The sequence below is a fragment of the Dermacentor andersoni genome, chromosome 11 (assembly GCF_023375885.2).
Source record: "Dermacentor andersoni chromosome 11, qqDerAnde1_hic_scaffold, whole genome shotgun sequence".
NCBI classification, from domain to species: domain Eukaryota; kingdom Metazoa; phylum Arthropoda; class Arachnida; order Ixodida; family Ixodidae; genus Dermacentor; species Dermacentor andersoni.
This window is the reverse complement of record NC_092824.1, coordinates 109,042,157-109,172,273: the sequence shown is the minus strand read 5'-3', so window position 1 is coordinate 109,172,273 and position 130,117 is coordinate 109,042,157. Positions and strand designations below refer to the sequence as shown.

The window sequence follows — 130,117 nt, the reverse complement described above, 5'->3', positions numbered from 1 at the left end:
ACGGCACAGCACACATAGGGGTGATAGTTTTTAAGTTTTATGGTAATTTTAAGAATCGCCTGTAGCAAGGAGCATAATTCTTCATAAGAGGCGGACATTACTAACACGAGAAATTGAAACACATGTTGAACTGATTAACTAATTCACTTCTCAATTACTTTACGGCACATATTGTAGCCTACGAATTGCAGCCGGTGAAATTGCAAGACGCACGTATTCACTTGAAATGGATTTCCTGGAATACCACCATTTCCAGGGCAGAGCCACTTTTCGGACACTCTGTACTTTAAGACCTATTCGTGACTATACTTTCACTGTTCCTACGGCAGGTACTCAGCGGCCGAGCCTCCTGTGGTAACCTAGCTTGTTTCGGAAATCAAAACAGTCCTGAATTTGCTTTTTTTTTTCCCGCAGGCTCTGGTCTCCGATGGTGCTTCTCTTGACTGGCTGCCCGGATCAGGTGGCAAATTGCCCAGTGGAGCGGTCCAGGGAGGCGTCAGCGCCAGCGGAGAGCCTCTGTACGTCGGACGTGCCAGTCGCGAGGGTCTGTTGGTCATCGGCGCGGTTCAGCCGTCCGAGAAGTGCTTGCTGCTCCCTTTCGACGGCAAGGAGCACAGGCACACCAACTACGAAGTCCTAGTCTGCAAGACAATCAACTTCTGAGAAAGAAGCAAGACGACTCGAAGGAGGATTGCGCCACCGCTGAAGCAATCACAGATGAGTGCGAGAGATGACCGACAGCCGATTTCTTTGGCGATAGCGAGCGCAGCGATGTGGGCAGGATCTTCTCTCTCTCTCTTTCTTCTTTCTGTTTTGCTAAGTCGACAGCAGTTACAAGCACCAGGAAAATAACCGAGAATCAGAAACGAAAGACTGAGTAGCAATATATTTCTGTGGAGCACAAACGCCTTTGTTATTCGTTATCTGACTTCCGAACTAGCGACGATCACTTAGCGATAAATGCGACGGAAAGCGAGGGCGTAGATAAATGAATACCATACTGGCTAACCACCGTTCCGTAATCTTCACTGAATATAGACGGTTGAAATTAAATACTGAACACATGTTCTTTATCGCAAATAAAAGAAACTGCGAGCAAACTCGTTGTCTTCTTCAACGTGGGATACACAAAACCTCTACAAAACAGGAAGAAAAGACTCACAGACGCAATCAACACACCAACGCTCCTTGGACTTCTCGCTGCATTTTAAAGGTCCCGCGACAGTGTACCTGAAAGTCAGCACCCGCCCTCAAAAGGTACCCCAATTGAAGTTTGTGTCGCACAGGATGACCGATGTAAAGGGGCACGAAAGGGACACACTAAATTAATTTAGACTAAAAACAGCGTGTCTACCAAGTTGACATTTCCAAATTCCCTGAATTTTCCAGGTTTTTCATGAGTGCCTTTGCGAAATCCCCTGACTGAGGCAGAACTTCGTTTATGTCAAGACGGGTTGACACCATGACGCCCGATGCTTTTACTCCCTAGTAAGCAAGCTATAAAATTAAAAAAAAAAGACTTAATCCAGTTTGAATAATAAGAGGTAGTGTTCACTTTAGTCAAAAAGAAAACAAAAGGGCAGAGTTAGTAAAATGCACAGCGAACAAAGTATCTCCGAAAAAAATGGCAAAACCCATTGCAAATAGAGTCGAACATTAAATTATGGGGTTTAACGTGCCAAAACCACTTTCTGATTATGAGGCACGCCGTAGTGGAGGACTCCGGAAATTTCGACCACCTGGGGATCTTTAACGTGCACGTAAATCTCAGTACACGGGTGTTTTCGCATTTCGCCCCGATCGAAATGCGGCCGCCGTGGCCGGGATTCGATCCCGCGACCTCGTGCTCAGCAGCCCAACACCATAGCCACTGAGCAACCACGGCGGGTGAGTCGAACATTCTCAAATACGAATAAAAAGGAGATGCATATAGAAGAAAATATTTTCGAATGTGAGCTATTTCTTTCAACTGATAGTAAGTTCGTTGGTATGAGTCCTGAACTTTGTCACAAGTGAGATTCTCTCAAGATTTAGGAAGTCAACCTCAACTGTCCTGACATACTCTCAGCCTGCGCACAAAGCCTCAGTGTTGCGTTTCACTCCTTTAAAGAGTTTATTTTGGTTTGGATGAAGGACAACTGCATGTCGGCGTCAACAAACACTTTGCTTTTTGAGCTCAAGCTCCTTCAAAGAAGCGGCTGCACGGTTCCTTTCCCATTCACTCCACAATGCGTAAGTAGTTTCTATCCTCGTCCTTGTTCTGCCGCGCATTCACCCCATGGACCATTTGAAGCATCCTCTGAGTCATTTGTACAGTCAACGTCCGATTTTTCGGACTCCCTAGGGGCCGCGAAAACGTTTGAAAAATCGAGCAGTTCGAAAAAATAAATGCATGCCTTTTACTGCCCTTAAAGGCTCAAATCGCCACAGGCACATCGGAAAAAGCTCTAGTACATGTATTAGTCATATAGGTGCTCGTATTGCGACAGGAAATAGCGGGTGCATGCGTGTATAATTAAGAAATACGTACGATGTCCAGTGACAATTGCCCCTTCCCACGTTTGTCATGCTTCACCGCAATACTTTCGCGTATGCTTCATTGCATAACACTGCCATACTGAGGCAAAGCTGACTTTCGGAAACCAGCATTATGCAACGCGTTGTGCTTTCCAAGCTTCGAAGCCAATCGCGAGCACCACAAAGGCGGAGTCAGTACCGTTGCTAACAGCGGTGAAGACTTTCAACGAAAAGCACACCATAGAACGGCAAGAAGCTTAATAGCGAACATCGAAGCAGCTAGGCCTAGCGCTGCCGCGGTCGTGACCCCATTCTGACCGCCTATGTTCCAGGCACTCGCGTATCTTCTTTCCTTTCCTACCAACACTTCCGTAGGGGCGGTCCCATCGAAACGTCACGCGCGTGTCTAGTTACCTCCGGCTCCTCGGGGCCACGGTCCCGTCGTCCACGCGAATGTTTATAAACATCACGGTAAATGAGTCCGTAGCTACATTAAAAATTATGTGGCACCTCTGTTTCTTAGAAGGGTGATGGTTTGGGCTAGTTGGTTTTCCATTTTAGATTGTGTGGTACAGCGCGAGGCAAGGACAAGGGACGCAGCCGCTTTTCCTCGTTTTTATTGCGTCCCTCGCCCCTGCCTCGCGCTGTACCACACAACCTATGTGTCGTATGCTAAACAGCTTCGCTGGTCACCCACATTCACAGAGTGGAATGGCTCATGATTTTTCTTTAAACGCCGAAAGAAATCGCCGTGCAGCATCTACCTTGCCACAAAAAAAAAAAAAAAGAAATTGGAAACGATCGTTTTTGAACGCTCTTGGCCCTAAAGTGAATATTAAACATTGTTCATAATTGACCTTAGTTATTGAGCTGAATATAGAAAGATACCCTAAATAGCGCCACATGACGGCAAACCATATGTCGTTGGTTTCATTCAGCTGCGGTCAACAACTTTTTTTAATATCCTTGGTTCAAGTAACGTGAACCACCCTGAATATATGGGAAGGCCAGACCCAGGCCGACACGTCAGTAAAGTCGTTATTTTACCTACGTGCTTCTATTCTTTATTATATATACTGTGCGCCATAAATCCTGTCGCAAAGTTTATGGCTAATATTTTGGTTGACACTAACGAATTGCCAAGAAATATTTTGTACGCCATTTACCCAATATATCAGGAATGCAGCCCAAAACATTTTATTCAATGTCCGTGTTCTTGGCCTTGATCACGAACTTTAAACGTTATGGGTAAGCTTCGATGGCAGCCCGCAAGCTGAATGCTTGCTCTAGCGATGCTTTCAGGGCCACCATCCCGGTGTGCTGATCGAGGCGGGATTCTTTTCCAAGAACAGTCGACAGATGTCTATTGGGTTGGGTCAGGGCATACTTCGCCGGCTCCTCTTAAGCTGGAATGAAGTTGGGCGTGGCAGCATGACACCACTGCTGTGGTGTTGACTTGCTCATCGATGGGTGTGCTGGGGCGCCATCCTGCGGAAAAGTCTAGGCTCGCCGAAGCTGGACTGAGGTCAATAAGGTATGTGTGAGTGTCAATCTTTGCGCCTTCTGTCACAAAAAAACAAGAACGCATGGCCAGTCATGGCCAGTTGTGGTTACCCCAACTTAATCCATGACGCAAGCCGCATGGGAGTTTCTAAAACCGTCCAACTGGCTCCATGGATTAGCAAGCTCTGACGTCGGAGCAAGCACACGAGAGTTCCGGGTGTTGTGATGGGCTTCTATCGTGAAAATGTTCTCAATTGGTGAAGACAGTTGCCAAGTGTTCCTCATTCGCGGCTGGAGAACATCTTCAGGTCCCTTCGCATGTCTCTCCTCGTTGTTGTAACTAATGCAATCAGTTCCAAGCTGCAGCCTTTAGATGCTTCGCCGTGGCTGCCATAGGATGCTCTTCCTCAAAATTTTCTTTAGATGAGACGTGGCCACAGAGACAAGACGACTGCTGCAGGTTACGTCCTTACAAGTGTGCCATGTCTGAGAGTCCAGTGGACAATTTTGGGGTCAAATTTTAGAATTTTGGCCACCTCGAAAGGAGAATGTCGGGCTTCGCTTAGTGAGGAGATTTTCCGAAAATTAAGAAAAGCTGCATGAAACGCAGTCGAAATACAGAAGAAAGCTAAGGGGAAAAAAATAAGGGATGTGCAGAAATGTTATAAAATGAGAGGCACAATTATTTATATATATACCTGGCTGATACAAGCTGATGCAGGCGGGCCGAAAACAGTCCTTAATGCCGTTCGACTTCGCAAAAGTCCAGGAAGTATCGCGAATAGATATTGTGAGAAACTCATTTGAAACGAGGTGGCTGGCGTTGACATCAAGCTAGTTCATTATACTCGTGCGTTTATTCTCGCTTTAGAGAGATGCGTCTCTGTGCTTGTCCTTTTTCATGTGCGCATTCCTCATTTGTACGCGGACCACATCACGATTCAGTATACGCGTAGGTGTAGACACTTATTACGAAATTGTACAACATTTTCCTTCTTATAAATATTGTTACTACTATTGCTAAGCTAAAAGGAGTAGCCATCACCATTAGACAGTGAGTAAATCTTTCATCCTAAAAAAAGATGAGCTTAGTGTTCACAACTTATGGAATCAATTAGCGCATTTGGCATTCGATTTACGCTAATTGCACAAAAGCAAATGAAATAAATAAAAAAAAAGAAAAACGATACGTTACAGCAACCCGAGCACAGGGTCAATGACGTCTTTTGATTGTCGAGTTCAATAAACTCACCACGGCGATTTCTCTTTTAAGTGCGTAAATTCTACTTTCTCTCGGAGAAACTTTTTTCTTCTTTTTTTTTTTTTGCCGTAGGTTTGCACCGCGTTTACCTGGACGCTATAACTTTCCGTTTCCCAAATGTTCCTCCACCCTATGGACTTTAACAGAATTTATTCGGTCAACCAATGCAGCGCAGTCAACTCATATAGTAGAAACGCGTCAATAATGTTCAGCTGTTCACCGCATATCTGAGAGTGGACACGGCGGTTCAATTTTGAATAAATGCCTCTCACGTGAAACATCGCACACTGTTGAGACTCCTATGCCTATGAAGAGGCTGATATGGCAGGTTACCCCAACATCGACTAATAAAACAAGAGCTTGCAGACTTTCGCCTCAAGCACGCTGCCTGTATAATCAGATACAGAAGGCGATAAGGTGCTACAATTGTTAGGTGATAAGAGACAGATAGGGCGATCCCACGTCGCCGCGCATCTAGGGAGCGTCATAACAGCGATACGGATTATTTAGACGCTAGAATAAGTTTTTTTTTTTACTTCACAGTTTAAAGTTTGTAGTTTTGGGTGTCAATACTTACAGCACATACATGCTGTATGTATACAGTTATTGCTGCAAAGCGTCCTTATTGACGCGAAGCTTGCATGGCTATATGTTGCTGACACAGAACAGCAGCACCATGAGCACGGATGAAGATGAAGCAGAAGAAGGAGAGGAAGCAGGACGCGCGTGCCTCGCGATCTGCTGCTCGCGCGTTTTTTTAAGAACAACGGCACAGAAGAAGGGGACGCACCTCCGTCCATAGCGCTTTTTTTTTCCCTCCCCGAAAAGGTCTCCACCCGCCTTGCGATCCCAGGTGAGCGCGTCGACATATAGCGTGCATACGTTAGGCAAATGAGTAGGCATGCCCTGGATAGGCGTCAATTTAGCAAGCTTCGACCGCATTGCCGTTATTTTACGCGTATATTTTGCCCTATATCGTTTCTTCATAGATAACTCGGCGGCGTTCCTTGCCACCTTTCATTATCACCCCGTATATGTGCGTCGATAAGCAGTGGCAGAGCCGTGTAGTTAAGCGATCAAACCGATTTCCGTTTTCATTTAAGAGACGCGCGTTCTGCTTACAATGGTGGCAGCAACTTTCGCTGTTAGGCTTAGTCATGAGCTCCTGCTAACCGTTGACACAGAACACACTTGCGCGAGGCGTATACTGCCGGTGTGTTCTGTGTGCGGAAAAAAGAAATCTACTCCTTGGTCTGAATAAATACAACGCATCCGAGAAAGTGACTTTGCGGAGATGCCCAAATCAGTCTTGAGCTTACGATACTTTCAGCATGGCGGCGTCTATCGCAGCACCGGTAGAACGCTTCTGTATTATGCGACCTCAAAGCCAATAGGACAGGCTGCAACAAAGATGTCCCCGGCGCCAACACAGTTTAGATATATTTGAAAAACTAGCACTAGCGCATTTCAGGAAGTTGATTTGGTTGAGTCTAAGCACAACTGACGAACAACCGATGCCGTTATTTAGCGGAACGGCTACTAACTAGAATAACAGAACTTAGAAAGCTAGAACAGTTAGGCCTAGCCACAGTCTTATCACCAAGCCTAACGCTAAAGGACAGTATAAGGAGCGATTTACGTGAGACATGCATCAATCTTGTAATTGCTGTGGCTTGCTACTCTTCTGTAATTTTGAGCAACATTAAACGTGTACCGACATTACGATAGTTCATGAAATTGATTTAGGAACTTGTATGGCGCTAGACGGAACAATGTTCTTGAAACGTATTAGAATGCCTCTTTTGGAGGCATTTCAATACGTCCAACGGCCGTCAAGCGAGGTGCTTCAACCCGGGGTTCGAGATTGTTAGTCTCTTTCTGCATCCGCGTTCATAGTAAAAGTGATATTAGGCATGAAATGCGTGTAGCTCCCGTTGTTGGCCACCTTCAAGAAACGTTGAGTCAAAATCCTGAGCCGCTATCCGGGCACCCAAAACGAGAATGGAACGGGAACAACAGGGCATCGTTGCGAGAATAAAACGATATCACCCGGGCAATCGGTCAATACTTAAGATGCGACCTTTATACCCCAACCCTTTGTACAAGACCACATTACATACTATAGTTACTGCCCAAACAAGTTGCTTGCAATGAGGTTCTGTCTGTGACAGGAAACTATTGCGTCAATATGGACCAGTGCACAGTATCGCGTGGTGCTGTGTGGTGCCGTGTGGTGCCGTGTGGTGTGCCGTTGCAAACATGCACTTCACCCATTTTAATATAGTAGCTATAGTAGGATACAACTTAAAGAAACAGCAGTTAGCTACCAAGGCACACAGACCGCGCGGCATTTGTTACTCCGCCAGCCAATCCCATAAGCAAACGAAATCGTCGTCATGCGACCTTTTCAAAATGGCGTCGTACTTGATACGTCCACAGCGTTTGCTGTTCTTGAAGAGTCTCTTCGCCGGCGGAAGCGATGAGGTGTGCAATAGACGTGGACAAAGTGTATGGAGTCGGAGCATTTAACTTTTCAAAAGTCCGCGGTACAGTTCATTTCACTGCTGAGACCATTTTACTGATGAAACTTCACTGCCAACTGAAGTGAAACTTGACAATAAATAGTTGCAGCGAAGCAAGCGTTCTATTTCAATAAAGAATTAGGCTTTCACCATTTCACTAATATAGACGAGTGAAAACGTATAAAATTACTCGCTTATAGTTTCATTTTTTTGTGGTTACAACCTTATTTAGGCAACAGAGAAAGCTTGAAGTATTAACTATTTGCAGCCTCGCGGAGGAACAGTGGCTGGTGGTTATGAGGGCATGGGCAGGGCTTCCCTGCGGACTTGAGTTGTATCCGACTACAGTATCTTCTCCAGTCAATCTGCTTTGCCGGTAGCCATTTCATGTTTATACATCTACTTTCGGTAACGGGTGAGGCAGCATTTTGTTCCCAATCTACTGAACATGCAAGTGTTGTATAGCGGTTTCGATTTCGAAACTAAGGTCACCCGCCCTCAGGGGGCGCTGCCGTAGCCAGCCGTGCCCGGCACTGGCTTCTATGGCGACCGCGCTGATACAACAGCAAATGTCATGTTTCTGTTGCCCACGCCGACGTCAACAGTAGACAGATTCGCTGACTCTATGAGCCTCAGAATGACATCGCGATCGTTGTCTGAACGTCTCTACCAGCTACACCGCCATACCACGCGTTACATGCTTGTTTTTACACAAATATATCGAAGAGAATCAGGGAAAAAAATCTGAGGACACCTAAGCACTTCTTGCGAGTTGTGAATGCGAAAGCATTAACGTCCACTTGAACACTTCCGAGCGGTTCTTTGAGTTATGAACTCCTCGCGGGCAAGCGAGCGCGTTGAGACACTTAGCCAGCGCCTCGTAGCGCACAAGGCCGGTGCACTTAGATCCGTGACGTCATGCTACCGTGCCCGACTGCCCTAGAATCTAATGGGGAGGCTCCCGCGCAAGCCGCGGCGATTTCGACGTCACCGCTTTCTTCATGCCAAGCTTGCTAATGGAAATTTCCGTCCAAGTAGCACGATGTCACACAGCAGAGTGCACAGGCCTGCTATCTAGGAGTCGCTGGTTTATTAGCCCAGTGGGTAAGACGTTCGGCTTCTGAGCTTGGTGTCGCAGCTTCGAAATTGACTACCGCCAACGTTTTTCTTTTCGAATTTATTCTATTTTTATACGTTAATTTCGCTACAGCGATTACCGAGGCCAAGTCATAACACAGGCGAGAGCTTGCGCGTTCAAGGAACCGCGCGTATAACACAGGCTCGCGAGAGTGAACGTGACGTGCTTCGCGGCGATGCCCTCTCCCCTCAAGCAACACGTGGTGCGTCAGCAGGTGTTCCCTTTCACCTGATCTGCTCCGTCGAGGAGCCCCTGTGACGTGGCGTCGCAGCCAATGACGTTTCGCCGCTACAGACGCCAGACTTTTCGCTCAATGGACCATTTGACGCTGTTGCACCGAAAAGTAAACTGACACGCCGTGGTTGCTCAGTGGCTATGGTATTAGGCTGCTGAGCACAAGGTCGCGAGATCGAATCCCGGCCACGGAGGCCGCATTTCGATGGGGGCGAAATGCGAAAGCACCCGTGTACTTAGATTCAGGTGCGCGTTACGGAACCCCAGGTGGCCGAAATTTCCGGAGTCCTCCACTATGGCGTGCCTCATAATCAGAAAGTGGTTTTGGCACGTAAAACCCCGCAATTAAAAAAAAAGCATAACTCGATAAAGCAATTTCTACGTCTCGTTCACGCAGATGGAGCGCCGCATCAAGTGGGACCACAAGGCGGAATTTTTTCTTTCAAGCATTGGACTTTCCGCCGGGATCGGCAACTTGTGGCGGTTTCCGTTCCTTGTGTTTGAAAATGGCGGAGGTAAGACGCAGGTTCATGTTGGACATACTGCAGCGCTTACGCTGGCTTCTACACTGTAACGTCCGCAGTTCGGATATTCACTATCACAAAACGGTGGAGTGAGTGTACTGCACAAGGCGCAGTGTTTTCCGAAGCTTAAGAAAACAGAAAACACACTGGAAATGGCATGCCTACTATTTGTCTCAGTGATAATACGTATCGATGTATTTGGTTAAAATTTGTCAATCGTTGCCGCTTCCACACTTGCGCTTGCGAGCGCGCGTGTGCCTGTGTTTTTGCTTCATGTGTCAACACACACTGTGCCTTTTATGCGACAACATTCTTAACTGATGTTGACAGCTGCCCTAGGCACCCGTACGTGTAAGCTTACATTTCTCACCCGGAATTAGTTGGCACGATAGTATACAGCAGAAACCTGTACCCCATAGATGCAGTCCTACTGTGCCGCCTGACAAACCCAGCCGGGAAGCTATCCCCATTAGTGTTAGCGGCCTGAAAAAAGTGCAAAAGATATGCCTAACCCCATCTCCGCAGGTGCATTCCTGTTTGTATACCTGATAGTGATTGCATTGGTGGCGAAGCCGCTGTACTACCTCGAGATGTTCGTGGGACAGTTCAGCAGCTCCGGATCCATGTCCGTCTGGGCTGCCTTCCCGTTGGCAAGAGGTAAGTTGCCGCTTTCTTTTCCCTTCTTGTTCTTATTTTTATTTCTCCTTCTGGAGCGACGTGCATCAGACAGAAAGCCCAAAAAAGAGATGACTCATTACTCTTCTCGCGAACAAATCCATTTTGACAAGCACGTGCGAGCAACACACACACACACACACACACACACACACACACACACACACACACACACACACACACACACATGAATATGTGGCCAGGACAATTTCATTAATGAAAACAAAACAAGGTGCAAGGAACCAAACCAGTACATGTCAAGTCACCGCATAGCCAACCGCGCTCCATGTGCATGGCCAGCAGAAATGACATCATGTAGTTCACCCTAGCCAACGGCTCACTTATGAACATTTAGATTGTAGTTGGCCTATTATGCATGCTAAACTGTGACGTAGAGTCATATATATATATATATATATATATATATATATATATATATATATATATATATATATATAGACTGGAAACCGCTCAGACACACATGTGGCGATCATCTGTAGAACCCTAGGAAATCAGTTGTCTTTCATCGAACTTATACTTCGGCCGGCAATACATGGACAAAAGAAGGTGACGACGTGGATTTCTCTTCGTGCCGCAACAGGAGTCGGTGCCACCATGACGGTGGGGAGTCTCTGCCTGGCGCTCTACTACAACATGTACCTGTCGTACGCACTCATGTACCTCTACCACTCGGTCGGCTCGCACCTGCCCTGGAGCGGCTGCTACACTTCCTGGGGCGCCAACACGCACGTCTGCTACATCCGCAAGCCCAACGTGGCGAGTGCACTTCTGCTATGCATACGTACACCACACTATAAAATAATTTACACCCTTAAAAGTGAGAAAGGGTGTAAACGTGTCTATAACACATCCTTAGGGTGTTATATAACTCAGACCCTAAGGTTGCGACTTATAGACACATTTACACCCTTTTTCACTTTTAAGGGTGTAAATTATTTTACAGTGCACCCCGCGGACACGGCAACGAAAACGACGAATGTCGCGGCGCGGAACGCTGTGCGCTCGTCCCAAGATGGGTACCCAAGATGGGTACCCATCTGTGTACCCATCTGTGTACACAGATGTGTACTGTGTACACAGATGTGTACTGTGTACCCAAGATGGGTGAGCACCAGGGGAAATACAAAATGAAAACACCGGAACCAAAAAAAAGCTTCTCTAAAAAAACTGAACGCCTAATGTTCGTAAGTGAGCAAATGCCACCTTATAATTGTACTTGGAAAGTGTTTTCTTTTCGACAGTGAAAGGTTGTGTATTTGCACCTCTTGAGATGTTTTAGGGGGTGAGGAAGGTGCTAATAATAATAATAATAATAATAATAATAATAATAATAATAATAACAATAATAATAATGATAATAATAATAACAATAATAATAATAATGTCTGATATACGCAATATAGGTTTTAATAGATTAACTATTCCAAATTTATAATGGCACACGTTGCAATTGACCAGCGCGGCGAGTCACGTGATGCGTTGCCAAGGTTACGGCGCAGCTGCGATCAAATGAAGGTCAAATTGCTGGCGACGGCGAAACTCGGCTCGGCGCGGTTATAGTAAAGCTTTCGCTTTGAAAGTAGACGCATGGGGTCACCGGCTTGAAAATTTTGCGTGACACGTCGCAGTGACGTCGCGGCTATGTTGTTGCGCCGTTAAGCACGAAGTCGCGGTACCAAATCCAGGCCGCATTTCGATGGACGAAATGCAAAGACACCCGTTTCCCGCGCATAGGATCGGGAGGGGGGGGGGGGGGGGGGGGGGGGGGCACGTTACAGATCGCCTGGTGATCAAAAATTAGTCCGGAGTCCGCCACTACAGCGTGCCTCATAATCAAATTGTCGTTTTCACGCGCAAGAACACCAGAATTCAATTCAAGATTTCGCGTAAACCAACGTCTCGTGACGTGATAGATGTTGACAAACATCCGCAGAGTTTCTGTACACAATGATACTACCGGTTTTGCAAGAATGCAGACACTTTCTAGCTTCTCCGGCATGAAAAAAGGTGCGGGAAACACGCGGGGACAATTCTGTGTCTGTGACGGGACACTATGTCCGGTTACCGCGTTTTGGCAAGAAATTACAAGTTGACTTGGAGCACCAAGCTACAAAGGAAACCCGTATAGAGGTTTCGCAGGATGAGAGCCTTGCAGTTGAAGGAAAACTTGTCCTGGTTCGGGATTCCGGACCAGGACAAATTTTCTTCAACTGCGCGGCTGTTCTACTTTTTTTTTGTCTGTGAAATCTGTATGGTTTTCGTTTGCAGCTTGTGCTACCAGACGCGTGTAGGCCAATGTTTCCTTGTCATAAACTTTCCTCCACCTTGCGGGCTACCGCAGAACTGGTTTTACAAAGACGTACTACATAATGAAGCTCTAGAATACTGGCTCTTTGCCACTGGGTAGCTGTTCCTCGCAAGAAAAAGAAAGCAGTCTTATAACTGCTGGTTTGTCTCACGGCTAGCAGCCTTAAACTTAAGTCTGTAAACTTTTTTCGTGTACACAACAGCGAGCTCAAATTACACCCCCGATTATAAAAACCGTGAAAACTGTGTAGTAAGTCTGACCAGCTGGGGCGCAATAAAATGTCAGATACGATAGTTTGACACTGATAGCTATTAAAGCTTATTTGATGCAGATTCCATTCAATCTGCCATAGCTGTCATGCTGCCAGAAAAGATCGCCAAGAAAAAGAAAACCTAATTTTTCTTCTCGATCAAAGATTCGATCTTACCCTTTAAGGGTAATGGTGTTGGCCACAGCACAATAAATGTTTTTCCTAATCCTCCACTAACCATAGCACACACACAAAAAAAACACCCTCAAGGGTTGGACAATATTAACTGCGCACTGCGGCTGGCGACTTTCTCTCGCTTCACGATTGGTCACTGTGCCCTTATACGGCACAGTTGAACATAAGAACATTTCTGCGAACACAATTAACCCCCGTATTCAGAAATGCATCTTACCGTGAAGCCCACGCTCGACTTGGCTTAAATGACGCCTGTCGTGAACGCACCAAAAGAAACGCAATGAGCGTCTTGGGCGCGTTCGCACCAGGCGTTATTTATATCAAGTCAAGCATGAGCTTCAAGTTGATGCATTTCTCAATACGGCGGTAACTATTGTTCTATGAACTTGTTCGAGGGTCTCCTTTAGGGTGAACTCGATAGGAGCTTCACCTGTGGTCAACGCAGAGCTCTCAACGTGGTGCCATTTGTCCGCTGCGCAGAGAACGTGCAAGGCTGCCGCGCAGCGCCTCTACCAGCGGTTCAAGCACCACAACATCACCTTCGGCGTGGTCGTCAACACCACGAACAACAACATCGTGTACGTGCCGCACAGGGCCTACTCCGTCGAGATGTCGGGCTGCGTGAACGCCACCATGTCGGCCGCCGAACACTTCTACTGGTGAGCCATCGAGGACTCTCTCGAGCAACTCGTATCTCCTGCATGCAGACTAGGACAAAACGCACACAAAACGAGCAAGGAAACTTCTCCTACGTAGTACTTATAGGAAAAGCCGAAGGGCCCTAGGAATGCCTAGGATATTCAAGGATCGAAAGCCTGCACACTTTCTCTCTCGCAGCCGATCTTACTCGCGCCTGCGCCCAAACGTCGACCGAATCTTGAAATGCCACGGCCCTCTGTGCTACCTAGCAAATGTAAAGTCGCTTCCTGGGGAGGGCTCACGGTTAGGGTAGGAAATAACGATTAATTGATTAAAAGTATCCCGCGAAACAATTAATCTCCATCGATGTCCACCTTTCATTTAATCGACTTGATCGATTAGACATTCTAGATCGATCGTCTTCTAGGGTTTGACAGGAGTAGCGCGAAAATTTTGCAATCGTTCTACAGTGGCGGACTACGAGCAATGACTGTGCAGCTGTAGTTGAGCGACTGTCGACTGTTTGAGTCCCGACTGATGCCGAGCGCCCCGTCCCCTCTATTCTCCCAACTTGCACATGCCACCACGCCGCCTGAAGCCGAAGGTTTGCTATGTCCTCGCAATTGCAGGCATACTATAGCAACCCAGTCGTTCATCGTCGTGTCACTCCCAGTCCACTAAAGACGTGGCACAGCATTCGTGCCGGTTTGGAGCATGTATTCGGCATAGCGATGGAGTTCATGTCGATTCCAGCAAAGCTATAGCTTCCTAGCGTCTATTCTCGAATGCTGGTTGTGTGGTCATTCAAAGAACGTGTCGGTTTCACCCATACAGCCCGGCCAGTTGACAACGTGCCCCAGTGTGCGAGCATTTTGTTGCCCTCTCTCGCAGGGACAAGGTACTCAAGGTGAGCCGAGGCCTGCATGACGTCCGGCCGATGAACATTGACCTGACGATCTGCTACTTCCTCGTCTGGCTCAACATCTTCCTTATCATCAGCAAGGGCATCAAGTGGTTCGGAAAGGTGCGGATCACTCCCTAGTACGGTAAACACTATGCAGGTCAGCCTTCACACCTCATTCTATAGAGTCCCCTACGCTCGCATATACAGCAAAGCAGCTAGAGAATGGCACCACTCACGCAAGACGTTGCAAGCTGTGCAACTTCGTACTACTGACTTAGTTTAAAGAAGCAGAGTAGCATTTTATGTATCCCGAAACCCTGAGTCAAAGCACAGAACAGTCACAGCAGTAGCTGCGTCGGACATTCGTGCACGAACAACGCATTCTGCGATAAACCCCTGAACACACTGTGAACGATCTGTGTAAAACCTCGCGGTGCACGCCAAGCATGGCAGTGCAAGTATGCACCGTCAACAGCGGCACGCAGGACGAACTTTGCTTCCGTGGATCGGGAAACATCGACGACGGACGCCAACGACATCTCGATTTGAGGGACAAAAGCGTAACTGCCGTTTCCGATGCCAACAGAAGGCAATAGATGCCAGTAGACTGCCGAGCATAACAGGTCGCTATATATATAGGCGTACACGTGGGGCCTTATACATGTCCGAGGCAGGACATCGCTCAAGGTTCACGCGCACTGGTGAAAGGAGGGTTTCGTACAATTACTAGAGGGAACTGTGGCGCAAGTATTTATACGGGAGCTGCAAGCAGGGCAGTTCAGCCAGCATGGTCATGATGGGTAGTACGTGAATTTGCCCAAACTTCGTCCTTCTCGTTTTTGAATGGCTTCGCGACTTTAAAATTGTCCGAGGGTACGATTCGAGCGCAGGAGCTCTAGCACAGAAGGCCGATATTGAAGCCATTACGCTACGGACGCATGGACAAGCGGAACCACTGCAATTAGTAGCGATTAGGCAAGCTTGCAGAGTCTCATTGCCTTCGGCACTAAAGCAGTTATAAATTGCTTTGAAATTTACTTCAATTTAGGCCCACATAAGGCGTAATAAATGAAGCCACGAGAACGTCCAAAGCCCCAAGCGCGAAGATCAGACAAATCCGTGTAACTACCCGTCATTCCCATGGCGGCTGAAAGAACGCGCAACACCAGAGTCCCCTCTTGCAATTGTAGGAAACTGTGGACGAACGCTAGGCACAGAGTTAAGGCGTCGTGTTAAAATAAACACAATGTTTCTTTTCCTCGGCAGCATGATTTTGCAATAACCGCAAAGAACGGACGCGAGCACGCTGGTCACGCTTCAATGTACGATTTCATTTCGTTTATTTTCTGAAAATGCCCAAGGACAGCTTTACGCCTTAGTATTGGCGCGCTTGTGTTACGCAAAGAAAATAAAACCGAAAAACAAAACAGAATATCTCGAACAACACCGGTACAAAGTGCAACAAAAAATTTTGAATTAATCAGACATAAGTTACATAATGAGCGAATAGTAGAACTGAATATATCAAGATCATCGCGCAAGGTATTTTGTTGTGTTACAAGACGTGTTGTAGCGTTAGAGGTGCAAGAGGAATTCACGTAGAAAATGCTAGGATTGCGCAAGTTAGGGCGAGGCACGCAGAACGTTACAGCCGACAGCAACCGCGGACAGAAGTGGTTGCGAATTAGTTTATACAAGAATAAGTAACCACGCTACTTCCGTCTAACTTCTAGGGGTCTGATATGAAACATGCGCTGAATTTGCGGCCAGAATAAAGTCACCATCTCCTGTGCAGATCGTGCTGGTGACGGCGACCTGTCCCTACCTGATGTTGTTCGCGCTTCTCATGAAAGGAGTGTCCCTGGACGGCGCGAACGCTGGCGTCGGCTTCGTTTTCATTCCGGCTTGGCAGCACATTTTCACCTTTAAGGTGAGCGACAGCGACGGTGACTGGGCAGGAACCCAACCATGAAAATTGAACTCAGAGTTCAACTCATTAGTGGGCGAAACTGTACTAAAAAAATTGGAGGACGCTTAAGCTTCGCCTTCAAGAGTGGAACGCGACAGCGTTCCCGTCGACCCGCCAAGGGGTGTAAGACGCGCTACGGCGCAGCGACTACGCGCCCCGCATCGGACGCGGTGAGCGCCGAGCAACGCAGCGTTCGGCGCGACAACGAAATGTGCGCCTGAGCAAGCGACGCACGCCTGAGCCTTAGAAACAGCTCGTTTCTAAGGCAACACCGCGTTCACTAGAGGCGCTTTTGTACCGCTTTGAAGCATCGAAAAAAAAAAGAACTCGTGGCTCAGTGCATGGTAACGTCTCCGTCTCACACTCCGGAGACCCTGGTTTGATTCCCACCCAGCCCATCTTGCAAGTTGTTTTTTATTCATGAAGTGCCTGCTGGGATTTATCGCTCGGGGCCAACGCCGCCGACACCGACGCCGACGCCGACGACACCGGCTTTTCTGCGACACGAGCTCCTTAACGCTGTCGCGTTAAAAGAAAGGCAACATTATAGAACTGCAGCGCGCACATGCGACAAACGAGACACAAAGGTAACACACAAGCGCTGACTGGCGTTACCGTCCCCCTGCGTCTCGTTTGTTGTGCGTGCAGGTAGTTTCAGGATGAATAGCTACCAACTCGCCCAACTTTCAGTATCTTTACGAGGACAACACTTCGGTGAAGTGACAGCTGAGCGCACGGTCGCTAGATTCGAGATTCGATTCGATGATGTCGCGGGCGGAATCTGATTACGCACCCCTGTGTCACTATTGAATTAATGGCAACGTCTACGGTTCCTAACACAGCAAATCGGTCGTAGAGGTGCACAACATGACGAAAGTGATTACGTCCCAAATCGATCGCTGGTAACGGCGCCGACGAGCCTTGTGTAATCAGATATCGCGCATGCCGAGAAGTGTACATTGTAGAACTTAGGCTAGCACCAGCGATTACGCTGAAAGTTTCATTGAGCCATGCATAAATAGCCGACGCGTCTGATCCGCACATGATTTTCGACTATCGATCAGTAAGCTCGCCGTTATCATGCACGGTGCTTTGAGTGTTACTTGTTTTGCTTGGCCCAGGTATGTCCAACAAACAGTTTCTTCACTTGCGCTGTGCCGCCGTGGTTGTTCTACGTCACTACAACATGACAGTATTTCAAGGCGTCAATTTAATCAATAGTACACTGCGGAAATTGGCAGAATGGACTTAGAGTAACAATTCTCCTCTTTCTATTAGGGTGATCGTACCTTCAAAGGAAAAAATTATGTGCACTTGGATTTAGGGAGCACAGAATGCAGCAAAAATTGCATTTAGAGATGCACCACGACCAGAAAAACTGCCACCTATAGAAGCAGGTGGCGCCACTTGACCGCGACGGTCGCCGCATATCTACAGTCTATGCTAATAACGAGGCCTAGACGGTAGCAGTACGAAGGAAGCATGAATCACCGAATCAACCACATGTCTTGCCTCGAGAGCCACTAGGACAAGGGTATGGAGAGGTCAATAAAGTAGTGAAACAACTGAATACAGGTTGCGTGACTGGGCGTGCAGGGAAAACAGGGGGAAGGCAGGAGATGGAAATTCAAGTGGCCTTGGAAAAAGACAAGTGCACTTGTCGAAACGTTGCCTCCCGCTTTCACCTTGTTCTCGTTTTGCTCATCATGACTGGGCGTGGTATGATTGCAGTGAACGCATGCCTAAATTGGTGATCGCCCAATATCTTCTCGCAATAATTCTCTCCGAAAACAGTGCTGGAGGAACGCAATCGAGCAAGCTCTCATGTCCCTCTGCGTCGCCACCGGCTGCCTGACGGTCCTGGCCAGCTACAACGACTTCTACAACGACATCTTTCAGTAAGCGACCTGCTGGACACCTTGTTTGGCGCGATATCTCGAGAGGTGCCTGCAAGACTTGTTCTGCATGCCTCCACCGCACGATCCACGCTGTCTTCTCGTTCAAATATTCGCTCTACTTTTTTTTTTTCGTGCACTCACATAGGGACACGTGGTTCTTCGCCATATTGAACTTCGTATGGGGCATGCTGTCGAGCACGGCGTTCTTCTCCGCGCTGGGGAGCCAGTCCTTCCTGCTGAACGTCACCCTGCCCGAACTCGTCCTAGACGAAGGTAAAAGGGGGGCGAACACGTGGAACGCATTTGATGCCTTGTCTGCTATGTGAAATCGCAAGGCGTCATCACATCCGGGCCCGGAGTATAAGGCGGACAACCGATAATGCGCAGTTCGGCCGTCATAACAATGCGGCGATTGGGGAGCGTGGAATGGTAGCGCGTAGGAAAAAAAAAATAAAAAAAAAATAAGGAAAGCTACACCTTGAATCGTGTTAGTTTGTCCAATGGTTAACACCGTTTTCCGTAATGGTGTAAGTTTTTTGTTTTTTTTTTCTGGACACGACAGTGAGCTCGAACTATAGCGGCAGTGAGACGAGAAGTTTAGTTTGAAAACACTGCAGTGATTGAATTAGTAGATTCTAACCATCTGCTTGTTGCTCGAGCGTGTTTACTATGAAAACTTATCATTCCCTGTTGACCACTGTCATCAGGAATTTACGAGGCTGCAGTAGTCGTAGAACCTTAGAGTTTGGTCACGAGGCCTGTCTCATTGAGGCAAGCAAAGAGTGCACCTAGTATCCGCTTGCGCTGATTGTGGTCTCCAACGAGTCATGCCCATTCCAAGAGTGGACGCGATCCGTTGGAGAGACCAAAATCGGTGCAAGCGGATAGTAGATAACCAGCTCGTGCGCGCGCAAATACTATCTGGCACGATGACTTTACAGGGGTAACTATTAAAAGTTGTTTCATGCCGCTTTCGCGTCTGTTTTCGTGTCGTGTTTGCTTACCAGGCACGAACGCCTAAGAGGGAAAAAAGGCTCTAAAACTTTTTCTCCCCATCAACGATTCGATCTTGCTCGAAGTGCAACGGTGCCAGCCACGGAAAAACCCAGCACCCTTAAAGGTGCACAATCTTTTGCTGTGCGTGGGTAATGAGCACAGCCACGCCAGAACTACTTCGCAAATATGCTCCATAAGGTTGACTCTCAAAGGGGCCACCTTACGGCACCATGTACATTTCAAAATTTAAGTCTGTAGCGCGAAAAAACTGCCTAACAAGTCTTAGAAACAAGACCGCCCAAATGATTTAGCGCACCCGAAAAGTTAAGCTCCCGCCTGGATTTTTCTCCAATCACGCTGCGTTTCTTTGCATTACCGGTGGATAGTCTCTTAACTCTAGGATCCCTAATTGTACGTAAACGATCCACTAATAAACTCCCCTTGCTTCTCTTTCGTGCGCAGTGCAAAGCCTGGCTTTCGTCTCCTACATCGAGGCGCTGAGCAACTTGGCCTTCCCGCAGATGTGGAGCGTGCTGTTTCTTCTCTGCATGTTTCTCCTGGGACTGAACTCCTCGGTGAGACCACACTGAAGCCCTCACCCTTAGCGACGTTTAGTACTACGTATCTCAACAGCAAATCGCGCAGGCACGGCCAGAAACACGTCAGTAGAAACATAATCATGAGTGTAAAATGGCTCATGAGTGTTCTTGTGGATGACGAACAGCTGGAGACACGCACTGTTTATGAACTGTTTATGATGCGTTGTCGTTCAACAAACTGCTACTAGGTATCCCTACCGTCTATGCTACTGCTGCCGTCCGTGTCTCCGTTGCTCCGTGAACTGCAATACGTGCGCGGACACACTAAAACTCCCTAAACAGTTAATACTCAGTCTGTGCGGCATGAAACTCTTGCCGCAGGTGTGCCTCATCCACACGGTGCTCATGTCCATCACCGAGCAGTTCCCCGGCCTCAAGGATTTCAGGGTCGAACTGACGCTACTGTTCTGCATCGGGGCCTTCCTGGCGGGGCTCCCTTTGTGCACGCCCGTAAGTTGATTTATCCCGTGATGATGCACGCGCGTAGATGTTTCAACAGGCGGAGGTAATTTAGCGCTTCGCACAAGAATCGTTGTCGCGGACAGCAATGGTCATCTCACTCGATCTTCGAGGCAAGCCCCGCGTCACTAGTTACTATGCGGCGTCCTCATTTCGCCTGGCTGTACACGGTCACACGTTTCACATTCGTTGGTATAGCGCGCACACTTTGGAATTAATTACTCGCTGGAGCATAGAGCGGTAGAGCCAAATCACTGAATGAAAACGGAAGCTATAGCTGGGGTGTACACTAGAAGCGATAGAAATACTCGGTGAGCATCGTGAACGATTCAGGCAGGTATCTCAAAGTTCACTGTGTGCTTTCTTTTTTTCTCGACCGTTTACGGTAGTGGCCCTCTTTTATGATCTACCTGCTCTCCTGCTTGCTCTTTTGCGCGTGCGCGTGCATGGTTCGACTGATGTTGCTCCACCGTACCACCACGATGCAGTGTTGTTTCTCTCCTTTATCGAGCTGCACACTTGCTTCGGGCACAATGAGCAGCACGATCTACGTTTGCGCAGACCGGACCTTTCTTCATGAGGATCATGGAAACTCACTTGGGTGGGTCATTCCTGGTGGTCGTCGCGTTCGTCGAAATCATCTGCTACTCGTGGGGATACAGTAAGTTGGACGCGCGTTGATACGATTTCAAGGGGAGCACAAACCAGAAAAACGCATTGTTCGAGAAAACGTAACATCCGATAACGCTTACCGCAGCACACAATTTTTCCCCAGCTTGCATAGGAAGCAACAGACTGTTGAAAACCCGCTGAGTAAAGCCTTTTATTGTTGCTGACCGTTTAACGGTTGATAAACGTTAACCAATTTTTTTTTTGGCCGGTCATAGAAGTGAATCACATTCAGCGAAGCCAACGAATTTTGATCTCGGGCTTGACTGTTCTGTACGATAACGGCCACTTTTCGAGCCCTCTTAAGTCCTACGGTTGCCGCAAAGTTTTGTACATCGGAGTAACCGCGCGAGATATCGAAAGTCACGAGACAGCGTTTGCGACCGCTGGAGCGGGACCGACCCGCTGTGCCTTCATCCGCCTCCTCTCGGCTTTCTGTTTCGCGAGCCGTGTTGACATTGGCGACTACAGGCGATGATCTTTACGCGGCGAGGTCGATCCTGCTATATGCCACCTGGAAGGTTCTGCGAAGCGGCCGTTTTGATCGGCGACGATGAGCTGGACAACGCAGGCGCCGCCGACGGGCGATCGCGCATCCGTGGTGCGCCGTTGCAGCTTTAGCATGCAATAACCGGATATCCGTAATAAACGGAAAGCCAACACGCCTGACCATGTGAAAACTAAACTTTGCCGGTGCTTTGGAACGCAGGAAAACGTAACAAACAGGAACGTGTCAACCAGTTCCTATATATGCTTGGTTCGCTGTCTACCATTTCATACCTAGAACAGACCACGCGTTTCTGCAACCTCTGACACCATCTGCCCTTTCTCCATCAACCATTCATAAGTGAGCTAAAGAATAAAGCCGTAGTTAAGTTTGTCGCATTAACGAAATAGCAAATTACGGAAACAGTAAAGCTAGCGCGTCGCATTCAAGGATGAAAACGGTGGCTTGCAATATATTGCAATGAGTGTGAGAATGAGAACCTGTGCTCCATAAGGGCACAACAATCGCAAGGAGCGAGAACCAGTTAGAATGGGAGCACTAACTGCTTCAGCACTACACTGGTTTCCTATTTGTCCGCTAAATAATAGCCTTTTGAGTACAGTGCCACAATTTGCAATGTGCAGGCGCTAATCCAGTTCGCTATAGAAATATTTGTTTAAATTGATTCGAACTTCGTTGCTGCTATTACTCGACGTGTGCAGTGCACTCCATCTGCCTGGTATAAAGGTCGTCACGTGTCCACCGCATGTCACGTGGTCACGTCAAGTGGTGGCAGTTGTTTCTCTGCACTCTTCTCCCACGGGTTATACCTACAAAAGTGTGGAAAGTCCGGCACTTTGGTCGCTCAACTATAGGCACAGTGCGCGGCATACAAGGCGAACATGATTACCGTTAAAAAGCCTGCGCTGTCTGCGTGTGAACCAGCAACAAGCCCAAATAGCAACGATACTCAAACAGCATTAAAACATTCTTTTCTTTCTTTCTGTGACGTCAAACTGCTGCTGCAGCGGCAAGACGGCTCCTCTTCGACATCGAATTTATGTACACGGTGCCATCGTCGGTCGTGTACAAGGTGCTCTGGAGTTTCCTGGTTCCCCTCATGCTTCTGGTAAGCACGAACCGTAGCAAGGCGCTTTTTTTTTTACATTTCACACAAACACGGAGAAAGTGACGTTCACTCCGATGTGTGTGACAACATCGAAAGCGCAGCTCAGAAAAATAGTTGACACATGCACATACCAGCATGCCCGTTTTGATGCTTTAGAACTTCGTAGCAGCTCTAAGTAGGTTGAACAAGTCGTGCGAACGTATATAAAACGATCTCCTAATGAGAAATACTTTCCATTCGTGAGCCGTGTGGTAGAAGAGCAATTGAAAATCCGCATACTGTACTTTGGCTCAGTAGAAGTTATCATAGTAGTAAAATGATGGTTTTGGCCACTCCTTCCTCAACGCCACCAATAAATTTAGCAACCTCTGGAAACAACTAACAATATGCTACACAATGCGTATACGTAATAAGCATAACGATCGACATTTGTAGGTAATGCTGTTAAACGGGCGAGTTGGTTGCTAAATTCGTGGTTCGTGTTACCAGCGCCTTCCTAAGAAAAATTATACATCACAATCAGATATGCCTCAATGGAAAGTCTATAGAAGAGAATAAATTCAATACAAATACATCAGTTTCCAGAAACTACTTCTGTAAGGGCAAATATAAGGGTGACACAGAACGCGACTAAAGTTTGTATTGTCCCAAGCGGATCCCGTTTATTTTGTGCTCGTAACATGAATCAAGGATCGGCATTTGTATTCTTAAAGATTTCCGCTTGTACTGCTCCGGCGCCTACGTGGGCTTTAGTTCACTAACCCGTTCACCTCCGGGCGTCTGTGCAGCTGAGCTACTTGTCAGGCCTGTTCAGCTCGTCGACAGCGACCCTCAGGGGCTACACGTTTCCCCTGTACGTGGACATCGGGGGCTACATGCTGCTGCTGTTCATCTTCTGCCAGATCCCGCTCTATGGGCTCAGCTGGTTCAAGCAACGGGGATACGTGAGCGCCGCATTTCTTTCCCCTTCATTAATGCAATACGTTCGCCTCTCAAATAGGCAAAGCGATAACAGCGATAGGGAGGCGAAAGACAGAAATTCGAGACGTTACCAACCAACGCTTCTGGCGACCGCGAGGTGGCGACAGGAGAAGAATGAGCCGTCGTGGCAAATGCCTGCGCTGGTAACGGTGACGAACGAAGCTACGAAAAAAACCCGCGGACACCTAAGCATGCCACCAAACAATAGGTCGCATCCTCAACTTAAGTTGTGAATGCGAAAACATTAATGTCGAATTGAACGTCGCTGCGGTCCTTCGAGTTTTGCGCTGCGAGTAATGTACCATAGTGGAACATTGCAACATAGTAATGCAACCTAGCGGTACGTGCTGCCCGAGCCAGCAAGCAGCTGCAGCCTGCGGTGGCAGCGCTGCATGCCACCGCCGTCCTGCACGACGACAGACCGAGGAAGCAGCAGCGGCCGCCAAGGCCCGCAGGCACGCGCAGCAGCTACGCCCAGTGGGGGTGACAGAAAGAGACACGGACCGCGCGCGCCGGCTCCCGAGAGTGAGGGTGACGTGGCGCCGCGTCGATACCCTCTCGCCTCGCGCAACACCTGGCGCGCTATTGCGGCAGTGGGTGTTTCCTTTGGCCCGCGCTGCTTTTGATGGCTTTGGTTGGCTATGGCTTTTGGTCCTTTAGCATAAGAAAGCCATAGACCACAATACATACTTGTATCACGGTAATGCGTTAGGCAGAGTTTCGTGCACACCGTTCCCCACCCCACCAAACGTTCCGCGGCGCAGAACTGCGACGACGCAATGCTGCCATCGTACAAGTGGGGCCCCGAGGAGCCGGCGCTCTTCAACGCCTACCAGGCGCGCCTGCGCAACCGCGGCCTGGTGCCCATGAGCTCGCGCTTTCCCGTGCGCTTCATCATACCGCACACGGTGCCCGCCGACGCCGTGCTGCCGGTGATGTTCGCCGCAGAGCCGGTCAAGCCGCCATCGTGGTCACCCGTCAGCTGGCGCCCGGGGGGAGCTCCAGGACACCACGCGGAGGTGACCAGTCTCAACAGCCTCACGGCATGACGGATTATGGAGACGGATGCATGGCGTCGATTAAGGATTCATTCTAGACGACGCGCAAAAAGAACGAGGATATATAAAGCAAAGGACGACAAGGACGCTGCGTTCCGTGTTTCCTCGTGCCAAAAAGACATGCACTCGTCAAGACTGAAAGAAAAATAAAGACACTAAATCAACTAGACGCACGATAAACAGGACGCGGGGTAGTCTTTCCATGATATACACCCGCACGCTGCGCCACCTCACCCATAAATGGTCGTGCGCACATGCCTATATCTTCATTGTGATCAAGAGACCCTTATGGAGCCCGAAACGCCATGTTATTTTCTTTTATTCTTAGCGAGTGCATGCCTTTTTGGCACCAGTATGTTTCCTCGAAAGGCAAGTTTTCGTCGAACACTTTCCTAGATTATATTGCGCATCCGTTGCGACTTGCTCAAGTTAGTCTTTCTAGAGTACATTGATTACAGAGCAAAAGGCGGGCCACACATTAACCCAGTTGAGGCTAAGATGAAAGGTCACCTGAACTTTACCTAACGACAAATGAATTCCGCGCCTCCAAATATTTGCGCGAAATCCTTCCAAACATTTTCCTCGCTAACATTCCTCCGCTTATGCATACGAATGTATACTTGTACACGTACTTGAAATGTACGTGGCACCAACTAGACGAAAGTTTTCATCTCCCATCGTCGGTTACGTACCCGCTCTCAAACCCAGGGCCACGTGGAGCGACAGTGGTCCCTGCCACCCAACCTGCCGGCGCTGGACCTCAACAGTCTGGCAGTCTCGATGCCTAGGGCCGACGGAGGAGTTGCACCCCAGGCGCCCGAAGCGGGTTGGAGAGCCTCGCTAATTCCGTCCCAAGCACCGACGCAGCCGCCACAGCAGGTGCGCGTTGCACCACGTAGCCACTAATTTGCTAGCTGTATAAATGAGAAGCACTACAAACGAAGAAATGCGATAACTCGCGACATACAGAGGTAGCCCTATTTACAGTTGGGGTCGAGGGAAAATAACCTAAGCAACTGGCAATTACATCGCCTCAAAGATTGTGCAGCGCGCGAGACAGGACGCGCTGCCGGTTCTCGGATGTCGTGGTTACAACCATGCGTTTCCTGTTCAAAAATACTGGTGGGAGCTTAGACGCTAGTGGGAGCAGCAATAGAGGCGCTTCACGGACAGCATAGGTTTACTCACCGGTGATCCGAACGGGCACTGGTGTCCTCCGGCCCGATACTCTGCTTTTGGTTAGGGCTGAACAGACATGTCTTGAAGAGGGAGCCGGCGTCATGCTAATTCCGTCCAACCCTGGTAGGCGCAATGAAACGTCAGTCAAAGGGAAGAATGGACGCTCATCACAAACATAAACAGAACACTTCGGCTGCCATACGTGAGGATCGTCTTTTGTCTGTGATTAAACCCGACCAGATAAGCTTTCGACAAACGCACGGCTTCACATTAAACTCCTGCTAAAGGGGGCTTTGTCTTTCTCGCTTGAAATGGCTTTGTGATTTCGGTCAATTTCAGTGAAATATTGCGTTACGAAAACAACAATTCGCAATCATTACACGTGAGCTCCGAAACTTACTGGCTTTACGCATTCAGAAAACATAAAATTTCTCGGAGGCTTAGAAGAATAAAGCATCACAACTTACGCTACAGGCGCGCTTGAAGCCAAAAGCACGAAGATCAGAAAAATATTGACCAAATATCCACATGGTCTTAGCCGAGCGATAACAGCGCCAGAGTTCACACTGGGGATTTTCGCAGGAACCAAGTGCCGAACCTTCATTCGCAAGTACCATTCGCTATTGGTTGGCCGCTTTCGCTAACCAGTTGTCCGACAAGACTAGCTGGCATCTCACAAACACAACTCCAGCGTAAGTTATACCGTGTGACAACCCAAGTGAACAAAACATTTTATGAATCATTTACATATGCGTTTACTCAACACAGAGAGACAGCTTTACTTTCAGATGAAGTCGAGGCCCTGGAACATCCATCGGTTACAGGCGAAGCGATATTTACAAACGAACCCCGCCGTCTCCTCGGGACGGTTTCGTATGACTTCGCACTACACAGAATACAACAAACTCCAAACACTCCTCATTACAAAGTGTGCGGTTCTATACTGACGCTAGCCCACACTTACTGGCACTGTCCAAGGGCCCACGTACCTCAACGTCGCTCACTTAACCCTAACATACCTGCATGAGAGACCTGAGTTTCCAACCTGGGAAAAACGACTTCGTCGTGGACAGCTCTCCTCCAGCATCTCACCATCATGGGGGAGGAATCCCAAATCTCACCCTAGAGCACAGACCCGGACACGGGTTTTCAAAATATAAGCTCTCTCTCTCTCTCTCTCTCTCTCATATATACATACAAACACTGTGTGAGCTATAGTTTAATCAGATTTACCGCCCACCATTTGGAGGAAAAGATCGCTTAAGAGACATGAATGGAAACCCTGAATAATTTTAGACTAGCTGAAGTACCGCTTGAAACATGTTTGTATTTTCTGCTAAGAAAATACAGATACAGAACGAATAAAATGGAACGCGAGCTTTTCTCTCTGCGTCTCGAATATGGCGCCCTGACCGCGACTCTGATGTTAGTGTGACGTCACGTATTTCACTATATTTCCAGTAATTCTGGCCACTTGAAATTGGCAAATGCTAGCAAACGTTTCTGATTTACTTCTTACATATATATGGGACCATTAAACCGACGTTTGGAAGGCCTACCTTGCAAACTTCATGCACAGTTAGCAGACACTCTCGATCGACCTTTCATAAACATGTGTCAAAATGTCTGACATCACGGTGAGCTGATGCGAACATTTGTGAGCACCCCTACCATGCACCCATCTCTCTCTCTCTCTCTCTCTCTTCCTTCTTCTTCTTCTTTTCATTTTACATTCCGAACCTTCCATTCGAATTGAAATAACATTAAAGGGAAATGCTAACGAAGTTTAAACTGATGAAGTATTCTTTCATAACTCTAAACTCAATTTTCGTTAATTCTGTGGTTAGCTCATTACTAAGACGAGAAAATGAAGGGCAAAGTTTCCAGAATTTGAGCCTCGGTGGCTTAGTAAATGATTTTTTAAACACGCTATGTTCAGTCTCTGGCTCTTTTAGATAACGATGTAATCCATCTTCACCGGTAAAATTAAAAATAACGTAAGGCTCGAGCAGACTAAGGCCGTGAAAGATCTGTGACGTCACGACGCACTAGCGCGTGAACTTCGAAACGGCGTCGCCACCGGTCTCTCGGTTTTATCCCTTTTCTGCCTCGCCGAAATTGAGCCTCTTCTCGTGGTAAGACTGGTTCTTTCTGGCATTGTAAATGGGTAATTTACTAACATAGGTCGCCAAATATTTCTGTTTATATAGTCCCTTTATAACGGCTTTGTGAATTCGACTATAGTTTCAAGTGTGCATATGCTATCTAAAGAAAAGTGTAAGCGATTAAGATCCCGCAATCAGAATCGGCCATCGAGTACCAAAGTCACACTTATCCAGAAAGGAGAGAAGGACGAGGCGGGGAAAAAAAGCTGAGATGAAATTTGGAGAACGGTCTCTTTACGTATACAGCTGGACAGCATTGAATACAACACAGCGAATAAATAGAACAAAACGAGTATTAATGAATAAAACTGATACCGATGGGATAGTACATAAGAACAGGCGTGTTCCCATTAGGTACACTAGATGAGGGGCTATAGTTGGTTCATGATTATCACAGGAAACGACTGTGCGAAAGGATAGAAAGGGTCACAGAGAGAAAGATTGAGTTGTGGGGTTAAGGCTTATCTTCTCTTCCGTTTAATGAACACGCAGCCCATCGGTATAGAGAGCGCGAGCTTGCGTTTCTCACGCGCCAGCACTGAAATGTCTGCCCTTGCAGGTCCGCCAATTCCTGCCGACGCTGAACCCCAACAGCCTGGGACCGCAGTTCTCGGACTCGCCGATGCGGTTCGGCCTGCTGGGCCGCCTCTTCATCCGGCGCCGCGAGGGCCACGAGGACGTGCTGGTGCCGGCCATCCCGACTCAGGCGCCCGACCAGTACCTGAACCCGAAGCTGCCTCCCATGACGTACCCCGTGCAGCCCGGTGGACCCATCGCGCTCGCCGCACAGGCCTCGACCACAGCGGCGGGTGCGACCCCCTTTAGGGCCCCCTTTAGGCCAGTGTGCTAAGCCCACTGTATTGGGCATAGCACACCCCGCTGAAATTTCGCACAATTTGGCGCTTTACGCTAACTCAAGTTCTCGGGTCTTACGCGACGTGATTACAATCTGATTACGGGGCATGCCGTAACGTGGCACTCTGGATTAACTTTGATCTCCTAAGGTTCTTTGACGTGCACCTTAACTCTAAGTAGACGAGCGTTTCTGGATTTCGCAAGCATCGAAATGCGGCCGCCGAGGCTGCGATTGAACTAGCAACTAGCAACGCCAAAGCCACTGAGGTATATACCGCGGCGGGGACCATTTAGGATTTATTCATCCAAAATTAGTAAATAGTCGATTCGCGCATTTACTCTTTCGAAGCAAGAGGTACTCATTTTAAAGTGTACTTTCATAGGGATTTCGTCAGACTTGGCCTCTATGAAACGATGATCGTCAATTTTGTACAGCTAAAGTGCACCTTCGTCACGTAGAAACCTGTTGAGAAGTTCATTCCCTTTAGATATTATTTTGCCAAGCAGTAAGTAAACAGCACACAACTTGACGAGTCTTGTTTGCACAGCAGCCTGTTAAGATTTAACACTCTTCGGGGTGACATTCCGACCCATGATAATCAATTTTGTGTCGCATTTCCATTGCTTCGTGTAGTGCAACTAAACAATTACACCTTTTAACGTTTAATTTATCACAAAGCACCATATTAATACCACACCATTTTTCAGGTTTGTTTCCCCACTAAAATTGTCACATTTCAGCACTTAACATTGCACAGGTAATAAACTACACTGGCACCTTTTAAAGTAGGCTTTCGGCATACAGCACTATGCTATAGTTTAACACCGTGTAGGGCTTTATTTGCAGCTGCCACAACAGCCAATATTGTGAACATTTCATTTAACTAATGCACTGCAATCAATAACGTTACTACTTTCGGAACACAGCACCCTGTTAACACTAACACTCACACAGCCTTTGGCGGTTCATCTGTATCCCACAACAACGATGATTACTATATATTTTTTTTTACTTGACGCAATGCGTCCGACATTTTAATGTCAGGAACTGTACGGTCTGCATGATGTGCCTGGCAGCGATATGTGCCGGAGGCGCAGAGCTGACAACTGGACGAACAATTATCATAACTGTTGTCGTGGGACTACGTTACGCCCTAAAGGAATCTGTTTCAGAGAGTACAAAGGGTGACGTTCACGTCGAACAGACCTAGCATGTTTTGCGAATCCACCAGCGGAATCGGCCAATCTACAGCACAACTTTCTCGTTCTAACATTACACCACTGAGAAGTGCCTTGTGGCACAACTGAACCATTCTACTTCAATCCTGTTACATTTACGCTACCTTTATAATAATCATTATTATAGCAGTTCCTCCCGAGGGGCGAAGAACTGACGGTGATAGCAGGGTGGATTTTAACTCACGCGCCCGCGCGACTGCGGATTAAACCCTCACATTCTCCACGTATCTCGACCAATCAGCTGGTTTTAAATTTCCAAACTCCCTTAACGTACAACGACCACGGAAATTGGCTGAAGCGGCAATTGACATTATCGCTTCATAATAATTTACAAAATCTAACTAATCTTTATTTTTTTTCCTCCTCCTGTCCGCCTCGTCTACGTCCTGCATTGTGCCTGACGCGGCTTGTCGATTGAACAACCGTACCGCATACGACCTCGCAAGCAGCCCCGGGCCCTTCAAGTCCGGACGCCAAGCCGCAAGCCGAGTACGATGTCAGGGGAATCCTGCGCAAGTGACCCACCCGGAAGCTAATAAAACGACACAGCCGCGCGTGGCTCGGTGCACCGGTCTTACTATTATTACTTATACCAGAGTCCTTTATTTAAAACGCAGTAAAGGACTCCGCTTATACTATGCTGCTGGCCTTTGCCAGGCGCAGGCAGGATAAACAAGACGATATGTTGAAAATAACGCAAGGAAGCCTATATTTGCACGCCAAGCCAATCGCGACAGCAGAACACTTGTCTGGTGCGCGTCCCGCGGTTTTGGCAGCTGTTTTACAGGGGCGACGTCGCAGGTGTCTCGAGTCTCTTCTTGCTGATTTTCTCGGAACCCACTTTTTCGCGTTCCTTTCTTACATCAAAAGCATAATTAAATTTGTCAGGCACACCTAATTCTTACATATTCGGCTGTCTAATGAGCTATCAAAAATAAAATCGTATGACAGCTTTTCATGTGATATGGCATGGTCGTGCAGGTGTTAGCAAACCGATCTTGTAGACAGGCGCCGACGCGGGTAGCGAGCGCTAGCGCTGATGTCGATATTATGGTACTCGTGCGAGCATGCACGTGAGGCTCCTCGCGTAGGGTTCGCAAATAAAAAACTCGAAACCAACAACAAAAATAAAAATGATCTGATAAAACAATGCATTAGCACCGTATACCAGAGTTTTTCGGAGGTATAAAACTTGTTCCATTCGATACTGAGCATATATGAAAAACAGTTGCGCCCACTTGCGGTCTATAAACATCGAACTATATCCAAGCGCGAACGCAGCCACTGCAAGAAGTCTCTCTAGCCTCCCCAGCGTTGACTGCTATCTATGGAACGGAGTACAGTTGGTCGGCTTTTTCCTTCTTTTTTTTTTTCTCCAAGATTTCAAACACACCGCCCGCTTCTTCGGCAATCTCCCAATATGGGGGTCTCACAGTTTCGCTATCATCATCACCAAACTAGGTACGTGGCTCGTGGCTCGCTCGAGCTCGTGGACCGCGTGCTTGGTTCGATTCGAACACTGAATTTGCTCCGGATAACGTCGGCTCTTCAAGCAGCGCCTCAGGCCTTTTTCAGCAGGTGTTCGCAATACACGTAAGCAAAGCCGCAACGCAAGGTACAGAGAGAGACTGCTGCGTCATATGAATAGCATGTATATATGTTTGCGGGCGTATGAGTGTTCGTCTGCCTGCTGCACTGCAATTTATGCGGCACAGGGGCTATAAAGGTCGCAGGAGGAACAGGGCGGGCTACGTGGTTTATAGGTTGCCGTGGGCAGGGCAGTAGCACTGGCGGCGTAAGCTGCTTCGGTTTGAGATTCACCCGACCACTTAACTAACGTAACGATTAACTGTTCTTGCAGCCCTGTTCTCGCAGCAGTTGGGGACAGTGCATACGTTTCCCTACACCGCAGCGCCATGGCGGGTCGCCAGCTCGTCGTGATGCTCTGGAGGGACACCTACGTCCGTCGCTTCCGAGGCAGCCTTCTGACCGTCATAGCGCAGACGGCGTTAGTGCTTCTAGTCATCTACACGCTCAACAGCGACATCGGCAACGAGCCCGACACCGCCGAGTGGGGAGGCGACAGCCAGGACCACTGGGCCACGACGCGGGACACCCAGGAGGCCCGGACGACGGCTGCGGCGGCGACGTCGACGACGCGCCAGATGCACGGGCCCTGGGACGCGCGAGATCCAGCTACCAAGGCGATGCCGGCTAGGCGGTTCGAGCCTTCGCACCCGCTCGACGGCTGGTTTTCGGGGCCCGGAGCGTACGTCGACCAGCTCTGCTACGTGACGGACAAGCCCTTCTTCGAGCCGGTCGCGAGGCGCGCGGCGAGCATCCTCAACATCACCAAGGTCAGTCGAGCCGAATGAAAAAAACAAGAAGTTTGGCGGTTCGCGACGGAGGACGAAGCATTAGAAAGATTTAGATAGATTATGGAAGCCCCACCCAAGCGTTTAGGGGGACGCAACTCCATTCTGGGCCCTTCGCGCTATTTTGTGCTCGCTCTGCGTTCTTTTGTACACGCCCGGTGGTTTGCATTCCCCAACGCTCGGGTGCGGTTTGCATTCCGTAACCTAAAACTCTATATTGAAAGCGATAGCAAAGTTTAGCATTGCGCTGAAGCAACCTCTGACGGCATTCTAAGAATACGCGAAGGTGTCATGTTGTGGGTGGCGACGTAGCACACGAGGCAACAGAAACGACAGCGGTGAGCTGCTATAGTGGCCTATAGGCTACAGTACCACTGTCGTGATGACGGCTGCTGCCAGCGGCGTTGCAGGCAGCGCAACTCGATGGTGCACAAGACGACGCTGATGGAAAAAAACTTCAGCGTTCGTAGAGCTGGAAATTTATCTGTTCGTACCTCTCACACCAGCGAGAATTTGGAGGACGCTTAAGCTTCGCCTTTTAGAGTGGAACGCGATAGCGTTCAAAAACCCCTTACTGCTTTTCACGCTTCTCGGCAAATGCAGCTTGTGTAACCATAGCGTTTACAGGGAAACGCTGACTGCGAACGCTATGCGCGAAGGCGAGCTTTCTGGTACAAACGCGACCACTTGCGTGCTTCGATCTCATGTTATTGTTTCGCACTTTTAATATTTCAGTCTGAGAAGAGCTAACATAAAGGACATGCGCTGTCGGTGTTTTTCCCATTACATTTCTTTGTTGGCTGCCGTTCTCAAAATTCCGAGGAATAACTTTGTAAAGAATGAAACACAAGGTACGAGCAACTTTAGTGGTAGAGAAGTGGTTGGGCATATGCGTGGTTCGGAATTTGGTTCGAAATTATTTTGCCGCAGTGACGTCCAACGCCGACGCCGGATTTTCAGCGACACAGGCTCCTTAACGCTGTCGCGTTAATACGCTGTTAATACTGTGGAGCTGTATGCATAACGCACTACGTGTGGTATGCGTACAGCTCCACAGCAGAAATGCGGCAGAGAGATGGCTTACGCGTGGGAATGCGAAAGCATTACATCCCCTTTAGTGAAAAGTCGTTTTCCGCGCGACCCTTGCCTGCGCCAGATGTCGCGCAAGCTCTCGCCTGCATTTTATCTGCGTCTCAATAAGGCCAACTCAAAACGCGCCAAGCGTCCCAACGCACTCGCTTTGCCCGCGAGGAGTTAAAACTCGTAAGACCACTCAGCCGCCTTCAATTGGGCATTAATGGTTTTCTTTATTTCATACACTCATACACTCCTGACATGGCGCCACTTCCTCCCCATTGGTTGCCCCATCACGTGCCCAATAACGCTCGCACTGGACAAACTAAATTTAGTCACCAAGAACTGTGGAACCGCCGTGACGTCGGGTAAGCGCGCTTGACTCGCACCCAGGAGGTTCGGGTACGATTCCCACCCAGACGTAGGCGTACCGAATTTTCTTTTCACTGGCATTAATTACCGCGCGTGAAAGACAACCCGCAAATTCACGCAAAATTGCCGCGCGACTGACCGCTCGAGGCACTTTGCGCGTGTTCGCGGGCTTCTTTGACGCTCGGAAAAACACTTCTATGTAGCACGTATTGAGCAACAGAAAGCTGTATTGGGAGTTTTTCATGTCACTCTACAATTTTCTCATTGACACTTTTCATCAAATTATAATAGTTGAGAAGTTAATTATCTCAGACAAATGATCTAATTCGATGGGATGAAATAAAAATAGTTTATCTCCACGCGGGATCAAACATTACGTTTATTCTGTCCAGCTACGCGGCATTTGCATATTTTTAAACTTTGGCTAAAGTTAGCTGGGACACCCTGTATACGTATATGAACGGAACGCTTTCCAGCACCCGATACAAGGCTAATAGAACCAGTATTACGCTCAAAACTCACTAAGACACGTACGTTCCAGCTAGAAGCCTCACCTAACCTATAACCTAACCCAAACGGTCACACGGCCAGTAATTTCAATGTTAACACAGGTTCCTCGCGAAGAACAGAAAAGTGCCAAGATCAGGGATAGATTTGAGCAGATCTTACAATGGTCTAACTCAGGCGCGTACCCGGGATATTTTTTCGGGGGGGGGGGTTGACCCAAGATAACTATTCTATGCAAATGAGGGGGGGTACCTTTATTAGTACAAATGTGGATAACGTCCACAATTCACCATAAAAACGCGCAAACTCATAAAATAGAAATGAAATAAGGTGTATTTTAGAGGTACGCCTGTGCGATGCACCTCTCCTTTACTTGGCAAACAACCACGCCAAATGGACTCGCGCAGGAAGAACACTGCCAAGAACAAGTAAAGAAGCGAAAGTGTCAAATAAAGATTACATTAGTAGAATAGAACTAAAAAAAAAACTGCAGTTGGCAACAAAGGTACACGGACCGCGTGGAGTTGTGTTACTCCGCCAGTCAATCACGGAAGCAAACAAAATCGTCGTCATGCAGCCTTTTCAATATGGCGTCGTACTTGATACCTCCTGAGCGTCTGCTGTTCTTGAGTCTTTTCATCGGCGGAAGCAATGAGGTGTGCAACAGACATGGACAAAATGTATGGAGTCTGAGCATTTCACTCTTCAAAAGGCTGCGGTGCAGTTCATTTCACTGCTGAATCCGTCTTACTCATGAAACTTCACTGCCAACTGAAGTGAAACTTCACAACAAATAGTTGCAGCGAAGCAAGCATGTTATTTCAGTTCAATAATGAATTAGGCATTCGCCATTCCACTATAATAGGGAGGGAAAGAGTATAATATTACGTGCTAATAACTTTATTTTTGTAGTTACCGCCTTATTTGGGTATCAGGGAAATTTGAAGTACGAAATATTTGCAGCCTCGCGGAGCAACAGTGGCTGGCGGTTATGAGGGCGTGGGCGGGGCTTCATTGCACATTTAAGTTGTATCCGACTATAGTAGCCTTTTTTTGAATTAGCTCTGGAAGAATTATACAGAAATATATATTTGCGGAACAATCACAGTTCTTTTGGATCCCTCGTTTACTGCTCTAACCAGTTAAGTGCGACAACCGACTCGTATTGTTATTTGGGAAGTTGCGTAACGATGCGTGGCCGCCAGTCGCGTATCGTGCCCACCGCGAAATGTTAGAAAAACACCTACATAAGCGCAGCAGAGAAGTGGCTACGTTTCGCGGCTCGAATGATAACTGTGGAAGCGTCATTCAGAACACACGGAATTGTCCTCCACTTCCGGCGGCGTTTTCTCTACTTCCTTTTTTAAAAAAATATGTTGATCCATAAATATTTTCATGAACAACGGTCAAATTTGTTAATTTTCTCCTGCCCCTCCTGTTTGGATGTTGCCTTGGCTCTCTCCCTTAGTAGATCGCTTAATTTCTCGAATCCTTGCGACTCTTGTTTCCAATTGGCAATATTGCACGAAAAGAGCTGTACAGTTAAGACGAGTTAACGGGTGACAGTCATATTGCCTATGAGTTTAAGAGTTATTGCAGGATTTGATGATGGACGCTGTCTCGCATTATTTTATTTTCCACCTTATCTAACCCATATCACGGGTATATGGTTCGGAAGATCTGTCAGCGTCGCGGCGAGCCGTCACTCGAGGAAATAATGAAACAAAAAGAAAAGTTAAACGCAATTCGCATTTTCTCTGGCCGAAACTCGTTCCACGTGCATACGTGAACAGCTGACCACGAACTGAATCCCTTTCCTGGTCCCTGGATCAGTCTAAACGAAGAAAGTTCAACTAACGAAGCAAGAACGATGCGTGTGACCGTTGAATAGACGGCGACAACTGAATACATCTGGAGTTAATCGCGCGGGCACTGAATTGATGAGGAAACTGGCCTTCACATCCCAGGCGAGGCCGATAACTACCGCCATCCAAAAGGAGTGAAAAAGGCAGCAAAATGTTGACTGCCGAATACCTGTCAAGTCTCAACATTGATTTGGCGGCGCTTTAGGAATGTATGTGAGAAGTGGTGACCCGGGGGGAAGGGGGAGTATGCGTCTTAATTTCGAGGAGGGCCCGGGCCCCCCCGGGCCCCTCCCTTGGGTACGTGCCTGGTCTAACTTCTTCTAGGCTTCTGTACTTCAAAGAACAGAAGACAAATACGTTTCAGCTCTAAGCAGAATCTAACGTGACCCAAGCTAAATAATCGCGATAACTAGAGATGCAGGCAGTGCAAGACGCAAGATGCAGTGATTAAAGTTAGTCACATGCACACTACACTCCCTTGCAAACGTGTAGTTTACCAATAGTTCGCTGCTAACCTTCCTACGCCCGACACCCGCTGAACGGAACCATCATGGGCGAATTACCAGAAAACGCGCGAGCCCTCTGTCCTCTCCTCGACAAACACCCCCTATTGTTATTGCCAGAATGCCGGACCAAAACAAATGCCATTTTTCCTTTTAATTCGGCGAAAACGTCTTACTTCCGGTTGAACCACGGACCGGTTTACGCTTGTTTCCTTTATCTAAGAGTAATTGTGGGATAGCAGCTTAAGTTTATTTGTACAAAAACTCGACGGTGCTTCGGGTGTGTGTGTGTGTGTTTGTGTGTGTGTGTGTGTGTGTGTGTGCGTGCGTGTGCGTGTGTGTGTGTGTGTGTGTGTGTGTGTGTGTGTGTGTGTGTGTGTGTGTGTGTGTGTGTGTGTGTGTGTGTGTGTGTGTGTGTGTGTGTGTGTGTGTGTGTGTGTGTGTGTGTGTGTGTGTGTGTGTGTGTGTGTGTGTGTGCGTGTGTGTGTGTGTGTGTGATTGACGTACAACCTCGTCACCCGCGGGTATTAGCTGTCTTGTGTCGCGACGACCACAGTGATGTAAGGTGCCTTTCGAAGGACGAATTTTGACGAAAGATGTACGCGCAGAAAGTGCGACAAATACCTCAACATACTTACGCTTTTCTATATCCTTCGTGACAGAAGTGACGTATAACGCATTCTGGCCAAGAATGGGCGCACATCTGCGGTGGAACGTAATACCCGTTGGGTGTAAACCTTGTTGCCCAACTAATCTATATATTACGCAAGACAGCATGGTTGTCGTGCTGTATTACCACGAATAGGCCCGCAAGACGCTGAGATGATTCATATATAGCTTCGATTTAACATTTTATGTACCAGTGCTGCAGGTTTGCATTCGACAGTGTGTACCGCTTCTTACGCTGCTAATCCGTGTTTCATGACACGGCGGCGCTCTTTTTTTTTTTTTTCTTAGGCAACCCTGTACACAACTCTCCCATGCAATATATTGAGTCTGCCCCTTCACTTACAGCAACTGCCATATGAGGGTATCGCCATGGCCTGCGCCTCGTCGTTGTAGGCGAATGTCTGAAAAACCTAGCTATAACTGCTTCTGACCCGGTAGCATCCATAGTTGCTGCTCATTTACACGATTCCCCTCCGATAACTCAACTTTCACGTTCCGCTGCTGAGAGTGTCCGCGCAGGCCTGGCCGGCGGCGGACGCGTTCCTGCTAGGATAACGATTGTTACGAACCATTCTAAGAAAACGCGAAATCAATGCTGCTTGAGCTCCGATGCCAACTACGGGTTACGTGTCTAGCCTGGACAGCAGGCACGTATCGCTAGGATACCAGTATATAAAAATATAACAATAGGCTGTTTCTAACGATGCTTAAAGTTCGCTGAACACCGGGCGCGAGGTTAACTATGCTCTTCAAAGTCGCACGTAACCACTAACGACAGAATTCCTGATACACGTGCAGGTGACCCGACTGGATAGCAAGGACGAGCTTACGTCGTACTTCCGAAAAGCCCAAAGGACTCCGCCTGGAAGTTTGATCGCCGTCGTCTTCAGCACGCCGTCACATCTCGTGGCAGATACGGCTGACCAATGGGGCGCTGACGACAACGATGCGACCATTGGGGGTGGCGGCCACGACGACGACGCACTTCACTTCAGGAAAATGGACTACGAGGTACGGCATACGAAACGCTCCTTTTAGTGCGACAGCAGCTTAATTTAAAAGCCGAGTTCGTTGTGTCCTTCTTTCCCGATTTTCGCTCGTTTCGTTAGGCTGCCGTCAGGCTCATATGCAGCTGTAATACAGTCGGTCACGAATAACATAACTTTGCCCTAAATGGACACTGGAGACGACTCAAGGCCCCGCGGCAATCTGCAGCTGGGAGCACGAGGCGATAACCCCCTCAGCTGGCGTGCGACATTTGCGTTTGTCAATTTTTGAGGTGTTTTCTGTGCCATGCACTATAAGCGGTGGCCTCCGCACGCATATCGGAGGCCATGGCAAGCAGCAACGACAGTGTGCGCATCGCGATACAAGAAATCCTCCTTGAGAAGATGACGGTCCACTATGTCTAGAGTCCACTATGAAAGCTTGATGCTGTCGCCGTAACCGAGTTCAGAGCAGGAAAGATCGCTCAAGCCTTCTGACTTTTTTATCTAGCGGTAAAGCGTACAGCGACGGCGCGGTTAACTGGTTATCTGCTGTGTGTGAATTTCTGACGTATCAAAGAAAACAGACTGTGAAGATTGCAAAGTTCGTCTGACCAAACTGTATACCGTCATATCTGTGATCTTACGCAGTTGTATGCAATGACGTTACGTGCTGTTCGCATGACGACAGGTGATGTCATGTATTGCAGAGATAACCGATTTCTGAACTCGGTTATCCCTAGGATTGCCCTATAGGATCCCCACGGTGCTGGTATGCACAGTGGCGAACACCTCCCGTATCCGTATCCCCTTGGTCCTGCGGACCACCCCCACCTCCTCTACCCGCTCCCACAGACCCTTCCCCTAATCCCCGTGCCAGGTGGCTGACAGAAGCCACCAACGCCTGGGACCAAAGGTACCTTGCCGAGATTGTCAGTGTTGGAGCAAACGAGGCTCCGCAGTGAGAGTATTTTCGCCACACCCACATCTTTCTCTCTATGTCCTTGTCCATCGGCGTACATAAGAATGTTGCTACGGGTGTCCGTGTGCGCAGGTTCGCGTGCACGGCGTCGAGTTTGACGTGAACGTGCGGTACCGGCGCTTCCTGGTGCTCCCGTCCACGCTCAACCTGCGGACGTTCAGCGAGATGACTTACTTGCTGCCGGTGCAGTACGCGGTCGAGACGGCCTACCTGGAAGCCATTAGCAAGGAGGAGAAAAAGTCGCTAGACTACGAGGTGCGTGCAGTGCTCGCAGCGCGCGCGTGGGCGTAAACCGCCCCACGCGCGCGATATTCATACTGCAGCGTGGAGGGACCGCGAACGAGCGACCGGTTTTGGCCATCGCCAGGGGCCGACCTGTAGCCGTCGCTTGTCGGCCGGAAGCACGCGCGCCGTCGACCCTCCCCACTGACGGCAAAACAGTGTTACGGTCAGTTCTAGCCGGCCTAGCCCGGGGTTGCCCTCGTCGACAGTGTCAAATTCCGCCATATTCTAAAATTCTCCATCTTCTCACCTCCGATTCGCTCAAAGCGCTGCTACGATCTCTCCGATTGGCTCAAAATAAACAGGCGGTGGAACTGGACGGTCTCCAGAATAGCACACCGGGATGTCTTGTAGGCAGCCTTCGTTGGACGTATTCTTGGTACGATCAGTCGCACGACCTATTGGATGTTTCCTAAGAAATATTCGACTTTAAGATCCACGGGTAGTCCACTGTAGCGAATCTACGGCAGTTGCAAAAGTCATCTCTGCGATTCCATGCAGGTTGTGCTGCGCCGATTTCCGTACCCGAGCCTGTACCCGGAGGATTTCCCCACAAACTACTGCAGGGCGGTGATCCGCTTCGCGGTAGCCTTCTGGCTGCCTTTCATCCTGCTCGTCGTCCACATCGTCGACGAGAGGGTGCGGTCCCTCCTCACGAGTACATAAGTAGTTCACCACCCATGTATCCTGTGAGACAAATTTTCGCTGGTAGAAAGGAACTATTCCGGAATTACAAACATTGCGGGCTAGCACTGTCGCGATAGTACGCCGCCTGTTCTCTAGTATAGACACAGGCAGTCTCTAAACAAGATTAGGGCTTGAACTGGTCAGTAATTTTTCTACACAAGAAAAAACGTGACATAAATGATAGTGCGTTCAACTTATATTTACATATTTACACCTGTAATTATGTGTACTGCCTAGAAAAACTACAATACATCATACTGTCTTCATTTGTTGCGATTCTGAATCAGCTTAGAATAATATCACACCCGCCATGGTGGCGTATGTTGGCTAAGGCGTTGCGCTACTGAGTCCCAGGACGCGGGTTCGAATCCCAGCCAAGGCGATCGCACTTCGATGTTGGTGAAACGCAATAACACTCGTGTACCGTGCATTTGGTGCACGCTAAAAGAACCACAGGTGGTCAAAATGAATCCGGAGCGTACCCCTACTACGGCGTGCCTCATCATAAAATCGTGGTTATGGCACGTAAAAACGCAGAATATGATTTTTTAAATAGAATTATGAAACTCTGACACATTCATTTGCAGTAAATCATAAATCGCGATAGAAATGATTAATCGAAGGTAGCAGCAGTAATCGGCTCTTTATTGGGCTATAAAAGGAATGAAAGTAAACAAACGTACGAACGTAAAATGTAGGAAAGAGAAAACTATTATGTGCAAGCTAAGGGATTCTTCGGTGGGGCCGCGGGTCGTCGTCACTCTGCGCAGGCGAGCGGCATGCGGCAGCAGCTGCGCCTGTACGGTGTGAGGGACGCCACCTACTGGCTGTCTCACTACCTCGGCATGCTCATCATGGCGGCCGTTCTGGGCGCTTTCGCGCTGGCCTTCCTCTACGTGATGCTGGCCGACGACTACGGCAACGTGTACATCGCCGCCACCAACCCGGGCCTCGTCTACGTCGTGCTGCTGTGCTTCGGCAGCGCGCTCGCCGTGCATGCCATGCTGCTCTCGCTCTTCTTTGCCAGCAGTGAGTATATGTGGACGCGTATGGAGGCACCAGAGGGTGGGCCGGCATGGCCGCCAGATGGCGCTGGTTAACACACCCAGGATTAACGTCGTACACACACACGAATACCCGGTAAGGTGAGCGGAACGATGGAGCCCCGCTGGCTCGATTGCTAAAGCAATGGACGCGGGAAATTTGTTGTCGCGTATGGTTGCTGGAAGTGACGGGTATATAGCAAATGTGGTGCGCTGCATACTGTTCAATGCGCATGATGCGAGCACTAACCGCAGTAAGGTTATGCTATTAAGCACGCCAAGTTCACCGGGAACGAACTGCGTTCCACCTGTTCACTGACTCTTTCTCCGTATGTCTCGCAGCTCGCCTTGCCGGCCTCGTGTCGACCATGTACTGGTTCCTGAGCCTGTTGCTGCCGTACCTGTACCTGCAGAACCCCTACGGTTTCGGCTACTATCTCGTCTCCAGGATAAGCAAGCTGATGACCTCCGCCCTGCCAGGCATGTTCCTGCACTGGTGCTGGATGGTCATCGAGCGCCTCGAGCGGTTCGGTGAGTCGCGCGAGCACTTTTATGACAAAGCGAATTGGCAGTGTCGCCCGCAGGTGAAGCACAGGATCGATAGGAATCGATACGGCGTGACACAGCCGATCTCACTGGTTCTATGCCCTAAAAAGCGCGATAACAATGCGCATTGGATTCAATATTCCTATGCTCACTTTTTTCAATCTTTAGAATTCGATTACAAAATTTACGTGTTCGAGCAAATCCAACATACCGCCAATAACCCTCCTAAACATACTGCTCAGCAGTATGCTACGAATTTCTGGTAAGGTGCCGGAGATTTGAGGACACGTGAACGTTACATACATGCTGGAACAGCACCACTTAAACAGTGAGGAGCTAAAAGAACACTTCATTGTTGTCATATGGATATCATTACACTGGCAGTAGAAGTCAGCCCGCTCTCATTTTCCTAAACTTCTCTGGCTGTCGCACTCGGCTTTTGGTACTCACTGCAGTGTTTCGTCATTTCATCGCAGAGGGGGGCGCCGGCTTCTCAAACTTTGCAAGCCCGTCCAGCACGCCTGACAACGTCACCGTCCTGCATCTGATGATCGTGAGCGTGTTGTCCAGTGTCGTCCTGGTGATCCTCATCTGGTACATCGACAACGTCACCAACTGCAACCGGACAAAGACAGCCCGGCCGTTCTACTTTCCATTCAGAGTAGGGTGAACCTAATGCGCACCGCTGCGAGGGGAGGGAAAATTGCTTGTTTCGGGCCTAGAGTACACGGGGCGAACTATCGACGTTGCTTTGGTCGGGCGAACGCTGTCGCCGCAAGCGTCCTGCGCGCGGCGACGGACTTAGCCAATCCGGGCGCGGAATTGCATTTGCAGGACATGCTTTGGTTTCCTGCTCGTCCTCTTGTAGTCGCAGACAACTTACACATCGACACGAAAATAAATTCATGATTACCACCTAAGTAGGCATGGCTCATGGCGGCTAGTAGTCTTTCCCAAACATATGTGCCCCCCTTTTAGATCGTTGAAAGTGTATTTGACTGCAGTTTAAATAATAGATGGTTACAGCTCAGCGAGCCATCGGGCCCAGCGTAGACTCCACTGTACATGTTGTACCGCGCATGCGCACTGGCGTCTACGCTGGCTCGCTGAGCTATCACTATCTAACAAAGAAAAATGGCGACGTGTGGCATGCTATACGACGGCCGGAGCCTCACGCGAAGTGATGTCAGACATCTTGCTTTTAATTTTAGAACGAGTCTAAATGCGACGCTGTCATCTTAAAGTATGCAGCTAGAACGTTTCTCGACAGGCAACGGCAAATCATGCAGTTGCGTCTCAATATAGCCACATGTCACTCTGCCAGTGGCGCGACGGCGTGCCTGCCTCTTGTTCGTCAGCGAACGTTCTGCGTCGTGCCGCGGCTACATTTTTCTGAGGCGCGAAGTTCGTCCATGAAAGTTCGCACCATGTAGTATGGGAGGTATTCTGTATAAGTCCACCTAGTGGACTGTCCATTTCGGCCGCTGCTGTATTGGCTAGAGCCGCTCGTCTCCCCCTCTCTCGCACAGCTGCATCCAATCAGCAGCGGCCGAAATGGACAGTCCACTAGGTGGACTCTTACAGACTATCCCCCCCCCCCCCCATACCTTTTCCTGATACGTGGTAGGTCACCGTAATACTCAAATGCGTATGGTAACTTGCCGCGGTAGCCGTCTGTATGTGCATGCGCATACAGGCGGCTACTGCGGCAGGTTACCATGATAGTGCAACATGACAGCGCCAAGACCGCTTGCTTGGATCAGAATTTGTCTTGGCTACCTGATTTCCGTCGTGACAGCGAGAAATAAATTGAAAAAAATTAGGAGGACGCTTAAGCTTCGCCTTTATGAGTGGAACGCGACAGCCTGAAAGAAATCCCTCACTGCTTTGCACTCCTCCCAGCCACTTCAGCTTATGTAACCGCAATGTTTACCGGAAAACGCACGAGACGTTATTTGAGCAATCGCCAGCCGTTTGTGCGCAGGCGCGAGTTAAGAGCGGGCTTGAGAGAGAAAATCTGGGGGCTTTTGCTCCTTGAAGCCCCCAGATTTTCTCTCTCGTGCCCGGTCTTACTCGCGCCTGCGCCCAAATGGCTGGCGATCCCTCAAATGAACGTCTCGTGGGAAACGCAGGCGGCGAACGCTATGAACGAAGGCGGACTTTCTGGTAGATAGGCAGCCTCTTGCGTGGGCTAATCTCCAGTTATTGCTTCGCACTTTTAATATTTCACTCAGTGAAGACCTAACATAAAAGATATGCGCTGTCGGTGTTCTGTTTTTTTTTTTTTTTTTTTCATGACATTTGTTTGTGGGCTGTCATTCTCAAAAATTGCGAGGAATAGCTTCGTAAAGAATGAAAGAGAAGGTATGAGCAACGTTGGTGATAGAAGAGTTGTTGGGTATGCGTGGTTCGGAATAATTTTTGGCGAAGTCGACGCTGAACACGGAACGCCGGTACAGGATTTTCTGCGACACAGGGCCCTTAACGCTTCACCTGAACCCGTCATCGCTTAGCCATTCCTACCGCAGAGAACAAGGTATTAGCCAGTATCTGTCGTTACTATTGAGAACAACCGTTTCTTTTGACATTGCTCAGCCTAGGAAGGCGACACCAAACAATTAAGTTCTACCTATCAGATGGCACTACAGCATCACCGCTGGCGACGCCCCGACGATGCGGAATGCCTCATAGGCTGATCCAACGCTCCGGCACGGTACGCGATGACGGTATGCTAAAAACCTTGATCTCACGGTCTTCCAGGGCTCCACGGAAAGGCGACGCATGCACCGAAAGCACGACCGACGGCTTAACGGTGCACGCGTCACGGTAACGTATCGAGCAAAGTTTAAAAACTCTTAAGAAGTGCTACGACCAGCTAAGGAAGATATGGTGGTAACTAACGAGTGTACATGTTTGCTGGAACAGTGGCAAACTTATTAAACAGTGGGCATCGTTGGTTTTCCTCCCTATAACGTGCACTCTCGGTCAGCGGATTGTAAGCCCCGAGGTGCGTTATGCTACTGCGTAGGCGGCGTACTGGAAGCCGCCAGTGATCACGGAAGTCCCTGCGCCGGGTTCGACATCGCGGTGCAAGTACTACGAGCCAGAACCGGCGAACGTTGACCCCACGTTGCGCATCAGCGGCGTGTCGAAGGTAAGCGAAGCTCAACTACGAGGCTTTTGGGGCAGTCGATGACTCACCGCGAATTGCACAAAACAGTAAGAACATTAGAAGAAAAAGAAAAGAGCAAACGAAGTCTTCAACCAGATACGACAGGATATCGGTGATAGGTCCCTTAACATCCCTTAACATGATGACCCTTAACATCAGTAAATGCAAGTACATGACATTTTCGCGAAGCACTAACGCCTCAATGTCTTCAGAATACAGAATTAATGGCATCGGACTGGGGCGCGTGTCTACATACAAGTATCTCGGTGTCTGCATATCTGATGACTTGTCATGGCATACTCACATTGACTACATCATAGGTAATGCAAATCGCACTCTCGGTTATTTCCGACGCAATTTTTTCCAAGCTGCACAGCGCCTAAAATTAATGCTTTATGAAAATTTCGTTCGTTGGAAACTCGAATACGCGTGTGCACTTCGGGATCCGGCACACCGCACTCTCGTTCTATCCATAGAATCCCTTCAGAATCGATCAGCACGCTTTATTATGTCCAACTATTCACGTACCGCTAGTGTCTCGCAGATGAAATCGTCACTTAACCTTCCTTACCTTCAAACCTAGGCGCAACATCTCGCGTCTTTATTTATTCCACAAAGTGTTCCATCACCGTTCATTGAATCAGCAAGTCATTTCGCAGCCAGTGTACTTATCCTCCCGTATCGATCACAGGAATAAGGTAGCTGCTACTCTTTGTCGCACTGATATGTTCCTGCATACTTTTATGCCGAAAACCTGTTCTGAGTGGAACCGCCTTCCCTCTACTATCGCCACCTTAGCCGATGCATCATCATTCAAGACCGCTTTGACAGATTATCTTTTAAAATGACTCGAATTTTCCTGTTTTTTTATAGGCAATTCCGGGGAGACGACAAAAGTCGTTAGCGGGTATATCCGTTACTAACGAATTGCCCTTGGCTGTTCTTACGTTAGGACCCCGTACTCTGCCGGAACTGCATGTACAGAGTGGTCCTTTATGAAAAGGAACACGTGACCGCGTGGCCCGTCCTCTGCGGAGGCTGCTTAGAGCGCCAGCAAGTGCCAGCAGGGAGAAGCACGTCTGATTGTGGCGCCATCTATTGCCGGGCAGAAAAACCAGGCATGGCCGATAGGCAAGGGCGTTCTAGAATTAGCACGCGTCATAACTTTAACTTCGTCATAACTTTAACTAAGGTTAATTAAGTAACTAAGCAAATGTCGTCACTATAGAAATAACTAAGCCTGAATAATAACAAAATAATTGTTTATTTACCTAAGCTAAAGTTTCACCTGAGTGCACTTCGCTCCTAAACCGCCCCTAATCAGGTGAGGTTTATTCACGCTATGTGGGGAGTGGGTAGCCAGGACTCCGTGATGCAAAGTACGCAGAAACTCTACCAGAGTTGTCAAAGTGTGCATAAGCCTACCCCCAAATTTAGGTTGGCCCATCCCCAAATTTCAAGTAGGCCCACTACCAAATTTAATTGGGCTCACCCTCAAACTTAAAGTTGGCCCACCCCAAAATTTCTCAAAATTTCAAGTTGATTCACCCCCCAATATTAAGTTGGCCCACCCCGAAATTTAAGTTAGCCCACCTTCGTATTTCAAGTTGACCCACCTTCCAATTCTCTGAATGTCAAGTTGGCCCACGCCCAAATTTCCAGTTGGCGCACCCCGAAATTTAAATTGCCCACTCCCAAATTTATGCTGGCCTACACCCAAATTTTAAGTTGGCTCACCCCTACTATAGGTTACCCATGCATTTTCTGTGGACCCTATGTACCTCTATGGTTATTCTCTCTAATCATTCTTCTTCAATTGTTCCTCATCGATTATAAAGCTACCAATCAACTACAAATACACTATTGATTAAATGTCGTAACTTCGCACATTACACATTATTATGCAGCTACAAGGCATTACACTTCTCGCGTGGCGGACATATCTTGCTTAGGAACTCTCCAAAGAATGCTTACGCATTAAATTAAGCTGGGAGTGCCTATTAACTAGCGGGCATATTTTAGTACTTGCACGTTTCCAGTGTGCTAGCGCACCGAGTGCGGTTTGCTAGCAGCAGACACTGCGTTGCAGGTCCCGCCTGTTTCGCATCCACCTGGCGTGGGAGGTCGCCCACAGTCGCTTGCGCAACACCGTGTCTGTTTATTCTGCCCGCCAATAGATGGCGCTACAAGCGGACGTGCTACCCGGTGAAGCTAGGGGAACTAGGGAGCATGTTTTATTAGAATGTGAAGACGTCTACCCAGCGGTAGATTTAGGCACCACTGGCCTCCTTGAAGCCCTTAGGTTCAGGGGGAGCAGTGGTAAAGTAAACACGTCCGCAATAGGCATTAGTAAGAGGCGATTGGAGGATTGGTGGAAGAAAAGTAGGGAAACGACAAAAGACGGAGACGTACAAAAGCACAGTTCGCAATAGGATATCAGAAAATTTGGGTGTGGTAGTTCATAGTGGTTTTTTTTTCTCTTTCTTTATTGTTTTACCTAGGTATGACATTAGGCAGTAGAATAGCAAGAGCTTGGTGGCGCAACCCACCGCCCCGTTCCAAAGGGGACGCTCATCACATCCATCCATCCACAACATCCATCCATCCTTCCCCTTGCTGCCTGTTGCTGGCGCTCTAAGCAGCCTCCGCAGAGCACAGGCCACGCGCTCGTGTTTTTCCTTTCATAAAGGACCACTCTAAACGCCTGCCTGCTTTTGTATAGAGAACAACGAATCAACGAAATGCAACTGTGGGACTTCCTATATGTGAGACGGACTTGGACGCGTGCGAAGCGAATGCGAATATGCAAAATTTATGTGCCAGAACGTTATGAAGCACGACCTTAAAATTAAATTATGGGGTTTTACGTGCCAAAACCGCGATCTGGTTATGAGGCACGCAGTAGTGGTGGACTCCGAAAATTTGGACCACCTGGGGTTCTTTAGCGTGCACCTAAATCTAAGTACACGGGTGTTCTCGCATTTAGGCCGCATCGAAGTACGGCTGCGGTGGCCGGGTTTCGATCCCGGGACGTCGCGAAGCATGATCTTCACGGCTGTTAAAAGCGCTGAGAGCGACGGAAGTCATTACATCAGTGTTGAAAGAGTAAGCATTTGGACAAGATATTTTAGCATTCATAGGAACCTAAGCGTTTGAAGCTTGCAAACAAGCGAAATTCCAGGACACGCCCTCGTTTGCGAATATGGTACGTTGACGGAAACTATGGGAAGCCACACGAAAGAAGCCTCCCTTCAAGAACACGGCGTCTGCGAATAACGAAAGAACTCAGTATCGCCAATTTTCATTAATGCAACGGTCAGTCACTACGAAGGTATCTCGCGCCCCGTTCACTGCGCTTTGATGATGCGTGGCCTCCGAGACCTACCGAGACCGCGACGGCGGCGCCATCTAGGAGGACACAGAAGGGGTAACGCGCATCGCGCTTTCCTAGAGAGCAGTTGAACTTTAAATCCACAACCATTTCATAACGTAATTGCCGGCGCTTCAATACTAAATCGGGAACTGCCGAATGTGGGTCTCATAAAAGCTAGTTTGTTTGGTAATGCACAATGATAATGCGTATCATTTTTTTTTACATCAGTCATTTAGTGCAACTTTAAATTTCGCGCGACGAGGGAGGCAGTGGCACGATTGCGGCCCTCGTCCATAGATGACGACGCCAGTCCAGAACCTTGGCAGCGCTCAATCCTTTCCGTAGAGTTTTCGCGACAAAAATTACCAGAGCGTACTCTTGCGTTTCTCTCAACTCTGCTATGCCACGTCAATTTTTTTGGTTATTACATGAATTTGTCCGGTTTTTGTGCGCGTGGTTTCAGACTTTGCTGTAGCTTTGTTTGTGCTACGATTTATTTGCCTTCGTTGGCTCAAACGTTGAAGCAACCATAAATATCTCTCAACACGTATAATCGTTGCAAATTGTCGCTTTTATAAGACGACACATTGTCGAATATGGGTCAGTTTTAGAAGTCGCAAAGCTATTTGAAGCCAGAAAGGCAGATTCAGGTGCACATATACGCGGGGTGTCCGAGCCTACTTTAGTCACTTATAAAATATTCATAGGCCATGAAGTTGGGCAGAACAAAGGTACTGTCTTTTTTTTTTTCATTTCATACTGCTGTTATTTTTTCATTCCGCCTAATTAGATAATTAGTCTTAATTAATTAACCAGCTTGTCAAATATTAAAGGTAGATTAAACGTGCCAATGAGAAACTTGTAGGGCGTCATGAAAAAGTCCCAATGCAGCTTTCCGTTCCTCAATCGTGTTACATAAAAGTGTTTCTCCGAGCGTGAAAGAAGCGTCATGAAAAAGTCCCAATACAGCTTTCCGTTCCTCAATCGTGTTACATAAAAGTGTTTCTCCGAGCGTGAAAGAAGCCCGCGAATGCGCGCAAAGCGCCTCCAGCGGCCAGTCGCGCGGCAATCGTGGTTTGTATCGAGCGACAGAAGGCTGTAGCGGGAGTTTTTTATGGTCGCTCGACATTTTTTTCATTGACACTTTTAATCTAATTATAATATTTCAGAAGTTGATTACTTAGTTGACTAATTATTCAATTAGGCAGGAATGAAAAAATAATTTGAGTATATCCAAGCGACGGCAAACATTACTTCTGTTCTGTCCAGCTGCGTGGAATTTGAATATTTTTAACCTCTCGCTTAAGTTAACTGGGTCATCCTAAATATAAGCTGCACAGTATTCCCGTTAAGGCTGCGCTGCCACATGCAGCTCCAGTAGCTCAAGCAAGAAACTTTACTCGATTCCACATGCCACGAACGAAGCTCCCGGGTGTCCCTAAAGCCTATAGACCGCCCTTCCTACAACACAACAGCCTGTAGTTCCAGAAGTAGCTATAGTAATGCTGTTGGTTTAAAAACAAAACAAAAAAGAACATGCGAACGACAAGGCAAACGTACATTCCCTGTTGAAACTTCCATGCCACTGGGCCCGAAACAGGACCTTTCGCCGGGACGTACACCATGGGGTACCGTAAAAATTGGCCGCGTAGAAGTCCTGCACAGAATGCAGAAGCGACAGACAATTGCAACTCTGTCCGCATTCACAGCACCATGCGCGCCACCGAGAGCCCTAATTGCCAGGACCCAGCAACATATTTGAAAATACCACAAGGACCCTGCACGTTTTACATGATGGGTGGGTGAAAAAACACGTTAGTTGGTGTTCACAAAGAGTTACTCGATAATTGCTTTGAATTGAGCAGGGGTGACATGAACAACAGCGTTTGAGGGAGGACTGTTCCAGTACATGGCTGTTTTAATCAAGAACGACTGAAGGTGCACCACAACGCGGGGCACGGGTAGGGTGTATAGGTTCAACATGGTTGGTTCGCTGAGAGATGCGATCAGCTGTACTGATGGGAGAACAGTTGAATGAGGCACGAAAAAAAAAATGATAATAGTGAAAACGTTTCGATATGAAGAGAAAGCTTCGCGATATCGTGCCACTTGTGCTGTCGCTCGGAAATTTTCTAGCGTGCATGTATTTTATATATCTCCGTTGTTCTCACCCCCAAAATATTTTCCCCTTCTTCAATGTGTATGTATTGTATACCATACGGTAAACCCAAGTTTTAAAATAATCAACCAGTTGGGTTGATCTCGACTTGCTGCGACGACTAAATGCAGGCGAAACTTTTGTGTTTCTCCCACAGAGGTTTGAGAACCAGGTTGTCATGAACGACGTCAGCGTCAACGTGTTCAGCAAGCAAATCACCGTGCTTCTAGCGCCACCTGGCTGCGGAAAGACGACGATCATGAGGTTGATTACAGGTACGCGGAACACCCTCGATGCGCGCCTATTTCGTTATTTGTCCTGTGTAAAAAAAAAAATTAAAAAGAAAACCTGAAATAGTCTTCTTGGGGAAATAGTTTTCAGTATCCGATTCAGACCATATGGCCGTTCGTGAAAAGCTGCACCTGCACGTGTTTTCCTAAAAATGTACACTGATGCGCCTTGAGGCTTGCTCTTGTTATACGTGACATGCAGTCGCCGCCGCATTTTTTTAAAACCCTATAATGCATTAATGCTCACGTACTTCTTCCTTTGCACTGATGCTCTGTCCTTGCGATGCCTACCACTCAAGTACATTTTCGTTCATTTTATTACTATTAGTGTAATGCCCCCCTCTCCCTTATTCAGTGCCCCGCCACGATGCCTGTTAATTATTATAACCACATTATGTCTGAGCAGTGCGTCATGAGACGTCTGTATACCAACCTTGCGATTGTATAGTGGGTGAGAGGATCACGTTGTAGGAATGAGACACGGCAAAGACCTGTAGAACTCTCTGGCTTAGAAGCAGGCGGAAATGCAGCGCCATAATTATCTGCCCGACGGCTTTCAATAAACAGGTTCCATCGCGCCGAACGCCGGAACAATCACCGTGGGCCCGTATGACGTCATTCAGAACGGCGACGGAGCGAGGACTCTGCTCGCCTACTGTCCGGCGGACAACATTCTCTTCAACGAGCTCACCGTGGAGGAGCACCTCACCTTTTTCGGATCGGCAAGCGATTGCTCTCCCTTGTAACCTTTCTCATCTAACCTAACCTAATAGGTCCTATCAACATACATGACGAGGAAAACAATTTGCTCGGCGTCCGTGGCACTGAATTTGATGAGGTTTGTGGCAAATGGATTGTAGGGCGTAGTGCACTTTTTATTAAGGCAACATTTTTTTTACAAGCATTTTCGTAAAAATGACAAACCTTAAAACAACCGAAGCTGATCCTAATTCTGTTAACTGCGGCTGTTGAGATATCTAAAGCGACAAAATTGCCGTGCACATGTTGTATACACCGTCCTGGAGTACACTACTAGTAACAGAATAACGGACATATGCTGTCGCAAACTGGTAACAGCACTTGTCCACTCAGAAATGTGGTTTATAGAAGGGCGGTATAGGCTTTTGCTGAGGATTCATTTTATTAAAGCTATATAACGGAAGAAGTTTTGTACAAAGTAACATATGTCCTAAATTGAAATCCTGCTTCCAACGTAGAATTCATACTTCCTCCTTTAATGCAACAAATTTTATTCGGTCAGCCTAACGAGACAATTTCTGCTTTTCACATTTATTTGAAAAGGCAATTTGGAGTTGGCTTCGAACTAGAGCCTCCTCCTAAAGGTATAGACGGGGTTCGTGTTCATGTTGGAAGCAAAAACAGTAATGCATTTCCCCTCCGATGGAATACGTTTATTCCACTAATGCAAATTAAGCCCAACCTGACTATTACCTGCAGCAGCCTAAATGCAATCTATAGGGGAGTATGTGAGAGATCTCGAAACGGTAGAGTTAGACGAAGAAGAGCAAGCACATACTTCTGAAAGAGTGAAGTTTCCAGTCGGGTGTTTTCGCTGACTTCCCGCGGACCTCTGCGTTGGCGCGCAGGTGAAGGGCATTCCCAGGCACACCCTCCGCAGTGACGTAAGCCGACTGATGCGCGACATCGGACTGGCCTACTACCGGCTACGGCGCACCACCGAGCTCCCCGTCAGCGCCCAGCGCCTCCTGTGCACGGCGATCGCCCTGATGCCATATCCCAATGTGAGAGAAACGGTGATTCAGGAAACACTGCGCTGCGCAACACAGACGTACCGGCCCAGCACCAGCTCACACTTAAACCCTTCAGTGGCAGGGTGAAACATTTGTGTGCTCGGTGGTCGTTTCTGCCGGTTCCGTCCAGCCGAGGAAAAAAGGAAAGGCAGATCTAGCGCAGTTGTTTGAACCATAATTATCTGCCCAACGGCTTTCAATAAACAGGTTCCATCGCACCCAACGCCGGAACAATCACCATGGGCCAATATGACGTCATTCAGAATGGCGACAGAGCGAGGACGCTGTCAGCCTACCGGTATTAAAACAAAAACCGTCTTTCTATGTTTTGTTTTAATAATGTTTTAATTAAATGATCGACAAGACGCACATGCCGTGTGCAACTTTGTTTCCAAGTGTAGGCGCAAGGCAGTATTCACGTTCTTCTAATTAATTGATCCTCTTCATTTAGCAAAATACTCTAAAGAGAATTTACAGCCCTTCTTGTTACCACTTTATGCATTTCCATTTCTGACGGTGTGCGCGACGTCAGCAATCACGTCACCAACCGCGAAAACAATTCATTCCTTTCTCTTTCTGCTTGCACAATATGCCCAGTGAATGGCGTGGCTACTGATTTTACAAGCACTCGCAGGACCAAAAGCGAGCACCTAAAGCTAGACGCCAGCACTTCTCATAGGGGTCTGTCAACATGGTTGTGTGGTTTCGATTTTTTTGCCAGGCCGGTGGCGGACGCAACCCTTCGGTTTGCCATCCGCTGACGTCATTACGCGACGTCCGCGTTCAATCAGACGTCATTTGTAGGAAATAACTCCGGACGCGCTGGCGCGCTGAGCAACATATACTCACTACTTCAACCACGTAAAAGGGGAAAAGACGCCGGCAAAGGGCTCCCGACACCCACTTGCCTTCCGAAGAGCGCACGTAAACCCTTAGCGCGCCAAGAAATTGTGCATGCGTGAGCATGACTGTTTCCTGCAACAATCGGCTCAAATTAGCTAGTTTCAACATAGCCGAAAAATGTCTGGGGCCCTTCCATAAAGAAACAAATTGGATTCCGTCAAACCCACACAAATGCCTCAAGTCGTAAGTCGGAACGACTCAGCTCGGCTTGACCGCAATGACTTGTTTGTGTCGAGTCGAGATAGCAGCAATGCCAAGCTTGGAGGCTGTTTCACACTCAAAGTGCATTTCACAAAGCTGTTTTTACAATACAAGCCTTCACAGAAGAGGCGCCAGCCAAACGTAACTGCTAACTTACAGCAAGAATTTTGGATCGCCACAGCTAATCGCAAAGTGTTCTTAATCCCAAGGGGCTCGGGTCCGATTACCATATCCCCTGCGGGCGCAGTGCCGTGATTCAGGCCGACCCGTTCGCGTTCCCGCTTTAGTCCGACGAACAAAAGACGGCCGCACAAGCTGGCTAGTCGTGCACGTCGGTCGGTTATGAGAGTGAAAGGCCCGAGCTGTTTGTGAAGGACCTATCCTATGCCCGTGACCAGGTGCAGATGATCCTGCTGGACGAGGCGACGTGCGCCATGGACCCTCGTACCAGGCGAGAGACGTGGGAAATGCTGTTCAAGGTCCGGCGGTACAAGGGGGTGTTCCTCACCACCAGCGACTTTGCGGAGGCAGAGGCCCTGGCCGACCGCCTCGTCGTCCTCCAGCACGGAGAGCTGCACTGCGTCGGCTCGCCCGAGTACATCAAGACTCAGTTCGGCATGGGATATATGGTGCGTTTCACGGCGAGGCATAGCCGCCACTGCTTCTTTTTTCTCGGCTTCTGTGAGTGCAAAGCTCAGCTAGTTCTACCCCGAAGGAGACAAAGAAGTGCACCTCCGGAAAAGAAAATAGTGCATTCGAACTGTCTCATGGAAAGCCTAGTTTCTCGTGTGAATCGCAGCATGGTCGAACAGATATCAGGGTTATAGTCAAATTAAGGTTTCTTTCTGCTTCTCTTCTTACTTGGTACGTGTCGACATGCTGCCATAAAGCATTGATAGAGCATAAAGCTGGAGTGCAAAGTGTGCTATGACGTGTGTGATATGATGTATAACACGGGCCCCAGTTCACTTGTGTACATAAATACTGCTAAGAGGAGGAAATAGTAATTTTGACATACTCGTGCGCATCATCCACACATGCGGGACAGAATCTGCACAAATGCGGGACAGAATCTGTAGACTTTTTGTCTCCCGTGCAATGTCTCTCTCTCTCTCTCTGTCTGTCTCTTTCTCAACCAAAACGTTTTGCTTTAAAAATCACGCAGCTCCGGCTCAGCAAGGGCACAGGCTACCAAGACGCCGGCGTGCAGTCCCTCATCCGCAAGCACTCCCCGTCCGCCGAGAAAGTGATGGACAAGTCGACTAGCGTACAGTTCAGACTCACCGGCAGTTCTGAGATGATCTCGACTATCATGCGTGACCTCTTCTACGAGCTGGAGGCGGTCAAGTCCAAACTGGGCATCGCCAAGATGGACCTCATGGTCACCACGCTCGAGGACATACTGCAGGGGTGCGTTGGTTCCTCAGAAGCCTTTTCTAACTTAACCATTGCGCAAATGTTGAAGCTGCTTAGTCTTCCGGGGGCCGGGTCACCATCATCACGGAAGTCCAAGCTCAGGCCGCTCAGCCGATGGCTCACGAAGTTTGTGTTCATGTCTTCAAAGTACTCGGCGTACATGTCGAGCTGCTTCTGGAAGTCTTTGTCATCATCCGTGTAATCGTTCATCCGGTTTTCTGCCGTGTTGTTGTCTCTGTCGTATCCATAAGAAGCATCGTATGCAAAGTCATGTTCGGGGGCAAGAACATTGGTGTCTGCACTGCAACAGACAAAAGTCCAGTTCGCTAGTGAAGCTGCTATGGATGTTGAACTTCATCAACATAATCTTCATCCACTTCGGTTTCCGTGGCAGCTCCTCGAGCCATGGGGACATTATTGCATGCGATTGCTGATGTCATTTTTCAGGGTCCTCGTTTTCCTTTGCGTCTTCGTCTTTTCTCGTTGTCTTTCTCGCGTCCAAGTTTTCATCGGTGATTTTCTCAGAGCGGACTTCGTGTATGGCCCAGTGTTACAGCAGCAGCTACAGACGATTTTGCTTGCAAGCCGAACGATGTTCATCTCTCAGTTTGGACTGAACGTCAACCGAATAGATTGTGGGCTCCCGCATCTGACGCATTGCCGCTTTAGCTTGTTGTATCGCTGCATTGACATCGCTAAGTTAGAGGTTGCTGGCAGTGCCGGTTTATTGAAGCGTGTCATTCTCTTGTACGGTCGATTCAACCTCACTATTTTTCGCTCTTTCTCTTTTTTGTTGCAAGCACAATCGCATCCGCGGGACTCTCGTCCCTTTTACGTTTAATCCTAACGGCAGTCGTCATCGCTGCAGAGGTTCACGAGCGAACTTGCGCAGCCACAAACGAACAGCGGTGTCAGTGACCGGCGGACACTTCTCGACCAGTCGCAAGCGTCCAGCGCGACTTCAAGTGCGCTGTCGTTTTCTGTTTTACGTATTTTACCTTTAAGGAAATGATAAATCGACGTATTGTTCCAAATCTTCCTGTATCCACGCTCATTATTTTAAACTTTAGTGCAACTTTTACCAGGGGTCTCATCAGATTCATCGACTTCAATATCCTCATCTGTATCCTTCTTGAAACCTTAATAAAGTTTGATTGATTGATTCATTGATAGACTGATTACTTGCGCAGCGTTAATGCGCTGTCTGTTGTCTTAAAGGCAGTGTGGGTGTTGTGTGAAGTTAGAACTTTGCACAGACCCATATAATCGTTCAGGCGACGTCTATATTACAAGAGCGTAAAAATCGGACGCAGTGCATGCTAAAAGAGACAAATTGACAACGAGAGATGTGAACGACAATTGGCGGATGCCAGATCCGTCAAACGAGTAGCAGGGGAAATGCTAAACCGACATGCAAATGCACATAACGCAGGTGTAATAGGTGCAGGTGGAATGTTACCATTAACACACTTTTGTACCTGTCGTATACCTTTGAAGTCATGCAGCATTACGTATATAGCGTTGAAGTTTATTCTAGCACAATAACGCGGTATTTTATTTCAGATCACTCGTTACTACAGCAGCAGTGTAACGGCCACGTGATCTCTTGGCGAGGATCTCGGCGCAGGAACCAATCTGATTTCGCGCAGCGATAACCACTCTTGACCTCTCGACGAGGATCGTGTTGTTGTTGTGGGCGCAGGTACAAAGCTCGCTTAGCGCAGCAATAATTATTTTTGCGTAACGCAAACGTAGTACATCTACGCACCCTATAGCCTCACTAAAAACTGAAATAGTAAACAGCAAAGCCGGCTTTATGCACATCAGTGCTGAATTCTGGATAAAAATTACCAAAATCGTTTCATTATTTTATTGCGAAAGCAAATATATGGACACTCCAGGCGCATTTCTGTCGTCGCCGTTGCCGTGATGTTAAAGTCCAAGGGCGACAACATCGTCGCCGCGCGTCATATGCTGTATGTACGATTGAAAGCACGCTAGGTAAGCTGACGATTGCAGATCCAGCTGGCGCGCGCAAAGGAAGAAAGTGGAGAGCAAACGTGCCGTCTTCCGTCGCGCGAAATGCCGTGGGGTGATGGGGGGGGGGCGACATTGTGCTCCCACTTGGCTGCAAATTTAGCGACCGGGCGCAAGTGGGCAGACGATTGCGGCTCAATCTCGCGCGCCATATATGGAGGAAAGCGGGGAGGCAGGGCGGAAGGGAAGGGGGGCTGGCTTCGAATCCGCCAAGTGCGTACTTGGCGGATTCGCAGCAGATAAGCAGCAGATAAGGCTCATACCTCTGTGCGCGCTTTGTTGTCGCAGCACTTGCGTTGAGCAGATAAGGCTCATACCTCTGTGCGCGCTTTGTTGTCGCAGCACTTGATTTGAGTGAGATAGAGCGGGCGAAGATAGAGCGGGCTCACATGTGCACCAGCGCTTTGACAGCGAGTGTCCGCTATCATCGAGTGTGATGTGTTCATGTTTGCTTCTGTGCGCTGGCATCATGCTTCTTAATGTTGGTAAGCGAATGTTTCCAAGTTTACAGGGCCGATAAGACTATACTATCTTTACTTTGTGTAGCCGCGTACTAATTTGCTATCGCAATTGATGCTTCTCTTTTAGGGCGAAACTGCGACTCTTTAAAAATGGATTTCCCTATGCGCATATCGCGGTATCAGTCCGCTTCTACCATACCGACTTGCAAAAGAGACCCGCGCGCGCATTCGCCGCACTTAAAGCGAGCAAAAAATAAAAATCGCGACAGGACCACAAAACCGAAGTTACAGTGAAGACATAACTTCTGACAGGCAAGATATCTCCTACATAGCCGTGGGATGGATCAAATGACAGCAAGTTTAGATTATAACCGCCGTATCGGCTCTGCATGTTTGCAAAGAAGGTCCTCGCTGATGGTAAATTATGTGACAGCGGTTGAGTACGCGCATTACAAGGTTACAGTCAAAGACTTTGCTGCGCGACGAGACATTATCCGCGGCTTCTTTTTTGATCAGATATCCTCCTAAAGCGAGCACACTGTCCCGCTCATACAGCACAAACCAAGGTACATCTACGCATGGTAGCGAAGCTCCCATAGAAGCCCATATGCCCTGCAATGGCGGCTTGTGCAGGCATAGCAACGCCATCCACATTTTGCGGGGCCAACTTCTCGGTGAAAAAAAAAAGTTAACGTTTGCCGTTCGAGGCTTGGTGTGCCAGATCATCTACTGCGCCAGCTCGCGTCACATCGCATACTAAGAGCAAACAGTACTAATGAAGCGTAAGTCAGAACATTCGCCACAACGTCGCGTCACAATTCATCATGAGTACACCCATCTGTATATACAGACCTCATTCCATAACGGCAGAGATTACACCGGTGAGCCTTGAGCGTTTTGCATGAATCCAGAGCGACGGGTTCATACATATACTAGACTAAGTACCACACGCATGTGTTCTTGGTACCAACACACATCTGTCGTTTCGTCGTCAAGATACAATCTGCGCCTCGTTGAAATAAAGAAAAAAGCACGCTTTAGCCTTCAGTATAACACAGCACGAGCTTTTCTCTGGTACTAAGACTTAGCTAAAACGTATTCTTGAGTGAAAAAAAAAAATTAAGGCAGTTAAAGATACTGATCTAATATTATAAGTGCATTTGTACTATATATTGCGATTACTTTTTATGGCTTCGCATAACAGTTTTGACGACGTAACCGCATTAAATACGCTAATGCAATTTCGGTATATCTCTGTATGCATCACCACGAGCAAATTTCAGAAAGGCTGCACAATTTCGTACTTACTATTAGGGGATGGAAGCAAATCATCCTGTGACTTCACATTTCCCTATCGTAATGAAATTATCTGTACTTTCTCAAATGTTTCGATTGGTGACGTGTATTTCATGCATAATTTTCATCAAGTAGTGCTCTGCCCCGCGAGATGTAGTCGCGCTTCAATCACGCTGAACCACATTTCAGCCTCGTCTTTACGACCATGTGAATGAAAAAAAGCTTGGAAGAACCAATAAGACCACACTGCAGCAGCACTGGAACATCCTGCAGAAAAGAAATACAACAAAAAAGCTGCAGTTTCGCCCGAAAGGCGAAACATCGATTGCGATAGAAAATTAGTACGCAGCTATACGAAGTAAGGATAGTAGTTTTATCAGCCGTATAAACTTGGAAACATTCGCTTACTGGGTTTACAAGCATGGTGTCAGCGTGCACAAGCAAACATGAACACATCACACTCGATGAGCGCTGCCACTCGTTGTCAAAGCGCTGGTGTGAGTAAGCACGGCAGCAGCAGCGAGCGAGGTGACCTTCGTGCCGTCGATCGCTTCAACGCAAGAGCGGCGAGAACACAGCGCGCACAAAGGTATAAGCCTTCGGTAGATCTACGTTCGATATATGCTCACGCTACCGCGCAAGGCCGTGCAAAGTACGCACTTGTTGGCGGAGTCGAAGCCGCCTTCTTCCCCGTACCTCCCGCGCTTTCCTCTATAAATGGCGCCCTAGATTGAGCCGCGATCGTCTGTTCCGTCTGCGCCCTTTTGCGGAATGCGCAGTTGCTCCTGGCGCACAGCGCCGTCCCCGTCCCTCCCATCCCCCACGGCCTTTCGCGGGACGGAAGACGGCGCGTTTGCTCTCCGCTTTCTCTTTAGTGCGCGCCAGATTGAGCCGCGATCGTCGGCTTCCCTCGCGTGCTTTCTCACTCGCACATGCAGCATACGACGCGTGGCGACGGTGTTATCGCCTTGGACTTGATACGGAACCTCACGGCGACGCCGACATCGACGGCAAAGATGCACCTGGAGTGGCCACATATTTGCTACCGCAATAAAATCGAAAACACCAAATGGAGGACCGATGTCATAGGCTCAATCCACGGCTATGGCCGCTCCGTCGACTTACATAATGGTGATAACGCGCTTTAGATTTAGCTTTTAGTTATAGCTAAGCAGCATCAAAGGAACGAGGTCCTTGCTCTTGAGTTTCTTTGGCGAAGGCTCGGTGCAATTTTCCGCTAAAATAACGTTTTGGGGCAAGATGACACAGAGGACCATGCGCAATTAGGAGCATCTGTTCCACAACTGATCAAGGCGTATTGAACTGTTTCAGTCTCGATAAAAAAAATAGATTGCATGTATATATGCGCGTCGTATAGTTCGATCAAGAGAACCGCCTCACGACTGCCAAGTTCATACTTACTACTTGCCCTGTATGCGGCGAAATAGCAAGCACGTTCATGAAGCTGATCGTTAAATCGGTCTGTTCATTATGCAGTACATGATCGACGGTGAGCTAGCCTAAAACCCGCAATTCCAGCTTGACAGCTCATAAGACCATCCCCTCATTTCTCCTATACAGTAAGACTCGACAACGTTAAACGGATGCCAAAGTGGAAAATCGGAAGTACTAGTAAATTACGTTACAGTTTAAAAAAAAGGCGCGATTGCCTGGTATACATATATATGTATACCAGGCAATCGCGCCTTTTTTTTAAACTGTAACGTAATTTACTAGTATATATGTATACCAGGCAATCGCGCCTTTTTTTTAAACTGTAACGTAATTTACTAGTACTTCCGATTTCTCCTATACAGTAAGACTCGACAACGTTAAACGGATGCCAAAGTGGAAAATAAAGAGCCAATTACAACTACTCACCGTTACGTCATGAATTTTGACGAAGTATGCATTACATATTAATGTGCACCAAGATTGGGCACCAGAAAACATACTTCGAAATTTGTAACATCGCAATGACGTACTTGCGCAGGGGTGTCGGCACAACTTTGACCCTCATGTTCTTATCTAGCAATCGATTACCGCGGAATCAACGAGACAAACCATGATAACACAGTGGCTACAGCGTTGCACAGCGGAGCTCGAGGTCGCGGGTTCGATCCCGGCCATGCGGCCGTATCTTTATGGGCGCGAAATTTGAAAACGCCCGTGCGCTTGTATTTAGGTGCATGTTAAACAACACCAGTGGTTAAAAAGCCCCCACATGCACTACGGTGTTCCTCATAATCAGCTCGTGGTTTTGGCACGTAAAACCCCGGAATGTTTTAATTGCCGAAATTGAAATTTTAAAAGAATACTTTGTCAGTGCTCTCAGTGTTTCATTCTTGCGTGCCGTATTAACGTCGGCACTTTGGAAACTTCGCTAACGCTATCCGTGTCATTTCTGCGATCGGTTTATCGCAGCATCAGCGAGCGGCTTCCAGTGCCAGGAGCTAAACTAGCCGGTAAAACAAGGACCAAGAGTTCTTCGATTTCGGCAAAAGGGAGCGGCATCCGCACTGAAGGAAGAAACGTGGCAGCGGGGACGCAAGCCGGTAACGGTGAGCGCTCTGTCGCCTCGCAGAGCTCGCGCAACCAAGCTGGTCGCAAAGAGTCGCTCTGGTCGGAAAGCGACTGTTTTGGTTCAGTCGCTCGCTGCTGAGTCGCAAAGCTGCAGGCCTACTTACGCTCAATCCGCATGGCCTTACGCACGGCTTCCGCACGGCTTCCGCACGGATTCCGCACGCGTGCGGACGTGTGTGCAGCTGCGCATGTTACACACAGGTGCACAAATTTGTGTTTCCACTGGGTCCGCATGAGCAGCGTAAAACGAAATTTACGCACCCTTGTGCGACATGGGCACCTTTTTGCATGTCCGCACGCGTGCGGAAGCGGAAGGCCGTGCGAACTGAGCGTAAGTCGCCCCTTAACCGATCAACGGTGCAGCAGCAGGACGTCTGCATACGTTGACGCTCATTTTACGTGTCGACGAGCAGATATGGACGGCAACAATCGCGAGACATTTCGGTGTGGCCATGTGAATGTCGCGCTAGCCGCCAGTGTGAACATAGGTTGTCGCGAGTCGCTCCTAGGTCGCCATTCGCAGTCTGCTTGATTTATATCTACCTCACATATGAAGAAAAAGAGAACAAAGGAAATGACTGGTTAATTAAACAAGGCCATGCGCAGCTGGCTATGCTATACACTTGGTAAAAGAGGGGGGGGGGGGGACAAGAAAAATAAAGGTAAGATAATGAAGAGACAGCCAGTGGGAACACATACTCTTCAGAGAAGTTTTCGTCGAGTCACATGTAGGTGTTCTTACACAGTCCGTTCTCATTCAAAAAGTGCAACAGAGCTTTTTTGCCGTTGTGCACGTCGGAATCCTTAAGCCAATTGCTACCAGGTTACTTTTCGCCGAGAGCGATCTGCTACCCAAGCAGCTTAATCTAGCTTGCAGAGCACATGGTTGAGGGTCAAGGTACTGGCAGTGGGCAAAGAAAGTGCCTTGTCTCGTCACATGCTCTCGCAAACGATGCATGCGGCGCTGTTCTATCTTGATGCGAAACGAACAGAGCATACTTAAATGCGACGCCCATGGCCATATGTGACGCAATAAAGTTGTTTAGCGACGGGACAGACCGCGTGCCAGGCGGAGTCGCAAGTTGGAGTAGAGTGGATACAAGGATTCAGTTGGGGAAATCCGGCGAAAAACGTTGCCAAAGTGTGATGTAGCGAGCAGGTGATCATCAGTGCTCCCTGCGTGTGTTCACGATGAACAAATGTGCACTGCGGAAGAGTACCGTAACTCTACAAAAAAGATAGTTTAAAAAGAAACATTGTGTTGCTCCAACGAAAACACCAGCGCCCTAACCACTCAAGGCCGTCATCAGATGCTACCTAAAAAGAAAAAAAAAACAGCTCTCAGTCAGCGTTTCCTTCGATTCGTATTGGCTGAAGCACGTCCGAAAGTGCCCGTGTGGGAATCTGTCGTACACACGGGGTTTCGTTTGCACGGACGCGCAGTTCAGGTCCATGGCATCGAACACGCTCTGCAAGCCCTGCGCAATCGCACCGTGTTCGGCCCCGTGACGGTGACGTCACGGCTCCACTGCCTGTTCCACAAGCGCTTCCTGAACTGGACGCGCACGTCCATGACGCGATCCATGCGCTGGCTGCTACCCGCCGCACTGCTCCTGCTGGGAGGATACTTCGAGAGCTCCCTGCTCGCCCCCAGCGCAGGCCTCGACGTGACGCTTGCCTACACGGTGCACAGCATCGTCGGCGGCGGCGCCATGGGCTTCTGCGGCGCCACCAAGGGCGGGCGTTTCAAGGTTAGCTTCCTGCTTTAGCTTTAAAGCAGTGCTTCGAGTGTTTTGGCAATGTCCTAAAGCGCCAACTGGCAGCAAAACTTCACTAGGGCCAAATTTATTAAAAATAAGTGGTATGTGCTATCGAAGCAGTCTTGCCGAAGCTTGTGGGCTGCTACTGTCTATTTCAGCCTTTATACAGCTCGTGAGCAGACAACGCAGTCATGCCGAGGCGCATACACAAATGGTACACTGTTCATATCAGGAAGAGAACGCTGTAAGTAGCGTAGGTAGCGCGGAGAATGTCTCGCGCGGCACATTGCAAACGGAGCGAAGTGTTTCGCGACTGCCTCGATAATCGGGAAATAGCGAGAGGCAGCGCGTGGGTGACGCGTGGGCGCGGTTCACAGCAGCCGCCCCGCACAGACCTCCGTTCAAGCAGCGCTTTGTTTCCATACGGACGACGCGCGCTACTCTGGCGCCATATCGTAGCCATCGTCTCCGCACAGCCCGTCTTGCCCACCAGTGTAACGGCGACAACACCTAAGGGAGAGTCATATCAAGCCTTACTCGTAGCCGCTCGCCATCAACTCTTGCAGCAGCAGTAATACCCTCCCTCCGTCACGCACGCTGGAACTGTGGACTGACCTCAGCAGCTGATGCCATGGACGAACGTGGTCCCCCCTACCTCACCCCACCCTGCCCCCACCCCCTCTAGGAAGCGTAGAGTTCGCCCACGCAGCTGCAGGTGCCGTGGCCGCCGGCAACTCAGTGCATGCGCAGGCTGTCTCCCCTCCGCTCCTCGTCCGCTTTCCGCCTCATGCTTTCACTATAGCCTCCTCCTCCACTTTGCTCCTCGCGCTCTCTTCTCTCATCTCGCGCTGCGCTCCGTGTTCGCTTTCATATTTCGCTGTGCTCGTTTGCTCGGATACGAGGTACAACACCGAGGAACGCTGACGCTCAACGCAGGAACGGTCGCCTAGGAACCGCGCTGTATGGACAAAGACATCGCCTAGGGCACATCGCAAGTCGCCATCATCACTGCAGTAGAGATTGCTGTCATCACCGTGATTGCTTAGGGAGCAGCAGCGTCGTCTGCTGAAATTCTGGTTTTAATTTAAGCTTTTAGTAACCGCTGCTCGCAAGAGAAGGCGCTGGTGGAGGTAGGTGAAAAACGGAGACGTACAAAAGCAAAGTTCACAATAGGGGGTCAGAAAATTTGGTTGTGGGAGTTCATCGTGGTTTCTTTTTTCTTTCTTTTTCTTTTTTAAACCTAGGTAGGCCAGCACATCAGCAAGAGCTTGGTGGCTCAACCCACCAACCCGTTCCAAAGGGGACGCTCATAACACCCATCCATCGAATAAGCCCCCTCAATAAAACTAAAGGTAGCGACATTCCTCCTCGCCCGGCGTATCCTCCTTCTAGATGCCTCGCGCTTTCCCTCGTCGCTCGCCCTCGCAGTTTGGTTGTTCGCTCCGGGGCGCGCAAGCTTCGCCCGTAGAGTTACGCGAGGTGAGACAATAAAAATTGCTCCTGGGTGTTCGTCGCGCATGGATCTTTGCCGTATTTAAGGCTTGTTTATTGTGTGTTGCACTAGGAGCAACGATGGAACGCTTCAGGTTAACTGCCTGCTTCAATTTAGAAGCCTTTTGAGGCTAGTTTTCGTGGACAAATTCCTTTTAGTGTCGAGTTCTAGCACAAAAATAAGAGCTATTTCTCTCGCCAATAATGCATACCTAATGTACACGATGTTCATATATACCTGCCAGAGCTTTATTTCAAGGTTATGTCGTCCAAGACCAGTGTGCCTGCGGGCAAAAACACTGTCGTGACTCGCACAGATCAAGCAGCTTCGCGAGTTATTTCTATCGCATTGATCAGGTTCTTGGCTTTCTAAATAGATTTGCCCGACGTGAAAGGGGCGCGATGAAGTCGAGGTTTCGTCGCTACACGCGAAAGGCGATGTGCTTGCACGTGTGAGCACTATGTAGCTGCTGATTCAACAACTCGGGAGTGTTTGCGCTGCTCGAAAGTCCGTACGTGTGTACCTGCATGTACCCAACCGACTGCTGTGTGTCGAACTTGAGCACTTTCATAATTTAATCATCTTAGTACCACGTTGACCGAACGGAAGGCGCGCGAGGTATTAGATTTTTAGCAGTGCCACATTAACGTAAGGTAAGTGCGGTATGGGCTACGGCATTACCATTGCGTAATAATCTACCGCGATCAACGAAGACGTTTAAGCTACGTGTGTGGCTCGATGCGTACGGTATATGATAACGCTGACAGTGGCTAACGTTCAGGTTTTGCAGAATACAATAACTATGTGCTGAGCGCGAAATATTCATTTTGGCGAATGCTATAGAAAGCTTTAGCTTGTCCATAGCCTGAATAACGCGAGCGTCATATAGAAACGTACGCGACCAACGCGGAGCGTCTCAACTATTCTCGTCGTTTAGTCATGGCGCTGATATTTATGTATGCAGTGAAACTGGTCCTACGCCTTTATGGAACCCTGCCTCTCAAGCGCAAAAATCACAGCAGAACTTGTACTTTATTTGTAAACAAAGCGTACGCAAGGACGAAAGTTGCACATAGAAATGGATTCCATAAATGAGCACCTTCCCCCTTTGCGCAGTTTCCAAGTCAATAAGAGCCAACAAACTCGTGCACCACTTTATTCTACCGAGACGGCGAAGGAAGGAAAGCCTATTCACAATAGTCAAAATCATTTACCCTTGGTAATGAGCAGCTTGTTCTCACGAAATATACTTGCAGTGCCTAACAAAAGCACATTGACAAAGCTACTCCTTCTCTCTAGTACAATACCGCGTGCCACGTATTTAGCACGATATATGACAGCACACAGCCTACGCACTCCATAGCTCCATACACTTGTTGAAAATAGTGCAATCGGAAAAAAAAATTCTGAGCGAGCATCGAGAGTAGCACCCGTGCATAAGCTTACCCATGCCTGAGCTCCGCATCCTGTCAACAAAGAAAAAGCTTCGTTCGTACACGTTTGCACCTTCAGTACCCTCAAAATCGATCTCTAACACAAAACAGAGTTCTCCCATGACGCGAGTAGCCATGAAACTCAGCCAAAACATGCGAAATCCCTTGCGAATGCCTCGCCGCGGCAACTCGACGGCCAATCGTCATGGCTGCGAGTGCGCCGAGACGCGGAAGAAGAAAAATACCACGTGACGGCGCTCAACCAATTGGGAGACGCAGACCTTCTCTCCTGCTTCGTCTCATGTTCCTCGACGCAGCCGCGGCGGCAAGATAGAAGTATGTCGCTACATTTGGTTTTATTCAACGCACTTATCTTTGAGGAATGAAATAATGGAAGCGGCATGCTCTTGCGTTCAAACTAATCGAGTCTTCCTTCCATAGCCCCAAACACCAAACGTATGATTTTTCGCCGGAACGTTCTAGAGCGATCAAACTAAGCAGAAAAGTCGAAATAATTGAGGTTGAATTAACAGGAGGCAACAGTGTTTGTGTGTGTTGTGTGTATCATCAGCATGCATATATATATATATATAGCTCTCTCTTCCCGTTACGCCTAACATTCTTCGTTTCACTGCTTGCTTAACTTGCTTAACTTTCACTTAACTTGCTTAACTTTCACTGCTCTTAACTTGCTCTCGAGCTTCTTTGTTAACGTCCTAGTTTTTGCCCAATATGTTAGCACCGGCAGAATGCAATGAGTGTACACTTTCCAACGACAATGGTAAGCTCGCAGTCAGGATTTGGCAATGCCCACCGTATGCACTGCAACCTACTTTTATTCTTCTGTAAATTTCTTTCTCATGGTCAGGGTCAGTTGTCAGTAATTGACTTATACAAAAGTACTATACTTGACAGACTCTAAAGGCTGACTGGCGATCCTGAATTCTTGTTCCTTTGCCAGGCTACTGAACTGTATAATGCACCTTGCTGCGGGCGTTCCGCACAAACAATTTCTCGACTTGCACAAATATGTTGCTCCACCTGGGGTAGAATCCCAGTGCAGAATCCCAGACGATGCTGGGTAACCGGCTGTCTGCAAAATGCTTCGTTAACATCGATTCCCACGCCATCTTAGGATCCGCATATCTTTTTTTTTTTTTCGTCCTACCATTGAACACAACGAGGAAATGTGCGCTAGAGAATCTCGCATTTGGTGGGTATACACTGACCTGTCACAGACAGTGCGGGCTAAAGAGCTTCCGGGCAGGTTCGATGAGTGCTCACAGTCGCAAAGCAACTCTAATAATACCTACGGGAGTGTCGCACGTTAAGCTTAATGTATCTCTAATTTCTCGGGGCGTTCTTCTTTTCCCCAGAGCTTCGTGGAAGAGCACATGTGCGCTGTGCTGGAGGACAGCGACGTCCGCTTGGAAAGCGTCGACTTGACCGACGTGAACTCGCAGCTGCTTGCCCTGGCAAACCACGACGTCTACGCCTACATGTTCCTCTACCAGATGGGCGTGGTCTCGAACGAACCGGAACCAAGGTAGACGGGTGTCATGCGATATATAGCGGCGTACGGCATCGACCACACGCCGATACTTGCAAATTTAACCCCGAAGGAGTTAGCTTCGAAACAAGGCAATGCTGTGCGAAATTAATAAAGCGTGCACGTGATTGGGAGTCGCCACTAATCCTTCTAAATTGAAGCACAAGCGTTTTGGCGGCTTGTCAATCACGTACGGAGTGAACGCGGGACCTAGAATGTTTCCTTAGTAAGAAAGAATGCTTGTTAACCGTAACTAAGGTATACTATAACCCCCAATATTATGCGAGTGTTCATACGGGTGTTTCAACGAACACTTTCAAAACTTTTTTAAGACTTGCCTGTGGGAGACAGCACAATTCTAGTCCATGAGCTGGTCTACTCGAAGAAGGGGACATTACTTCAAAAAAAAATGAAACACATAATTTGTCAATTCAGAAAAATTAACCAATTAGGTTTTAAACTAATTACCTTATGACACATGTTGGTTGCAATTTACAAAGTCTAGAGGGTGAGACTGCAAGGCATATCCATTTGAAAAGAATTGTGTCGATGACATCATTTGCGAGATGTGCGCCGTCAAACGTGCCTTAAAAATGCACTCTAGTTCCACTATTTTCTTCAGAGAACGTCGTTTTAAGCATTGAGGCACAAAAGTAACTGGAACGCCAATGCATTTCTCCACACAGTTCGGGAATGAATATCCCGAAAGAGGTATCATCCTGAGAATTAGTTCAAAGTGCATCCGCCTTGCGAACTCCCCAGCTACAATTTCTAAATCACAATGTGTGTCATAAGGTAATTTGTTAAAAACTGGCTTAGTGAAGTTTTTCTTAGTTAGCCGACTATGCATTGCACTTTTTTTGTGCAAGTAATGTCCACCTCTTAGAGTAGACCAGCTCACGGACTAGAATTTTGCTATCTGCCGCAGGCAATCAAATTTTATTTTATTTTTCATCTGAAAGTATTTGCTGAAACACCCAGTACATGTTCACATTGAATACGGGAATACCGAAATTAGAGGTCACCGAACAGAACACAGCGCCGTCAATGCCGCACCTTGTAGATCGAGTTTGCACACGAATGGGTGAGGGTATGGACGTGCATCGAATCGGACGTTTTTGACATCACTGGCAGCATCAGACCGACAAACTCACTTTGTGGCAGTTTTGGCGAAGCTGCGCTCATCACCAGTTCATCGTGCGAGTCGGCACCTAATAAAAACTTTTTTTTGGTGAAGAAAAGCTTTTTGATATGCACGCCCCACGAAGGCAGCCCTTCACTTTACATGTATAGCGGCGCGAAAGCTGCCATTTAATGCAAGCGCTAGAATCGAAAATAGACTTCGCTTCGACACCGTGCCCCACGGACGTGTTCTGCCATCATAATAACGGTCTCGCTCGTTGGTTCGTGCTTCTAATCAATGGTTTTTTGTTTGCTGCGTTGCTTTGCGCGCTCCAGGCGGTCAGTCCATGCAGCGCACTCGTAAAAGGAAGTTATTCTTATCGCGAAGGTACAAGGCATGCCAGAGAAGTCCGCCCACTAGCGAGTTTTTATAAGTGCTCGGGAATGAATATTTGCACAGCTTTCGTGATAGATACGAAGGGACAGTTTTCAGTTGGCCCCCGCGAGTTCTCGTCTGGAGCCTGGATCCACACCGGCTCTCGTATCGGCTCGCGCCGTTAACTTTTGCTGTACATTAGAAGGTGTTACCATGTCAACGGTGCGTCGAGGCAACGAAATGCAGAGAGAAAATCTCTTGCGATATAATTTCTTGTAACTGTAACGTGCTCAAGGTGATCGCGTGACACAGTGGCGAACGCGGAAAGCGCAATGACATCGCTTCTTTTTCCAATTTTTTTCCTCACCGCATTTCTCATCCACGTGACACAAGTATTGTTCATCGTAGATTTCATCGCATAATTGAGCAAAACACGAACGGATAAACGGATATGCAATTCTAACTCGTTCCGATCAGTACCGTATTACGATATATAGCAAGTAATTTAGACTTATCCTGGCACTATCGTAATTGCGTTCGCGTTTCTATTCTCAGGCAATTCAGCGGCCTTTCTCGAAGCTTCAACGATGGAATATCGAGCGAGATGACGACGCCCGGGCACGCGATGATTCCTCAATAATAATAATAATAATAATAATAATAATAATAATAATAATAATAATAATAATAATAATAATAATAATAATAATAAAACTATTGCTTGTCAGTAGGTGTCATGTGGTCTCTTCAGTTTCGGCTGAAGCCATCAAGTAAGCTGCATCCACGAGCAACCTTGGCAAAGGCTGTACAAAACCAGCACCAATACCTCCGTGGGCTCGACACCAGAGCGCAAAATAAACTCCTATAACAAAATGCGGTGCGCTTGCGCGCAGGGTGACGCTGTGGTACAACGGCCAGAATCCTCACTCGGCGCTGTTGGCCCTGAATCTGCTGCACACGGCGGTGCTCCGCAACCTGACTGGTGACTATGACGCCGCCATTCTGCTCACCAACACGCCAGACAACTTTCAGGTACGAAAAAAAGAACGCGAAACGCGCTTAGAAGAATACCAAACTGCGGCTGTCAATCGCTGGAAAGCAGTTCACCAAAACTGCTTAGGTCAAGCACACAGGCAATGGATAATGCAACGTAAATTTGCCCCGAAGCCTATACTTGAGGAATCTTTCCGAATATTTCCTTCACATATCGAAGCACTACGACTATAACGCCGTGTTCCCTGGAAACCACATCGGAGTTCAAGCTGTGAGAGTCGCGCTTGGCAGTCGCGTTTGGCGGGACATATCAGTGCAACGAGCTGTTGAACGAAAAATGTTAGCCGTAACGTTAAGAGACCGCAAGACATCAGTTTGTATATTAAAGTGTAAACAGGGGTAGCCGATACTATAGCCGACATCAAGAGGAAGAAATAGAGTTGGGAAAGCCGTGCTACATGTAGGGCACCAGAACATCCTACATGTAATATGTAGGGTGTCAGAAGCGCATCTAATCGAATATCGAATACTTTTCGAATAGTTTTCTAATAATGAGCACCTGTTATAACCTTCGATATTCACGTCCCATAGTATGTTGACAACTTACCAAGTTTTTGTCATCTCACAGCACGGTTAATGAAGCGCTATCAAAAGCTGGAATGGAGCCTTAGGCAAAACACAAGCAGTTTATGCCCCTACCCAGGACTCACTGGTGATTGTTACTGATAGCGGTTTAGCTGGAAGAGTATCGTTCCTTAAGTGGCATACAGCGTGCTCCACTGCGTGCTTAACTTTAAGTGTTTCATGTCTGCTATGGCGGCCGGGACAGAATTTATCGCAGGGTTGGTGATCCTGATACATTCGAAAAGTATTCGAATTTACAAATAGCGAGTATTCGGAAGGGAATAGGTTTGGGCATGTTGGTAATTATTCATCGTTATAATGTACAGAATGCATAACGCAGTAAGAACAAGTAACAGGTCGAGTCAGGACAAGCGCCAACTGTCAGTTGTTCAGCCCTCGACCTGACTCGACCTGACTCGACCTGACTCGACCTGTCCTTTGTTCTTATTGCGCCGTATATTGGGCACCACGGTGAGCACTCCATTCGAATGGGGGAAAACAGCCTATTCCTCATTATAAACTTTTTTCGAATATTCGGGCACGCTTCCCCCCCTTCCCCCCTCCTCCTCTGTACGTAAACGGTAGAACAGTCGAACGCCTTTACACCGAAGTGTTTGGGGAGTTCAAGATGATTCGTTATATAGGTCTATTCGTTGTAAAGGTCGCGTACTACAAGGCTCACAATAGAACCGGGGTGAAATTGTGCATTCGTTATAAAGGTCATTTCGTTGTAGAGGCGTCCGTTGTAAAGGCGCTTGACTGTATATAGAGCGCGAAAAATAAAAAAACCGCGCAGAGCACGGAGACGGCGGACACGCTGCTCAGCTTCTTCCGCGAGTTCGAGATGCACAGCGCGCGGCGCCAGAACTCCGGCTACGTGGTGCACGCGGTGCTGGTGCGCGTGCTGTGCGCCGTGTTCGTGCCCGCGGCGCTGTGCTACCACGCGGCGCACTTTGTGGTCACCGTGCTCGGCGAGCGCATGTCGGGCGCCAAGCACCTGCAGCTCATGACGGGTCTCGGAGGCGCCCTCTACTGGCTGGGGAACCTGCTGTTCGACGCCTGCCTGGGCGTCATCCACGCCGTGCTCTTCACCGCGGCCACGGTGGCCTTCCGCACGTTTCTCGACTGGCAGTACATCAGTGAGTAGCGCGTACACGCGCGTGCACGTGGCCTCGGAGATCCGAGGGGGCGGGGGAGAGGGGGATGTACGCCTCTGAAGGTACCGGAGGTCACTGATATCAACATCCCTTCCGAGCGAGTCGGCAAAGACGGAAATGAATTTGTGAAAGCCAGGGAAGCATTTGAGATGTATCTTAATAAACCAAACAGTTCTTTTTTCTTACTTGGACGAAGAGCGTACAGTTTCAAAAAGCACGTGGTTTAAAAGCCGCCACGGGGAGAATGAATGACAAGATGAGACTGGAGGGTTAGTGGAAAAGGGTGGCAGAATAGATGTCAGAGTACGAAGAGAATATGTCGCATCGTTCCATGACAGCAAGGCAGAACACCTGTCACCGCCTCCATAAAAAAGGCGGCGTCCAGGGATGGAAGGCGGGAGAGGGGGTGAAGGAGGAGTGGACAAGCCAAGGGGGATAAAATGCAAAACGTATAGAGGCGAGTAAAAGCACGTTTGGGATCTGTGTGAAGGTTGATGGTTCCGCTAGGACTACAGGAAAATAAGGAACTGCCGATCACGTCCACGACAAGGCGACTCCGCCGGTCGCCCAAATACACACGGAAAGCTCTCTAAAGATGGAATGGAGGAGGGGGGAGAGGACGGGGCGATAGCCACTTGTTCTCCATCGCAAAGCCTTTGTTTACGATGTTACCATTCAGATTTTCTCTTTAGCGCTTAGTTCTACATTTAGATTATTTTTCAAGTTTCATAGTGCATGAACCCGCATGCATGCGAGAAGAATAGAGCGACGACTATAGTTGTCGGGCTCAGGGCGGCATTCACACCGGCGATTGAGAAACGTCGCGCCACCGACCCCGACTGGAGACCACGGACTCGTGGCGGACAACGTCCACACCGGCGAGCGCGACCTTGCCGTCGTCATGCCCAAAATACGTGTGATCGGAGCCGCTGACGTCAGCTTGCACCGTCACGGCTGCGCAAAATAAGCGTCAGCGTATTTACCCTGACGCTTACGCTGCTCCTAGACCTCTGATTGGTCCAGTAGTTTGGGACTCCAGTATCACAGGTAAAAAACAATCGCAGTTCCGCACGAAAGGCGAAGCACCGATTGCGATAGCAAGTTAGATAGCTGTGCGAAGTAAGGATAGTTTTATCGGCCGTATAAACTTGTAAACATTCGCTTACTAACTAAATTAACAGTGATAGAATGTGTAAGCGTGACTCAACGAGGACGTAGAAACATCTTATCACGAATTCAAACCAACTAGCCCGTCAACATGTTTTAACTAAATTAACCAGCACGGTGCCACGCATGTACGAAACGTCGAAACATGTACGAAACGTCGAAAGCACAGCGCATACGAAGCTACCGGCACTACGCGCACTCTGCCAACAGCGCAGATCGCTTTGAAGATGATGCCCGCGAGAGCGCACACTTTAGCCACGTCGCAAACCGCTTTCAAGACACACGAGCACCGGCAACGCGTCCCTATGGCGTCCGCCAAAGGCGCCTACTACGGCGCCCGGGATTCGCGTACCGGTTGTCTCCACTCCGGGATTAACGCACCGGTTGTCTCCACTCTCTTCGAGGAGGACATCAAGGCAGCGTAGCAGCCGCCCGAGAAGAACGCCCCTCCTTCCTCGCCTCACCCCCCTGCCTCGCGCGCTACAGGAGACGGCACGCATCTGGGCCACGTCCCTCGCTCGCGCACACGAGATTGAACCTCGTTCGCCGGCTCACTTTCACACGCTTTCACTCATACGGAACCTCACGGCGACGGCGACTACAGATATCCGCCTGGAGTGTCCATATAATTGCTATCGCAATAAAAAAAAATAAGAAACTGGGTCAGTGGGTGACTTCGCGAAGTTGGTCGCTGTTCATCCAAGGCGAACATTTGCGGTCGACTTGATGGCGCAACCTCTGCCAGTGCGAATGCTACTAGACGCTGCGTTGTAACAGCTCAGGGCGTATGCATGATTACGCGTTCCCGGGTCAATGCAGGTCAATGCTGCGCTTGAGCTGTCGACCGCCAGCGTTTTTCTTCTTTCTTTCCCCATGTTTCATCGCAGATGCCGTATTCATACTGTTTCTGGCGTACAGCTTGGTGGCCATAAACTTAGCCTATTTGGCGTCGTTCTGGTTCGAGAACGCTGCGAAGGCCTTCTACACCATGACAGCCGTGTACTTGAGTGTAGGTAAGTTGTCGTGTATCTGGTGCTTTTAAGCGTATCGCAAAGACATGGAGTTCGATGTTCTAATACTAACGATCCACACAATATAAAAAAGTGCGTTTCCTATAGAGCAGCATCGAACCACACAACAGCTCACTTAACCACTTATGTTGGGTGAACAAAGTATGCTCAGTGAATTTCTGCGTCCTAAGTGCCATAATGACGCCTTACTGAGACTCGGTTCTTCTGAATAACGAGGGATCCGAGAAGTATTTATCATTCTCAGACGGAAGCATTTTGGTTGCCTCTTCATTGAATGCCTTTTATTGGCGTTTTATAAGTGCATACAAGGCGGTGCAGCAGATATCTTTATTCCAAGCAACCTGGTGGGGGTAACCCTGCCGTTTCGATGAGGTGTTTAGACTCTTCGGAAATTTGCTGGAGGAGGTAGGTGCTGACTTTTCTTTTTAAAAAAAGCGCTAGCAGACGTCGCCCAAGATGGTGGACGCGCCCAGAGTTGCTGAAGCAAAATTCTGAATATAGCCTGTTGACATGTCGCATGTTTTGTTTCTCCCTTTCTTTAACTTTTCTTTGTATTTTTTGTATGTGTTCCTCTGTCTTGTTGACTGTACCCACTCCTGCACGGGCCCGAAGAGGGCCTTCAGTATATGTAAATAAATGAAATAAATAACGACAGGCGCACAAAGAAGTCGACTGTACTGACCTCCTCCTCCCCCCCCCCCCCCCCTCAGCCGCCACCACCACACACACCTCATATGAGCACACATGCTATGCAGGAGTGCTGGGTGCCTTGATGGCTGCTGCCCTGGACATGGTGCAGTTCTCACGAAGAACGCAGAGCTTCCCATCGTGGTTCCTAGTGGTCTTGAGCCTATCGGTTCGCTGGGCACCCACGTACACAGTCGCCAGGGGTCTTGTAAGTGGTGTTACACACTTTTTATATGCGAGAGTTGCTCGTCGAGGCATCGTCAACCACGCAGGCGGACCACGCAGGCACGACTTCGCGGGGTACGAAAGAGAAGCGTCGTAGCATAGTGGAAAGGAAATAAAGGAACCCAGTAGCGAGCGTGACGTCAGCCAGCTAGCCTCGGTAAACCAACATCCTTCAAAGCCTTTTCTTCGGGGCCCACCTGCAAGTCAGCTCTTAGGAAGTGGGCCCTCCCCCATGGTTGCAGGATATTTCAAGACATCGCTTGGTTCACAGTACTCGTCCTGGTCACGATCGACCCTTGCCACCGCTCTAATGTCTCCCGTACTCTCCCATTACCAGAGGCTAGAAATTAGCGCTTGTACACGTGATAAGGGCATATTTGCCATGGGCCTTTTACATTCTTTTTTATGACTAGGCTTCAAAAGCTTGACGTCACAACTCCTGTATTGTTTTTCCTTCCTCCACGGTCAAGTACAAAAGCGCTCGTGCTCTTGGATTTGAGTGCGAATTAAGGAGCTCCAGTGCGGTGAAATTACTTTCGGACGCTTACACTATACCGTATATCTCGACGTTCAGGAGCCGTTTTAATCTGCGTAGGTCAGTCAGTCGATAGAACCAGTAGCGCAGATATCGCCTATCTCGAAACTTCCTCCGTTGCTATCCAGATGATACAACATTAATCTCGTTCGACTACAGTCTGCAATAAGTAAGTGTAACACGCTTTCAAAAATGTTCCGCTTACTAAACGAAACTTACACGGAACACAGCCCCTTGAGCGTCGGCTCTCCCTTCGGTGGAGCTTCTCCCAGTTGCATACGAAATAGCGTTTAGTTTCGTGTAACGTATATACCACGACGCGATGCTCTTACCGATCAAGGCAGAAAGCTGGGCTAGTTGGTGTGTCATCATTATTAAAAAAAACTAGCGCAATATAACAGGGACACAGACAGAGAAGTCTGTGTCCCTGTTATGTTGCGCTAGTTTCTTTAATAATGGTGATGCTCTTACCCTCCCCACTCCGTAATCTCAGACCATCCTTTCCTGCATTCCGCCGACTTGAGCACAGCGCCACGCCTCGACTGAAAAAGATGCCATCTCAATTATAATTATTGAGAAGTTGATTAAGACTACGGATCTAACTGAGCAGAACGCGAAAAAATATTCTGAGTATCTCCAAGCGACGGCACACAACATAACCTTGGTTCTTTCCAGCTACGTAGCATTTGCATATTTTAAAAGTTAGGCCCAATTGAAACACCCTGTATTTAAACGTGTTTATTTCATGCTTGAAATGTCACACTGGAGCAAGGAAAACTAAACGAAAACCAAAACAGAAAGAGCGCCAACGCTCTTTGCCGCTCTTTCTGTCTTGGTTTAGGTTTCGCTTAGTTTTAACTTAGCTTTAGCTTAGTTTACGCTTAGTTTACAGCTTAGCTTTTTTTTTTTTTTTTGCACCAGTACCACATTTGAGGCATGAAACAACTACACCAACGTCGCATTCTGATGTTTATTTCAGTGTACCCCGTCCTTAACATAGTAAACACATTCTGTCAAACAGGTACTTTTGTTCTGAAAGAAGGAACTAATTGCCAGACACCGTTCTCCATCAGCACCTAGCTAGGACGCCAGATGACTTACGAAGGCATTAGAATAGGCGATATTACCGGAAACAAACGACAAAGAACGCGAGAAAATAGCGATACGCGACTCCACGGCCATTCGACGAGCAGGCACACCGACAGACTCGCTCATTATGAGCAGAACTGGTCACCGACGCGTGGGCCTCGTACACGTCCCTCCCATTTCGCAGACCAAGCTGATCCTGCTTCGCAAGGAGAACCTGATCTGCTTGGAGAGAGGCCTCCTGCTGACGCTGTACTGCAAGAAGAAGGCCGCCGTCAAATTCACGCAGCGGTTGAAGGAGTGCTGCCCGTCGCACGGAGGCTCCTGTACGTGAACGGCCGTGAATTTCTTTAGCGTCCCGCATATCAAGCTCGATCAAAGCACGCTAATCCTGCACCACAATGAGCATCCGCGAATTCCAGCGGATGAAGGCTAAGTACCCAGCATGTCAAGCTTAGAGGTGTGAGAAATGTTTAACGGTGGGTTTGTGCTTGTTTGTTTGATTTTTTTATGAATTTCCACATGGCACACGGTGCAAATAGAGAAAAGATCCTGGAAACATCCTGACGGGCTCCAACCCCCTTCCGGATTATTGTGATAATCTCCCAGCAAGAAACCAGTTCGTAAAGTCTTGCGAACCATATACGTGAACCACAGACAAAATGCGGGTGCGCGCGTCTGTGGCTGCACAGAGCGCATAGCGACCACAACGGCTACACGCGCGAATTGGTCGAGTTCGGGCAAATGCGAATATGCTTGTAGTGCAACAACGAATGACACCCGGTGCTAGTTCGCCGATAAAGACCCACATAAGCGCATATTCGGGACAGCCATTTGCGGAGAGACACTTTCTGTAGTTTTTTTTTTTTCTTTAGAAACGCTTCGGTCCTGGGAATACATAAACGAAAATACAAGTAACACGTCGAACCACACGTCAGTTGATTCATCGCCTGGTCTGTAACGCTAAACTCTTAACGGAACCTCTGCCTAATCTCTTACGACCTCTGCCGCAGCGTCCAGCAACCTGCAGCCACTCAGCCCCGGCCTGCGCACGGGCTTCCTAGAGGTGTTCGCCCTGCTGCTCGAGGGTTGCTTTTGCTTCGCCCTGGTCAGCTTCCTTGACTCGGACCTCCTACAACGCTTCTGGTCGCGCATTCAGGGCCACGAGCCACCGCCCGCTTACAGGGGCGACGCCCGCCTAGAAAGCACCGTCGACGCCGACGTCGTCCGGGAGGCGCACCTGGTCGACGACGTCTACAACCAGCGCGACTTCGACAAGCAGGCGCTCCTCGTGCGAGGCCTGAGCAAGGCGTACGGCTTCTTCCAGCCGCGCTTCGCCGTCGACAACGTCAGCTTCGCGGTGCGCAGCGGCGAATGCCTCGGACTCGTCGGCGCCTTGGGAACCGGCAAGTCCACGCTGCTGGGCGTGCTGGGCGGCGAGCTGTTCCCGACGGCCGGCGACGCCTACATGAGTGCCGGCACGTCGCTCACGCGCAGCTACCGCCAGTGGATGCAGGACGTCGGCTACGTGCCCTACGGCTGGGGACTCCTGGACACGCTCACGGGACGAGAGATGGCCTGCCTGCTGGCTGTGCTCCGGGGCGTTCGGGACGTGACCCGAGCCACCGCGTGCGCTTTGCAGGCCGTCGAGCTCGCCGATCCCGACGCGCCCATCGCGTCGTACGGAGCGGGCGCGAAGACGCAGCTCTCCCTGGCACTGGCCCTGATGGCCTACCCGAAGCTGTACCTGCTGGACCTTCCGGACCTGGACGCGCCGTCGCGCCTCGTGGTCCGCCGGCTGCTGGACACGCTGCGTCCTGGCGCCAGCGTGGTGCTCACGTGCGAACACCTGCAGCACTACGCGGAGGTCTGCGACCGCATAGCTATACTGGTGGCCGGTCGCATCGAGTGCATCGGCTCGGTGAAGGAGCTCACCGACAAGTACTGCCGGGGCACCACCATCGCCGTGTACACATTTCCCGACCGCAAGTACGACTTGGAGCACCAGCGCTTCATCGTCATGGACATGATGGAACACTTCCCGAACGCCACGCTGGTGCGCTGCTACGAGGGCCTGCTGGAATTTCGGCTCTCCCCGCCGAGCGGCGGGATCCAGATGAACCTGTGCGAGATGTTCGACCGGCTGCTCTACCTCAAGCGCAAGCACAAGTTTCACATCTTCTACGTCAGCGAAACCACGCTGGACCAGATATTCGTCAGCCTCAGCCGAAAGCACGCGGGTCTCACGACTCACAACTAAGATTGAAGCTGGTACAACACGGGGAGGCTGGTATGCGAAGTAAAAATGCCTATATGATAACGCGGCGCATATATAAGTTATACGTAATAGAACGTTACCACGATACAAAACCAAAATTACGTTCTCGTTGTTTCCAATTTGTTTAGCTATCTTGACGCATGATAGCATGATTTATATTGGAGCATTGTGAACATTTACTTCTGAAGGTGCGCTAGCAGCGCTGTAACTTTTGCTCATTCAGCGCCGTAACACACAGCCTATAGAGGGCGGTGGAAGCAGTATCCAGCAGCACATGCGGCCGATGTCTCGCCAACCAATTCACTGCTTATCTCGAATATGTGTCCAGCTCTCGACATGTATGGGTGCCAGCGTGCTGGCACGCATACAGCATGCGCTCCTCGCAACGCACATGCATGGCGCATGCGCGTTGTGTGTGTATGTATGTGTATATATATATATATATAATACTACAAGGTAAAATGTGTCAATTGTTCTTGCCGATGCGGTGCATTTTTAATTATTTAAGTAATAAAATTAAACTTTTTATTGCGTGAAAGAAAGAAAGCACTTTCCCTTTCCTTCCCCCGAGTTTGTTGGTTACGGCGAAACAGCGACGACTGACGGCTGCTCAGCTGAGCTCGCGAGTGTTGTTGAGTGTTATGCGCGTATTCCTTGGCTTCGGCGACAATTTCGGCTTTCAGTGGAAGACCGAACTTGGAAACCTTCGGAACCGTATGCGTTATATAGTGGTGTGTCGAGAAACGACCGAGGCAGACGAGGGGATCAGACGATATATGGTCGGGGAATCGACACCGTGCGCGGCTCTGTGGCGCACGCCAGCTTTTATCGATTCCCCAGAGACGACGGGTGAGCCTTCTGCAAGCGTTTAACTTTCGTCCATTTTTCGCGTAGTCGAGGAAACCCTAAAAGCTGCCGTAGCTTTGTGCAACTGCTTGGTAAAAGCTTAGTGTAAAGTACAGTACGTGTGATGAGTTTGCCCTAACTTTATTCATGCTTAGCCTTGCAATAATTTTTCGCCCACCTGCGCTGACGTGCGCGATCAAAAAAAAAAAAAAAACACAGCGCCGACAATTCATTGAGTGGTATAACTGCATGTGACGGCCACGCATACACAATCTCGAATGCCGCCATTTCTTTTCATTCGGTGCCAAGTAGGCAGGGACAGAAGTGGGGGCGGAGGGGGGAGCAGGGGGGGTTGATGCGGAGCTGTTTCGGTAGCTCGTTGCACTTACGTGTTCATTTGCAACTTATATACAATGCGTATTGTCTAGTTTTCCTTTCTTTATTTTAAATTTTCGCTTGCAGCTTTTTGCAACAGGTTACCTGATGCACGCACATTTCTCTTAGCAGACTCGATACTCATATACGACGGGTCTGAAAGAAGGGGTCCACTGTCCACTCCGGAGACGCAAGGTTTGCGCGCAGGTGGAAAGGTGAAGCCCGGAGGTGCAGGCAGGCGCTGACGAGATTGCGAGCAAAAGCAATATTAATAAAAAATGCTACAGAAATTGATAACTTTGAGACTACAAACGCGTAAGCATTCTTTGCCTCGGCTGCTACTTCGATTTTGCTCATTCAGGTATACGTTATGCATGTCTACCCATCGTTACCAATAATCTACTACTACACGATTTTAACGATTACATATGTTCTTTGTTTTCCTTTTTTTTTTTGTTACGGCCTTGACGCAGTGACGTAACCAGTTTTTGTTTCGTAACACTATCAATCACCTACTATTACATTGTTATAACGATTACATCCGTTAACATTATTTTTCTTTTTTTGGTAAGACCTCGAAGCAGTGACGGCGACGTAACCATTTCTATTTCTATCTTTCTTTTTTTCTAACGTTACGAATAATCTACAATTACACTACTATAACGATTAGATGCGTTAAATTCATCAATCATGCATTTATTTCGCAAATATACGGCGTCACGGGACAGATACATCTTTATACTATTTGGGTATGATATGTCAAGAGCATATCTGCCCATCCTTCGTCGATCCACAACCCGCCGTGGTTGCTCAGTGGCTATGGTGTTGGGCTGCTGAGCACGAGGTCGCGGGATCAAATCCCGGCCACGGCGGCCGCATTTCGATGGGGGCGAAATGCGAAAACACCCGTGTACTTAGATTTAGGTGCACGTTAAAGAACCCCAGGTGGTCGAAATTTCCGGAGTCCTCCACTACGGCGTGCCTCATAATCAGAAAGTGGTTTTGGCACATAAAACCCCATAACTTAATTTAATTTTTCGTCAATCCACAGGGATGTGAATGCGCCAATGTGACAAAAGAACATGTATATGTAAATGTATTTACATATCGCTCGTGCTTTCCTCTTGCCATGCGGCTCCCATTAAGCCTTCGACAAGCGTTATACACCCCGTCGCCTTCGTTCTCGTAACGTCGCTGCGTCAACGGCAATTCGCCAGTTCACCTGAATTGGTGTCTCGGCCTAGCGTGTCAGCGGTGTTGCGCAGAAACATGAACAGTGAATTATATGCATCACATTTGCATAAGGGTAATGGGTACTGTGTCATAAACAGGGGACACGTTGAGGAGGCGCACACCTACCAAAAGCAGGCGATAAACGAGCCCAAAATGGGCTGGCAATGCGACAAGGTTTCACTTGCGTTCCCTCTTGCTCGTTAATTAGCTACTTGAAGCCGAATATTTGCGCACGCAATGATCAATAAAACAATGCATATTCGCTCGAATGTTTCGAGCACTACGTGAATACGTAGGCCCGCTAATGACCCTGACCTTTGTGCCACTCCTCTGTTCTATAAACATTGTTTACAGAGACCGAAACAAATTTACGAATCTACATCCACATCTAAATTTACATTTACGAAAAACAAACTTCGATCTGTAGCCACAAAACGTGATGTTTTACATGATCAGCGTAATCGGATGCCCATGGTAAAAGTCACTTAAAACAGTTTTGGCCCTGTGCCAATTGTCAACTGTGTCAAATCGACTGGATGAACACGCCAGAGGTAGAAAAGTGCTTGTTGTACCTTAATGCCTGAAAAAACTTTTTGTTCCTTGCTAAACCTGGATGGATGGATACAACTTTCTTGTACGTCCGGCAAGGTTTAACGCGACCCGGCTCAGGTCTCACACGGGGGAACGTCAAGGCCCTGCCTCAACGCCGCCTCACGGGCTTGCTGGACTGCCCATGTCTGGATTCCGAGGTCTGAGCTGCGCAGAGCGGCGGCCCACCTCGACGACAGGGTCTCCGGCGCAACTGCCATCCTTCCTATAACTACATTGCACTCCCACAGCATGTGTTTGAGTGTTGCTAGTCCTTCCTGGCACAATTTGCAGGTGTCGTCCTGATGCTTATTTGTGAAGATACATTTCAGACGGAACGGATTAGGGAAGGTGTTCGTCTGGAGTTGTCTCCAGGCGACGGCCTGCCTCCTGTTAAATTTGGGACTCGGTGGTGGGTATATCCTTCTGGCGTTTAGATATGCACTGGTTATGTCATTATATCTGGTGAGCCTGTCCCGTTCTGCTCGAGAAGCGTTCGCTATCGTGAGAGAGGCGTTGCCCTGTTCGGCGCGGCGGGTCATGTCTCGCGCCGTCCGGTGCGCCGTGGCCAGTATCCCCGCCTGCTAAACCTGTACCTTATTAAAATTGGTTATTACCCTTCAGAAGTTGTGGATGAGCATCACAACTTCAATGTACTTGCATTTTTGTATTTACAGTGTATTTGTGTACTTGCGTTTGCATTTTTTCGCGTTTATGTAGTTGCACATGTGTACTTGCATTTTGTGGGCTCGCCGTAAATGCATGACTTGTACTTGCATTCTGTGCGTGCGTGCGTGTCTTTGTGTGTTTACAAATAAGTAGTCAGATAAAACTGCGCTTTATCTGAATACTTCAGTTAAGTTATATCTTCAGTTAAGCATATTGGAGTAAGATTTATTTTCTCTCTCACTGACGATCCTTGCGTCTTGTAGCAACACATGACTATTGTTTAAAGTTGCAAATTGCTTATATTTTCGCGTTAAGCATTTGTTATTCTATTGGCTTTTAGCTCCACCGCAATTTTCTGAGCAAAACAGAAATAAAGTGCTTCTTCTTCATATTCCTAGCACCTCATCAAGTTCCTCGTATTTTCAGAGAAAGCGCCCGTGCCCTTCGCTGTGCATTCCCTCGTTCGCTCTGCAAGACAAGAATTTCACTGGGTCTTGCTTGGCCGCTCGCGAATCAGCGACTTCCTCCTGCGTCGAAAAACCTAGTCACCAGCGTCGAAGTGACCAAGCCACCCGCCGTGGTTGCTCAGTGGCTATGGTGTTGGGCTACTGAGCACGAGGTCGCGGGATCGAATCCCGGCCACGGCGGCCGCATTTCGATGGGGGCGAAATGCGAAAACACCCGTGTACTTAGATTTAGGTGCACGTTAAAGAACCCCAGGTGGTCGAAATTTCCGGAGTCCTCCACTACGGCGTGCCTCATAATCAGCAAGTGGTTTTGGCACGTTAAACCCCATAATTTAAGTGACCAAGCCACGTTTCCACGTCTTACCTCGAACGCGCCACCCGCTTGACATACCTGATTTGTTTCATGAGAATAGTGGGCTTCCTTCATTTCTGCTTATTGTGCAATCACCTTTAGTCAGTGACCGGTTTCGAAGGCGCCAGTTGCGTCCACGTATGTGCTTCGATAACGTAGTCGGTGATCGTCACGCAAAGTCTCAGCGGTATATCGATAGTGATTCACGTTCGGCTGCTCTTCATAAAGCGTTTCGTATGGCGGATTAACGTATTGCGTCCACGTATGTGCTTTGATAACGCAGTCGGTGATCGTCACGCAAAGCCACAGCGGTATATCGATAGTGATTCACACCCGGCGCTATTCATAAAGCGTGTCGTATTGCGGATTAACGTATGAATTTCGTAATTGAATGAGCCAGGGCAGGTTTATTAACATTCCAGTCAGGAACAGCAAGCGATAGCCAGCTGGTCTGCGGAAGCTGGCTGTCTAAATGCGGCAGTCTTGCCATTTCACGTGTTGAGTCAATGCGTGATGCGCGTAGACAGAATAGAGCAAAGGGACTTGTCGTACATGTACGTTTGCGTGCTAATCTTATGCGTCGCGTGAAATAGTGGCCACCGCTCATACCACATGAACGAGTGAAAATTGACGTGCTCGGAGTTTTTCACAATGACCGTGAAACGCTGAATCTCGCAACTTACCGTAGCGAGCGCGCTCCTTATAGACTCGATGCGCAGTCTTATGAGTAGCGAAACACAGAGAAACTAACGCAGGATCCGAACGTCTCGCGTAAGAGCGACCATATAAAGCCGACAAGCAATGAAGCCAAGGTAAGCGTAGGGGTGATTAGCTGTGGTCGAAATTGACATGTAGAAAATAATGAGGAAAGCGTAAAATGAAAGTGGACGAAAAGATAATCTGTCGCCGGCGTGAGACGAACCCTCAACCTGGGCATTACGCGTGTGCGTTGCAGTACCAATTGTGCTACGGCGACGGCCGTCAATCCGCTCACTATATCGGGTATCTTTGTTTAAAAAATCTATAGCCGTATGAGTGTTAGGTAGCCCCACTCAGGACCATGCTGGTCGGATATAAAACATTTCTTTTTTTCTTTCGACCGCGCCAAGGGCAAAATAGAGCACTTGCAAAACATCGCACGGTTCTCCTTAATAAGAACAACTTTACTGTCGGTAATGCCATTAATTAGGTTTCACAAGGTCTCCAGTTCATGATATCGCGGCCGAGCCTTCAGGATACGCATGTCACGGATGTAATGGTCATGAAACAGCCACGTACATCTTGGTGCTCTCAAGGTCGTTTCGTTAACTTGGTAGGCTCCCCGCTCACTGCTTCGCATAACATCGATTACCATGGGGCGTGGGATCTGCCGGCTTTTTTTGAGTAAAATCGGTTTCATTTTTTACTTTGAGTAGAACTATTTACGATTGTAACGCACATACAAATTTCAACGCACCTTTTACTAAAAAAGAGAGTGCGTTAGAATCGTAAAAATGCGGTAGCAACGGAGAAGTGAGAGTTGGCTATGCTAAACTGAACTACAATAAAAAGGACGATGAATAAGTCACGACGGGCTCAACCAAACAAAACAATATAGAGGTTCTCAGGAAGATGGAGGCTTGAAGTTATTAACACTGGTAAAGCAAGGAATGTCGCTGAAGCCAACGTTTCGTTGGCTTCCGCGACATTTTTTGCTTTACCAGTGGTAATTTCGTTGGCTTTAGTGACAATATCTCTTCTGCCGCTGTTACTCACTTTAAACCAGACAAAGAGGCATAGGCTGCATGTTTGTCTTCTCTCAAGTGACAGCTGCCCTAATCAAGCGTTCCAAAGGGACTGACGCAAGTGATCCTTTGGAATACTGGCCTCGGGGACTTCCTTTTCCTCCACCTACTACAGCACAGAAGCCAGACTCCTGGACGCAAAAAGGGACGAGTTATTGTGGCCATTATAGACAACCATGCTCTGAGACGAGATGTGCGGCCCATGAAGGTGTATGAATATGTTCCGTTCCAGGACACTTCCAGTGTAGGTGCTCTGCTTCTACAAGTTCTTCTGCACAATGGCACATTGGACATGGAAGCCTTTCCCTACTAGTTCGTTACGATTATTTTAATGCGAAAGCATTATATGTCTCACCAGCCAGAAAAGCCGGCTTTGGCCGCAACGAGTGGCAACAAAATTATCACACTGACGCCGTCAGCGTCTTATATGACGTCAGTAGTAATACAGAGGATAGGTGAAGTGAATTAAGGTGAAGTAAAGTGAATGAAGGTGGATTAAGGTTGATACAAATTAGAGCAAAGTGAATTAAAGTGAATGAGGTTGGATTAAGGTATATTGAGGTGGATTAACGAGGATTACGGTGAATTAAGGTGGATTAGGGTTGGTAAAAAATTGGAGCAAGGTGGATTAAAGTAGAATAGAGTGTATTAAGGTTTGTACTAGTTAGAGAAAATTGAATTAAGGTGGACTAAGGTTGGCACAAATCAGAGCAAGGTGGATTAAAGTAGATTAAGTGGATTTTGTACTCCGCGCACACCAGGCATGATCAGACAGAGAGGTTAAAAACAGCCGGGTGCGCGTTTTATCGCGTTTTGCTGGACCCAACATATGTTTATTCACTCTCACTCACTCACTCACTCACTCACTCACTCACTCACTCACTCACTCACTCACTCACTCACTCACTCACTCACTCACTCACTCAATGAAGACGTGCCGATCGGCCAAGGAAATCTAATTCTTTGCAAAATAAAGACAAAGAGGTTGAACTCACGCACATATCAGCATATTTCGAAAGCACTGGTTTCCGGAAAGACCCAAGGCCCCAATGCACAAAGTGTTTCTTATGCAGGAGGATTCCCTCATTGCTTGGAGTTCTGGCACTCAGGCGCCATCCACGATAGCGATCGGCGTGGCCGTACGATCGCCGTGTCTGATCGCTGACGGCACTTACGTAGAGCAAGTAATGCGAATACGGGCCACATCATGCTTGTGCATGGGAGCGCTAAATCATTGATACTAAATAGGCTGCGACGCTCTCCGTCTTTAAGTACGCCAAAGAAAGTCTATTTGTTCTACAATTCAGGCAGTCTAGCAAGTACTGCACAACGCCGCCATAGAATTAACAATAGGGAAACGTCGGTCTATAAAGAGTACAAAGCCGGCATCTGCACCGCGAGTGGAACTTCGTGGGAAAACGCAGCATTCATCGTCACGATGAGTTTCAAATCATCGGAACAGTTTCCTTTCTGTATATTTCAAAGATCCGCTTCCTAAGCCCACCGCCGTCAGTTTTGTCAGTGCGCTGATGCCTATGCGAACGTCTACACGTGGAACAAAAGCTCAATTGTGCGATTGTTGTTTGCGGGCGTTACGACATAGGAGCAGCTGCAGCCAATGCTTATCGCCCAAATTACCTTATTGCTTTAGGAAAGTCTCCCCAAAGCGTCACTTCAAACATCCTTGTCGAACAGTCAACCAAAGGCGAATTCAGCCGTCGAAAACAGTCATCAACGCCCCGCAGGCTGCCGCTTGCACAGAGAGCGGCTTCTTGCCTGCTCCAGGTCCAGTGGTTGAGACGCCTGCTTTGCGCGGTCGACCACGTGACTGACCCCCTTTGCGCCGCTACACCACCAGCGAAGCCGTCGCGGAAACGAGCAGCACGCCATCGGCTCGTACATCAATTGTCAAGATACTAGAAATAATTATCGCGTTGCCTTCAATTGGACACCGAGGAAGAAGCTCTGCGTAGCCCTATCTGTAATTGAGATGTACAGTCACGTGCGATATGACCTGCATGCAACAACGGTGCCCGTGGACGAAGGGGCTCCAAGACTGTACGGCTGCGCAGACACAGGGTAAGTTCCAGACCTAAACACCCCTTCAGTCAGTGGCGTGGACAATCGCTATTTCGCATGTCAGAGCCGCCGCGCAGCCGTGGAGCCCCTTCGACCACGAACAAGGGTGTTGCAAGTGATATTGCACGCGACTGCACATAACATGTAATAGGAATGGGTCAGGCGAGCCATGGCCTCCGATCACTGGCGCTCGTGTAAGTGCAAGAGCATTAGCATTTCTGCGTTGATTGAGCGTGCATACGTGCTCGTTTTCACGTCTGCACGCGCTTTATCGCGTTTCTCTAGCGGGCTTCGTTTCACGCTATATCACCAGTTGAGTCCTCCACGCGCAGCCCCGTGGAGTAAATAAAGCCTTTACCGTGAAGAGGTGGCTCTCGCATGCGAAAGGAGCGGCGGTCTACGGAATAATGCAAGATGAAAACAGTATTGGCAAATTTGTCTCACACCAGTAGGAGACCCTGGCTACTCAGTTCCCAATGCACTGCATATCAGATGCGCCATGAGGGATTTTACGTTCAACGAAGTAGCGACAACAATCAGAGATACGGGCGAAATTTCGATCCAGACATATTCGTGTGCGAAGCTTCCCCCGCCTATAAAATAGTCTCAGCATAGTTCATTTTAACCAGGAGCCCTCCTTCACTGATTCTATCAAAGCTGCTGCGCTGCTTTGGGCAATTAAACACACAATCTTCAATCAGTTCTTGCTCTTTGAGAACCACATTGGTATCGCGTAGCCAGAACTTCCATTTGGAGATTTACGACAGTCGTTACTATTCGATTTGTCGTCCCGAACTTCCCAAGACTGCCCGAAATGTGGCGTTAGTTCGCCAACGCTCGTTGACTTAACGGTGCTAAGGTGCTTACGTGCGCATTAAGGCTGGCACAAAATATTATTACAGTCGGCAGCAAAGACAGGCCTTTGGAACGTCGAGAAGTGGTTCATCCGCGCCAGATCGTTCGTGATCACTGTGCTGTATACAGCTTAAACCTATACTGGCACGACAAACAGGCTACACGACGCGTGCACGTCATGTCGCCTCTTTGTGCTGCCTGTAGATTTAGGCTGTGTAGGCTACAGTGGCCCTTTGACGTCACTGTTTTCGGGGACCACAAACATGGCGCTTACCAAACGGAGGGCCGGCCTTCAAAACGGCATGAAGCAGTGCACGAGTATGTACAACTGCCTCCTGGTGGATAACGCGCGTCGATGAGACGAAAAATATCTCGGTAAAAATTAATCTCGCTGTTTAACAGAGATTTACAGGTTTCGAATGCAAGAGCTAAATTTAGCGGTCGCGGCGCAACTTGCAGCGCGCGCTGAATCGACTCCCTTCAAGTGGTACATACCACTCGAAAAAAACTTAATTCTCCGCACGTCCGCTCTTATGCGTGCGCATACATTTTTCCTCTTGCGCGCAGGGCATATGTTCTTCGAATTTGCAATCACTTTTTCCTTTCTCTTAGTTACCGAGGGCGCCGAGGTCATTACAACTCTTTTTGCAGCCACTACATCATACATTATTGGCCATGTATTTTATTTATTTATTCTTATTACCCACAGCGCCTAAGCTGCATTACAGTGTGCTTGAAGGTGTCGGGAGGGGTACATACATAAGATAACGAAAATGGAAGCAGGATGCAAGAAATGTTTGACCATGGCATACAGGTAAGAGCACAGTATTATTTTTCAATGCGAAACAAGTGAGCGTACACATTCAAGGCGCCGCAGCGAAGCTGGCATTATCAGTAATATGCATGTCGGCTGATGGTAGACGATTCCAGTCCTGGATCTTCTCGCGGAAAAAAATGAATTTCTGAGCAGTTCAATTCGGCACTTATATTCGCGCACCTCGAGTGCATGGTCCAAATGGCTGGATACATAATGAGATCTTAGAGTGTACCTATCGCTGCCTATGCCAGTTCTACAGTTATAGAGGTTGTGGAAGAACTCAAGTCGTAATTTTCTTTCCTTCTTTCTTGGAGCTCCTATCCCAATGTCTGCTGTAATTATCTAAAACACATCGGACTCCTAAATTTCGCACTTTCTCAATTTTATCCTCGTCAATGTTTGTCGAAGGATCCCAGTCTGTGCAACCATATTCTAGGATAGACCTTACATATGTTTTGTATAACAGATCACGATCATGTGTCGGAATGAGCTTGCTGTTCCGTCGCAAGAAACCCAACATTTTGCATGCTTCTCCCGTGATGAGGTCAACGTGACAGTGACAAGACATGGACCGTGCAAGATATACTCCTAAATATCTGAATTCTAGAACGCTGCCCAAGCAAGATTTATTGACGTAATAGGTCGTGCTCCGAACCATTTTTATTTCTTGTGAAATGCATGTGAACCGATCTTCTCTTTTTTTTTTGCACGTTTAGTTGCATGTTCCATTTCTTTCACCATGTATATATTCTATCCAAATCATTCTGCAAATTTTTAGCATCATCTGAACAGGGGATTTCGCCGTACACAACAGAATCGTCAGCGAATAACCTGATTGATGACAGAAAATTTGTAGACACATCATTTGTAAAAAAATTAAAAATAATTCAAAGGACCTAGTACAGACTCCTGAGATACGCCGAAAGTTGCATCAATAACATCCGATGTAGCTCCATTCACCACTAGTATCGTGATCGCAGTGTAAGGATTCGTTTATCCAAGCTTACTTAGGGATTAATGTTAAAACAACGCAGTTTGTAACTTAACAAATCATGATCCACAACATCAAAGGCTTTTTCGAAGTCGATAAACACAGAATCTACACAATTCCCTCGATTCAGCACTTCACACATATCGTGAACGAATTCAGATACTTGCGTGACACAATATACACCATGCCTAAAGTCATGTTGTTTAGGGTCAATCGGCGAATGGGTGTTATTGTGCTTCATAATGCTAGTGTATAAAATGTGTTCTAGGGTTTCACATGATATGCTTGTTAGTGATATGGGTCTATAACTACATACCTTTTGCCGGGGCCCCGGGGCCCCGATTTATGAACGGGCACCAACACAAGTCTGTTTCCATTCATTTGGAAGGAAGCCTGTGAACAGTGATTTCGCATGCAGCAGTCTTAAATACGGAGAAATGAACTGCGCCCACGACCTCAAGAGGCCGCACGACAATCCATCCTGACCGGCTGCTTTGGAGGGTTCCAACCGTTCTAGCAGTGCTCAAATACCACTTTCATCAGTCACTACGTCTTCTATGTCTTGTATGTTTACGTTTTTCCGGGTAAAGTGGTAGGTCATTTGATACTTTTGAGGAAAAAACTGTGGCGAAGAAGTTATTAAAGGAATTGGCTTTATTAAGGCTATATTGTATTATTTCATCATTTAGCTCAGGCTGCGGAATAGAGATCCTATCTTTCCCGTTACGTTTGACATATGCTTCCAGAATTCCTTCTAGTTGATTTGCAACCGCGTGTTAAAAGACTCAAAAAAGATCCGCCTTGCTTCCATCGTTTTCTTTTCTATTTCCCTGGTAACCAATGACCGAGTGACCAGTTATGGCGAAGTTACTAAGTGTTACCGCTTAGCTCGACAGACAATGCCGCCTCCCCACCCGGCACTCAGTCGGGAGGAGGCCGTCATTCTAAGCCAGATACAGACTGGGTCGCTCCTCGCCCCGGTAGTACTACACGTGCTTCCCCAGAACTCTATTCAAGTGGTGTGTGCGGTGGTTGTGCAGTGGGTCTGGCGGACCAATGGCACATCATGTGGGACTGTGCAAGGTTGCCGACCGAAGCTACTTCCAGGACATACCTGCCCGAACTTCAAAGGCAGTGCACTTTATAGGCAAGGCCACTCAACTATGGACCGTCCAGCTGGCACGGGGTGCGCTCGAAATGCACAAGCGTCACGACCCACCACAAACGGGCCGAACTGGGGTAGTGCAGAGTAAGGCATAACCCCGGGTCCACGCTTGGCCAACGTCACGACGCGTTAAACCGTGGGTTGCCGGCATTCAAAAAAAAGTTATTCCGATCCTATCCTTGGTAATAGCGCGCAGTCTTTCTTTCAATAGAATGTTATTTTCTTTCCCGAACTTAGCATACATTCTTTGCCTTTTATTTACAAGAGAATGTAATGTTGCATTGAACAAGGACTTGCTTCCAGAACGCCGAGCCGTCTGAACCCATGACGGTAGATATTGGTTCGTTAGTTCAAAATTTTTGTTTCGAACGATAGCCACAAATCGTTCACACTGGAAGTTCCCGAAAGCAATTCGAACTCTGTTAGATATTCTTGTAGCGTAGGACATGCGCCTGTAACACTGGCATGAACCATTGGCAAGCACCGGACGCCCAGCAGCGGCTCGTCTATACATTTCTAAAAATTGACGACCGTTCCCGCCGCGTCTGGACGACAGTCGCCACCCCTGAAGATGAAATCACGCCTCGCGGACGTTTCGAGCTCATTTCGCAGTCAGCGCCGTCCGCGCGTTCCCAGCAGGTGTTCCGGCGGCGCGCTCCCGTCCTGCACTGTGGTCATCGTGTCTCGCCATCTAAGCACGGCGCGACGTTGCGGTTGTTTGCCGAACCCTTGTCAACCGGAACATTCTGAAATAAATTAGGCGACCTCGTCCGATAAGCCTCTACGTTAATCACTCGGCAAAACGATAAGGTCTTTCGGGTGTCCAGGGGGAAGGGGGAAGGGGGGCGGGGGGGGGGGGACGAACCACCTGTGAATCCAATCGACAGCGGTCTCCTGCCGAGATGCGGTGGTCCAGGCGGGGGCACTAGTCGTAAACCTCGTTCCCACGATAGCAATCCGAATGAACGCGGCGCGCCTTTCAGAAGCGTGGAAAGAACGGGGCCTGGGTGCAAGTAACGGAAGCTGCGCGCTCTGCCACAATGATGGCACAGTTCTGGTGAAGCTACGCGAACGTGCTCGGCTCACGGAAACTATGCGGCGGTACATGCTGCACCGGTGCGTCCTTGTCACGGGCCCAACAACTTTATGAGCCACAGCGGGCAAACTGCGAGCTGAGGTTGTCGAAGTTCCTTTTCAAGTGCCCCGGAATATTCTCGTGTACGTGCCGGCCATGAAGGGCGAATGGAAGACAATTTCGCCGCGAGCCTCCAAGCGGCGTCCGCCTCTCCACACAGCACTATACCACCAGGCCTCTGTTTGCATAGCAGTGAAGACGACAGCTAAAGCATTACCAACACTTGAGCTGGCTTCGAAATTTACCGCACCTGCCAACTCCCCCCCCCCCCATCCCCCACCCCCTAGAATGCAATATGGAAAGAAAGGAAGACCCACATTTGCACTCGTAGGGCCACAGCGCCTCGACGATTACGCCGAGCACGTGATCCCCGACACGAAAGGTCCAGTGCAAGACCTGCTCGATGCGTAACTACGTGTCGGTTTCGAACCGAAGGGCCCACAGTAATATGGCTTAGGGATGGCTTGCTCAAATGCATGCGTGATGTATCTGAGCGCGCATTCCAGTGATTGCTCATCCGTGTATAGTAAGTCGAGTCGAGACGCTGTGTGCCCGAAGCACGAAAACTAATATCTGCAGGTTCACCTCTGTTCACGGCAACATCCCTCCATCGCTCTATAGGGTATACCCTATAGGCGATCTTAGCTGCATCATCCGAAGAGCGGTGCCAGAATCTCTAGAACAGTACGTCCGCAATATCTGGAGGACGATGGTAAACGTGATCCGCAAACGTGATCCGCAAACGTGATCCGCAAACGGGATGAGGCCGTCAGCACTACATTTCGTACACTCAATTTCGGATAGTACATATTCGTGGTAATTTAAAATCACTTTCAACGCTCTGAAGTAGGAGGATTAAGTTGGAATTTAGAGAGAAGGTAGTTAAATGGGTCGGCTCGGTTCCTTTAAATCTCATATACAACTTCCCAAGCAGGAAAATGCTTCTGGATACATTCCTTAAATGCGAAAATTCACGAGATCCACAAACCCATTTAATAATTACAATTATGTTACGTGAACTGCTTCTCTTCCTGCGCATGGTGCACTTCTCACGCGCCGAAAACCATCTTGCTTCTGGAGACACTGCATGGCTGTATGTGTCCATTAGCTTTGAAGTAAAATACGAGTGCGAATCAGAAAATCTTCGCCCCTATTTTTTAAAAAGCCAAATTACGGCTGCAAATGACAAGTCAACACATCCATTCCCAGCGGTGGACGTTTCTTGGACCGGACCTGCCTCATCTGCAGGTAACTCCGCGGCACGGCGCTGCTGTCAGTTGTTGAAGATGGCGGTTGTGCTTGACACGTCCACCGCGTACGAGCAACGAAGTGTGATTCGTTTTCTATGGGGCAAGGGACGAACGCCCGTCGACATCCACAGGCAAATGCAGCCCACGTGTGGGGAAGAGTGTCTCGCTTTGAGAAGTGTGAAGTGGTGGTGTTGTGAGTTCGCAAAACACCGTGAAGACTCGCATGACAATTCGGGAACGCCGCGTGCGTCGCGAATTCTACCACAAGGGCATCGCAAATTTAGTGCTGCCACGGGATAAATGTCTGAACCGGTGCAGGGACTATGTGGAAAAAATAGTGTAAGATATGTAGAACAGTACGTATATTTGTATTACCTGTATGTACTTTATTTTGGCTAATAAAAAATAGGGGAAAGGACTTTCCGATTCGCCCTCGTAGTAACTGTGAATCCTAATTCACCCGCATTCACCCGCCGCGGTCGCTTATAGCGGCTATGGTGTGGCGCTGCTAAGTACGAGGTCGCGGGACCGAATCCCGGCCACGGCGGCCGCATTTAGATGGGGTCGAAATGCAAAAAGGCCCATGTCCCGTGCACTGGGGGCACGTTAACGATACTCAGGTGGCCAAAATTAATCCGAAAACCCCACTATACGGCATGCCTCATAATCAAATCGGGGATTTGGCACGTAAAACCCCCGAGTTCAATTCAATTCACCCGTATTCATTTTCAGCCCTTCTTCAGAGTTGGTATTCAAAAACCCTTTAAAAAATGTCGGCAGTTGATCCGCTTTATCTGGAGCGATTGTCATTCACGCCTTGACATTCCTGTAGCCAAACAATTAAAATCCATCGTGTTATAGCGTTCCGAATGGACACGTATTTATTGCTTCGGTACTTGTGCCTTGACTACGAAAGAGCATTGTAAAGAGATAGTAAACGTAGCCGACCACGTTGGTGTCATAAACCACGCTACCTTATTAAGGCGTGCCCGCTGCGATCTCAGTGGCTATGGCATTGCACAGCTGAGGTCGAGGTTCTATCCCGGCCGCATTTCGATGGAGGCGCAACACAAGAACGCTCGTGTACTTATGTTTATGTGGACATTAAAGAGCCCTAGGCGGAAAATATTAAGCTGGTGTCCCCACCGCTAGGGAATGCATCGTGATCATACCGTAGTTTTGACCCAAGCATTAAATTTCTTCTTCATTTAAAGCGACCTTAAAGTGAGAGAAACTTGTGCAAGCGGTTAGCTCAGCTTCTGTAGAGTTTTATCTTTGTTGCTGTCAAATCCTTAAAACTTATCAACACAGTCTGGTCAAAACGCGAACGAAAAACACGCCCCTCTTGAACGCACTCTATTTTTTTTCTTTCCACTGCGACAGTCAGCTGTCGCAGTGGCATTTATTAACTTCCAGATTTGTCAGTCATTGATATGGCTAATTTGTCTTGACTTTTGTTAGCCAGAATAAATTAGCGCGAATCTTCGTGTAGAGAGGGTGTCCTCGAAAAAGCTGGAAGTCTGCCCGAGTGTGTGTGGCAAGGAAACTCGTGTGGCAGACGCGAACCATTAAACATCATTTGCACACATTGAAAGCGTTAGGTGAATCGTGGAGAAAGAGTGCCCTCAGGTAAGCGGTTAGCGCACGACCTTCCCGGCAGGAATATTTCCATGTGAGAAGTCGTGATATTCAAAATATATGACTAAGTAGGTAACATCGGTGTGTCGCATAGATGACAACAGTAGAAACGTCGCAGATATTGCCGAGAGCCTGTTTCTTTCATCGATAAGTGGTTCAATGCGCTGCTCTTCGCTGTTAAATGACACCGTTCAGCCAGCTACGATAAATCCTCAATGGTTGCCAAAAGATTTGAAGCCAGTGGGCGCGTATACAAAAAAAAAAAAACGCAAACAACGTCACAGTGCAGTTCCGGGACACCCAACGTCGAAAAGCTCCATAGGCGTTGAGTGGGACGTGCGGTTTTCGCACTTTTTTGACCTAGGGATCTTTTCCTGGGACCTAGAGATTTTTTTATTAGTTTCATGATCACTAATACTGGGGCATCAGAAATGCACTGATGTCACAATAAGTCTGATCATGCAAACATGCTTTAAAAAACGAAGAAAAAAACAGGCCATTGATAGGCACTGGTGGACAACAAAGTAAGTTAAGCCTCAAGGTATTGTTCCACGCTGAACTTCAGCATTCTTACTCGAGATGCACGTCTGAATGTACCGCTTCGGTGGAATGGAAAGCAGTGTGTCACCAAATGCCTTTTATGTATGCCCCACGCACACCGTACACTAGAAAGCATGCCATGCAATCGTGAGTAGTTGGCAATACTTGTTAAACTTTTACTCACAGGTCGCTTTCTTCCAGTGCCTTTTGGATTACCTTAACTTTATGCGCCTCACTTCACTTCGCTCGTTAATGCATGGCCATTGGATACATTCAAGAAGAGGGCTGTTGATTAACTAAACGCACTTGAACTCTAACTAGGATCGCGTGGTAGGCTCCATTTATTTCCTTTTATTTATAACTTACGTCACACGACTCTCTGCGCGTCGCCCATATAACATCCCAAAATATCCCTAAGAAAGTGCAAAAATTGCTGTGTTCATATGTGTATATTGTACACGTCCACAGTATTGCGTTGTTGCCTTCTTATGATATGACTAATAAAAATCGGGCCCTCAGTTTCCTTTCCTTTCCTTTCTTTTATCGAGGCTGCTGGCTCTCTGTCCTTCTCATACTTGCCATGCACAGAGGCACTAACGGCACTAATTGGTGACTTCCCATACTGGTAGTTCCACAAGAGAAAGTAATGCAATAGAATAAACGAGAAAGTAGATAAATCACAGAGTGCGAAGTTCCCAGGAACTCTGTAACGACGCAACGTTCATACTAAACTTATGCACCATACTTGAGAAGTATTGTTTTGAATGAGCACAGGTTGCGATTCACCGTTTCTTCTCGCTGTTTGGTTGGCGTTCGCTGAGCGCACATTGTTGCCAACGAAATCGTAACATTTTCGTCCTCCGAGGGGAGAGGGGGGAGGGGGAATGCACTGATACGTTGCGGCACCACGAGCACATCGCGCACCGCACGAAGTACTATTGGCTTTCAAGCCCGCATTAACAACCGTTCTGTCACCTCCTCCACCGAGCGAAATTATAGACTGCTAGCCGGCGAAAACTGCGTTTACGCATCGATTATTGATCACAGCTTCAGCGCTGCTATGCGAGCAGTGATTTTCGCGGCCGGTCGTCGAGGTGTTTTTTTCGTAGAACGCGCGTGTGCGTGTCACCTCAGCGAGGCGTCGATACGACGTAAGCGGGCTGAAATGCGCATTAGGAGCTAATGTGTTTTGCAGGCCGCGTCGGTGCGAAAAAAAAACACAGGTATTGAACCATTGGCCATACGTGATTGAGACGTCTTGCGGGTGACTACAATCCCGTTTGCTTTGCTGGGGCTAAAGGACACGGCTGAGCTCAAGTTAATAACAGCAATGAGAATAAGAAGCTAGGCGTGTCGTGGGAAAACGTTTAGACATTTATGTTTGATGCATCTTCGAAGAGCAAATGCTCTTATGGACGTAAACATCATAACGCTGAACACGTGGTTGTCGCTGTCGTCATCGCCGTTCTTGATCTTGTTTGGATGTTGTTGTTATTGTCCTTCTTCTTCCTCTTAGTGTTGTTCATGTTGCTTTTGTTGTTGTCCCTGTCTTCGTTGTTGTTGTTGTTGTTGTTGTTGTTGTTGTTGTTGTTGTTCCGTAAAAAGGCTTATTCCTTATACTGTCTGTAGGAGATATTGGCCAAGAATTCGACGGATTATTTCATGTGATAATCGGAAACTAATCTTCAGGACCGCTAGAGAGCAAGTGATGTGGAAAGTCGAAATCGCAACTTCAAGTGAGGACAGGAGCATCAGGGATCAGTAATTATTAATTGAGAAGTCTTACAGAAGAGATTATTTTGGTCCGCACGTTTCAGTTATCGCCGTCGTCATCGTTGAGACTCCTAAAACATCGCACGCGTCTCGTGAATATGAATGGTCATCGATAAAGATAATGAAAAAATACACATATCGCAATGTTAGAAACGGCACTTGGAAAGAAAACAATGCATAAATAGCCAAATCAGACGAATGCACAGCTAAATTTTATTTAAAAGAGGTTTTATTGGGATTAGGACCAATTCAGATGTAACACTGACAAGAAAGAAGAGAAAAATTAGCAAGGCAATCCTGTTATGCTTTGCGAAATGAATACAGGATAAACAGATCTCGCCAAAATACAGTTTCGTTTACGATGCCGTTTGGATGCTAGTTATGATGATTATGGGGAGAAAGAGGACGAACATCGTCCCCGCTTAAGGAACTGTGGCACATGCCCAACGTGCGGGCAAGGGGAGGGGGGAAGGGGGGGGGGGGTCTGTCAAGAGTCCACTGTTCGTGGTTCTATAAACGTTGTTCTCCTTGCAGACACGACGCGCTTCACGGTGATCCCGCGCCTTAGCTGTGCGATGGTTTGTGGTCGGGTTCACGTCGCAGGACGCAAACTTAACAGCCACATGTGAGTCCTCGCGTATGCGAGTGCAAAGACCAGGGCTAATGAACCGTGGCCAATTTAGCGTGCAGAGAGAACCCTTTGCTAAGCATCAAACCAGACATCGGGTTTTCATTGTCCATGGATATCACACACCCTTTTCTGTCAGATTTTATGCCAAACCAAGTGGCATAAAACATATTGAACTTTAATACATGACTGTCACACCTTGCTCTGTCAGACGCCATACGAAAGCAATGATCCTAAATGTTGGAAGTCCGAGATCTTCTACGAATTTATTACATATTCTACACTATCGGGAGCTGCACCAAGCAGTAAAAATAGTTTTCCGGCTTCCAGCGTAACTTCCCCACGTCCAGCTGCGTCAGGTACTATCTAAGCAAGTAGCATAATTATCTCGTACGAAAGTTCAGAAGGGATTCAAAAATAATATTTAAAATATCGAGCACGCCGTGACTTTCATGTCTTTCTTTTTGGTGTTCTCAGTTGTACGTTACAATATAATGCAGCGTCTCGACAGTTGTGTGCATCCACGTGGCTCAGGTGCAGTGTGCACGTTGCTCGAAGCAGCCGTCACATTTAGTGTACAGAAGTTCATGAATGCTTATGTATGCTTGCCTGATGTTCCCTCTACGTGTGAGGTGCCCTCACTGAATTTATGCTGCTCCAATTTGTGTTCTTCTGTGTATACATATACGAAGACCAGTGGGACTGTGATGAGACGGAAGTCAATCTGAAACTTCAAGCTTGTGTTCGAACCCCTCGAGGGCACGACAATTTCGCTTCTCTTCGTATTCTCAAGACACACGATGTGACGACATTTATGCGTAAAGGAGCGTACTACTGTGAACTCCTGCGTCCCTAATGTGGCTGTAAAAAAAATGCTATAAATCAATATGTACTGATACCCAGCACGCCTATAACATGGGTTGAATCGCCATGCAGTTTAGACACGCAATGAGGCAGCGTTAAACGGCATTCTCCTACATTTTGCCTTCGAGGGCGCCGAGTTGAGCACCCAAAGTACCAGCGCGTCCGTCATGGGTCGAGTAGTCAGGAGATTCCGACACGTTTCCGGCCACGGTAACGTCGAACATGGCTGCTCAAACACAACTTTCCTCGTATTCACGCGGTAAATCGAGTTTTGTAAGCGAGGCACGTTCCCGACACTGTCTTTACCAAATGCAGCACCGCCAGTGTGCCTGCTATTTCCCAAGTCAAACGAAAGAGGCTCAAATAATGACTGATGGACTCAACGAGCACGTTTTGCAAATGCAAAACGACGGTGCTGCAAAAGCGAACAAACGCCTATCGATCCTTTATAGAATCAAGAAAGATATCATTCACTCGTTTCTCAGAAGAATTTTATGAGCAGGCATGCATTCGCCTTAGCTAGCGACCCTGCCGGCCTGGGGAACCGACGAAAGACTGACGACACCACCTGTGGCGCCAGGACTAGCCGAACGTCGCCTATGACGTTGCATAATCGTCATTCGCATGTTTGCACGCGCAGGCTTCGCTAGTCCGCGCTTGACTGCGGTCACCTTGGCAAACGATGCTGCACCAAGACTGAGTACACTGGCTAATACGACGATGCTGCAACTTCGCCGATGTGGTCACGCGGCAGCTGGCACGTTGGTATAACGCGGCAGACTTTTGAATACAAATTCTTCTTCGCTGATTTTACACGTGCGGGTTTGGCGTATCTGGGAATCTGGCTTCCCTGTGACCAATTCCAGAAAATAAAGAAAGAATAAACTATGGCTCAACGCTAAAGAATACAAGTTCGACGTAACTGCGCGAGAAAGATACAGTACGGATAAGATCCGAAATGAGTGAATGATGAACATGAGAAAGAAACAGAAGGGGACAGAATAGAGACACACAATCAAGGTTTGATGATTGAATTGAACCACCACGTATGTCGATTTTGTCTTCCTTAATAGCGTCGGCTCTTAGCAGGTTTTTCTTTCTTCGCACTTCGATTACTTGGTGTAGCTTGGTGCCTTTGGCGCTAAACTTACAGTCTTTGTCGAAAGTATACTGGCCGTGTCGCCTGCGACCACCAGGCTGACTTGCAGGTTGTATAATGGAGTTTATTTGCAATGCTATATATTTCAACGCCCTCGGCAATGAAAAAAAAAACTTGGTCATGTATGCACTGTCCAGGCGTATTGGTTCAGGCGCGGAGTAGCCCGTATTTATATTTGAAAAAGGCTGCAGATTCACACTTCGGACGTGTCCGTGAAGTGATGAGTCACAAAAAGACGTGAACGGGTTTGACAACGGTGCGAACGCAGCGACAAGGTCGATTTAGGGGTGAGTGCTGCACAGGCAATGGAGCCACCACACATGAGGCACACCTTTCCCGAGGGTGTAATTTTGTTCCCAAGGGTGTAATTCGCGCCATGGTATAATGGTACCGAGGCGTACCAGCAGCAGTGCCCCTATGCTTGCGCACAGATGTTTCCCATCTCTCGCAGTGCGCTTACGCACTTGGGCACACCGCTTGAATCAATTAATTCTCGGGTTTTACGTTGCAAAACCACGATTTCATTAGGCACGTCGTAGTGGGGGACTGCGGATTAGTTTTGACCACCAGGGCATTTCTAACGTGTCGCTAATGTACGGGCGTTTTTGCATTTCGCCACCATCGAAATGCGGTCCGTCGCGGTCGGGATTTGATCCCGTGACCTTGTGCTTAGCAGCGCCACAGCGTAGCCGCTAAGCCACGCACCGCGGCGGGTCGCACATGGCTTATTACGCATATCAGTAGCGTTATATCACGCTACCGGATACACCTCTCCGCATATTTAATAGGACAACAGCTGCTACGCGGAAATGCGAAGGCAGAAAGAGAGCAGGCAGCCTTTGGCTGCCAAGTGAGATTCTAAGCAGAATAACATATAAAGAGGACCGGGACCGTAGACGTTAATTAATGAGCTGCATCAAAGACAACGAATTTCGAAACACGTGGCCTTCGTCACACTTTTGTACCACGTGGCTTGCAGAACTTGCGCTTTCGCACTAGGCCTCAATTAATTAGTCCATAAAACATTTGCCAGGAATCTTCACGGCTCTTCCCTTTATTTAACTTTTGCAACTCCTACGTTCTGATTCAAACTTCATGACCAACACTGCTTGCGACATTAAGTAGACTATGCACGGTAGCTAAGCCTTTCACAGACTCTTTCAATTCTCTTTCACAGATGGACAGACGCCGCTGCCAGCTAGAGACTCGAAGGGAACCGCTGCAGCCTGCCATTTCCAAGGTCTGTTCAAACCATCGCGCGCTATCTATACATACGCTTGTAGAAATGCCCATAGCGACTGCGGAAGATGTCACAGGTACGACATACGAGAACTAAGACGGCAATCAGCATGTAGAGGAAACCCACACACAACAAAGTCGGACTGATGACGTCAGCGATTATATCCACGCACCTGCTCGCTAACTCGACCTGACTACAGCATATCTCAACGGAAAGTCCGGCCGCATGAAAGGGCCTAGCGAATGTCGATGTATGGAACGACCGAGCTTCGCAGAAAGGAGAGGAAGAGTGTTAGCGCAGACGCTTGGGAAACGCGGATTGATCGCAATCAAAGATTCCAGCACCTTCAAACGCCAACGTCGAAGCTTTCAGAATACTTCCGAGGTTTATAGCACGGTGTATAGTAGACATGCGATAAGTTAACGAGCGAACGACCGAAGCGTGATGAGGTAGGGCCATTGAAAATTGCGATAATTGCTACAAGACGAAGCACGATTTTCCGGCGTTAGAGAATGACACAGTCGCGTCATTCTAACGCAAGATAAAAAATAACCCGGAAATTAAGCGTAATTTATAATAGTCACACAGAAGGCGCGCCTTAAAAAAGAAAGAAAAAGCAGGAGTAATTGTGCAGTTCTTTGGTGCCGCAAGGCCGCTTGATAAAAAAAGAAGTAAGAATTGTGTACCCTCGCCCGTCATTTCTCACAAATCTATACCAGTGATGTTCCTCTTTAGATGTTCTTTTCCACCCTTATCAAGTTGAAGAAATTTGGGCTTTTGGTTCGAGTAGCAGGGGAATAACTGGACGGGACACGGAGGCAGCACATCATGTGTACTGCCAAATTTTTCGCTGCTAACGTGAATCAAGAATACACCAGCCATACAGCCCACCTATAGAAACTTTATTTTAAGGCATTTAGAGACGCACAATCGTATAAGTTAGGTACAGTTGTATTTGAACACGTGCAATCATTTTTCAAATTTCTATCATATATACTGAAAATTTCTATATGCATTCCAACAATTACACTATTTTTCCCCTCTCTCATGCAGAGTAGCACGCAAGCGACATTACACACGCCGGCAGAATTCTCTGCGTTCCAATAAAGATCTCTCTCTCTCTCTCTCTCTCTCTCTCTCTCTCTGCCGTAGGACTATTATGGAAATTATACCGAATTTACAGACGGTATGGAATTTTCGTAAGAATTATATGAAAAGCATACGGAACGTTTCAGTAGGGATATTCAAAAAGTCTTGCCGACCCAACCAACATTTAAAATCTACGTTAAGCAGAGCTTTCATGAGACGGTTTAATCGAATGCTATTAACTGTTAATCTTTTGCAAAGCGTACGTGTGGCAGCATGGCGATCACGTGCCCTCCAGACAAATCAGCGAGAGGCGGAAACCCCACCACGTGACCCCCACAACCGTGGTTCACACTGCCTATCCCCGATCGACCCCCTTTTCATTACGCCACCTCCGGAATCAGCCCGGTTTGCTATTGCACTACTTTCGGGACCGGCCCACCTTACTCGGCAGGAACTTGACCAAGCACGCCGCGCCAAACCCTCGGAAAGAAAGCATAAAACTCCTCGCTTTAATAAGTGAGTTATGTGCTTGAAAGCGCGCATTTGTTGCAGTTAGGATATATGACAACTGGCCAGAATGTTTTGTGAGAAGTTGATGGAAATCAAGCAACCATGATTTATAGAGATAGAATCCAGCACGCTGTTCGCGATTTAAGTAGGAATTGTAATTTTAAATTGGCAAAGAAAGTATCAAAAACCAGTAAGTGGCGAGGCCTGGCGGTGAAATCTTGCAATGGTACTTCGGATGTATTCTATGAGATACTGTACGTAAGTCGACTGTTATTAAGGGCAGATAATGCTGTACAGGAGAAATATGGCAAACCAAGCAGTAAAGACAGTCAAGGAAAGACGTCGCCAAGTGTTATTGACCGCCAACATGAGTCTCAGCAGGCATTGATCCCTTTGAGAACACAAGCACCTGCTCATGTCTCCGTGAACCGGAATCATCCCGACAACATATGGTGATGTCTAAGCTCTTTGTTGCGTTAGAATCAATTCTGTGGACGTTACCCATGGCGAACAATCTTCCAGAGGTGAGCGCTGTTCTTTGGTTAGAACCGCTGATACACATGAAGCAGCTTACAACATAGCATAATGGCTCGCCAGATGGATAACTGTTTTCGAAACACAGCGGTACTTCAATGGAATGCAAATGGCACTCGATCTAAGAGTGCAGACTTCAGGAAGCTTGCTTCGCAATATAGGTTCCCCGTTGTGTGTCTTAACGAAGCCGGTGTAGACCGTGATGTCTATCTCTCGAACTATGTAATATATTCCTCTTCACGAACTCTGAGGTCTAGCCAAACTATGTTATGCGTCAGGCGCGATCTACCTTCCAATCTTCTCTTCTCCTCGGACTGTGATGTGCCTGAGTTCGTTGCCTGTAAAGTTCATTTCAAAAAGCTGCTAGCGAACATCGTTTGCGTTTATATGAAACCAGCATCGCGAATTACTGCGTCAACTTCCATGCATTTCTTTCAAAGGATTCAAGGACCAGTCCTATTCTGCGGTGATTTCAGTGCTCATAACGTTACCTGTGGAAGTAGCCACACTGATTTTAGAGGCAGGTCCTTAAGAAAGGCTGTAGACGCAGGCATCTTTGTTGTGGTTAATGATAGATCGATTACATTTTGAAGAGGCTACAATTAGGCTAGTTGTCTTGATCTTACTATAGCTTCCCCTGACTTTACGCGCGGTATTAGATGGTGCACAGATTACGAGACACGGGGTAGTGACCACTACCCAATTCTCATAGCACATCCCCTTATGCATACGGCAAGATCTCCTAGCGTAACTAAACTTACCAATTGGCAACTATTCCGTGAATATAATTCTGCGGTACTGAACCAAGTAGATGACCTGGACACGTTCATGTCATCGGTACTTAGTAATTACTCCAGGGCTACGCGATACACAACTGTTCGCTGTGCTCTCAACGGAGAGCACAGCGTCGGTTTCATCGTTCCGGACGGCTTGATGATTTTCAAGAAAGTCAAGCTGCACACCGAAAATCTAACCGGGACATGCAAAAACTGGGACAGCAACGGTGGCGTGAGTTCTGTACGTCACTTACCACTTTCACTCCCTTACCGAAAATCTGGAGGTTAATGAACGCTCTTGGCCATCTGGTATCACAATGTAGCCCCTTCAAGAGCCTTGCTATACAGCTCTTGGCTTACCTGAACGCGAAACTGCAAACAAGTTCTGCGCAGCTCTAGTAAATTTCGCACAGCCCGTATCAATTCAAGATCGATCCTCATGCTTAGTTGGATATTCTGTTCTCTCTAAAAGAACTACAGCACGCTCTCTCGAAGACACGATAAAGAACAGCGACTGGTCCTGACAACATCTCTCATTGCACCTTGAAAAACCTTGGCCCAACAGGCGCGTCCACTCTCCTACACGTCTCAACAAGATGTGCGAGGAAGCACATGTTCCTGTGAGTTGGAGGATCACTACCGTGGTCCCATTGCTAAAACCTGGCAAAACGCCACTGTCTCTTGACTCCTTCGGTCCGGTTAGTTTAACCAGTCGTGTTTCAAAGGTGATGGAAAAAATGATTGATATTAGACTGCAATGGTGGACGGACTCCAGCAGTTGTCTAACAGATCAAATGGCTGGTTTCAGAAAACTTAGATGTACAATAGCCGGCATCTTTGACTTAGTAACGTTTGTTGACCACAAGATTAGCTGTGGGAACATTGCCGTTGGTGTGTTTATTGATGTAAAAAAAATTAAATTATGGGGTTTTACGTGCCAAAACCACTTTCTGATTATGAGGCACGCCGTAGTGGAGGACTCCGGAAATTTCGACCACCTGGGGTTCTTTAACGTGCACCTAAATCTAAGTACACGGGTGTTTTCGCATTTCGCCCCCATCGAAATGCGGCCGCCGTGGCCGGGATTCGATCCCGCGACCTTGTGCTCAGCAGCCTAACACCATAGCCACTGAGCAACCACGGCGGGTGTTTATTGATGTAAGCTTAATTTGCCCGAGTAGGCACTGACTCTCTTCTGGCCGCTGTTTGGCCCAGCATGACAAGCCTGACAAGTTGGAGGATCACTACCGTGGTCCCATTGCTAAAACCTGGCAAAACGCCACTGTCTCTTGACTCCTTCGGTCCGGTTAGTTTAACCAGTCGTGTTTCAAAGGTGATGGAAAAAATGATCGATATTAGACTGCAATGGTGGACGGACTCCAGCAGTTGTCTAACAGATCAAATGGCTGGTTTCAGAAAACTTAGATGTACAATAGCCGGCATCTTTGACTTAGTAACGTTTGTTGACCACAAGATTAGCTGTGGGAACATTGCCGTTGGTGTGTGAACTGTACGAGCGGCTGTAGCCGCCGCGCCTTCATGACGTTCCTTACCGCTGGGCTATCTCAACTCTATACTCTGTTTTCTTCGCTACACTTTTTACCCCTCTCCCCTCACCCGTACAGCGCCGTGGAGGTGCCCTCGCACGAGAGGCAGTAACGGCGCTGTACTTATCTCTTCCTTTTCTCCTTTAAAACCACTCTGCTATTGATGTAAAGAAGAGCTTTGACTCGGTTAGTCACCTTCATGTTCAACTTGGACTCTCAACAATATATATATATATATATATATATATATATATATATATATATATATATATATATATACACTCCTCGAAGAGGCATGACGTTTGTCGAGCGAGCTCCCGAACAACACTTTGCGATGTGGGGAATGTCGTTTAAATCATGGTTTCGGGATCTCAAAGAGGTGCTAAGTGATGCTAAGGCATTTCCCTCGTATTTGACGCAAAATCGCCACTTAGTCGATTTCATAGTCGCTGGAGTTTATTCATTGACAATTGGCATTTTCTCACTTGCTCATCATCAAACTTCTCTTTCGGTCGTTGTCGTTGTTGGTCGGAGGTATGTGATGGTCGACGGTCACGTGGTCGGACAGGCTAAGTAAAACATTCGTTCGTTCGGTCCGCTCTCTATCTGATTCGTTCGTTCGTTCGTTCGTTCGTTCGTTCGTTCGCTCGCTCGTTCGCTCGTTCGTTCGTTCGTTCGTTCGTTCGTTCGTTCGTTCGTTCGTTCGTTCGTTCGTTCGTTCGTTCGTTCGTTCGTTCGTTCGTTCGTTCGTTCGTTCGTTCGTTCGTTCGTTCTATTCGCTTACACTGAGAATCGTCACCGATAGTTTCTACATAAGTCTTTATTTTTTCTATAGTATCCGCGTGCTCACATGGGGTTGCTGTTCACAGGGAACATTTTGTTTCGCTGGTTTTTGGCTAGTGAGGCAACTTTCAAATTTCAGTGCATACGTAAAGTCCAAAATATTTGTGCTACCTCTGGGGCACACAACAGACCAGCATAGCCATACGTGGGTATTCCAGATGTACTCGTTGGCAAACAAGAGCCGTTCATCAGACACGCTCTTTTCTTCCGAAGTGACCTCGTGCCCATGGAATTACCCGCCACCTTCAAGCAAGTGGCTCGAAAAACAAAACCTTGCGCGTAATCAATGCCGCGAGACCTTGCGGCCGCGCCTCGTTCGAAGGAAGCCCCTAGCTCGCGTCAACAAATACAGTCCAGAACATTGCGAGCATACAAGGATTCAAAACGCAACAAACGAGACGATCGCACACTTTCCACAGCTCTCTATATAGAAGGGCAACATGCCAGAAAGCGGAGACTGAGCCAAACAACATTCTCGCGACCTCTCGACGAGCAATTCCGGTGAGCGAGGTAATTGGGACGCAGACACGTACGCCTTTTCAGGCAGCGGTCGTGCGTGTGTAGAGAAAAAAAAACACCCCGGAAGAATGATATTGTCGTGGACCCCTCACTCCTGTCGCACGCACACGAAGCCGCGATTATCAGACGGCGGCGCAGAAACGAGGACCCTATCGCTCGCGGCGTCTGACGGCGGCGGAGAATTTGTCATTCACGCCACGTTCATTCAGGTCGGCGCATCCCAATTAGAAAACAACCACACCGTTTTCTTCTGAGACGCGCCGAAATTGCGCCCTTCCATAGCCATGCAACAGAAGCGCCACGCTTTCGTGTTTTTTGTGACGCGTGTGACAACACCATGTGAGAATAGTGTAGTGTCAAGCGTGTACTCTTGTTTTGTAGAAAAGCTGGCATTACACCCCAGTAAGTTCCGGATCATTTGAAGGAGGTTTTACAAAAAATTCTAAAGTGGCAACTCCCGCCGCTATTCTCCGAAGACTTCAAACAAACTCAATAGTGGCTCCTCTTTTCCGTCACTATATTCAAGGCCTACCTGGGCCACCAAAATGCCCGAACTGCATGGAATATCCGTCCCTAGAGCATAATCTATGGCGTTGCCCTCACACTCAACCCAAACTGCAGTCAGCCCTCTCCACTATTCCCACTAACATCAAGCCACGATCATGGATGGACTGGCTCACTCTACCACCCCATGCAACTAACATTCTGCACGATCTCCCCGAGGAGAGCTGGGACTGCATGCTGCGAACACGTCCTGCGCGAAGCCTACACTGTGTGAAACGAACGCCATCGAACTGGTGGTGAAATGCATACTGTGACGGCCTGCACCCCCGAACCAGTTCAAAGTGCGCAGGCGAATTGAGTGGACATAAATTATCTGTCTAAGCTTGGAGCCATTCCGCGCCTCACAGAGACTGCCGTGCGAACGCACGCTGAAACTTCTGTATAACACATATTCAATTCAAATCGCAAATCCCTTTAGTTCAACGTCACAATCCTTCAACTTCACAATGTTGAGGGCCGTGGACTAAAAGCCGCAAAACGGCTTGATAAAGGCCTCCTGCCTTTAACTTGCAGTCGAAACGCAAACGCGGAGCAAGAAGATTGGTTGCTTTTACAATTTTCAGGTGCAGACATCCTATCCAAATGCTCAATAAGCATAACGCATGCTTTGTTTCAGTGATCTGACAACGGTATAATAATCTGGCTAAGATATGGCGAACGTACATGTGGCAAATCTAAAGATACACCGTATGCATGCCAATCCAGCCCACATGCTGGAAGTCTACGTGAAGCGAAGCTTAATTTGCCCGAGTAGGCACTGACTCTATTCTGGCCGCTGTCTGGCCCAGCATGACATGCCTCGGCACTCCGTATTCGGAATTGGCACGTGCCCATTTTCGGCCAATCATCCGTAATGAATGTGCTAAGGTGACACAAGGGGTATGTAGCTTTACATAGATTAAAGCGACAGCGCCCCACTCCGCAAGAGACAGCTTCTCATGGAGCACGACTGCTTGATGGATAGTCATTGCAACGAAGTTCGCAGCCAGGATATTAAAGGGATACTGAGGCTTGGTAGGGAATTTCAATCTTGGCGCAGTGATTACAAGACATGTTGTGTCGTGGTATCATTCCAAGCTTTGAATGAACAAAGATGAAAGAAGCCCGGCTCATGTCAGAAGTAAAAAAAAAATTTAATAAAAGAAAAAGAAGTATTGAGAAATGCACAAGTGAGACTTCATTGGCGATACACAGCAAGCAAATAAATAAGCAGCGCTCTTGCCGTGCCGTCCCTCTCCGTCCTTTCATTCGCGCTGTTACAGTAAAGATGCAATTGTATGCCGACTCGCCCAACTATAGCTACGGTTCTTCAGGGGTATCGTTCAGCATTGCGGCTGGCGACGAGATTGCACACTTCCTCTGTCTGCTGAGGTGGCCGTAACGTTTCGTGCTTCACGGATGGCATGGCGATTTGCAGCACGTTACAGGAGAAATGCATCGCTGATTTTGACGATCACTTTCGATGGTTCCAGCCACACTTTCTTTTTTTTTAAGCAAACGAACCGCCTTGAAACAGACTCGTCGGTGAACATTCCTCCTTGGTTTCTTTGTCCGTTTTCTATGTTTCTTTTCTGCTTGCGAAAATAACAGGTGTATAAGCACGTGCAACCGTCGGTAGACCGCTAAGCGCAACCCACGTGCTCCCGTTTCTATTTATTTATTTATTTATTTTTTTAAATAACAACGGCACGAAGCGCTTTCGCCGGCCTTGAGGGGGCAGCTGGGGCATAGCGGGCAAACATACACACCACCGCATGCGGCCGTTGTTGGTAAACTACGGCGCGCAGCGCACGTGGACAAAGACCGCGGCGAAACCCGTTTTCCGGAACGGCGATTCTTGAACGGCGCGGTTCCGGGGCGAGAACAAACAAGGCGGGGCCTTCCCTACACTAGATGTCGACGGCGCGTGGCAAGCTGCTGTGTTGACGCGCCGCTTTCAGACGGGAAACCTACGTTTAAAGTTGCGTGCAGCGCTCCGGAATCCGCGATGCAACGCTGGCCTTGAAAGAGCACGCTAGACAGAAACACCGAATCACCGTAGACAAGAGAAAAAGCATTTCAGAAGTTCATTTTCGTCATTTTTAGGCAGGTAACAAAAGAGGACATGCAGAGCGCTATGTACGTCCTCATTCTGTCCGCTGTCCGTGTTTTACTTGCGCTTTACCTGTCATCAGGTATCTCCGTACCAATCATCTCGGGTACAGACAGATCCTAGTCCATTTTCGTTTAGTTTGGCCGTAACCAGTTGACAATTGGTAAAGAGAAATAAAAGCGCCGTTGTTCCAGTTTATAAATTCCGTGCAAAAACCGCAGCGCCATTATGTCAATGTGACGTAACGAATTTCAGTGCGAGGACTGGGCAACGCGTACACAATTACTAAAGAACTTAAGGTTTAATAACTGAACTTGGCATCGAGCGTCATGAGCAAACGCGCACGCACCGTACGCCTAAGCTGCTACGACTCGAGTGATAGTGGCCTTGCCCGTCGCTGCTGGCGGCCGTAGAGTTCGTCCGTGCGGCTACGGGTCTACAACGAGATGGCTGCGCAAGAACCTCAGTTTCTTTTTGTAAGAAATATTAATTTGATTGATTGATTGATTGATTGATTGATTGATTGATTGATTGATTGATTGATTGATTGATTGATTGATTGATTGATTGATTGATTGATTGATTGATTGATTGATTGACTGACTGGCGAGTCCGTCAGTCTCGTATGTTAACGTCCATGCTAAAGGTTCACCTCTCACAAGCTGCTGAGGTCAGCGTTTGGTTCTCCTATAACATGTAATCCATATTTAGCGATAAAAAATTAACTATAGGGCCCGACCAGGTGTCTTCAAAATTAAATAGTGAGGGAACGATAGTGCGGGGAAAAGATAGCGCGAGAACTTAAGGCGGCGTCACCAGCCGGTTTCTCTTTCTCTTTCTCTCTCTCTTTTCTGGCAAGCCTCTTCGCGGTAAGAATGACTCTTTCTTTTTTTCATTTTAGAAATGTAACTTCACAGTTCAAATCATATTTCTCTTTAGTGTCCTCTTAACTAAGGGAAGGACAAGACGATACCTCATTTCTAGACGCAAATGCAGAGCGTTGCGAGGTGGTGGAACATATCCACTCTCGGGGATTGGCCAAGAACAGGGCACCCCGGAAAAATATACGAAGTCGAAAATATAGAACGAAGAAAACCCCAAGATGAGAATGAACCGGTTAGAAGGAAAAGAGAAAAGAAACAAGCATTAAGGTCACAACTCGTCGATTAAGTCGCACAAAACTTACAGCGCTGGATGGCGTCGTAAACCTTCCAATCGAGGAGCCCGCACGAGTCGATGCGCTGCAGGATAGCACATCAGTAACGCTCAAATCCCAGTAGATGATGCGCGGTTTATAAATCGCCCACAAGAAATGCTGTCGTCATGCACCCACGTCAAGCAGGCAGTCGTTTTCATTTTATCACATTTCACCCCATGAGCCACACCCGCTGCGTCCGAATAGTTAAGGATCGCATGGTGACTTGACCACAGAAGAGGGAGGAGGTGGCATGTGCCTGGTGTGCCTCTCTCCCGGTTATGCCCCTGGATTATCCCTAGATCGCCCCACATGTACATGCCTCGAACTACTGCTGCTGGCAGCATTGTTTGCCGTCAAGTTAATGCGCCAGAATCAGTATTGCTATTCGCAATTTTGTGCATTTAGCGATTCACTCCCCAAGAGAGTAATTAATGCAATATACAACTTGACCCAAGTGCTAATTCTATTCATTTCAAAGCGCGTCCGGAAATTGAACGGACAAAAAAAAAAAAATCTATTGCTCGCAGCGCGCTACGTGCAACTCTTTTTCCAGCTTCCGCAATGATGCACGGAATATCGTTCGACGGCGTAACGTCGGACCCTGCTGGTGAACAGGAGTTGCGGTGACGTGGGCCACGAACATCCCGATCTCACGAGTTGCAGGTGTCTGTTGAATAAGCGGCAGGGCCTCGCTGCAAAGCTTGCTTGCTCGCTTCTCAAGGTTTGCCGAAGGGTTGACGAGCGCCCAAGGCACCTTCGAGAAATGGCAACACATTCAAAAAAAGCCAGCGAACAAAACTGTGCAAGGAGAAGCCCGCTTGCTCGACGACGAGCCAGCGTCTCGCCATGCTTGCAAGTTGATGGATGAAGTCGCGGCGCCGACGAAAGATCGTTCACCTTCAGGCCCCGAATTCCTCCATCGCTACACAGCTACGCCGTCTCACGTTTTATGTTGCCGCGTGCACAGCTCGCCGCGTCGACCAATAATGCAAGTAAATAACTTGTTTCGATCTTGGCATTAATCACTGTCATAAATATTAATGTTGTTCCACGAATGGAGCCCTAATTACACTGGAAAGGTTACAACTACAAGGTGCGCTTACAATATAGATTGCACTGCCTTAGCCAATCTATGTAGCAGACGTAGAGCCCTGGAGTTAGTGGCACAGATCTACGGTGTGGGGGATTGGCCAAGAACCGGGTAGTTTTATTGAAAATGTAGCTGATAGCTTGCACAACTGCACAAGAGCCAGTTAATTATCGTCGCTAGGACGACTGTGTTCCTTCTCGAATTGCCGCATGTATAGGATACATGCGTTCAAGTACCACAAATATGAGAAAGTCAAATAGAAAAACGCAACGTCACGTTATGCAAATGCTGCGATGTCTTTAATGCAAACGTGCAATTGGCTTTGAGAATCCATGTGCCAAGACATACCAGCCGCGGGTAACGTCTAAACTCACTCCTAAAACGTGGAGGTGGAGGATACGAAAGTAACGTGCACAATCAGGCAGTGCATTCAATCACGCATCGGTCGGCCCCTTCTAACTCATTGCACCTTTACTTCTCGAAGCGTGCATCAGTCGCAAAGTTCTGCCTAGAGCTTCATAGAAAAATTATCAGAGGGAACTTTGGCACTGCGGTAGTTGTTGCCATGCGAATGACGGGCTGTACGCGAATTTTTCGGATCGTCGCTCTTATTGCGGCGCTACACCAATACGCTTTATCTTTCCAAATTTCCCAGGAGTCGTAGTTTTCTAAACGAAGCAAGGTAATTAGCATGTCCGCAGGCGTAATCATCGCGAAGTGATGCGTTCATAACGTAATATTTAATTGAAGATTATCAGCTTGCGATGTATCAAAGCCGTTTGAAGCCAGAAGGCCGAAGATTCGGGAAAACACATGTACTGACCATCATTCACACGGAGGAAGGAAATACGCTACGAGCAATAAAATACATCCCGCAGCCAGCCTCGGAAAGCGAACTCGCCATGAAGCCATACCCTGAGCTTTTTCTCTTGTAGTATTGGCCCGAAACACGACCTCTGCGACTCGGTGTATTGGCCGGGAACGTTTGGTTCCCGGTAGTTTCTAATCAATGTGCATTTAATCAGCGACACTCTGTTAGATATGGAGCTGTTTCCTGCGCCTACTTCGAGTTCCCCCGGACCACATCGAATCGCAGCACATTCCAGAGGATCGCTCGAGCCAACAAGTTCACGTGCCAACAAGTTCGTACGCCGCCGGTAGCCATTCTCTGCTTGAGTTTTCCAGAAAACGAAGGGATCGCCCGGCATTGTTACAAGGAAAGTGGGTCCCGAAACAAGACGGCTACGATGTACCGGGAAGGCCTGGCAGCGTCGCCCCCACCTGGCTTTTGTGACGGCGAGTTGCTAGTCAGCAAGGCAAGGGGGATCAAGCGATCAAGCAAGGGGGACCACGGCGACTCACTTCGCCGGTGTGACACCACTGCCCGGGCGCCTTCCATTGGCCGAAGGTGGCGTCATCGGAGCGGGCCCTCCCATTGGCCGAACATGACGCGACTTCCAGTCCTCGAAGGGTTTAAAAGAAGCATTCCAGAGACCAGAGCATTCCCTGATTCACCTCTCTCGAACTTCTTGCCGCGGGCCCCAGCGTCCGAGTTGCTGCCGGCCCGTAATGACTGTACGACTGTTACTTGACTCTCACCTCTCTGTATATAGTGTAAAATAAACCCTCCCAAGTTTGTTTTTCATCCCGAAGTCCGTCCTTCAACCCCGACATCTGGTGGCAGCGGTGGGATCGCCTCCGAATGCAACAGCTGGTGGCAGCGCTACGGATCAACCTTCGTCGAGAGAGATCCTAAGGAACCGGGAAGAGCGAAGAAGAGAGAGCCTTCGTCGAAAGAGGTCCGAAGAAACTGGGAGTAGCGAAGAAGAGCGAGCCTTCGACCCAGGGAGTCCGGAGGAACCGGGAACAGCGGACAAAGGAACCGGATGGCAGGGTGCTGCAACCGTAAGTGAGCGCGTGGTTTTTTTCCTTTTGATTCGCCAGACTCAAATGTTGTGTGTTCATTTTGATAGTTCTGGGAATCGGGAATTTGATGCATTGTGAATTTGCACAAATTAATTAAGGAAAACAGTTCTAACCACCATTCGGGGCAGCTGCCATGGATCTTAGAAGGTTGACGAGGTTAGACTTGTTGTTGGTGTGCGACGATTTGGGAGTTGAGGCGGACGAACGGATGAAAACGCCAGCTATCATAAAGGCGATTAACGATAGTGGCAATGATGACAAAAGCATTGAGCTTGCTTGGGAGCTGATACAGGAGCCACGGGAGCGTGGGCGTCGTGAACCTGTGCGTGAGCGTCGTGAACGTAAGAGTGAGCGTAAGCGTGAAGAACGCGAGAATGAACGGAAGCGTGAGCTTCAAGAACTTACTCTTAAGTGTGAGCGTCACGAACGTGAGAAGGAACGCGAACGTGAGTATCAGGAACGTAAGCGTGAGCGTGAGCAAAAGTATCAGAGAGAGAAGGCAGCACTGATCAAAGAGATACAGTATTGTGATCAGTTAATGGCACAGAGACAACGGCTGTCTGAGAATTCTGTAGATAGTACAGAGCGAAAGAATGAGGCAGCATCGAGCGGATTTTCGCAAAAAGCCGACGAGAAGAGTAGTGCCTGTGAGATTGGCTGCAGATTCATAAGTGAAGGGAAAAGGCTAGCTGCTAACGATGCCTTAGTGGCAACAGAGGCCGTTAAAGGCCGCAGGGAGAGCGACGAGGTGCTGTGCCAACAGATGACTGTAGAGACAGCTAGGCCAGCTGCGAACAAATTGGCACAGTTACCGCGCGTGTGCGTCGCTGGTAATGTTAGCGAGGTTGCTAGCGAAGAAAAGGGTACTGCTGACCCGACAGACCCGAGCACCCATGTAGAGCCAGATCTGCGTGCAGAAGTGAAGTGCGAGCTGAGCGATGCAGTTGAGAGTAGTTCTCGGGATGGCGAGCTCCGTAGTTCACGAGAGAACAACTGCATTGTTCAGGGATCGGTGCGGCTCTCCGCCAGTCTAGATAGCCTAAATAGGGATGATTCAGTTGTTAATCATTCGGACTGTGCGCGTGAGACAGCGATCGATACCGACTGGCTGTGTGCCGATGCACAGCGTGAGCTGGGCAATGTAGTAGAGGGCAGTTCGCAAGAGTGCGAGTTGTCTAACTCGAGTAAAGCCTGCTGCATTGTGCCAGAGTCGGTTGGGCTGTCCGCCAGTCGAGGCAAAGTGAGAGTAGATTTAAATGTAAATCACTCAGACTGTGCGGGTAAGAGACCGATCCGGGCCGACGAAATGTGTACCGGCCAGCACGAGGCACGAGAAGGCGACATGAAAGCGAGTGCAAAGAGAAAGCGCCGTAAAAAGAAGCGCGGTAAAGACCGAAAGTCTGTAACTAATGTAGCGCCGCCAAACATCGCGAGAAACCCAAATGGGCAGGGCGCGAGGAAAAAGGTGCGGTCGTCACGGACGATGTTGACGCATCCAAAACGTTCGAGCCACCGGTCAAAGGGGGACCGCGAAACATGTTCTGCACGGACGCGGACAAAGGGCACGGGGCAGTTAAACTCCTCGTCGTTCCGTAGTTCTTTTCAAAGCTCAGCGTGCAGTTCGAAGAAGCGCAAGGTGGCTGGACGAGACCAGGTGGGGAGTAGCGACGCGGTCAATCGAGTTTGTGAGGAAAGCGGGGCGCCGGGACGCAAATTGGAAGGAGACTTTAACGTCTCGGGGGAGCTGATAGTGAGTCAGCCCTTTTGTTGTTCCTCGGCAGCCAGAGTAGCTTTCAAACCGCGACCACCTCGGGTACGGCTCAAAGTATGAGTCAGACGTAAACGTTTGGAACGGGAGGCAAACAGAGCTTCCGTAGAAATGAAGTGTTTTGTTTTTTATTTTGAGCATCGGAAAGTTTTCGCGAATTGAGACTAGGATTTCTTTCAATGTGTAAGGTTTGAGCTTTGTTTGTGTTTTGTTAGAGAAGCTCCGAGATTTGAAAGATGCGTTTTATGTAAACCTGTAGTCTCGCGAGTGTTAGTTAATGAGTAAATAGGCTTTCTTTTTTTGTGTGTGTAAGTAACCTGAGGGTCAAGGTAATCGGTGAGAGGCCTATCATAACGCGCGTGTGTTTTAGTTGACCTTTTTTTATGTGTTTTTTTTTATTTTCTGAGGTTAACCGCGTGGATTTTCAGTGAGTGCATGATTTGCACCGAGAAGCGTTCTTAGTTCCATTAGCGCGTGTCCTGTGTGGACGGAAGGAAGCAGATTTATGACTGGGTTGCTCGTGTGTTGAGGGCAGCCGTATTCTGACTTCTCTGATAAGTATGCGTGGAACTAGTTATTAAAAGACGCATTATTTTAAGAGTTCTGCGGAGTGTGTAAGTCCCGCGAGTTTAATTGTTCGTTTAAGTCACGTGTCCTAGAGGGACTAAAGGAAGAAACGTGAGTAAGCGTAAATGAAAAGTTTGCCTACAACGCAAGTACGCGTTCTGTTTAGTGACCACAAGGCTAGTGCGCTTGTGATTTCGTACTTGTGAGGTTGACCAGATTGTTCAGTGGCACCAATACGTGCGATAAGTACGCCACTGCGATAGATTGGAAACATGCTGTTCGTGTAGTTAGGCCACTTAAGTTATGTTCTGCTGTTTTCATTTGTTGTTTGCAACGTCAACGACCCTTTGTTTTGCAACAACAATAGTACTCTGGTCTTGTCGGCATTCGGGGAGAAATGGATAGCGGTTTGGAAGGGTGGTTGGAACTGTTTTGTCAAAATTGGGGAAATAAAGGATCAGGGTTCATTTTGACTCAGTACTAGCCTGGCGAGTCAGGGGTGAAGAGCCTGCGCTTACACGTGGTGCAGCGCTGTGTTGTTTTGTTTGTTTGACGTATGTTCTCCAGGGCCCAGGATCCCGAAGTTCGTCAAACGAGGCTCGACACCATACCCTGCAGGTTCTTTCAGCGTTCCTCATGGCCAGCGAATTGAGTTCACCGGCCATTCAGAACAACCGGGGCGAGGACGAGCTGTTAGATATGGAGCTGTTTCCTGCGCCTACTTCGAGTTCCCCCGGACCACATCGAATCGCAGCACATTCCAGAGGATCGCTCGAGCCAACAAGTTCACGTGCCAACAAGTTCGTACGCCGCCGGTAGCCATTCTCTGCTTGAGTTTTCCAGAAAACGAAGGGATCGCCCGGCATTGTTGCAAGGTGTTAAGAATGGCCATACGGGGTGGCAACGTGCCAGCTTTCAGCCCGCTGCACGTGTTCCAAGCCCACCAGTCGGGGCGCCCTTCCGAGAGCTGCGGTCGGCAGGCAGCCACGTGGCGCGCGATCAACTCCGGAAATTGGTACTTGGCCGAGCCACCCGGGACAAAGCAGTTCTACGAAGCCCTCTGACGTCGGCACTGAAAGCTGGGCGGTACCGAGAACTGCGGATGACCGGCAGCCACGTGGCGCGCGATCAACTGAGGAAATTGGTACTTGGCCGCACCACCCGAGACGGAGCACAGTTCTACGAAGCCCTCGGTCGTCGACTCCGGAGCCTTTGTGTGTATGGGTTCGCACCTGTGTGTTTGCGTGTGTTTGGACGTAAACGATAGTGCGGGGCGGCGGCAAGTTTACAATGCTTGGACGAACCTTCCCGACCATTCCTGCTCCGTCCCCGCCGAACGATGACGTCGAACTATGACGTCAAGCGGAGAGCTTATAAGCAGCGTTTGCCGGCTGCTAGGGTGTGCTCGTGTCGTGCTCGTGTCGTGATCATTGTCGGGAGCTGAGTGCTCTGTCATACTAGAAATGTACTAGTGAGCTGTGTGCTCGTAAGCTGTTTTTTGTATGTTAGTTTTGCGGGCTCCATATGGGAGTCGCGCTAGTCTGCCAATGTATCCTGCTTAAACTGTTAATATGTAAATAAATTCTGTTCACCGAGTTCCTGTCTACGACCTTCATCTCCTTCAAATGGTGGCAGCGGCGAGATAGTCCGACGACTCCTACATCTGGTCGACAGCGGTAGGACCGTCCGACAAATCTAATAAAGGAAAGTGGGTCCCGAAACAAGACGGCTACGATGTACCGGGAAGGCCTGGCAGCGTCGCCCCCACCTGGCTTTTGTGACGGCGAGTTGCTACTCAGCAAGGCAAGGGGGATCAAGCGATCAAGCAAGGGGGACCACGGCGACTCTCTTCGCCGGTCTGACACCACTGTCCGGGCGCCTTCCATTGGCCGAACATGACGCGACTTCCAGTCCCAGAAGGGTTTAAAAGAAGCATTCCAGAGACCAGAGCATTCCCTGATTCACCTCTCTCGAACTTCTTGCCGCGGGCCGCAGCGTCCGAGTTGCTGCCGGCCCGTAATGACTGTACGACTGTTACTTGACTCTCACCTCTCTGTATATAATGTAAAATAAACCCTCCCAAGTTTGTTTTTCATCCCGAAGTCCGTCCTTCAACCCCGACAACTCCCGTAGCTCTGTCCAATGCTGGCTCTGCCTGCAGAGTGGGATCACTAAATTCTATTTCTTGCTCTGATGTGACGATCATGTGTTAGGCAGGTACTTTTGGCTTCAATCTTGTTGCGCAATGCTCTGCCTTAATTCTACCTTCCTCCATGATCATTTCCACGAAGGCTGTACCACCGTACTTCCAGCGACCGATAGCGACCGATAGACACTAGTGTCACCGTGTGCCTTATTTTTGAAGGAAACCATATTTTATTGCGTGGCCTCCGAGACCACACCGAAGGGTGCGCTGGCGCAATCTCTGAGGCTACGTTCAGTGTCACTGACATTCTGCTGATGAACACGAGGTGATGGGTTTGATTCCTGGCCACATGCAGCGGCCGCATTGCAGTGCGAACTGAACGCGAAAATGCTCGTGCGCTCTTATTTATCTATAGTAGCGAGAACTGCCGGTGTTCAACGTAATCGGTCATTCATCTGGCCTTAGTTCTCAACTATGCACTACTACATTTCATTCGCAGTTCTAGCTTTTACAACGAAGCTGTTTATGATTAGGCATCCGTTCAATTTTTGTTCTGCGTCAATACAAACTTTATCATCAGCAATGGCTCATCCCTCGTAATGCAGAGGATATATATATATATATATATATATATATATATATATATATATATATATATATATATATATATATATATATATATATATATATATATATATATATATATATATATATAGAGAGAGAGAGAGAGAGAGAGAGAGAGAGAGAGAGAGAGTTGTCCACGCTAAGGTATATAAAAAACGTTTTCGTACCTTTGTCCAAAATTCTGTGTCACCTCTGTGCCCTGTGCTAAACAGCTTCGTTGGGCATCGATCTCCACAGAGTGGAATGGCTCACGATTTCTTTCAGGTCCTTTTTTTTTTTTTTTCTGAAGTCATCACGCGCGCGTATGCAACCACCGGATTCATGGCTTATTCTCCATAGTGGGCGAGGGCCATGTTTTGAAGGCGCGTCGTCATCATCTTCGGGAACTCGGTACTTCGACGCCCATGGTATAACAAAGTGAGGAGCGACATGATGTGCCGGTTGCTGAATTACGCGCAACATGCTTCCGGCATTCTTTCTGTATTTCTCTTCGTATTCGCCTATATAGTCGCTACTATGCATGCTGAGAGCATTTAAGGCGTCAAGGACGGGACGGATTCACGTGCTCCTTCGTATGCTGTTGTCGGAAGCTGTCTTTTTTTTTCACATACGTAAAGAGACGACATGACAATAAGTAAATTTCGCAGTGGATTTATTATTTTAATCCTTTTTAGAAGAGGAGTCCTTTTAGAAGAGGAGAACTACAGTTACCAATATATTCTTAAGTTTAGCTCGCCAAACTGCAGGATACCGCCGTCAGGCGCCAATTACATCCATTCAAAGTTTAGTTTCAACACACTCCTTGCATCTTCAACCTTATTAAAAGGACACAGAATCGAAATAGACACATCCAAGAGTTTTCCGTTCTTCAGTTGAGTATTGTTGAGTTCGAAAACGTGGACACTGTGGACCCGAACTCGCTATAAGAACTAGAAAAATTTTATCCAATATTTCACACGCAGTATTCGTGGACAGCAAACAGCAGCCAACTTCAGAAATCTGCCCGGTTGTCATTAACGTCAGACGCACCGAAAAAAAGTGAGCGTGCTGCATATATCACATACATGGTGCGAGAGCGAACACACAGTCTGCAACACTGTAGCTGCTTGAAATTATGGGGTTTTACGAACCAAAACCACGTTCTGATTATGAGGCACGCCATAGTGGAGGACTCCGGAAATTTCGACCACCTGGGGTTCTTTAACGTGCACCTAAATCTAAGTACACGGGTGTTTTCGCATTTCGCCCCTATCTAAATGCGGCTGCCGTGGCCGGGATTCGATCCCGCGACCTCAATCGTGCTCACCAGCCTAACACCATAGCCACTGAGCAACCACGGCGGGTTACTGTAGCTCCTATCAAAATACATTTCGCGCGTAGTAACAAACATTGCAGCACGCACATCCAATCAGAAGTGTTTCAAAATGTAAGCGACAGATTCAACGTGTCACTATTCTCGTCGGCATTGTCACTTTTGACGTCTTGTCATGGCACGGAGTATTCCATACTCAGCGCCTGAAACAGCACATATAATAACGAAGGCCAATATTGCGTCAGTGACCGCAGCACCCACTCTGGTGGATTTGTCAGAAATGGCACACAGGCAGTGATTCAAGTACAGCAGCCAGAATGTTGTATATTTTCCGCCACACACTTACTGGCACATATAGCCTATGGCACATGTCCCGGTGACACATACCACGATGGCACATACCCCGATGGCACACACACGGTGACACACACTAGGTTGTATACATGTTCAGTGGCGCATACTTTGTGGCGCATACTTACTGGCGCATACTTAGGGACGTATACTTAGTGACTCATACTGAGTGACACATACTAGCGGCGCATACTTAGTGACGCATACTTTGTGGCGCATACTTCCTTGCGCATATTTAGTGACTCATACTGAGCGACGCATACCAGCGGCGCATACTTTGTGGCACATACTTACTGGCGATACTTGTGACGTATACTTAGTGGCTCACACTGAGTGACGTATACCAGCGGCGCATACTTAGTGACGCATACTTAGCGGCGCATACTTAATGGCGCTTACCCAGTGACCTAAACTGCCTACTATGCAAGACGGCAGCAGCCAGCTCACTTGGCGTTGTCAGCACAGTTGGCAGTTGGTGGGTACAGGCAAAGAAAGCTTCGCTTTACAACGAAACCCGAGTGGTCGGTAACTAGCTCGAACACGTACAGACGCTCATCCATCGCTCTTACTTTGCATATACGATGATCGATGCCGACACGTTGACAATTAAAAACGAAAGAGCCTCATGGGGAAAAGCATGAAATATCAACTACCTTAAACAGAAGACATTCAATGACGCCATAATTTCGCAGCCATTGTCGGCAATCAGGTCACGCAAAGGCCTCCCACGGTGTTTCACGACTGAAATTTGTTCTCTGTTCTTGAAATCTCGTCATTCGCCTTTCTTCCCTCTGGGCCCTATAGCGGCAATTACAAGGTGCAGCAAGCAGATGAATATGCAAAAAGCGTGCGGGCAAAGATTCTAACTCACAGGGCCGGAACGAAACAAACAAGACACGAATAACTCAACGCTTGATTGATGAGCGCTAGCGGCGACGACGTATGTTTCGCCGTGCACTTGCAATCGTCTCCCGGAGGCCACACTGATTAAGGCATGTAACACAGTGAATCAGGGGCGTACATGCAGCTAAGGACTCAACCAGCGTGCATCGATTAAACTGGATTTCTCTCTCACACAAGCACTTTTTTTTTTTAAACCGTGCGCATAGCGGGCAAAGCGCGTGCATGAGTTAACGACGAGGAACGCGTCCAGTTTTCTTCTTTTTTTTTTCCCGCCCCGTCGGCTTTGCACAGAGAATAAATTCTATAGAAGCGTGTAGCCGTGTTTGTGACGGGTTCCGACCGGATTCCGAGAAGTCGACGACCCGGAGTGGGTGACGGTCGGCAGGAAAAGATCTTTGATTAATCGGGATAGTGCAGGGTGGATTAAGAAGAAATAAAGGCGCGAAATCCGCCTTTTGCGACGCCGAACTGTGCATGCGCAGCGCCCTTTAGCGGCTGAGGACCGAAGCGATTTGGAAAGCCGCACGGCCGGACAGCTCGACTCTCTCCTCCGAGCGAGTGTAGTCCGGCCATGGCAGGCGCTTTACTTGACAGTGGAATAGGGCGCAAGCCGTTTCTCTTAGATTCTTACAGACAGGCACATATCTGCGTTTCTGGCCGTTCTACACGAAGTTCACCCCGACGTATATCGGAACGATGCCTGCCCGTCCTGCGGGCAGACCCCCACTCCAGCACACATGCTGTGGGAGAGGGCGGGTCGAGACACTCCGAATTCAGCAAGGAGGATTGGGCCCCTCTTCTGCGTAGCTCCGCTCTAGACAAGCAAATGCTGGCTGTCCGGCGTGCCCGTGGCCGGGCCGGTGGGCTAGACCTGCCGGTCCCAACGTGGGACTAGCTGGGCGCGCCGCGATTTCGCGTCCTCGCCGGACCTCCAATAAAGTGGAGGTCCGGAAGTCCCACTCCTCCTTGATGAACTTGAGGTATGCCGACCCGCACTCCCAGAGCATGTGTGCTAGAGTGGAGGTCTGCCCGCAGGAGGGCCGGCGTCGTCGCGATATACGCCTGGGTAAGCCTCGTGGAGAACGGACAGACCCGGATATGTGCTGGTCTGTAGAAGTCTAAGCGAAACGGCCTGCGGTCTATTCAACTTTGGGTGAGGGGGTAGAAAGACCCTTCTAGACATATAGAAGGGCAACCTCGTTGTGAGTAGCGGGAGCGTCTCTGTGGCCGTAGGGAAGAGGGGAGTCGGCGCTCCTTGCAGGGGAAGAGCGGTCGGTGAGGTCACGCGCAGCCTCGTGAGCAGACTCATTGTGGTTCAGGGGAGCACCCGCGACCGGCACTATGTGAGCGGGAACCCAGTGAATCGACTGATGCGCGAGGTCGGCGTAGTTATCTGTCGGAGCTAAGCGCGCCTGCACTGCCGGCCTGACGTGGGAAACAGCGTTGTTAGATACGGGACCTTTTCCTGAGCCTACTTCGAGTTCACCAGACCACATCGAATCGCGTCAGAGCTAATTAAGGAGCGCAGAAGCACATCTACCCCGTTCCCGAGGCGCGGCACGAGCAAACGAGTTGGCGTCCCCCACCTCGTGCGCCGCAGGTGGAGCTATTAACTGCTTGACTCTTCCCGAAAGTGTAGCGGGAGCCTGGCACGGTTCGAGGTAACGCAGGGTCCGAGCAAAGCTGCTTTGCAGCACTGAAACGTCGCCCCCTTCCGCCTATTGTGAAGGCAGTTGCAGACCGGGAAGGCAATACCGCAGAGTGAAGTAAGCCTTCGGACAATTGGGACCCAAGGAGCGACCCTGTGCGCCGGGTGTGACACAATCGTACGGGCGCCTACCATTGGCCGAAAATGACGACACCTAAGCGGGCTCGCCGATTGGCCGAAAATGGTGTAACCTGAGCGGGCTCGCCGGTTGGCCGAACGTGACGGGACTTCGAGACACCGAGGGGCTTTTTTAAAAGCCAGAGACCGGGGGCATTCCTGGAGCATTCCTTCATTCATCTCTTTCGAGCTTCTTGCCACGGGCCGCAGCGTCCGAGTTGCTGCCGGCCCGTAATGACTTTATGACTGTTAATTTCTTTGTACTCTCACTGTAAATAATGAACATAAAGCTCCAGTTTTCATCTCAAAGTTTTTCTCAACCTCGGCCAACTCCCGCACCCAACGGCAAGGTCCAAAATCTGGGGGACAGCAATTGGGATCGTCCTCCAGATCCAACAGCGTGCACTGTGGAAGTAGCTGAAGGGCGCTAGCCAGCAATCGTTGCTCGTTTCGTCATTCTCGTCGGCACTAAGTAATATTTACTTGCAGAAGGCTGATGTTCGTTTAGCGAGTCGGGATGAAGTACGGTCTGTACTAAGGCTCATTTTCCCGTGCGGCCTCTTCTAGAGTCGAGTGGCGCGTCTTATTGCGTAACTGACACATTTCAGGGGCGCCTTCGCTGTCGCCCAGACATCGACTTCATACCAACGCTGTTTGTGTACACGGGCCAGTTCGAAAAAAAAAAAAGAAAAGACGCGGTCGACCGCTATGATCGTACCGCGGCGCGTTCGAAGAGGAACACAGGTGCCCCACAAACACGAGGTATCACCAATTTTGGGCATTCTGACCATATTTTGGCATCTTTGTAGATGTACATACACTTTATGTGGGTAAATAATGTATGCAAATTGGCATTCTGCTGGCCTCCCCACTGCCTGTGTATGTATGTACGTCTAGCACAATGGCACACCATAAAGCAAGACACGCAGTGGTGAAACACATTTGCCCTAAGAACTACACCTCATGCCCTACTCGAGTCATGCATTTCTGAGCCTACTCGTACTGTTCTATAACTTATTCACTTTACGCCACGGGTGCAGCGGTTTCAGGTAAAGGAGGAGCTCGTAAAGCGTTGCCGAAGCTCTTCTTCCAGCCGTTCATCACGCTGAAGAAACCTCCAGGTACGAAGCATTCACCAGCGGGCTCGACGGCTGGCTGTCGATGACAAAATATGACGGCGCGCACACGTTGTTTCGGTCTTATCTCACACGCTGCTTGTTTGGCCGCGAGCCTCGCGTGCGGCAGCTGTAGCGGCGCCTACCAAATTGTTTCTCGTGGCCACTGCACGATGGCGCCACAGTGCATCCTTCAAGAGGGGGGTCCTTGTAAACTCTATAAGACACGTCGTATTACCGTACAACGAAGACAGGACATCTACTGCAAAGTGTATTACAGTTGTTTAAATGGGGAGGGAGATCGCTTAAAGGTACAATAAAGACTGAAGGAGGAAGGACCCGGAGCGGCCTTCCTGCAGGCAGCCTACACGCGACACATGTAGCCATGATGAGACACTTGTCACACCTTCTTTGTGCCTGTGCTCGCCACAGTACGAATATGTGAGTGATGGGCGCGGTTCCTGATAGGCTGGGCAATCGCCCACTTTCATAATGAAAGAATAAGACCTCCATTTCAATAAAAGGGACGGCTCTCCGCCGCTGTAGTGGATTAGGTGGGTAAGGGGCTGGATTAGGGAACTGTTGGGGGAACTTCACCTCCCAGTTCTTCCTGCTTATGTGGACCATTGTGCTCCTTCCCAGGTGCGAGTTCAATTCGGGCGCTCTCGCATGGGCCGGTCAACATCTGCTGTACTACTCCAAAAACAGGCCACTTTCACGACCACATGTCGCGATTCCTCCCTGCTCTTCAGGGTTAGAACGTATTTAGATTTGCTAGGATTACATATATATATATATATATATATATATATATATATATATATATATATATATATATATATATATATATATATATATACCCACACACACGCGCGTTTAATGTTACGGGGCTGTACAGTAAGCTACAAGGCACGGCGCAGTGAAGGACTCCTGATCAATTTAGACTACAAAAACATGTACACCCGTGAGCAAAAGTATACGGACCACAGGGTCGCTGAAAAAATAGAATTTCTTCGTAATTAACACGCATAAACGGACACTGACGAGTGCGCTAGAAAATTCGTAATGCCAAGTATGGACTGCAGTCTTTCACTTCAAGTTGCATTCACATGACAGAGGAGAAAACTAGTTTTATCGCGCAATCCCTGGGCCGTATACTTTTTCCCACGGCTGCACACACAAAGCACGGTACACGAGTGCTTCTGCATTCAGCCAGCCATCAAAATACGGCGGGCACCGGCAACCGCGACATCGTGCTCGGTAGCGCAACGTGCGTTTATAGCCGCGAACACAGCACGGCTGGTTTTGCCACAAACATGTCACAGCATATATGCAAAGTTCAATCTCCAATATCATCACTGAAGCATGAAACTGCTGGCAGTTAAGCGCATAGTTCCTCGTTTTTGTTTTTTTAATTCTTACGAAAATTCCGCTGTCCTGGGAGCTAGCATGCACGCGGTCATGCGTTGAGAAACACGGACTGGCACTATACGACTCGGATATCTCCATTAGGGGTCTTTATCTCGTACTGTCGAGTTCTTGGCGCACACCGTACGATAATTAATTCGTGGCTCGTACAAGCGGCACTAAATCTTTACGATTCACCACCCGCTGCAGCGTCTTTTGCGTAGACGCGTCTTATACCAGCAAATCAGATTTTAATCAGCCGTCTCTTTCTCTCAACAACCTTCTTCCTCTTCCTTAACCCCCTTACCTCCCACACAAGCGATCTTTATTGCAAGCCAGCTCGAAAAGAGACGACCGCAGTGGGTTGTTCACACGAAGGGGGACAGCATCGACCACGTGGTTACGCCCAGCTTATCTTTCGCATAGACGTCGGATCGCCAGGGGGTCACCGGGCAACGGCGTTGGTGCACATGCACCTGAGCGACTAAAAGCAGGAAAGAGAGTGAAACAGGTAGAGGGTATCGCCAGCAGCGCGGCCGCGCTATGAGCAGAAGCGCAGCAGGTGACAAAGTGAATCGGGGCGAGTGCCAAAGCGTCCCGGTGTACAGCTCCCACGTGATCGTCCTCTCCCACGTGACCATCTTCCTCCGCGTGGACATACCTCCTAGGAAACTATACCACAACAGTTTTTCTACAGATAAGCTTAGTTTTGATTAAACTATTCAGAAATTAATCCGATGTCCCGTATGCACTACGGCGTGCCTCGTAATCAGACCGCGGTTTTGTCACGTAAAACCACAGAATTTTAAATTATTAGGGAGCCGCCGCGGTAACCCAGTGGCTATGGCGTTGAGCTGCTACGATAGAAGATACGGGTTCGAACCCCGGTAGTGGCGGCCGCACCTCGGTGTGAGCGAAATGCAAAAGCGGTCGTGTACCATGCATTGGGTGCAACTTCAAGAACCCCAGGGAGTAAAAAAAAAAAAAAACAAACCGGTGTCCTCCCCCCCCCCCCCTACGGCCTGTCTCATCACCAGATTGCAATTTCGGGCTTTTGACACGTAATGCCTCAAAATGTTTAAAAAAGGCGGTGCCTCGCGCACTCGGCATTTCAAAGAAAGGAGGCGAACTCCTTGAGCGCGCACATTAGAAGCATAGGCACGTTTTACTTATGAATCATCAGAATAAAGAAAGCTTTTCTTCGTGATGTTCTCTTCGTTGTCCCGGCTTCGTTCCACGTGTATGATTGATCAGGTGAGGCCCCAGCATATATATATACATTATACTGTGACTGCTGCTTACACATGGCGAAGCCTTCGTGAAGACTTATTATACCAGTCAACCTGTCCGCGGTCATCGGCGTCAATGAATCCTACGCAAGCATGCACAACATGCACAACATGCACACGCCCTTTTGGTCCATACCGTATAACAGTCTCTCTCCCCTTTCTCTCCCACAAGGCACGAAGATCACCCATCACAGAGGCCGTTCGCTCTGTCGCAGACTTCTCGGCCGGCCGCCCGATTCCAGTGCGCACGTGCGGGCGTCCGTAATGGTTCAAGGACGTCGTCTCGAATCGAAATTACTCGCAAACTCTCCGTCTTTCCGGTCTCGTACGTGCCGCACGGAGCCGCCTTTCGCGGGCGGGACGAGAAAGCGGCCCGTCGGCCGGGCACGCCGAGAAGGCGCCTCGCGTCTTTAATACCGTGCAGCGTTTGCAGTGAAACAGACGTGCGTGTACATTGCTTCACATAGCGCTCGACAACGAGAAATTACGCGTGTCGAGCGAGTCGGCGCGAGTGTGTATAGACATGACAGGTTACGAGCATAGGTGCGGCATTCACTCGGCTTTAATTACCTGCACCTTGTCGACTGTGCCCACTCCTGGGACTTCGGGAATCCGAAAGGCGAGAAGTGCGATCTGCCCGCGGTATGCTGTGGAAAGACACTCACTGGCTGAACTCTTGGCGAAGTACATAAAAACCTTCGTTTGAAAAGGTTCTCTTGGGACCGTGACCGGACCCTTGTCGGCGTGATGCTCTATTTCGTGCTCGAGAGGGGTTTGTGTTTGAGAATTTGAAGAGTCCTTCGCTCGAACTAGAGCGAACTTATGCGTGATGCGTATAAACAGAGGTCGAATTCGGTGGTTTAATTGCGTAATTTCCAGTAAATTACGCATGCAAGCACTCCGAATCGTTACGAGTGTGTTTTAGGAGTGGCCCAGAATCTAGCCCACCGTCTTGGGAGAATTACAACCGCCATCGAAATCAAATTTGTTGAAAATAAAGGTGAACATTGCAGCGAATAAGAATGCGAAGTTAAACGTCCGTGCATGAATTACAGCTTTCGTAAAGGATTCCTTCACCGAAAGCTCGAAAGCGCTAGACCATCATTTTACGCCGTCTTCCAGGGTCATCGGAAAACTATGCCGCAGCGAGTTTACATTTACTGAAAATTGGGGTATATCGTATACCTGTTATGTGAGACAAGAACTAACTTTTCTGTTTCAACTGGGAACGTTGCAAATAATTAGTGACCCTTCAAATACATCCTTCATTTCATGCGTCATTCGAGGTTCGCTGTCTATGTCGCCTGTGTGCTTGGCGCATAAACGAGGCACCTTGTTTACTTAACAATTTTTTTCGACCCTCATAGGTGATTCCGCGGTGTAACTCGCGTTGCAGTTACACACACAGCTTTAAAGGCACCGTATCAAGAGCAGAGGGCGCGCTAACTGCACTGACTAGACCATACACTGCGCATCATAAATCAGTATCATTGCGCATTATATATATATATATATATATTGTAAGGAAGATAAAACGAACGTGCGCACTGGGTCAGCAGCATCGGCAGCATCAAGCGCGCAGCAGAAGCTCGAGCTCGGGAACTGCTCGGTGCATCGTAGAACCGGCGGTCGCTACGAATATATATATATATATATATATATATATATATATTGTTACGGGGATGTTGGCAGTATAGAAGATTATATTTACAATATCTATACAAAATGAGTCTGAGTAGTTAAGATGGCTGACCACCAACAACCCGCAGCACCCAAGCACCTGGGGCGTACTGAACATCGCGATGGCACCGGTCGTGACACTCTTTCTGCAGATGCTGCGAGGCTAATAAGCGAGATCGGGCAGTTGGACGCGCCATGTGAGCGCGATCGATGACTTCGCGAGCGTACACAGTGGCAACGCGGGGCGCAGAAGGTATGATGGTGTCAAAGGGCAATGTGGGGTCGCGGCCATACAAAAGATAAAAGGGTGAATATCCTGCGGTGTCATGTCGGGACGAGTTGTTGAGACGTTCCGTAAGACCGTTCGTTTGTGGGTGATAGGCGGTGGACAGCTTGTGCTCAGTGGCACAAGAGCGGAGGAGGTCGTCCACAACTCGAGACGAACGAGCGGCCGCGGTCTGTAAGTAACTGTCGAGGTGCACCGTGCTGGAGAATGACGTCTTGAAGGAGAAAATCGGCGACGTCTGTTGCGCAACGTACACTAGTCGGCAA

General features: G+C 48.4%; 4 protein-coding genes and 1 long non-coding RNA gene across 6 annotated transcripts in view; all 5 read left to right on the top strand.

The window, feature by feature from the left end:
* Positions 1-1,119, top strand: part of LOC126539607 (uncharacterized) — a 1,835-nt gene extending 716 nt beyond the window's left edge. Inside the window, exon 2 of the mRNA XM_055075391.1 lies at positions 415-1,119. Coding sequence (XP_054931366.1) covers positions 415-663 — 249 coding nt within the window. The 3' untranslated portion in view covers positions 664-1,119. The remainder of the gene's footprint in view (positions 1-414) is intronic.
* A 7,997-nt stretch (positions 1,120-9,116) lies between these two features.
* Positions 9,117-30,957, top strand: LOC126539605 (sodium-dependent nutrient amino acid transporter 1-like). The gene is made up of 18 exons (XM_050186492.2): positions 9,117-9,143; positions 9,573-9,690; positions 10,225-10,356; positions 10,976-11,155; positions 13,570-13,807; positions 14,679-14,811; positions 16,487-16,621; positions 18,455-18,558; positions 18,704-18,831; positions 20,017-20,129; positions 20,475-20,603; positions 21,174-21,273; positions 22,797-22,897; positions 23,686-23,841; positions 24,643-24,897; positions 25,645-25,815; positions 28,840-29,089; positions 30,824-30,957. The coding sequence occupies exons 1-18, from the start codon at positions 9,117-9,119 to the stop codon at positions 30,892-30,894; spliced, it is 2,541 nt and encodes an 846-aa protein (XP_050042449.2). The 3' UTR covers positions 30,895-30,957.
* Positions 30,958-31,911: 954 nt separating this feature from the next.
* LOC140214004 (uncharacterized) lies at positions 31,912-42,323 on the top strand. Its single transcript, XM_072285237.1, has 7 exons — positions 31,912-32,731; positions 38,538-38,750; positions 39,780-39,962; positions 40,491-40,628; positions 41,447-41,705; positions 42,062-42,250; positions 42,304-42,323. Exons 1-7 carry the CDS (start codon positions 32,291-32,293, stop codon positions 42,321-42,323), a joined length of 1,443 nt encoding a protein of 480 aa, XP_072141338.1. The 5' UTR covers positions 31,912-32,290.
* Positions 42,324-42,746: 423 nt separating this feature from the next.
* Positions 42,747-79,793, top strand: LOC126539446 (phospholipid-transporting ATPase ABCA3-like). Of its 2 annotated transcripts, XM_055075321.2 has the most exons (16): positions 42,747-42,926; positions 45,294-45,419; positions 51,126-51,243; positions 51,826-51,980; positions 52,866-53,021; positions 54,533-54,763; positions 55,300-55,544; positions 61,769-61,905; positions 63,371-63,678; positions 67,989-68,158; positions 70,553-70,691; positions 72,073-72,415; positions 74,488-74,613; positions 75,387-75,526; positions 77,352-77,490; positions 78,178-79,793. In XM_055075321.2, exons 1-16 carry the CDS (start codon positions 42,813-42,815, stop codon positions 79,422-79,424), a joined length of 3,894 nt encoding a protein of 1,297 aa, XP_054931296.2. In that variant the 5' UTR covers positions 42,747-42,812; the 3' UTR covers positions 79,425-79,793. The 2 variants fall into 2 exon arrangements, with proteins under 2 accessions (XP_054931296.2, XP_072141788.1); XM_072285687.1 differs by lacking the exons at positions 42,747-42,926; positions 45,294-45,419; positions 51,826-51,980 and having other exon boundaries at positions 51,162-51,243.
* Positions 79,794-80,014: 221 nt separating this feature from the next.
* Positions 80,015-80,960, top strand: LOC129386928 (uncharacterized). Its single transcript, XR_008614255.1, has 2 exons — positions 80,015-80,291; positions 80,796-80,960. It is a non-coding gene; the product is annotated as an uncharacterized lncRNA (long non-coding RNA).
* Positions 80,961-130,117: the final 49,157 nt, after the last annotated feature.

Bases quoted from the DNA above. Each gene is read 5' to 3' on its own strand.
- LOC126539605 (XM_050186492.2), top strand. From the start codon at position 9,117: ATGCCCTCTCCCCTCAAGCAACACGTG. The intron at 10,357-10,975 runs GTAAGTTGCCGC...GTGCCGCAACAG, and splicing joins TGCCTTCCCGTTGGCAAGAG to GAGTCGGTGCCACCATGACG. The intron at 25,816-28,839 runs GTGCGCGTTGCA...CTGCCCTTGCAG, and splicing joins CGACGCAGCCGCCACAGCAG to GTCCGCCAATTCCTGCCGAC.
- LOC140214004 (XM_072285237.1), top strand. From the start codon at position 32,291: ATGGCGGGTCGCCAGCTCGTCGTGATGCTCTGGAGGGACACCTACGTC. The intron at 32,732-38,537 runs GTCAGTCGAGCC...ATACACGTGCAG, and splicing joins GCATCCTCAACATCACCAAG to GTGACCCGACTGGATAGCAA. The intron at 39,963-40,490 runs GTGCGTGCAGTG...GATTCCATGCAG, and splicing joins AAAAGTCGCTAGACTACGAG to GTTGTGCTGCGCCGATTTCC.
- LOC126539446 (XM_055075321.2), top strand. From the start codon at position 42,813: ATGATCGTGAGCGTGTTGTCCAGTGTCGTCCTGGTGATCCTCATCTGG. The intron at 51,981-52,865 runs GCAAGCGATTGC...GTTGGCGCGCAG, and splicing joins ACCTCACCTTTTTCGGATCG to GTGAAGGGCATTCCCAGGCA. The intron at 77,491-78,177 runs GTACGTGAACGG...CCTCTGCCGCAG, and splicing joins CCCGTCGCACGGAGGCTCCT to CGTCCAGCAACCTGCAGCCA.